The sequence below is a fragment of the Dreissena polymorpha genome, chromosome 1, assembly GCF_020536995.1.
Source record: "Dreissena polymorpha isolate Duluth1 chromosome 1, UMN_Dpol_1.0, whole genome shotgun sequence".
NCBI lineage: Eukaryota > Metazoa > Mollusca > Bivalvia > Myida > Dreissenidae > Dreissena > Dreissena polymorpha.
The window spans coordinates 677668-799563 of NC_068355.1; the positions used below are offsets into that span (position 1 = coordinate 677668).

General features: G+C 35.9%; 2 protein-coding genes across 5 annotated transcripts; one reads left to right on the forward strand and one right to left on the reverse strand.

Moving 5' to 3' along the window:
• Positions 1–3241: 3241 nt before the first annotated feature.
• On the reverse strand, positions 3242–118174 carry LOC127868275 (stabilin-2-like). Its single transcript, XM_052409908.1, has 39 exons — positions 118049–118174; positions 114992–115077; positions 112499–112568; positions 104835–104981; positions 104221–104435; positions 103524–103660; positions 102305–102365; positions 100859–101020; positions 99383–99529; positions 98226–98372; positions 96506–96568; positions 95528–95647; positions 94682–94732; positions 94187–94267; positions 93249–93401; positions 91802–91858; positions 89767–89862; positions 88988–89074; positions 84530–84641; positions 31406–31598; positions 29789–29882; positions 28884–29039; positions 25374–25481; positions 20206–20361; positions 18927–19090; positions 18074–18191; positions 17419–17514; positions 16862–16963; positions 14350–14442; positions 13418–13546; positions 11839–11970; positions 10849–11028; positions 10338–10380; positions 8584–8736; positions 7894–8075; positions 7488–7607; positions 4770–5030; positions 4066–4326; positions 3242–3612 (listed from the first exon to the last, which is right to left on the reverse strand). Exons 4-39 carry the CDS (start codon positions 104899–104901, stop codon positions 3484–3486), a joined length of 4626 nt encoding a protein of 1541 aa, XP_052265868.1. The 5' UTR covers positions 104902–104981; positions 112499–112568; positions 114992–115077; positions 118049–118174; the 3' UTR covers positions 3242–3483.
• On the forward strand, positions 65952–82389 carry LOC127868545 (uncharacterized). 4 transcript variants are annotated; one of them, XR_008044176.1, is made up of 7 exons: positions 65952–66540; positions 70679–71666; positions 72606–72760; positions 74197–74258; positions 74494–74939; positions 82002–82063; positions 82299–82389. XR_008044176.1 is itself a non-coding variant. In XM_052410413.1 (5 exons), exons 2-4 carry the CDS (start codon positions 71069–71071, stop codon positions 74242–74244), a joined length of 801 nt encoding a protein of 266 aa, XP_052266373.1. In that variant the 5' UTR covers positions 65952–66540; positions 70679–71068; the 3' UTR covers positions 74245–74258; positions 82299–82389. The 4 variants fall into 4 exon arrangements, 2 of the variants coding, with proteins under 2 accessions (XP_052266373.1, XP_052266364.1); XM_052410413.1 differs by lacking the exons at positions 74494–74939; positions 82002–82063; XM_052410404.1 differs by lacking the exons at positions 74197–74258; positions 74494–74939.
• Positions 118175–121896: the final 3722 nt, after the last annotated feature.

The following is a 121896-nucleotide window of genomic DNA, read 5'->3' on the forward strand; positions in this document are numbered from 1 at the left end:
CTTTTCAGTATTATACAATTTTATTTTTCAAATACCTTCATATGCCCAAACTGTGCTTAGATTGCATGCCTTCGATGAATTTTGACATATTTCACAATTAAAACGGGTCTCCCCTTCAATCTTTTCAACGATTGGCCACGGGAATTGTCCCTTCCACTCGTTCAATATTTTTGTTTTGTTTAAGTTTGGACCCGTCGTGTCGCGTTTTTGTAGCTCGACTACTATATATAAAATATATATAGTGGAGCTATCCTACTCACCCTGGCGTCGGCGTTAGCGTGCAAATATTAAAGTTTTCGTACTACCCCAAATATTTTCTTTGTCCCTTGACATATTGCTTTCATAGTTTGCATACTTGTTTACCAACACGACCCCAACCTATAAACAAGAGCAGACAACTCTATCAAGCATTTTGTCATAATTACGGCCCCTTTTTCACTTAGAATATGCAGCAAATGTTAAAGTTTGCGTACTACCCCATTTATTTTCATTGTCCCTTGACATATTGCTTTCATATTTTGCATACTTGTTAACCATCATGACCCGAACCTAAAAACAAGAGCAGACAACTCTATCAAGCATTTTGTCATAATTATAGCCCCTTTTATACTTAGAATATGCATATTATTGATAAATCTATGTTAAAGTTTGCGTACTACCCCAAATATTTCCTATATCCTTTGACATATTGCTTTTATATTTTGCATACTTGTTTACCAGCATGACCCCAACCTATAAACAAGAGCAGACCACTGTAACAAGCATTTTTACATAATTACGGCCCCTTTTACACTTAGATAATTGAACATTTTGCTTAAATTGCCATAACTTCTTTATTTATGATCACATTTTATTATTACTTTCACAAAACAACCTCACCCCCCCCCCCAAATTTTTTTTTAACATCATCTAATAAATTACCCCACCCCACATTTTACCCCCCTCTCATCCCCCTACCCCTCCCCCCTCTCTTTACACATAATTTTTTTTAAATATTTTTTCAAACATCATCTAATAAATTGCCACACCCCACATTACTCCCCCCTCTCACCCCCTACTCCCCCACCATTTTTTTATCTCCTTTTTTATTTTTTGAAAGATCGTCTAATAAATGACCACACCCCACATTATACCCCCTCTCAACACCCCCCCCCCCAAAAAAAAATTTTTTTTTTTTCCTTTTTTTTTTGATAGATCGTCTAATCAATTATTGAATATGAACAATTTCCCCATGATGGCTTACGTTATAATGTCAAGCACTCGAATAGTCGAGCGCGCTGTCCTCTGACAGCTCTTGTTAGCTTTTCCGACTGTTTTGGCACCTGAACATACAACATCGTATAAGATCTTTTCTATAATGTCTTTCTCAACATTCAACTTCGGCTCACTTTGCGTACACTATGTTAAAAGCGTGCTTTTGCACGCTTTGCAGTTTTTTAGGACACTCTGGGTGCTGCCATTGTTTTTTGACATTTTTTACAAGCACCGAAAAGATCTTTAATACGAAAAAGAACTCAATAGAAATCGATACGAACCGATGTAAAAATAATATTCGTAACTTGATTTTGTAATTTTTAATGGTACGACAAGATTTTAAAATATATACGTAATGGATTTGAAAATAATTCGTAATTACGAAAATACGACCCTTAACTGGAGCTCTGATTATGCAAAATGATCTCTATCAATGTACACAGTTTCATCTGTGTACCTTAAATACTATAGCTGTAAGGCCCTGCAAAGATATTTGACTAATGGGTTATGCATCTGTAAATCCTACAAAAATAATTATGGTTCTTGTAGTCTGCACTTCACCTTCGCGCCCACTACAATTAAATAAAGTTTAATGTGAATCACTTCAGTACTTAATGAGTTATGCTCTGCCCAAGAACAAACTAGAGCTTTGTCACAGACGTGACAAATACCCCCACATGCCGCATTGACACAAAATATTTTGCATGTTGTTTTCACAAAAAAACAGCGGGCACCATGCTCAATGTTTAAAACGCACTAAGTGACCCCGTGGCCTAGTTTTTGACCTGGAATGGCCCATGTTCAAACTTGACCTACACATCATCTAGATACAACTTTTGACCAAGTTTGGTGAAGCTCTTATTAAAACTACTTGAATAAGAGAGTGAACACCAAGTGACCTCGTGACCTAGTTTTTGACCCGGCATGACCCATATTCGAACTTAACCTAAACATCATCTAGATACAACATCTGCCTGAGTTCGGTGACGATCGGATGAAAACAACTTGAATTAGAGAGCGGACACTTAAAACGGACTGACCTACCGACAAGCTTACTCCTATATAACCCCTAACTTCGTTTGTGGGGGTATACAAATGACATCAAAAAGTAAGCAACTTATAAGGAAGCTATAATTATTGTACTCGTTATGCTGTGAATAGGAGCAGGAAAGAATCATGTATAGGAGGACTGACGATGGACCTTTGGGGCACGAAAATAAATACTGCACATTGAAATATCCATACTCTTTATATGTGGCATTGTAATGCAATTAAAATTGTATTAGACTCCTTAAACGAATTTTGCCAACAGGCTTTCCAATAAACGCTCTTGTTGTAAATTACAGTATTATGATATATTTAGTATATATTAAGTTATATTAATTAAATATTTTAGGGTGAATAATGTAAAATTAATATCCAACAACTTTTATATGGGGTTTGTTTTACAAACTTTGGTGAATGTGTGATTAATTTTATAGCATAAATTCTATGTGAAAACATACCCTGTTAACTTATGTGTTAACAAGTGTATTATAAGTATTTTTATTAAAATCTAAAACACACGAAGAGAGAACTTACACTTAAAATATTGTTGTATTGTAAACAATACTGCTGCAAAGACTCACTGAAGATTTGCATGCTTCGCATTTGAAGTAAAAATGGGCCTTGCTCTGAGAAAATGGGTCTTAATGCATGTGCCTAGTGTCGTCCCACAAATCAGGGACTAAATGGTTGCAGATGCCAAGTGGTGGAAACACGAAGAATATCCACGCTTCATTTCAATGTCCACTGCATTTCTTTAGGGATCATTCTACCATCTAGGCATGCATGTCTATCGTGCCCAATCTTAACAATGGTTTTCAAGTGGTTGATCATGATGTGTTGTTCTAAAGTTTACTTTCATCACTGTATCTCTAATAATCATCATGACTGTTATAAAGAAAAAAATATTGCCCAAATCATAAAAGACAACAATAACCTCATACTCATACAAAATTGATTTATTTCCAGAAAAAAAATCCTATGAAGAATTATATTTCAAATAAAAAGCAATCAAACACACTGACATTCAAACATATGTCTAAGTCTTCCACTCGATAATTCCGTTTACAAATACATGTATATTTTAAGACTACCCGGTTATAAATCTACTTAAAATGAATACAACTATTAAAGTCTGCTGGTTTCATAACAAAAATACACATGCTATGAAGGATGAAGGTGTGTTTAGTCCTCTGGAATCTCTTCAAACAGAGGGTTTCCAAAGTCAGTATTTCCTGTGAAAGGGCAACCGATCTGATTGCCTTCATCAACATCACCCACGTGTAATGGAGAGTTATCCTGGCTGTCAGAGTCCTGCAGAAGCATTAAACAAGCCTTGATATATGAAAAGTTATGCTATCATCTAGGTTAATATCAATCTTATTCACTTTAGTTAGGAGACTAGCAGAGGAAAACTGCTGGAAATAACTTAATCTGCAAACAAAGGCCAATGTTCTAAATAAATTGTGTCCATAACTGAAGTTTGTGTGGCACTTGAACTTGTTCTAGATAATAGAAGCAAAGACGTGGTAACAACCTTTGCTTAAGACTGTGAGAAAACTATTGGCTTTAGACAGAGGGCATAAGAAAAGGCTATATAAGAATATTTCAGTGATATTATTCACCAATTCATGAGTTGATCCAGCCGCTTTGTTAACTTTTAAATAAATTCTCACAAACATGAAATTTGGGTAAAAACTTTTTGATTCAGTTTTAAAAACAATAAAAACTAATATGCTGACACAATAAATATAAATGGTTTATTACCTTACGCCTTTCTAACCATTCCTGAAGCACTTTCCAGTAGCCCTCTCTAGACCTGTTGTACGCAATGACCACAACAACTGCAAGTGTAGATATGACAAAGACAGAAACAACAATGCCAATCACTGCCCCGCTTGAAATGCCATGAGCTGATTGAGGTCTAGGTTCTATTGAGGTCAATGTCAAAGGGTCAGAGATGAGGTGGACGACCCCATCTACGAATGGAATGTTTCCCTCGAGGACTTTGCTATTGTTGACATAGAACTGGAACATAATAGCTATATATATATATATATATATATATATATATATAAGTATACCAGAACATTGAACATTTGCCAATCTCAATGCAAAAGTGAAAACTGATTTTGCGAACACAATGTGCGTCAAAATTTAAACTGTTTCAACTTATTAAAATAATTCCTCTAACAAAAGACCGTTCTATGATTTTCCGCAAAAAGACCAAACCCATCCTGTGCTATTTTTATGATTAAATTTGCGTTTTTTTTAATATCACATATATACAGAATTTGCATTGTTCTCTTTTAAACCAGTTTGGACATTTGCTGCATGATATAATAATACATTTGATCAGATCATTGTGACCACTTATTTATATTTGCAAGATTTTGCGGAACGCTTATTGACTGTTTTCTTAACTTGCACAAAATGCTTCACATATCAGACATAGTCTTGTTAATACTTACAGTGTGTGTTAATGGACTGTACGAAATCACAACAGAGCTATTTGCCAGAGTAGTGACCGTTTTGTTTCCAAAGTCCACACTGTTTAACAAAACCTTTTTTGGAGCCAGGACAATATGTTCCATGAGAGATTTTTCATTAAGCTGTTGACCTTTCAACCCAGCATCGTTGGGGATAAAAAGGGTCCAGTTACGCTCTACAGTTAAGTTTCTTGGTGTAAGGAGGGCTGTTGTGAGGCTTCCATCAGAAAGACTCTGCAGGCTCTGAAACACCCATATATCTTGTGTTGACAGCATGGCTTTGATTTATAAAATATTATAATAACTAAATGCTTTGTTTGATTTTTATTACAAATTTTTTTTTATGGAGATTGAACTTAACATGACATATATCTACTCAATTAAAGACTTATCCATGCTGTTAAATACACAAGAATATTGATTTAAGAAGATGTTCATGTTATATGGATACTGCTTCTTGTTACAACTTCATTTGCCTGTTTAAAATATCATATTACCTTAGTGATTCAAAGTGAATGAAGCAGTTCATGAAGCCAAACAAAAAAAAAACAGTATCCGTCCCTTTAGAAAATAATGCATACCAATAATTTATGATGACTTGCTTAAATGATAGAGCACCACAAATCTATCTGATTTAATATTATTTAGGCGTAGAAACATTCAATTATACTATCATCGCCACCCAAGCATGTTTAAAACTATTGATTTAATGACATCCAAAAATGTTAAAGTAATAAAAAATCTGGCTGTTTTTGTTTATAGAGCTTTTGAAATGAGAAGAAAGTTTAATGAACAAGCAAATTCGTTGAATTGATATCCACTGCCAAATAAATGTTGTTACAGAATCCCTTGATGCATAGTAAAGGAATGAATAAATAATGAATAATTCATCAAATTTGTGACCTTTGACCTCAATGTATGACCTTGACCTTACCCCCTACAATTATGAGTGTTGAATGTGAAGCAACCCCAGATGATTGAGAACAACTATGGCAAGTTTCATGACTATGGCTCATGTGTTAATGGAGATAAAGCTATAAGCTTATATTAAAAAGCATTTTTCAAGATACAAAGGGCCATAACTCCATTATCAACAGATGGTGTACAATGTCATTTGGCGTGCATCATCCTCTTATCAATATATATATATATATATATATATACTCATACCAAGTTTCAATAAAATCCGCCAAAGCACTTCCAAGATATGGCTCCAGACACAAAAGTGATATATTAAAAAGCATTTTTTCAAGATACAAAGGGCAATAACTCCGTTATTAACAGATGGTGTACAATGCCCTTTGGCGTGCATCATCCTCTTATCCATATATATATATATACTCATACCAAGTTTTAATGAAATCCGCCAAAGCACTTCCAAGATATGGCTCCAGACACAAAAGTGCTATATTAAAAAGCATTTTTTTAAGATACAAAGGGCCATAACTCCGTTATTAACAGATGGTGTACAATGCCATTTGGCGTGCATCATCCTCTTATCCATATATATACTTATACCAAGTTTCAGTGAAATCTGCCAAAGCACTTTCAAGATATGGCTCTGGACGGAAGGACAGATGGACAATGCCAAAACAATATCCCTCCGCCTATGGCGGGGGATAATAACATGATCAAAGGCAGTTGTTTAAGGTGAATATAATGCACATTATACTATTATCGCCAAGTATTAAAAACTATTGATTTTATATGCATTGTGTATGTTACGTTTTGACGACATTGACTTTGTTTATATGCGTGTGATAAATTATTATGTTAGCTTGTGTTTTTAAAGATTACATAAGACCAGAGCATCTTGTAGTCAGTTCGACCAACTTAGATATTATCAAGTTCGAAAGTAGTCACTAACCCATATGCATAAAATTATTTAAATTTAGTTTTATTGTTTTACATAGTAATTAAGAACATCGTTCTATTAAATAATATTCATTGTGTATGTTACGTTTTGACGACATTGACTATGTTGATACGATTATAATAATGCTTATGGGTCTTTTTGACCTAACGCATTGTAGATATGTGTTATATCTAATTTGAATAAAAAGTTCTTTTTCTTTTTATTATTTCATAGCAGGCTCATACAAATGCACTATACAGAGTCACTTAACCGGTAGATCATGAATTTCAAAACAATATACAGACTAACTTCAATGATTTTACACTGGTGCTGATACAAAAAACAGAATCACCTACCAAATGGATCTTGATACAAAACCAAAAATACAGATTCAATTTAAACTGGTGCCAAAACAAGATACTTATTTAACAGAAAAAAAATGAGTTTTGATACAAACACAAACTTTCCTTCTTGATAAAACACTGATGCCAATATAAAGTACAGATTCTCTAACATAATAGAAGACAAGGGCAAACACACAAAACAGTCTCACATACTTGAAAGAACACTGGTTCAAATACACACTGACCTGATAGAACACTGGTTCAAATACACACTGACCTGATAGAACACTGGTTCAAATACACACTGACCTGATAGAACACTGGTTCAAATACACACTGACCTGATAGAACACTGGTTCAAATACACACTGACCTGATAGAACACTGGTTCAAATACACACTGACCTGATAGAACACTGGTTCAAATACACACTGACCTGATAGAACACTGGTTCAAATACACACTGACCTGATAGAACACTGGTTCAAATACACACTGACCTGATAGAACACTGTTGCCCCCTTCAGGTTTCTCAAGGTGGGCAGCAGGTCTCCATTGCAGTACTTTTTACCATCCCCTACCATACCATTCAAGCAGGAGCAGGAGATACCAGAGGACACCTGAAATAGATCATAACAATAACAGAGTACAAACATTTGCAAACAGACAACTTGTCATTAGTTCATGAATACTTAAGTGCAAGAAACTCACAAAATGCATGTGAACACAATCAAGACATAACAATATTTTAGTACCTATTTTCAAGTAATAAATGTGTGTCTTTCCTTATAATAAAAGACATGGTCAAATGATTTCTCTAATACATAAAATACATTGAATAATGAAAATAAGAATAAACTCTCATGTACCATAAAAACAAACTTGATCATAATAGCTTTAACATACATAGTAACTACAGGAAGCATTGTTATGGCAGCCCCCATTGCCCCTCTCACAGGGCCCACTACAGATGTAGCCGTCCCCTTCAAATCCCGCATCACACACGCAGGAAATGACCCCGTCCTGACCCCTTGAGCAGACAGCATTCATGTCACAGCCCCCGTTCTTATACTCACAGCTTGATTTGTCTGAATGAAGAAAATAACAATTTACTTCAACTTAAAATGCTTATTTACATCAGCTAATATTAAGCCCATTTTGGGTATTAAAACAAAACACTGTATTTTTACAAATGAAAACATTGCTCAACAGACAGGATAGTTTAAATATTAACTATGGTTATGCTGAGGTTGATTTTATAAAAATCAAAGCTATTAGTTAATTTGTTGTTTTTTTTGGAAAAGTGTGTCTCCTTACAAATAGAAGAGTTCTAAGTAATACCTATGTGACTGAAGATCATACATGAAATACTTTCTAGTTGAATGAGCCATGAACCTTTTTATTAAGGCAGCACAATTGACTGATGATGATTAATTATATCCATACATGTTCTGTGAAAACTGGGCTTAATGCAAGTGTGTAAAGTGCATTCCCAGATGAGCCTTTGCAGACTGCACAGGCTAATCGGAGACAACACTTAACATATGTGCATTAATCATAGATTTACCAAACTATTCAACCAATCGACATTCATACCTATGTCACAGTTCTTGCCAGCCCATCCCTCTATGCAGGAACTGCAATCTGTTCCAATGAACTTGGCCTCACACTGACAGGTTCCGTTACCGCGGCTACCATCACTACATACCCCGTGACCTTGACAAGGTGTCTCAGGACCTCCAGGACAGTCTGGGTAGGAAACATTTGAGCTTCTATGTGAAAACTGGGCTTCATACTTGTGCGTAAAGAATCATCCCAATCTCAGAAGACACTTTACACCTTAAGTAAACTTTTGTCTAGAAAAGATTTCCTTTAAAGGATAAATTCCACACAAACAGAAAATGTCGGCCCTGATTAGTCTGTGCGGACTGCACAGGCTAATCTGGGACAACACTTAAAGCCACACACCTTGAAATGAAGTACATGTTAATCAATACTTATAGATGCAATTGAAAGTGTGCAAAATTTTCATTAAATCTATAACCTTGTTAGCAAGTAATTTATTATTGTTTTAAATTTTAAAACCGAAAGTAGGATTTGTATACTTATACGTCCTTTTCGACAAACGCGATTATTTTTAAGTTTTAAGCGCAAAAAAGACGGATTTCAACCTTGTAACCACCAGATATATTCTAAGTGAGATAGATAAAATTAAATCTATAGCTTAGGTAGCATGTTATTTATTATTTTTCAAACGGTACCGCATTTAAAACCGAAAGTTGGATTTCTAGACGTATACGTCCATTTCGACAAACGCGATTATTTTATAAGTTTTAAAGCGCAAAAGAAACGGATTTCTACCGTGTAACCACCAGATATATCCTACTTGGCATAGATAAAATATGTTTCTTATTTATACCTAAATTTGCTATGCCATGTATTTCATTTCAAGGTGTGTGGCTTTAACGCACATGCATTTAGCTCAGCTTTCACAGAACTGGTCTCATTGTACAAAGCATACAAGATCTACCTAAAGTTTATTTAAGGTTGCAGTTGTGATAGAGTTAGACTTTCAATGCAATGGAGCTAAAATAAATAATTTAAACTAATTGGCAGTATATAGTGCTTGCCTAATAGTTTGCCTGCCCCAAACCTCAAACATACTTAATCTTCAAGTTGCCTAATCTTTAAGATTATGTCAATGGGAACTGAAAATCAAATAGAAAACGTGTATTTGTTGGTAAATATCTCAGTTGACAAATTTTGAGAGCAAGAAATTCTGTATTTATGGAAACAGGCTTTTGAACAAAAGTTTGACACATACAAGGATTTTTTTTCTAAATTGAGTTTACAATCCATTTATACACATTTTATATATCGCAACATTTTTAGTGTAAACATAGAAAACAATAGATTATAATTCTCCATCAAACTTTTAACTTGAAAATGTTTCAGTCAATAACACTGTCACAAATGTAGTTTTAAAAAGTAGTTTTTAAAGCAAGCACTTTTTACTTTGCAGTAAAACAATTATAATTTGGTCTAACATTAATAAAATACTTGCTGCCTAGGATATATTTCAGGATAAAAATGGTTCTATGGTAATATAGAAATGACACTTAAAATGCAAGGCATTTTGGTAATGGCAATTTATTTCTTATCACTATTTTTTATATAAGAATCAATTTGTAAATGATTCAAATTCATTTATCAATATAGATATAAAATTTAAAGGTTGGTTGTCGAAAACACATGCAGATGGTTTTAATGAAATAAGAAATGGAAAAAAGTTCTGCACTATACAGGAAGAAATATAGGGTTTTATTTGGGAAATTATAGCAAAATATTACCCAAACACTGATTGCCATAGTAACCCTGGCAACACCCCTTCTCCTGAAGATGTTATAACAATTATTATGTACAATAACTAACAAGAGAAACAAGGCTAAGACTCTTATAAGTCCTTAAATTCGTCCATGCCTAAATATGAAATCAGCTTATTTCAGTATATACATATAAGGGTCTTCAGAACGTAAAATCTTGAAATCAGGACCAGGTCTGCACTGTAAAAACAGTTCACCTTATGTTTTCATAGAAAAGGCCCAGGTAACTTAGAGGGTTTTACTTTTAGAGTAGTCATAGGTTAAGCAGCATCCATTAAAATAGCAAATCTAATCAAATTAATAATTAAGTCAGGTATTCATTTACAAAATATACAATGGGCATTCAATTTGTTTCCAATCACAAGTGTATTTTCATGATTCCCAATCTGAACGTTACTAGACATACATTACCCACATCGGTTAAGCCCCGTTTTCACAGAGCTAGACTCATATTACAGATTTGACAGCAGACGCTCACCACATATTCTTTGACACAGACCCCCTGACATCCCTGCAACTCCTCTAAGTTTGGCCTGGAGCCCCCATCTCTGAGCTCCTTGTAGAGGCAGGGGAGGGTCTGTAGGGGTCCCTGGTTCACAGGGGGTCGGTACCCACTCTGACACTGGTACACAGGGCCCATACATGCCGTACACAGGCCCTGAAAGGTGAGAAGTGTATGGTTTATAAAGATTACACTAATTCCAATGCCCATATGGTCTCATTATAAAACTGCTAAATTTCAGGGCATGTTTCTTGCCTTTCCTATACATCAAACTTTGCAGGCCTGGTATACTTTTAAAGATGGATCTGTTCTCTTCTAATAATTGCAATAAAACAGAAACCTTTTCACAACTTCTGAGAAAGTAAAATGTGTACAAATTCCAGCTACCTTGGGAAACATTGCTTTGGCATTGAGATTTCAACAAAAGCCCACCACATCAATAAACACACCCAATTGTTCATTCTGTTAACATAGTAGCCAATAAAATGCACCAAATGCTGCAAAAACATATATGATACAGGAAAAAACAATTTCAAAGCAGCTTTTAAACTAGACGAGAAAATAAACTCTTTAGAAATAAGAACTACTTTTCCACACAGGAATACAAAATGATTTAGTGGAATGTTAACTACAGAGGACCATTCGACATTTACCATGATTGGAATTGCATGAATAAGTTAGGACAACAACTTTGCTCATAAAAGTAACTGCAATTTTTATGCAAAAAAAATGTAATTACTTTCATAATAGTAATATTTATCAGCCATATACACATTTTTTAAAAATAATAACTTATTTCATACACAAGATTACAACAATAAATGTTAAGAACTAATAACCATGATTAAAAAAAGAAATGTTATGAACTATACAAAAGTATAAATATCAAGTGCACACTGATAAAGAAAAGCTAAAATTGAACTCTTTTTATCATAGGTTAATATAAAATGGGCAATTTGCACCTACCAACTGCGTGTCCACAATCTTATTGTCGCAATTGTTGAAGATTGGGTGAAAAAGTCCATCTATCTCATTAACCAGTCCTGCATACGTGAACATGTCCATGCGTGTGATGCGGAGTCCATTAACATACAGGTCCTTCAGTGTCAAGATACAAGACATCAAATATGATATATCAAACTATACACATTAGCAACAAATTGCTTCATTATTCACAAAGTTTAATATAGTACCATGTTACTTAATCTAATCAATTCACTTTAATTCATTGACATACACCCTTAGGAAAGGAGAAAAGCACAGCACAAACTATATTTGGGACCATTACTTTCAATTAAACATACATGTACATATGAGCTATTTCTGGGAAAACTTGGCTTAATGCATGTGCAAAAAGTGTTCTCCAAGATTAGCATGTGCAGACCACACAAGTTAATCAAGAATGACACTTTCAGCTTTTATGGAATTTTGTGCTTTGTGGGAGTCTCTTCTCAACAAGATGTGTTTGTGAAACACAATGTCCCCTATATGATGTTTGACCTTGTAGGATTACCTTGACATTGTGAAGGATGACCTTGACCTTTCACCACTCAAAATGTGCAGCTCCATGAGATACACATGCATGCCAAATATCAAGTTGCTATCTTCAATATTGCAAAAGTATTCATAAAATAAGCGATTTGGGCCACATATATTTGACCTCTGACCTTGGAGGATGACCTTGACCTTGACCTTTCACCACTCAAAATGTGCAGCTCCATGAGATGCACATGCATACCAAATATCAAGTTGCTATCTTCAATATTGCAAAAGTATTTATAAAATAAGCGATTTGGGCCACATATATTTGACCTCTGACCTTGAAGGATGACCTTGACCTTGACCTTTCACCACTCAAAATGTGCAGCTCCATGCGATACACATGCATGCCAAATATCAAGTTGCTATCTTCAATATTGCAAAAGTCTTCATAAAATGAGCGATTTTGGCCACATATATTTGACCTCTGACCTTGAAGGATGACCTTGACCTTTCACCACTCAAAATGTGCAGCTTCATGAGATACACATGCATGCCAAATATGAAGTTGCTATCTTCAATATAGCAAAAGTTATTGCAAAATGTTAAAGTTGGCGCAAACAGACAGACCAACAGACAGACCAACAGACAATGCAAAAACAATATGTCCCCCACTACTATAGTGGGGGACATAAAAATTCCAGTCTACGCAGAAACTCCGGAAAGTGTCTTCCGTGAGTAGCCTGGGGGACTGCACAGGCTAACCTGGGATGACATTTTTCACACCTGCATAAAGCCATTTTCCCAGTGCGCAAGTCATACATTTTTCTACTATAGATGACAAACTTTTGTTTGATAAAATAACTCAAATGTTAACATATGCCGATCCTTTTAAAGTATATGTCCCTGAACAATACAATGCATCTAATTAACATCTAAACAAATAACTGTTGGGTGTTACACATGTTTTCGTAAATTGGCATGATGTTATTATTAATACAGCATAAACTGATCTTCCTCCAATACTGTATACAATTAAATGAATAACAGAAAATCCATTAATTACCAATCTTTTTTCAGAAAATTCCAGTCTGTGTGTTTTGCCATCAAAGCTTGTAATGAGCACATCTCCCTCTCCATAATCTAGCATCAGCTTTATTTCCGTGTGAATGAACGCAGTGAGGAAATCTCGGGTCTACAAAAATAACTTCATTTTTAAATTACTTCATTATAATCTAGGCATAGCTAAGAGTATAATAATAGTCAAATTAATATTACATAATAGTGAATTTGAATGGTTTTACAAATAAAAACAAGCTTTTTATGCCACCCTTAAGGTGCCAAATGTCTTTAAAATATAAAGGTTTGTAAAAAAAAATCCAGTTTTGGATCATTCCATTGCAATCACATCTTAATTTCTGGGGCTTTGATTTATTAATTGAACTTGGTCAAGGTACTTTATTCACAAACATATTCAGTATTTATTGTGTCGAACTAGAGAAAAGAAACTGATTAAAATATTTAAAACCTTTAACCCAACAATATCTGGGACATATGCAAATGGATCCCACTTGCAACATTATGCCTATATGATTAAATTTAAAGGAGAAGTTATTGACAAACAGATATAAACTAGTGACCTGAAAATCAATAGGGGTCATTTGCGAGTCATGATCAATGTACCTATGAAGTTTCATGATCCTAGGCGTAAGCGTTCTTGAGTTATCATCCGGAAACCGTTTTACTTTTTCGAGTCACTGTGACCTTGACCTTTGACCTAGTGACCTCAAAATCAATAGGGGTCATCTCCCAGTCATGAGCAATGTACCTATGAAGTTTCATGATCCTAGGCCTAAGCGTTCTTGAATTATCATCCGGAAACCATCTGGTGGACGGACGGACCGACCTACCGATATGTGCAAAACAATATACCCTCTCTTCTTCGAAGGGGGGCATAAAAAGTAACCTGACGTCAAACAGCAAAGCAGCAGTACATACCACAGTTCTGTTCAGATTGCCTGCAGCCTCATTTGTTGGTATAAACAGTGTGTATGAATCCAAATTCTCTATGGTGGCAATGAGATTGTACTCCTGAAATAGAATCAACCCATGAGAGTGTACTCCTAAAAAGCATCAACTAATGAGATTGTACTCCTAGAAAAGCATCAACCAGGTAAATTGTTCTCCTGAAAAAGCATCAACCAATGACAATGTCCTCCTAAATTAGCATCAACCAATGAGATTGTACTCATGAAATAGCATCAACCAACGAAATTGCACTCCTAAAAAAGCATCAACCAATCAGATTGTACTTCTTAAATAGCATCAACAAATAAGAGTGTCCTAAAAAGCATCAACCAATGAGATTGAGATCCTTAAATAGCATCAACCAATGAGATTATACTCCTGAAATAGCATCCACCAATGAGATTGTTCTCCTCAAAAAGCATCAACCAATAAGGTTGAACAACTGAAATAGCATCAACCAATGAGATTGATCTGAAAGAGCATCAACCAATGAGATTGTTCTCCTGAAATAGCATCAACTTATGACATTGTACTCTTGAAATAGCATCAACCAATTTGATTAAACTCTTGAAATAGCATAAAACAACAGCATAAACATCACTCAGAGAAAGACAAGTAACAGAGAGATTTAATCCTTTACTGCCCAATTTCGCAATTTCATCCACTTGAAGTCAATTAGAAAGACAGTTTAGTTTTAAGACCATTCTATGCTGGTTTCTTACAACAAGTTTCACTTTGCTTCTTAGTGGGAAAGGGTTGATGCATAGACTTGGTCTGTGTTTAAATTCTGACAGGCAAGTAGCTTTGGACCAATACATTTCTAACAAATGACAAGGATTTTTCAATTCAGACTTCATTATATCATGGGGATATTATACAGAGCACGTCCTAACCAGTTAGTATACTGAATATTTAAATATCAACATTTCATTTCCTCCAACACTTTTAAGCAAAACTGTTAGAATGGCTACACATGGGCAAAGTTAAAATGAATGTTTAAACAAGAAATGTGTTTGTCAGAAACACTATGTCCCCTTCTGCGCCGCTTTGATTTAGTTTTTTTGACCTTTGACCTTGAAGGATGACCTTGACCTTTTACCACTCAAAATGTGCAGCTCCATGAGATACACATGCATGCCAAATATGAAGTTGCTATCTTCAATATAGCAAAAGTTATTGCAAAATGTTAAAGTTAGCGCAAACCAACAGACCAACCAACAGACAGGGCAAAAACTATAGTGGTGGGGGACATAAAAACACAAGAGCTGTTACAAGACAGCAAGTTTACCTATTCTTCAACTTTAATAGTATATTATATACATTTTTTGTCAGTCGAATGTTTTGAAAAAACAATCAAAAGTCAGTCCAAGAGACAGCTATAACCCCAGCCATGATTCCATTGACCTTCAGATGGTGACCTGCTGTTTGAGTCCGCATGATTGACTCATCAACTGGACCTCTTCTAAATAACATTTTCAAAGAAAATTGTTTGCCCAAAAACATGCAACTCTTTATATAACAAGGAAGAAGAACCATTAGGACTTGTCTTTCGTTCTTATCCTTTTTGAACATGAAAATATGTGCATTGTTGTATCATATTTTAGGTAAAAAAAATGTGCAGCTCCATGAGATACACATGCATGCCAAATATCAAGTTGCTATCTTCAATATTGCAAAAGTATTCATAAAATGAGCGATTTTGGCCACATATATTTGACCTCTGACCTTGAAGGATGACCTTGACCTTTCACCACTCAAAATGTGCAGCTTCATAAAATACATATGCATGCCAAATATGAAGTTGCTATCTTCAATATAGCAAAAGTCATTGCAAAATGTTAAAGTTGGCTCAAACAGACCAACAGACCAACGGACCAACAGACCAACAGACAGACAGGGCAAAAACAATATGTCCCCCACTACTATAGTGGGGGACATAAAAATGTCAAATTGTTTGAAATAAATATGTTTAAAATAAAGAAAATTCTTCAAAGTATAAAAGAGATATGGAACGGACACAAAAATGGAGGCCCAAACTAATGACCTGCAAATAATACCTTGGACTTGAGCTTACAAGACTGACTTGATACTTCTGTAGTTTGTATCAATGTTCTTTATATATACACCATAACCCATTTTTCATCAGACCCATTCAAAGCATATAGGACAAATGGACGGGGCACCAATATAGATCCATAAAACTTCTGCCTTTTAACTTTGTCAATGAAACTAACATTTGAGGCAAATTTCATAAAAATCTGTCCAAGGGTACTTGACATGACAGTGTTTTGGACAGACACTCTAAGGATAGACAGACAAAGGGATTATTTAGCCCACTGCTGTGAAACCTGTTTTAAGTTTAATATGTCAAGATAAGGGCCAGTCTGTGTGTGTCAAAGAGTTGGCCTGTTTTGCAATATAAGGGCTGGTTTAGAATGGGCTGGTTCTGACTGCAACTAGCTCAGCAGAGGTCTATGGTTACCTTGAGCCAGTCAGCAAACATGCTGTACTGTGGATTTTTCTCCAGGAACACACTGAGAGACGGGTAGTCAACAGGGTCCATCGGCACATACGGCTCCAACACCTGGCAAACAGTGACACATATGAGCCTTGTTCTGGGAATACTGGGCTAAATGCATGAGCGTAGTGTCATCCAAACCTGAGGACTGCACAGGCTAATTAGGAAAGACACTCCCCTTTTTTTTCTTTAAAGGCATTTGTTCTATAAAAAATATAGTATAGGAAAGTGTTGTTTCTGATTAGCCTGTGTAGACTGCACAGGCTCATCTGTGATGAAACTTTACACACATGAATTAACCCCAATTTTCCAGATGGAGTCTCATAAAGGCTTGACTCTAGGAAGCATTGCAATATAAAAAAGGCATTGTGTAACTTTATGCCAACATCTGTTTAAGGGTTTGAAGAGATGGAATGTCTGATTTGGGCAAACATATATTTTGGTCCATTGCAAAATTGTTATCTAATAGGAGAAACAGTCTTAAGGAACCATGGTTGTTGATTGTATTTTTGTAATGATACCTTGTCAATGATGTTGATGTAGCCATTTGTTGCTATGATGTTGGAGCGTGTAACTGAGGCAACTGTTCCAGTTTTCTTAGGCATCACCTTGACAACCTGAATGAGAAAGCCTTATAACAGCCCTATGTGGGAAGTATTAACATATACCACATATAAATTCTGAATCATTTGATTGGTTTCATTTATTGTAATGCTTATGGTATTGCCCAAATAACAAGATGGTATCATGAATTTCTCTCCTGATTATGTTTCTTATGTTTTATTAATCCTATATTCATATGACAATTTGAATACGTCAAAACATGTTGTCAAGGATTCCAAAACTTGTAGAACTGTATTTTGAAGGGACTTAAATAATTATACAGACAGACAACAAACTTAGCAAGAATAATATTTGTTATTGAATAATCAAGATCATAAAACAAATTAAATTATGATAGGTTTGCACCTAATAATGGGTAACGTGTTAGCCTTATTATCCCAAGGTGTGGATTCAAACAACAGTGGGTCATTTTTGCTTCTTTTCTTATGTTTAAATATTAATTTTTACAGAAATTGAACTTTGTATTATAGTTGTTGGAATCTTTCAGAGTAAAACAATGGGCAAATATGCATCTATGTTAAAAAAGTTCCATTATATCTGTTGAAATATTACCCCATCTTCCCCGTGTGTGAGGTACAGCGAGTAACCGTCTGCCATCGTATCAATCTTGGCAATCTTTGACCTTAGAATCAACTCTTCCAAACGATGAGTGCCTTGTATGGTATGGTAGCTAAGGAAAAGACAGGGAATTTTACTTATGAACCTGGCTCTGGAAAAATGGGGGTTAAGTCTTGTGCCTGATGTGTCGTCACAGATTAGCCTATTCAGTCCACACAGCATATCAAGAACGCTTAACAGTAGGCTTTTCTTAAAGAAAATCCAGTCTTGGCAGAAAGTATTGTCTCTAATTAGCCTGTGCTAATTACACAGGCTAATCTGGGAAGGTACTTTATGAACAGGCATTTAAGGTTCTACAATTAAGTAAAGGTATAAACCGATATAAAATGTTATTCTCAATGTACATGGCATGCGACTTGAATTATGCAACTGAAATTTTAGGTAATTTACCCCGTTTATACAAAAAATGAACAATTGACCTAAATATTTTGTGTACTAATGTTTTGAACAACTGTCTTTATGCATGACACTACAAGCTCTTTAAAGTACAACATTTAAAAAACTAAGCCAAATGCCTCAATTTGGGAATACTAGGCTTTATGTATATAAGTAAGATTGCACAGGCTAATCAGGAACGACACTTATATTAATCACTTAAACTTGATTTAAGCCAAGAAGGGACTTCCTTTTCAACCAAAAATACAATAAAAGCATAGTGTCTTCCCTGTTTAGCCTGTGTGAACTGCACAGGCTTATCTGGGATGACACTTTACGCACATGAATTTTAAACCCTATATTCCTAGAGCTAGGCTCAAATACACTGGTTTATTACTCTAGGTCCACTTACTTGATCAGTGTCAGCATATTGGCCTTACTTCTCCACCAGGTAGGCTGCTTGTCATATGCATCAAGCTTTAAGCCATTCAGGAAACTCTGGAAGCCTGTGTCATTGATCACAAATAATGTGTAGTTGTCCTGTAGAAGCGCTTTCTGGTCAACAACAGGGGATTCCTGGAAAGTGGTTTTACAATTTATATTGGTTTATCATTAGTTAAAGCTAATTTATTTTAGCTAGCTTGCATCAAAAGCCTAAGGCTTATTAAACTGCTCTTGAGACCATTTCCTGGGTTGAACCAGTACTAGGTCTCTTTTGTGGGAGAACTAACAAATGTGGGGATTGAACCTATGACCTCAAAATAACTTGGCGGACACTACGCCATGGCAACCATTCTTTATCAACTATTGATTTATCATTGATAATCAAACTTTAAACAATAAATTGGTTTTCTTTAGCATTGTTTTAATAGCCAACCATAAGAACAACAAACGATTTGAATAAAGGATGATGAACAATAATAATGTGAGTCTTTATTCTAAAATTCAATGATTTGTTACATGAAATCTGAACAAATGATGTCACATATGCAGTATTTTTGTGTTGTTCTTTAGCAGGTTTTTTTACTTTTTAGTTTATAAAGATGACTAAAATTATTTTTTTTACGAAAAATATTACAAGATAATTGTACATTAATTTGTACTTTTTTAGCAAAAGTGCATGTCCTCACAGCATACATTTGTGCTGGAACTTAAAAACTGGTATATAAAATACACTTAATGGGGAATGGCTTTAAGTGGGGTTTTAATGTGTTTTCCGACTTTAAGTGGGGTTTTAATGTGTTTTCCGACTTGAAGTGTTTGTGAATATTGATCCATCCTGCAGACCAAATGCAGATCAAATGCATTGGTGGTCACAAAAAATTACCTCATTTATGACTGAATGATGTTCATGTACATGTATATGTTATGATAAAGTATCAGTAGTATACAATATATTTATTTAAAAACAAAAATGGAAACATACTCGACAGTTCATGCCACTTAACCCTTTTTCACTCAGATAACACTTGGACCATTTGAAGTCCCTTAGAAAATACAATTAAATGTGAGACTTTTCTTACTAGATCCAAGTTCTCAAGGCTTCCCTTTCAACTATAAGATACTGATGAGCAGCAAGCAGCATACAACATAAACACACTGAGAGTTACTCGCAGGCTGTTCTGGTTTTATGCTGTTTGCATTTGCGGTATTAACTGTTCTTCTGAGTGGGAAAGGTTTTATGCATTTACCATTAAAAACTTGTACAACAGTTTGGTGTCATTCATATTGCCCAACTCCACAAGCAGGTTTCCATAGCAACTGAAGCCACTTCCACTCAGACCCTTTTCAATGGGGCAGGTACAGTTGACAACAGGCCTTGAGCGGTCTACATGCTTACACAATGCCTGAAATATTAAATCCATTTCAGCTTTCTATGAGTTATTATGCTATATTCATGCTGTATTTTCACACTTAGTACACACTTTGATCATTTAACAAATATTTTATCGTTTACATAACACAGATAGATGAGCACCTGAATTGAGAAATACATTTTTCAATGATGTGATGGCTCAGTATCTCAGACTGTCCCAGTGATCGGGGGGCAAATGTCAAAGTCGATTGAAGAAGAGTTTAGTTTTGTAATCTATAAACACATGCATTTGCATTTGTAAATATTTAATAGATTGATACATGCTCCCATAAGTAGAATTAGGATTAATAGTTTATGAAGTAACTGCATGCGCATCAATGTCTTTAAACTGTAATATATCATTATCAAGATGTCTTGAAATGTTCATACAATTAGGCTAATTAGGCAATCTACATACAGAAACATGTTATATAATAATAAAACATTATCATAAGATAACACAAACATACAGAAAATCAATTACATAACCATAACTCCATATAATAACTAGAGTTTTGTCACAGACGTGACATATACCCCCACATGCTGCATTGACACAGAATATTTTGCATGCTGTCTTCAAAAAACAAGAGAAGCTAATTTGCAATTTTTATCCCCTTGCTTTTTGAAGCGTGGGGATTATGTGGTTTATAATCTCCGCCGTCTGTCCGTCCTGGCCACTATCTCCTCCTACACTATTAGCAATAGAATCTTCAAACATACACACATAGTAGCCATGAGCATATGTGCAACAGTGCACTATTTGGTATATTGATCTGACCCCAGGGTCAAACATGCGGCGTGGGGATACGCGTCGGCCGCGAATTATTATGCCATTATCATTTTATGGCCATTTTGACCTTTGAACTCTTGAATTCTTTCGCAATGACTGTGAACAAAATTAATGTACAGAGTCATTTTAAAATCTCTCAATAAATGACATAGTTATGGCCAGGACAAGCTAATTTATGGCCATTTTGGACTTTTGAACTCCAAGTGTGACCTTGACCTTGAAGATATTGACGTAATTCTTTTGCATGACACACCGTCCAATGATTGTGAACATATGTACCAAGTAATTTTCAAATCTCACAATGAATGACATAGTTATGTCTCCGACAAGATCATTTATGGTCATTTTTGACCTTTGAACTAAAAGTGTGACCTTGACCTTGGAGATATCAACGTAATTCTTTCGCATGACACACCGTCCAATGATTGCGAACAAATGTACAGAGTAATTTTAAAATCTCACAATGAATGACATAGTTATGGCCCGGACAAGATCATTTATGGCCATTTTTGACCTTTGAACTCAAAGTGTGACCTTGACGTTGCATATATCGACGTAATTCTTTTGCATAACACCCCGTCCAATGATGGTAAACAAATGTGCCACATGATTTTAAAATCTCACAAATCACAATAAACGACATAGTTATGGCCCAGACAAGATCATTTATGGCCATTTTTTACCTTTGAACTCAAAGTGTGACCTTGACCTTGGAGATATCGACGTAATTCTTTCGCATGACACACCGTCCAATGATGGTGAACAAATGAACCAAAAGATTTTAAAGTCTCATGATAAATGACAAAGTTATGGCCCAGACAAGCTCATTTATGGGCATTTTGACCTTTGAACTCCGAGTGTGACCTTGACCTTGGAGATATCGACATACTTCTTTGCATGACACACCGTCCCATGACGGTGAACAAATGTACCAAGTCATTTTTAAATCTAATGATACATGACATATTATGGTCTGGACAAACTTTCTGTATAAAACACACTAAGTGACCTCGTGACCTAGTTTTTGACCCTCCTTGAGTCATTTTTCAAACTTGACCTAGATATCATCTAGATACAAAGTCTGACCAAGTTTAGTGAAGATCGAATGAATTTTTCAGGAGGGACTGACAGACCAACCGACAAAGTGACTCCTATATAGCCCCCATAACCAATGGAAATGGGGGTATAAAAATTAACAAGAGGGCCAAGGTGGCCCTAGTTCGCTCACCTGAGAGGAGTTGGTTCATTCAATCTTACCTAACGTCAAACTTGACCTAGATATTGTCCAGACAAACATCCTGGTCAAGTTTCATCATTATTGAACCAAAACTCTGGCGTATGGAGTGTTTTTGTTTTTCTTAGATTTGACCTGGTGACCTATGTTTTGAGTTGACCCCCCTTACCAAACATCAAACTTTGCTTACAAAAATAAATATTTTGACCAAGATTCATAAAATGTGAAACAAAATTGTGACCTCTAGAGTGTTTACAATGATTTTGTATAATATTATGAAAATTTGGACAATATAGGGCAATAATTATGGCATTAATTATGTGATTTTGCTCATTATCAAACTTGACTGAGATCTTTCAGCAACTTTCATAAAGAATGCTTGAGAAGTGTAATGCTAGAGTGTTTACAAACCAAATGTGGACAAACGGACGGCGGACAAAGACCAATCCTTAAACCTCACCTGAGCAATCAGGTGAGCTAAAAAGTGTGTTTCACCGATCTGAGCCATTTTCCAACTTGTCCGAGAAATCAATAAAACCAATGTATTGACTAAGTTTCACGATGATTAGGCAAAAAATGTGACTTCTATAGTGTTCGATCACAAGGTTTCTCTCTAGTCAAATAAGGAAACCTGCCGCACCCCCCTGGCAGCCATGTTTTTTGACCGATCGGGACAATTTGCAAACTCATCTGAGATATATATAAAACCAACCTTTTCACCAAGTTTCATGATGATTGGGCAAAAAATGTGACTTTTAGAGTGTTCACAAGCTTTTTTACTATATAAATATAAGAAACCCCCCCCCCACCCCCCAGCAGCCATGTTATTCATCTGACCGGAACCATTTTTGAACTCAACTCTCGTATCAAGGAAACAAATGTTCTGACCAAATTTCATGAAAATTGGGCCAAAAATGTGACTTCTAGAGTGTTCATATGTTTTCACAATAAACATATAGAGAAAAAAGCCCCACCCACTGGCGGCCATGTTTTTACACCGATCTGACCCATTTTCAAACTCGTCTGAGATATCAATAAAACCAATGTTTTGACCAACTTTCATGATGATTGGGCAAAAATTGTGACTTCTAGTGTGTTTATAAGGTTTCTCTAAAGCCAAATAAGGAAAACTGCTCCTCCCACTGGCGGCCCTGTTTTTCAACAGACCAGAACCACTTTTGAACTCAACCAACATATCATTAAGACAAAATTTTTGACAAAGTTTCATGACGATTGGGCAAAAAATGTGACTTTTACAGTGATTACAAGGTTTTCTTTTTTGACCTAGTTTTTGACCCGGCATGACCCAGTTTTGAACTCGACTGAGATATCATTGGGAAAAAGCTTCTGACCAAGTTTCATGAAGATCGAAAAAGAAATGTGCCCTCTAGAGTGTTTACGAACAAATGTTAACGGACTGACGTCGGACAAAGACCGGTCACAAAAGCTCACCTGAGCAATCAGGTGAGCTAAAAAAACATCGAACCTCAAATAACAATTAACACATTAATGATACACACAACTACACTGTATTATTATGAAAACATTAGTATTCAAAGGGGAGTAACTACTGTTAAACTTAAATGCAATATTTAGAAGAGTTGTCTCCCATGTTACATGACCTTAATTCATGATTGTTTACAAGCCTTTTTTACTATATAAATATAAGGAAAACTGCCCCGTCCCCCTGGCAACCATGTTTTTCAACGGACCGGAACCATTTTCGAACTTAACTCACGTATCTAGGAAACAAAAGTTATGACCAAATTTCATGAAGATTGGATCAAAAATGTGACTTCTAGAGTGTTCACATGTTTTCACTATATACTTATAGAGAAAACTGCCCCGCCCCCTGGTGGCCATGTTTTTTCACCGATCTGGACCATTTTCGAACTTGTCCGAGATATCAATAAAACCAATGTTTTGGTTAAGTTTTATGATGATTGGGCAATAATTATGACTTCAAGGTTTCTCTATAGCCAATTATAAGGAAAACTGCCCCGCCCACTGGCGGCCATGTTTTTCAACGGACCGGAACCACTTTTAAACTCAACCAAATATCATTAAGACTAACATTTTGACAAAGTTACATGCAGATTGGGCATGAAATGTGACTTCTACAGTGTTTACAAGTTTTTTTCTGTTTTTTTGACCTAGTTTTTGATCCGGCACGACCCAGTTTCGAACTTGACCGAGATTTCATTGGGACAAAACTTCTGACCAAGTTTCATGAAGATTGGACAATAAATGTGGCCTCTACAGTGTTTACAAACACATGTGGATGGACGGACGGACGACGGACAAAGACCGGTCACAAAAGCTCACCTGAGCAGGTGAGCTAAAAAGCAAACAACTTATAACAGCAAAATCATAACCTAAACTCATTGGAAGATAAAACTGAACCTTGTTCTGGGAAACAGGAGTTAATACGTGTGTATAAAGAGACTTCCTTTAAAGATACATAAATACTGCCCAATAATATTATGCTATATACAAACTTGTTTGCTTGAGCTCCCCTAATAAATAACATGATAATTATTCATGAAAACTATATGATGCTTCCAACGCTGCCCAAAGCAAATCTTGTGTTAGCTCGTAAATGTTTTGATATCATTGCCAGAAATTCAAATGGAATATATTGCCTCACAAAGAAATAAAAACAAGCTTTTTGTATTTTGTTTAATCTATGTTACAAGACCACATCAAGCGTTGAAATTTTGGCTCTTGCTACAATAATCACTGATTTTTTTATGGGTTTACTTTATTTTATGAAGTATTCCTTGATTTAGAGTGTTTATGGATCTTTAAACAAAAAATTCCATTAGAACAGAAATTAGCTTCCCTAATTAGCCTTTGTGGACTCCGTCGGCATTAATCCCCATTTCTCAAGAGCACGGCTCAATTTCATCAATGCATGTTGACAACTTCATGTATATAAATGGTTATGTGAAGGTACAATTCTTTTTCAAATACTTACCCTTGGGTCACATCCACCATTTTTGATATCACACTGGTCTTTGTACTCACAGTATGTTCCGTTACCATAGAAACCTGGCTTGCAGCGGCAAATGTACTGATTTTGACTCTGAATAGGAACAAAATATAAATATGTATGAGGTCAGAATGTTTATTTCAGCAATATACTGGCAGATGGTAAATTTGGGTAAAAACAAGATGCGTTTGTGAAACACAATGTCCCCCTATATGATGTTTGACCTTGAAGGATGACCTTGACCTTGTGAAGGATGACCTTGACCTTTCACCACTCAAAATGTGCAGCTCCATGAGATACACATGCATGCCAAATATCAAGTTGCATTCTTCAATATTGCAAAAGAATTCATAAAATAAGCGATTTGGGCCACATATATTTGACCTCTGACCTTGAAGGATGACCTTGACCTTTCACCACTCAAAATGTGCAGCTGCATGAGATACACATGCATGCCAAATATCAAGTTGCTATCTTCAATATTGCAAAAGTATTCATAAAATGAGTGATTTTGGCCACATATAATGACCTCTGACCTTGAAGGATGACCTTGACCTTTCACCACTCAAAATGTGCAGCTTCATGAGATACATATGCATGCCAAATATAAAGTTGCTATCTTCAATATAGCAAAAGTTATTGCAAAATGTTAAAGTTGGCGCAAACAGACCAACAGACCAACAGACAGACAGGGCAAAAACAATATGTCCCCCACTACTATAGTGGGGGACATAAAAACTTGGTCATCAGATCGAATCTGAAAAAATGTTGCTTCAATTACAGAGTCCACATTTGTGAATGAAACTAGATGGTCAGAATGTTTATATTGACAAAATCTTAAGTTAAAATCATATGGGTCCAAAAATACGTCACCTGAGATTGATTATAAGAGAAACCATCTTACCACTCAAGAGGCCACATGTATTAGTCAATTTTTATGAAACTTGGTCAGAATCTTAATGTATCTTATCTAGCCTGTGTTTGAATCTGGGCCAAGTGGGTTAAAAACTAGATTACATGTAAAAAAACAAAATTTAGTGTCATTAAACTGGGTTTTATGGTCATCTTGTTTCTTGTAAAGGTCATACATTTTGATTAAATGACAGAACAATCGTATTCGGAAAATGTTTTTATTATTCAAAACTTTCCTAGACATTTAAAACAGAGGGGGTAATCACGTGATCGTGAAGATAGCAACATCCATACCGAGACAGTTATTTTTCGCCGTTTTATACCCTTGATTACTTCTGTTACTTTTTTAATGTTTTTTAATGACGCTCACTTTCCAGCCATGTCAGTAAAAAGGTGATTGGCGTTTATTTTGTATTTAAATTCGCTTTAAATCTCGACTTTACTCCCCCCAAATGTTCTTAGTGGAGCCCTAATTAGGTCTATCTGCTAAGAAGTTTCGCACCCAGTAAAGTCGAGATAGAGAGCGAATATTACTATGAAATAGAAGCCAGTAACTTTCTTCCTAATATAGCTGGAAAGTGAGCGGTATAAAAATAAAATAATGCAAGTAATAAAGGGTTTTAAACGACGAAAAATACCTGCCTCGGCATGGACGTCGCCATCTTGTTTGTCACATGATTACCCCCTCTGTAAAAGATAACATACAAAAGGTTAAGTGATTTTATGCACCAATAACCATCTCAATAAACTCTTTAAAGTGATATAACCTATGATATGCAAATCATGGTGAATGTAGATTTTCTTGAAAAAATGGCATCTCAAGTAGAAACTGATAACTGTTTTGAACAAGCAAATTCGTTGAATTGATATCCCCCGCCAAATAAATTATATTTACGGATGGGCTCGAATCCCATGATAAATGGTATACCGTAATTACTCTTAGTTTTCGGACACTAAGTTTTCGGACATCCTCTTTTTTAGCAAAAATAATTATTTTTCATGATTCTTAATTTTAAGACATACGGGTTTTTTCGTTCATAATTAATGTCTCTTAATTTTCGGACAGTACATTTTACTGCGCTATTCTGACTTCGGCCCTGTTTTCGCTTATCTCGTGACACTTCGATCATAGATAACTAATTTTTTACAACCGAATTAAGGTAATAAAAACCTGGCAGGTGCATGCCTGAGGGCAATCGACCATTACATTCGCATAATTGTGTAAATAAACAATGCCTTGCAACCAAACTCTTCCTTTATATCTTTGTCCATTTAACCTGTTATGTTGCTATAATGAGATGTGGCAAATTTAATTAAGGAATACCACGAAGATATGAACAAAATTCTGATTATAACTATTAGTTCCCAATTATGCAGACCCTAGAGATTTCTGGCATCTGAGTAACATAGGAGTTTGCATGATGTGCAAGATTGAATATACGATGTAGGATCTGTGGTATTGCTTGCTTCATTATCTTATTTTCTGAGCAGTTTTTATAAAAACTCTTAGATCATAATTTACTCGATGACAGAAACACTCAAAGGTGACATTATATTACAGCACAAAAAAAAAATACTAGAAGCTAGAAGTATTTCACAGCCAACAAGCAGGCACATTAAAATATTTATATTTAATAATTCTTTGAATAGCATTCAAATATTGATACATGTATAATTTAAATGTAAGAAATTTTTACTTTTTAATGTCAATCCAAGTTTCTTTTCTAAAATATTTCAGGAGACTCAATTTATTTAAAACATTTTAAAAATGGTCTCTTCTGCTTTCAAAGCATGGGTGCTCAAAAAAATTTAACTGCCACTTAAGCTTACAGGCATTAATGATTGGATTAAGTTGTTTAGGTGACTTAATTGTTAACCAGAGTTTAAAATATGTGTTTATTTAAAAAAAATATTTTGCTCAAGTAATTTGATTTTTTTAAATTAAAATATTGCTTTTATAATTTATTTTGTGATCTGAAGTTAATAGACTGTTTCCTTAACTGGCCTGTAAAGTTTTGAGCAACCAGGCCATGTGATTTAAGCTTATCCCATCCTGTGCATAGGACAAATGCTCAGTCATGCAATTTTAACAAGATTCTTTCCTTTTTGTTTTGCTGAATAACTGTCTAATCCAGGTTTTGACACTGGGTTTTCTTTGCCTTTTTATTTTCCAGCCAGAATGCCCAAATCAATGAATGGCATTATTGTAATTGTGAAAAATACCAAATTTACAAGAAATAGAAAACTTGCAATCTACCAAATTTTGTCACATTGACATTAACAAGTAATTTAATTGACTATTTTAGGTAATATAGCTTGCACAAAATTAAATTCTACATGGGCTAATTTGAAAATTTGAAGTTTTGCTGTGATTAAAACATGTTTAACTTTTTTTCTCCAGAATAAAAAGGGTCAGTGTTATGCCCTGTAAATTTAATATAAGATATTTCTGAAATATCTTAATCAAATTTACAGGGCATAAGAGTTCTGGAGAATAAATGTTCAGTTTTTTTCTTAGTTTTGAGTTTCGAAATATGTTGGAAAGTATGTGCCAAGGTCTGAAAGTTGAAAACCTTTCCTTACCTGATTAGAAGCAGGGTTGAGGTCACAGGATGCAAACTTGTGACAATGCAGGTGGTTGGAACATGTGGTCTCTTTCTGGCAATCCTTGCCATCCCCGCTCCAGCCCTTGTTGCACGTGCAGTTGGCGGTGCCTGGTCCAGTCATTGTGCATGTGGCCTGAAACATGTAAACATCAAAGCATTTTTCTGAAAATCTGTGGGTAAAGTGCCCACACTGGATAACCAAGGACAACACTTTCATCCTAGACTGCATTCTTGTTTAAAGGAGACTTCTTTTGACTAGAACTGTCCTATAACATTTAATTTTACATAATCTTTATAATAACATGCACAATGTGAAATACTACACACATTTAAGTACAAGAGGACTATGGTAAACCTTTTTGAGCACCTGATGAATATCATTTTCAATGACCAACTAGTCAACATCTGTATAGTAGTTGTATAATTATATTTTAATTACATTAACTTGGTGTGAGTTTGTTACTCAGGTACTTTTGCGCTGAAGGTTTCATTGTATGAGGACCGGCGGGCAGAGTGTTTCCAAGATTAACTTTTTCCTAACAAACATTCACCAGGCTAACAAATATTGGGAATATAATTAAAGTTTGAATACAGCTATAATTTTCAGCTATTTTGTTGTTAGAGAAAGATTTTCAAAATGTAAGATATTGTGTTGTACGGGAATGCAGGAGTGAAACCTGGCTGAATCCCCACCTGTACTGTTTGCTGACCGACAACTAAACTCACATGCTTCCATGAGGGAGATTGAACCAAGGTCGCATAGTGGAGAAGCACATAAACCAACCACTAGGCTATCAGTATAGCATTGAAAAACTTTGCATGAATTTGAAATGCTTTTTACTAGATATGACATGAATGTTCCATTTATAGAATGTTTCATACCTGTAGATGACATCCTGCCATGGTTCCCAGCTCACAGATGTTGATAGCATCACACTGGGAACCAGAACCACTGTAGCCTGGCTTGCATATACACCTGCAACACATAAAATTATCAATCAATAAATATAGCATGGAGTAACTATTTTTTATGGTGAAACTGACTGATTTCATTTCATTGGACAGTGGAGAAAGTTCAATGAAAAAATTAATCAGGGAAACAAAAATAAACAAGGTCTATCATAAATAAATGCTTACAGACAATATCTTTTCTAGTCACTGCTTGTATCTAAAATTGTGAAAGTTTGGTAAAGATCTGGAAGAAAGTGAAGTCTTCATGTTGCAAAATTTAGGGCATAATTGTTGCAACCACTCAATAACCCAATAACAATTCTCACCAAGATTTTATGTGCATACACAAACTGTGCAAGTTTGGTTATGATAAGATCTAAAAGTGAAGTCTGTAGCTCAAGAATAAACTACCGGTAATTAGCTGAGCACTGACAGATGATCATGAAGAGATTTTACTTGTATCTCATGTTAGCTTTTAAGTCCTATACTTTATCTTTGATATCTCATTCAATTTGATTTGATTTCGATACCAAATGGTCCGATTCGATTATTTTCGATTCGATTCAAATTAAACTATTTTATGCTTATTTTGCAAACTATTTCATGTTTGGTTTATCCAGTGCATGAATTAATGTGTTTGGTATTTGTTATTAACGTATTATGGTGTACATTTAAAGTGTTTAATTTTTTAAATAAAATGTAAAAACGCAACATTGTTTTATAAGTAACAAGTTTATTGAACAAAACATCCTGTTGAGTTATTCTTAAATAACATAAAATGCACACATGTATTTAAAAAAAAACACACACAAAAACATGTAAGTATATAAACAACTTCCAGTTGACTTCTTAACAGAATGCACACAGGATAGTAAACAAACCATATGTATTGAGGAAAAAAATGAGATCAAAACATCAGATGGGTAAAATTTAGTAACAGTAACTTTCTATTATCCAAATGTAGGTGATACAAATCACATCATTGTTTACTAGGCAAAATGTTCCCATACTTTTGATTTTAATTTTGACGGTGCGTCTTTCAGCGTGGTTGAAGAAGCCATTTAACCGGCTGATGTAATGACAAGCATGTTATTCATTCATTTGTTGGATGCCATATTGGCTATTGACCAATAACAAGACGTATTACAAATGACAAGACAGATTTGTAAAGTAAGGTTTAAAAAGCGGATCAATCGGGATGTGAATCGAATCAAAATTGGCCGTATTGGTATCGAAATCAAATCGACAGCGTTGAACCGGTTTTTCGATGCATTGAACTGAATCGTTACAGCTCTAGTTATTATTTCTACTGATGTTCATTTAATTCAAAACTATTTTTTATTAATGCATTTTATACAATAAAGTAGACGTCTGGTATGAACAGGATTTATACTGATGTACATATACATTTCAGCCTCAGGTCTCATCAGCAATCCCTTTAAGTAACAATAAACAATTATTCATAATGAACCAATTGCACAGGATCATTCGAAACTTTATAAGTGTAATATAAGTCAATAATTGTGAACAGTTGCCTAACGTCCACACCTGAAATCAAGATGTTCTTCAATCCAGATGCATAAAGCGTGAGCGTGGCAATTATTGCTGTAACTGTTGCCACAAACAAAGCTCTGGATCTCACAGTCGCTTCCCTGGTAACCATCCATGCAGGACACACAACGACCATTCCCAGATGGGCCCGAGTTGCATTGATTATCGCGACCGTGTATGCAGGTGCACTCTGAAATATGTAAAATAAATTGTTAATAAATGAGTATGTAATATAATGTCTAACATTTTCAATATTTACAATAACTACATTTCAGGCCAACTTCACGATGGAAGCACTTCAATGACCACAATGAACAAGAATATGATCCTTGTTCTGGGAAAACTGGGCATAATGTATTTGCTTAAAGTATCATCCCAGATTAGCCTGTGCAGTTTTCACAGGCTAATCAGGGATGACACTTTCTGCCTGGACTGTATTTCAGTTTAGAAGATACTTCCTTTCCACACAAAAATTATCTATGGTAGAAAGTGTTGTCCCTGATTAGGCTGTGCAAACTGTGATGACCTTATCTTAAATGCAGAATAATTATTTTCCTGACAAGAATCACAAAAAAAGTACACAAACTTAAACCTATACAATATATTTAATCTTGTCCTATTTTTTTCCCAGTAATTTTATATTGTCTGTCAGAAAAAAACGAAGCAAATAATAATAACATTTTGTCAAGGCAATATATATATAAACAGGGGCATAACAGCTTCCCCTCACTGTGGTGGGGGTATATATAAACTTTCGGGTTGCAGACCAAATGTCATGTGTGTAAGCAGACCTTTTATTTTTTGGGAGGGGGGTTAAGTTACAATATAACTTTTAGTTGCTGTTTATTGTCAATACTTATTGAATAATATCAAAGCTATTTAACTCTTAAATATATTATTTGTTATATATTGTGTTGTTTTATTTTTCTGTTCATTGTATAAAAGTAGTAACACATGACAACACATGACAACAGATGCCCTATGGCCACCAACCACAATAGCCTACAATGGGCTCTTGGTGCTAAGCCAAGGTGAGCTAAAGATCTTGTGTCTGAATTTTAAGTCATTTAAGTAGACACACAAAAATCACCAAGCTAGTTAATACAATCATCCAGGTCTTTTGTAAAATATTAGAGGAAACAAGAGCTGTCTCCATATGATGACATATGCCCCTGAAAAACACTTTGATAGAAGTTATGAGCATTTTTTTAAACCTAAACGCAGATTTCAAAACCTAAACGCGGACCCTCAGTTCAAGGTCAAGCTCAGAGGCGTCAAAATTTGTGTGCGTATGGAAAGGCCTTGTCCATATACACATGCATACCAAATATGAAGGTTACATCTGAAGCGACATAGAAGATATGAGCATTTTTCGAAACCTAAACGCAAAGTGTGACGGAAAGACAGATGGACAGACAGACGGACAGTGTGATCACTGTATGCCCTCCTTCAGTGGCATAAAAATAACAGTTCAGTGTTCATTTAACACTTATTTGTTAAAAAACATTTTTTGTCCCACTTCAGTAGACCTGAACATGTCATATTTTTATTTGAATACACCAATATTAGCTGTGATTAATATCCGTATCGATTTACTGAGATTTTACACTGCAGTGTGTTTGCATAATTATGTTACACTCAGTTATCATGTACCGGTATAGACAGGTATATTTAAACATAACAGAAGTTTATCAGTTAAAAATGTTCAGAGCTCCTTTAAGTTTTACTAATTAGAGGCTTAAAATTAGTACCACAAATGTGTATTTAATGGAATAATTTTACACAACATATCTACAAGTTAATAACAGTGATCAACAAGCAAATTCGTTAAATTGATATCCCCCACCAATATGCTTCTGGACATAAAAGTGTTATATTTGACACTCAAAAAAGCATTTTTTCAAGATACAAAGGACCATAACTCCGTTATTAACAGATGGTGTACAATGCCATTTGGCGTGCATCATCCTAGTAACCATATATATACTCATACCAAGTTTCAATGAAATCCGTCAAAGCAAGAAAGATGACGGACAACGTCAAAACAATATCCCTCCGCCAATGGCGGGGGATAACGATTTTATGTGAATATTAGGTACATAAACCCATTCACAAACCAGGAAGTAATTTGAAAAACCTTTTATTATGCACAACATATAAAATATTATTTATTAATAATTTGATGTGAGAAAACAACAGTTTTCAATTACACTGGGAAATGATTTAATTTGTAAATTTTACATTGTTTCGTAATTTAATATTGTTTCAAATAATTTTACATTGTTTGGTAACTTTACATTGTTACATAATTGTTATTCCCAAACTAGGCAATAAGGATAATTTGCAAATAAAGGTCATTGTTTAACAATTGAGTTGTAGTGGCTAAAACTGAAACCTAAGGCCAGTTGAAAAGATGACATCTTTAATTGTTCATTTTAATTACTATAATATATTTTCCACAATAGTTCATAAAGTCTATCTTTCATTATCTTCTGCCAAAATCCCCTGTGGCTAACATTTATGTTCAATTTCATGTTTTCAAAAAGATACATTTGAAATCTCCTGTCAATTATTGTCATTTTGACAGCTGGGATGAAAGTTACTATTTAAGGACACGTAAAGTCACATAACAGCAAAAGACAATGTAGCTGTTCAAATAAATTGTGTCATTTTCTGTTGTCCTCTTTTCCTCACAGGTAAGACATTTTATTGTATTTGTGTTTATTTGGGATAAAATAACATGTTTACTATTCTTTTAAGAACACTGTATTATGTGAATTGGGAATAAGACATCAAACTGGGAATGGACATCATTTTGGTGATTTTCTCAAACAAGACTATTCATTTCATGATCTACATATATTTTTGTAATATATTATCTATAATTTTAGCTTAATAAGAAATTTTCCATGACTTTTTTATTAACAGTGATTGAATTTTTATCATTTAAAGTGTATTTTTAAACCGTGTCCATGCGCGGCATGGACACAGTTTTATTTAATGAGGATTTTTTTTTTTAATTAATAAAAAATCCAGTTTTGAAGTAAAATCAATTTAAACAAGGGCTGTTTGTAAAACATGCATGCCCCCCATATGGGCTGTCCGTTGTACTGGCAGCCATTGTGTGAATACGACTTTTGTCACTGTGACCTTTGACCTAGTGACCTGAAAATCAATAGGGGTCATCTGCAAGTCACGATCAATGTACCTATGAAGTGTCATGATCCTAGGCAAAAGCGTTCTTGAGTTATCATCCGAAAATCATTTTACTATTTCGGGTCACCGTGACCTTGACCTTGTGACCTAAAAATCAATAGGGGTCCTCTGCGAGTCATGATCAATCTACCTATGAAGTTTCATGATCCTAGGCATATGCGTTCTTGAGTTATCATCCGAAAATCATTTTACTATTTCGGGTCACCGTGACCTTGACCTTTGACCTAGTGACCTGAAAATCAATAGGGGTCATCTGCGAGTCATGATCAATCTACTTATAAAGTTTCATGATCCTAGGCATATGCGTTTTTGAATTATCATCCGAAAATCATTTTACTATTTCGGGTCACCGTGACCTTGACCTTTGACCTAATGACCTCAAAATCTATAGGGGTCATCTGCGAGTCATGATCAATCTACCCATAAAGTTTCATGATCCTAGGCGTATGCGTTCTTGAGTTATCATCCGGAAACCATTTTACTATTTTGGGTCACCATGACCTTGACCTTTGACCTAGTGACCTCAAAATCAATAGGGGTCATCTGCGAGTTATGATCAATCTACCCATGAAGTTTCATGATCCTAGGCGTATGCGTTCTTGAGTTATCATCCGGAAACCATTTTACTATTTCGGGTCACCGTGACCTTGACCTTTGACCTAGTGACCTCAAAATCAATAGGGGTCATCTGCAAGTCATGATCAATGTACCTATGAAGTTTCATGATCCTAGGCCCAAGCGTTCTTGAGTTATCGTCTGACAACCACCTGGTGGACGGACCGACTGACCGACATGAGCAAAGCAATATACCCCCTCTTCTTCGAAGGGGAGCATAATGATGCTATTATATATGCAAGTATATGTTTTAATTATAATTTGTAAAATTAGATAAATACAACAGATAAAACTGCATATTATGCACTTTTGATAAAACACAATTTATTCCCAAATTGATGTCTTATTCCCAATTCACATAATACAGTGTTTAAGGGTTAATGGTTACTTTTGGATTTGGCAATTTTAGATTTTTGCAAAGTAATGTCTGGACATAATCTTATATATTGTGACATAGCGTGGCAAAATTGTATAGGAATAAATAATTGTATAACCAAAATGTAATGTAGATACAAGAAATATACAAAAAATTTAAATAACAATTTTATAACCAAATAAATACGATTGATAATTAAGATGAGAACAGACAAAACAAAAATAACCCGCATTTCATAACACGCAATTAGGACTCTCTCATATAATACGTAACGAACGGAAAAAATATAAAAAAACGTGATTCGCTAATGCATAAAAACAATTTGTAAGAACATTAGTCGGGGAGAATCGACATTCCGATATGACTTATAGGAGTAGATACAAATTGGATATGTCAGCTCAAACAGAAACCCGCGCGTACAGTGATATAAAGTCTGCCTGGATAATATGTCATCTGTCCAAGAACAGCAAAAGTCACATACTTTAAGGACTATAAAGAGGTGACAGGCGAAGATCAAGGGGTAACGAGCACTTAACATAAACAGTATATATAGCATGTCAAAAATGAGTATTGTACGTCACACTTCCCTTATGATTAATCTTTGCTTTTCTTTTAGTTGGTTTTGTTTTGAAATTATTATATTACTGTGAATAAAGAACTTTAACTTTAATACTCTGACTTGTGGTTGATACTACAGGACACAGTTTGAATTGGCGCATGTTACCATAGGATCTTGAACCTGGAAACCTGACCAATACAACGAAGGATACCTGGTAAGTGAATAATTTAGTTTCTTACGTTTTGTTATCAAAAATGGCAGACCAAGCAGTTCCACAATTTTTCCAAAATTTAAGTGAGCAAATAAGGGGTGTCACGACTGCTATAGGGACACAAAGCGTATCGCAAATAGTTCAATCTTTTTTTATGGGAACCCAAAAGAATTAGAAAAATTGGATCAAAAACATCGCAAAACATGGGATTCTTTCACATTTGGCAGGGGAACAATCGGAATTAGTTGCTTACCAATCTAGTAAAGAACTTGTTAGCGATTACATTCATAGGTATTTAACTGATTATCCAGATGAGACTTGGGGAACCTTAAAAGCAAAACTTAAATCTAGATTCGCTGAAATTCAGGACCCTCATTACGCTGGCGCTCTTTTAAAAACTATCAAACAACAAGAAACCGTCGGAAACGGGTGATGCTTCCCAAAGGTTTTTTTTGTCACAATATTGCACTATATATTCAGATAAAAGGAAACGTCTTGAAGGGCATAACTTTGGACAGAATAATACGATGGATGGTTTAGCAACTTAAAAATTTAAAAGGACCATAACTCTCTAAATAAATCATCTAACCAGAACCCACAAATAACATGCGCATCTCCTCAAGGTAGTTAAGCTTCCCAAAAAGCTTCATTGAATTCCAGTCAGTAGTTGGGGAGAAATAGCCCGGACAAGAATTGCACTATATGTACAGTTTATAGAAAATTTCAAAGGGCCATAACTCTGTGAAAAATCATCCGACCATAACCGGCTGATAATATGCACATCTCCTGTTGGTAGTGAAGCTTCCCATAAAGTTTCATTGAATTCCCGTACTAAGTTGCTGAGAAATAGCTCGGACAAGAATTGCACTATATGTACAATGGAAAATTTCAAAGGGCCAAAACTCTGTGAAAAATCATCCAACAAGAACCGGCTGATAATATGCACATCTCTTGGTAGTGAAGCTTCCCATAAAGTTTCATTGAATTCCAGTCATTACTTGCTGAGAAATAGCCCGGACAAGAATTGCACTATATGTACAGTTAATGGAAAATTTTAAAGGGCCATAACTCTGTGAAAAATCATCCGACCAGAACTGGCTGATCATATGCACATCTCCTTTTGGTAGTGAAGCTTCCCATAAAGTTTCATTGAATTCCGGTCATTAGTTGCTGAGAAATAGCCCGGAAAAGAATTGCACTATATGTACAGTTAATGCACAATTTCAAAGGGTCATAACTCTGTGACAAATCATCCGACCATAACCGGCTGATAATATGCACATCTGTTGGTAGCAAAGCTTCCCATAAAGTTTTATTGAATTCCCGTAATAAGTTGCTGAGAAATAGCTCGGACAAGAATTGCACTATATGTACAATGGAAAATTTCAAAGGGCCGTAATGTGTTGAATACAGTCTGTGCTGCACGAAACCACTGACTCATCAGCTGGGAGCCGCCCATCAACAAGTGTTTCATCCTTTAATCCCAGGACAGTCTCCGGGCGGTGGAACCGCAGTGCTGATCAGGCACTACGGGCCAGTGGTTAGCTGCCAGCTCTTCTCCTCCCTCTTAATAAATAGCCAACTGGATGCTCTCTCTGCTGCTTGACCTAGTCTCCCAACAGCCCTCTTTCTCTCTCCTCCCCTGATTCCTAGGGCACTTAGCATCCTCCACAGTGATTGTGCGGGAAAGCCTCTGGCGCCAATTTCGATCGGGAACAGCCATGTTTTCCAACCGCGGGAACTGCACTGGTCTAAGAGATCAGTGTATTTGGCTTTCTTCCGCTCATATGCCATGTCGCACCTTGATTCCCATGGGACGGTGAGTTCAATGGTCACCAGCTTCTTGTGTTTGGTGGACCATATCACTATGTCAGGCCTCAGTGTAGTTTGGACAATCTCGGGAAAGACCAACTTCTTCCCTAAGTCGACTTTCATCTCCCATTGGTCTGATTCATCTAAGATCGACGTGTTTCTAGGAGCTTGCTTTGTGGTTGTTTCCCCTGCCTTGACAAAGTTGATCTTTGTAGATGCTGTTTTCTTTGCTGTTCTTTTCTTCCTTCTCTCGCGCTCAAGTACATCTGCTAGCTCCCTAAGGACAGCATCATGTCTCCATCTGTAGCGGCCCTGTGTCAGCGAAGTCTGACATGATGACAGGATGTGTTCCATGGTGCCTGGCTTGTTACAAAGACTGCAACTTGGGTCTTCCACTAGACCCCATCTGTGGAGGTTGGTTGGGGATGGCAGCAGGTCGTAAACTGACCTTAACAGGAATTTGAGTCTTAGCGGCTCATACTGCCATATGTCTGCCCAAGTAAACTTCCTCTCTGTTGTTGTCCATTTGTTCCAGGCACATTGTCCACCCATTTCAACTGAACGGGCTCTTCTGCTCTCCTCTTCGCTCGCCCTGATTTCCTTCTGCACCATCTGACTCCTCTCCCTTTTATCTGCCGTACTCCATCGCTGTGGTTTTATCATACCAAGCCCTTGTCTGCCCTCCGTAGTAGTTCCGACGATGTCTTTGTGTCTCAGTATACTTTCAGCTTGGGACACCGCCTGGCTTGCCGACCACTTCCTTCCGGTTCTAGTCTCTATGCCTGCCATCCTGATCAGGTCATCAGAAGATTCTTTCAGTGTCACCACCATCCTGGCCTTGGCAACTTTGTACTCCTCAACAACTGATGATATTGGGAGTTGGAGCTGGTTGGTCCTTCCATATAGTCCGATGCTGGTGAAACTTGGTGGGACCCCTAGCCTGGTCTACAGAGGTATCTGTTGATGGTTCTTTCAAAGCCTTCCACAGTAGAAACTGCTATCTCATACAGCATTAGAGGCCACATGAGTCTTGGTAACAATCCATGTTGGTATAACCATGCCTTGAATTTCCCAGGAAGTGATGTCTGGTCTATCTGCTTCAGACCTTCTTGGAGTTGGTTCTTGGTGCGGTTTGTGCTGCTTGTGTCATTAAGGCTGGCATCGTACCATTTTCCTAGGCATTTGATAGGATTGTCTACTATGGATGGTATGTCTTCGCTCTGTACCTGGAGGGTGAACCTTTGAGTAACCTTTCCCTTCTTGATTACCAAGCTCCTCGATTTCTTTGGTTTGAACTTCATTCTTGCCCAAGTCACTGTCTCATTCAATGCTCTAAGAACCCAACGAGCTTGCACGTGTGTCGTTGTAGTTACCGTGAGGTCATCCATAAAACCTCTATTGGATGGGAGGTATATCCCGGAGGTTGTCTTTGGTCCTCTGGTTTCCCTCTTTGCAGCATTGATAATTAAGTTCATTCCCATCACGAATAACACGACTGAAATAGTGCAGCCTGTTACTATTCCTTTCTCGAGCCTTATCCACGGTGTTGACTGTTCTCCTACAGCAAACCGTAGTTGTATGTTACTGAAGTACCCATTGATAATCTGTTGTACATGGTCTGGGATGTGGTAGTGCTTCAGTGCGGTCTCAATTAGCTTGTGTGGTATGGAGCCATACGCATTGGCAAGGTCAAGCCAGACAACAGTGAGGTCTTTTTGGTTAACCTTTGCTTCCCTGATGATCTGACTGAGGGCGCTTGTATGTTCCACACATCCAGAGAACCCTGGGACGCCTCCCTTTTGCACTGAGGTATCAATGTATTGGTTTGATGTCAGATACTGCGTCATTCTCTTGGCCAGCACAGCAAAGAAGATTTTCCCCTCAACGTTCAGTAAGGAAATGGTTCTGAATTGGGTGACGGTCTTCGAATCCTTTTCCTTTGGTGTAAATATTCCTTCTGCCTGTTGCCAACAATCTGGAACTTTACCTTTCCTCCAAACCACTTTCAGAAGATTCCATAAGCGTCGAAGAAGTTTAGGGCACATCTTATACACCTTGTAAGGGATACCATTTGGTCCTGGGGCCGACCCTGCTCTTGCCTTTTGAACTACTTCTGAAACCTCTTTCAGTGTAGGTTCCTTGGTGTCTAGAGGTGTTGTGGGTTCTGGTACTGGTTCTATTCTCTGGCAGTTGCCTAACGGTACGTCTCGGATATCATCAGAGTGCGTTTCATAAGTACGTGAAAAATCATCCCACCAGATCCGGCTGATAATATGCACATCTCCTCTTGGTAGTGAAGCTTCCCATAAAGTTTCATTGAATTCCAGTCATTAGTTGCTGAGAAATCGCCTGGACAAGAATTGCACTATATGTACAGTTAATGGAAAATTTTAAAGGGCCATAAGTCTGTGAAAAATCATCGGACCATAACCGGCTGATAATATGCACATCTCCTTTTGGTAGTGAAGCTTCCCATAGTTTCATTGAATTCCGGTCATTAGTTGCTGAGAAATAGCCCGGACAAGAATTGCACTATATGTACAGTTAATGGAAAATTTCAAAAATTTCAAAGGGCCATAACTCTGTGAAAAATCATCCCACCAGAACCCGCTGATAATATGCACATCTCCTCTTGGTAGTGAAGTTTCATTTTTTATAGAAAATTTCAAAGGGTCATAACTCTGTGAAAAATCATCTGACTAGAGCCAGCTGATAATATGCACATGTCCTCTTAGTTAAGTGAAGCTTCCCATAAAGTTTCATTGAATTCCAGTCATTAGTTGCTGAGAAATAGCCCGGACAAGAATTGCACTATATGTACAGTTAATGGAAAATTTCAAAGGACCATAACTCTCTAAATAAATCATCTAACCAGAACCCACAAATAACATGCGCATCTCCTCAAGGTAGTTAAGCTTCCCAAAAAGCTTCATTGAATTCCAGTCAGTAGTTGGGGAGAAATAGCCCGGACAAGAATTGCACTATATGTACAGTTTATAGAAAATTTCAAAGGGCCATAACTCTGTGAAAAATCATCCGACCATAACCGGCTGATAATATGCACATCTTCTGTTGGTAGTGAAGCTTCCCATAAAGTTTCATTGAATTCCCGTACTAAGTTGCTGAGAAATAGCTCGGACAAGAATTGCACTATATGTACAATGGAAAATTTCAAAGGGCCATAACTCTGTGAAAAATCATCCGACCATAACCGCCTGATAATATGCACATCTCTTGGTAGTGAAGCTTCCCATAAAGTTTCATTGAATTCCAGTCATTACTTGCTGAGAAATAGCCCGGACAAGAATTGAACTATATGTACAGTTAATGGAAAATTTTAAAGGGCCATAACTCTGTGAAAAATCATCCGACCAGAACTGCCTGATAATATGCACATCTCCTCTTGGTAGTGAAGCTTCCCATAACGTTTCATTGAATTCCGGTCATTAGTTGCTGAGAAATAGCCCGGACAAAAATTGCACTATATGTACAGTTAATGGACAATTTCAAAGGGTCATAACTCTGTGACAAATCATCCGACCATAACCGGCTGATAATATGCACATCTCCTGTTGGTAGCAAAGCTTCCCATAAAGTTTTATTGAATTCCCGTAATAAGTTGCTGAGAAATAGCTCGGACAAGAATTGCACTATATGTACAATGGAAAATTTCAAAGGGCCATAAGTACGTGAAAAATCATCCCACCATAACCGGCTCATAATATGCACATCTCCTCTTGGTAGTGAAGCTTCCCATAAAGTTTCATTGAATTCCAGTCATTAGTTGCTGAGTAATCGCCCGGACAAGAATTGCACTATATGTACAGTTAATGGAAAATTTAAAAGGGCCATAAGTCTGTGAAAAATCATCGGACCATAACCGGCTGATAATATGCACATCTCTTTTTGGTAGTGAAGCTTCCCATAAAGTTTCATTGAATTCCGGTCATTAGTTGCTGAGAAATAGCCCGGACAAGAATTGCACTATATGTACAGTTAATGGAAAATTTCAAAAATTTCAAAGGGCCATAACTCTGTGAAAAATCATCCGACCAGAACCCGCTGATAATATGCACATCTCCTCTTGGTAGTGAAGTTTCATTTTTTATAGAAAATTTCAAAGGGTCATAACTCTGTGAAAAATCATCTGACTAGAACCAGCTGATAATATGCACATGTCCTCTTAGTAGTGAAGCTTCCCATAAAGTTTCATTGAATTCCGGTCATTAGTTGCTGAGAAATAGCCCGGACAAGAATTGCACTATATGTACAGTTAATGGAAAATTTCAAAGGGCCATAACTCTATGAAAAATCATCCGACCAGAACTGGCTGATAATATGCATATCTCCTCTTGGTAGTGAAGCTTCCCATAAAGTTTCATTGAATTCCGGTCATTAATTGCCGAGAAATAGCCCGGACAAAAATTGTGCACGGACGGACGAACACACCCACGGACAGACAAAGCAGCGACTATATGCTCCCCCCAAAAATTTTGGGGGAGCAAAAAAATCTGACGAAAATGTCCAATTATACGCAGAAAGACTACTATCTCTATTAAATGAAGCTTATGAAAACGTTGAAGAGAATATCGATATCATAGAAAATCAGTTAGTTGGAACTTTCATTGATGGCCTTAAACATGATTATTTACGTCTCAAATTAATGCGAAAAAACCCAACTACTTTTAAATTAGGGTTGGGGGTAAAAAGTGCTATGGAGAAGCAGAACGTGAGGGCAAGATTTGAATTAAGATCGCACATAAATCCCAATTACACTCCACCAACATATAACGGACCTGTTTGCATGGAAATTGATCATTTAAGACCGTCTAACGCTTGCTCATATTGTAAGAAACCGGGTCATGTTATACAAGAAACGCAAAATCAATGCATATACATTGGGTCAAAATGGTAGAACACGCAAAACAACATATGACGGAAATTGGAAAGATAAAATAGATTGTTGGAGCTGTGGCAAATTCTGACATTTCAGTAGAGAATGTACGCACAATAGGCAAAACTCGAATAGAAAAAACTAATTTCCTCTCGTCACCATGAAGCCGGAGACAAGTGTAAAGTGTTGACCTATAATATTGCTTTGTGTGGTAGTCCAAATTCTTGTGTTATTTCAATAAGTGGGTTTAAATTCAGGAGCCTCGTTGATAGTGGAGCAGAACTATGCATCATTAGCAAACGTACTTATGATATGTTAAAACAAAAACCGGCACTGGTAATTAAAATGGTAAATCTAAAATCAATCAATGGAAATTCGTTACATGTTTGTGGTAGTGTAAAATTGAGATTTAAAATAGGGAGCATTTAGCGGAAATAGCGTCAACACAATTAAGAGGCTTCGTAATTCACAGTGTATGTAAATAATGTATTATATGCAGCATTTTAAAAAATATCGTTTTGTGATATTATTTCAGATGATGTTTTGAGCATCTATTGTAGTGTGCTCAGCATTTTCAAATATTGTTTTGTGTTATTATTTCAATTGATGTTTCCAGCATTTATTGTAGTGCGCTCGTTTAGTTGGATCGTTGGGCTTGAAATTAATGACAATGTAGTGTTCCAAAAACTAAACGAAATGTCTGTTACCAAGAGCTCATTGGCAATTAGCCCTATTTATTGATATCACTGTTTTTTCCAATTACCTCCACCAATTAGAAACGCGATTTGATAATATCACGACTGTTACTGCCAGCATGACCAATCAATTTCGTCGAAACGATCTATTATTACACACCGACGCATTTCTCCCCTCTTTAGAGCAACTTTATACAGAAATAACCAACATCCGTTCGGACCATAATGACATAATAGAAAGCTATTTAGATTATCGAACATTATAATATACATAGGGCAAGAATAATAGCTAGCAGGGGGACAGTCAGAAAACATCAACATCACACCATTCACATTTCCGACATTGTGATATATTGCTGTAGGCGCCACCGTCATTATGAGTTCTGGTGCAGCACTTCTCATTTATTGTAAATATACACGTAAGACAAGTGCATATGTCCGAAAATCCCGTGTCAACAATAACCTTGTAGCGCATTACCGACATAACAACGAGGACAGCAGAACGACGCAACGACAATACTAACTTGTTTTCCCAATCTTATTTGCAGATCCAAGTTATGAACCATGATCAGCTGCATGGATATTTCACAAAGATCGTCGAAAGAAATTTATCGATACTACAGCTAATATCTCATGTAAGTTATTATCTAACAAAATTTCCCTTACTAATCTGATTTTGTGCATTGATTATTTTCATATCCCCATACTTGTCTATCAAATGCTTGTCAATTTCATCCAAATTACGGACATTATAAATTATAAACTTTGTAAATCCATCATAGGAGTCTTCGGCAATGGATCAAACTCCTAAAATGCCAGAATCCCAACAAATGAAAACAAACATGAAACATAATTATACACTGGCAGTGTTATCATGCAGTTATAACAAAATAAACAAGGGCTGTTTGTAAAACATGCATGCCCCCCATATGGGCTCTCAGTTGTAGTGACAGCCATTTTGTAAATATGTTTTTTGTCACTGTGACCTTGACCTTTGACCTAGTGACCTGAAAATCAATAGGGGTCATCTGCGAGTCATGATCAATCTACCTATGAAGTTTCATGATCCTAGCCATAAGCTTTCTTAAGTTATCATCAGGAAACCATTTTACTATTTCGGGTCACTGTGACCTTGACCTTTGACCTAGTGACCTGAAAATCAATAGGGGTCATCTGCCAGTCATGATCAATGTACCTATCAAGTTTCATGATCCTAGGCATAAGTGTTCTTGAGTTATCATCCGGAAACCATTTTACTATTTCGGGTCACCGTGACCTTGACCTTTGATCTAGTGACCTCAAAATCAATAAGGGTCATCTGCGAGTCATGATCAATGTACCTATCAAGTTTCATGATCCTAGGCATAAGCGTTCTTGAGTTATCATCCGGAAACCATTTTACTATTTCAGGTCACCGTGACCTTGACCTTTGACCTAGTGACCTGAAAATCAATAGGGGTCATCTGCTAGTCATTATCAATCTACCTATCAAGTTTCATGATCCTAGGCATAAGCGTTTTTGAATTATCATCCGGAAACCATTTTACTATATCGGGTCACCGTGACCTTGACCTTTGACCTGAAAATCAATAGAGGTCATCTGCTAGTCATGATCAATCTACCTATCAAGTTTCATGATCCTAGGCATAAGCGTTCTTGAGTTATCATCCAAAAACCATTTTACTATTTCGGGTCACCGTGACCTTGACCTTTGACCTAGTGACCTCAAAATCAATAGGGGCAGTGTCCGACAAATTTCTTATTTTTCAGGTAGCCCACTGGGCTACCAATAAAAATATTTGGTAGCCCATAAAATTTTCCTACAAAATGATAAGAGGCAGGTTTTCATCTTTATTTTATTTCTTCATTTACATATACATAATATGTATACATACATATACATAAAACAGCAAGTAGTCTGATGTACACAATCAATATCGTAAATTAATGTTACAGTACAGGCACCGTGTACTTAAATGTAAATGTACCAAAGAAAATCATATACTACATGTAGATATAACATGTATGTGCACATGTATGTGTACTTAAATTCGGACAGCACGTTAAGTCGTAAACGTAAATAAAGCGTTTAGATGATCCATACAATTGACTCGTATGGTGTTAATCAATGCAATTGCCCTTTTTAACAACAAATACCGAGTTTCAAGAAATTAAGAGTATTAAATCATTTATTTACTTGTGTCCGACTTTAAGTACTGTCCGAATTTACGTATTGCATCCGTATGTTACGACACTTGTGTGCAGTCAGTATATAATACAATAATTGTTTCAATAATGAAGGAACTGATACAGCGTAACGGTAACGATACAGCGTGTTTACATTATATTTTATTAAGAGAAAATGTCAATGCCAAATAATTTGTGAGATACCCCGGTACTTTAGTTGAAATTCACAACGAAACTTTTAATGGAAATTAAATGATTTCAATGTTGTACCCGCTATGAAATTTTTATTTACAAATAAATACACCCACCCCAATTTTCGCGCGCTTTTTATCAGGACAAAGAAGTTCATTTCTTAAATGTAAAATTGTGTAACCTAAAATAGCTGTACACAACGCGTGCAAACTGTGGCAGGTTATTTACGCATGTTGCAATACAACGGTTCTGATTGGGAGCTTATTTCATCAAATCTTTAAATAGAACCATATGCCGAAATTCATTTGACACTTTAGAAAATTTCAAACGTTTGTGTTTATGACTCTTATCGTCTATATTACCCACCCATAATTTGGTTTTAAAAATATAAATCTGGCATATATGGGATTATTGATTAACAGTCGATTAATCCAATTAATAATTGACAATGCAAACTAATTAGCAGGTGCTAACCGCGTTCACAAAGTTGTCATTAATATTCATTTTCGGTTTCGTTACCGTTTTGAAGAATCCGCTATTGTTTTGATTAATTTAATGTTTGGCGTCCTTGGATATTTAACAACATCAAAAACGTTGTCGCTATTACTTATTGTTGCGGTTAACAAAGAATTCCGAACTGCGAAATGATGTTGCATCATGTGCGCCAACTATCCAACCGGCTCTCATTATATTATTAGCAGACGACAAATGTTGATTCTGATTGGATGATTAAAATACACTGTTACTGTTTAAGACATTACCGCAAGTGATCGGTGACTGATTAGATAATTGATTGCACTTTGTTATCGGATTATAAGCAATACACAGTGTACAAACACATGGTCAGCATACTTATTCTACGTATGTCTGTCAATAAACCGGGCTACAGCTCTTATAGATTTATAGTAGCCCGGCGGGCGTCAGCTGGAAAATTTCAGTAGCCCGATGAAAAATTTCGGTAGCCCCCGGGCTCCGGGCAATGGATTTGTCGAACACTGAATAGGGGTCATCTGCGAGTCATGATCAATGTACCTATGAAGTTTCATGATCCTAGGCCCAAGCCTTCTTGAGTTATCGTCTGACAACCACCTGGTGGACGGACCGACAGACAGACAGACAGACCGACAGACCGACATGAGCAAAGCAATATACCCCCTCTTCTTCGAAGGGGGGCATAATAATAATAAAAAAACATTAAAAAAAAAAAAAAAAAACAACATTAAAGAGTAATTAAAGTAACCTGAAACAATTATGTTGGTTCATGCCTAAAGTGTCTTTGCATGAAGTAACATCAGGAAGTAACAATCAAAGAAGCTTTTTATCACTCTATATAGTATTCCCACAGAACACATAATTAAAATGGCTACCTTTATAAAATAATACCTCCTTAGCAGACCAATTAAAGTCTCTATAACACTCAAAATCAACAAAAATTTCATCCAGTATTTCGTAAAATAAAGTTAACACCTAAACAATCAGTGTTCCTTTTAGCAGTAGCCACAATTTCAACGCTAGATCTGGTATGATTACATAGATTTTGTAGATACAAAATGCTTGTTTTTATTTATTTGTGACACAATTAATTCCATTTTAATTTCCCGCGAATATATCTATTCATACGACACACGAACACCATGTTTGTATTCATGCGTATGAATAGATATCGTTGCGGAAAATTAAAATGGAACAACAACGACCATTTTGTATCTACAAACATCTATTTTACCAGCTCATATCTGGCGTTGAAATTTCGGCTATTGCCATTAGGAACACTGATTTTTAATTGGTTAAGTTCATTTTACGAAATATTGTACGCAATTTTCTTTGATTTTGAGTAGTAATGTTACTTTAAATCTTTCCTTTCATCTTGGCATCAGTCTGGACATTGTCATACAGTACAGCCAAAGCGGAACAAACGTATTTCGCGATCCGCGGCGGCAAGGCGAAACGAGTCGATGCCGCGTCAGTCGTTGAAGCCGCGTCAGTATGCGGCGGCAAGTCGCATTTCGTCGCGAAACTTCGCATCTGTCCGCCGAGGCATGCCGCGGTCCGCGCAATGATGCCGAGTCGATGCGATCATGAATTTTTTTTTTTTTTTAAATTATTAGTTACATGTAGTTAACAAATTTTGAAAGAACAATTATAATAATAATTAAAATCATAATAAATTTATTGTGCGCGGATTGTATTAGCATATACATGTAAGCATAGTTAATGTGTCTGGCCAATTATTAAGTTTGTTTCCCGCGTATGTATTTCACACATAAACAAGGTCACGTAATTATGTTTTCGCACATACAAGCGGTCAAGGCTCCAGCATATGGTGGATTTATAAATTAATTGCATGTTGATTCCGCTATTATATTTTAGCTGAGAAAATTAGCAGTTTGAAGCCACATCAATAATCAAGACGGTGACGACGTATTTGTAGTTTTGTTAATTATCAGCTTATTACAACTATTGTTTGAATATGCGTATATAAACACGTTTTTTTTTTGTTCATATTATACAGTTAACATCGCTACTAATTACCCGTAATCCCGTATATTCCAGTTTTAAAGCAAATGCTGGTAAATATTTACGATACACAAACATTCTCGATATTTCCTTAAGTATCAAATACATTTGGGCATTTGTTACTATTTATAGAGATGATGAAATAACGTCTAATCGGGGCGTTTTTTTTCTCCACTGAACACGCGATTTATGCCTGACGTGATGTTCATGTATTTATACAACACAAAATACACCCAAACTTTCCAAACGACGTTCTACATGTCTGCATAATTTTCGCGCGCTTTTTATGAAACAAAGGATATTTTAGCACTGTTTATTTGACGCTAGAATTTGCCAAAGGACGCGTTAGCATTAAAATTCTTAAGTGTGTTTCGGATTACAAATATAATAATGATAATCAAACGAAACATAAACAGTTGTGCGTAATTAATTCTACGCTACACATACATGTATGTACATGTAGGTGGATATCTTTTCACTCGATCCGCCGCGTACGTATGCGGCGGATTTACTCCGCGAAAGTACGCGAGGTTAATACAGACTCGGCGTCGTTGCGCGGATCGATGCCGAGTGCCACGGCGATACGCTGCGTGAACACACGATTCGGCCGCCGCGGACTAATAATCTGGCCGTGGCGTAGCCGCAGATTATGTTTGTGCCGCTTTGGCTGTACTGTAGTTTACTTTTTGTGATAATGGAAGTATAATTATTACTTGACAATATCAATTTAAGACTTGTGCTTTATAAAAAATAGTTTGTTTATATTTTTAGGGTGTCTTTAAAAACCTGTTTCAAAATTATATAATGCATGTAATGTGTTTATGAAACTGTTCAAAATTTATATATTTTTGTACATTATAATACTTTCAACTTGCCTATAAACTGAATGCAAGCCGCGTCTCTCTTGTAGTTAATGTAATATCAAATTCAAATTAGCGTGTATTAATGTTTTATTTGCAAAGCTAGTTTGAAATACAGGGCAATCATTTTAACAATCTTTGTAGAGAACCATAATCTGGTGTAACAGACCAAATATAAATTCACTTTACAATAGTTTGCCCACAGACAGTGCAAATATTGACCCCAAGTGCATGATTTCAAAAACAGTAAATGGAAGCACACTATACAATGTTAGAGCTCAATGATTACACCTTATTTGGCCTTTTAGTTTTTCAGAGACAATATTAAATGAATACATGATTAAAAAAAATAATTCATGTCTACATAAATAATGTGAACATGGGAGCTAGTTTCAAATCCAGAAATATGAATTGAACAATCATTTTAGAGGACCACTAGACAATGTTATACACTAGCTATGAAACTCCTGACCCTTGCAGTTTAAGATAAGGTATTTTATTAAGTTATTACTTTATAGGTCTTCATAAATCAGGTCACATCTGAAGCATGGCCAGTTTTGACCCCAGGGGAATGGTCTCAGACTCAACAAACTACCAAATATTTTATCCCTGGTCCTTTCCATTTCAGAGATTTGTTTGTATTTACTTTTAAAAGCTATGATAATAAACTAAGGGTATCACGTTTAAATGGTCGCGTTTCGTGTTTAGCTCAAAAACGTTTACCAAAACTGTAAACGTTTAAATGACAGTCAATATCAATATAATAAATATTGGGGTGCAAATAACGTAGCCGACTAGCCGTACAAAGTATATCGATGACGAGCTGCGAAATCCGGTTACTTGCGGTAAATCTGGGCAACCGGACTCGGCAGTAATTTATTTCAGATTGGTTAGCGGATGGCACAGACATGAACGGAAACTAACGGAAAATCTTAGCTACTTTCCGAAAATATTACAACTTGGCAACGAAACAGTGCATATGCCGCCATCTTCAAATATTTTAAGTGATGGATTAAGTAAAACACTGCGGTAGCATGTTGAAAAGCAATATTTAAACCAAATTATATATTGATTACGTTTTTGCTTTGCTAGTTAACTGTTGTTTTTTTTTCATTTTCTGCCGTCAAACGATATGAACATTGTATTTCATGTGCAAAATACATGCATTTTTTCGGAGTGTTGTTTTCTGAAACAGTATTTTGCATCGATTTAACATTATTTTTGACGTTCTTTAAATTGTTTTTATAGAAGGACAAATACACATGTGTGATACGGATGGTCTGTTTTTATAATATTTTATGGTTTTAATATGACGTCATTGCTCGAATGGGATATGCACTGAATATTACTTCCGGAAATAATTACTATTTTCAGTTTGGAAAATGCGATGGTACTGATGCTTTTTGTACAGACATAGGGATACCGTTTGAACGGTAAGGTTTCGTTTATTTCATTTCGTTTAAACGTTTAGAAAAAACTGTAAATGTGGTACCCTTATAATAAACCAGAGCTTTGTCACAGACATGACGAATAGCCCCACATGCTGCATTGCCACAGAATATCATGCATGTTGTCTTCACAAAAAACAGCAGACACCATGCTCAATGTTTAAAACGCACTAAGTGACCCTGTGACCCTGTGACCTAGTTTTTCACCCAGCATGGCCCATGTTCAAACTTGACCTACACATCATCTAGATACAACTTCTGACCAAGTGTGGTGAAGATCGCATGAAAACTACTTGAATAAGAGAGCAGACACCATGCTGAATGTGTAAAATGTACTAAGTGAACCAATGACCTAGTTATTCCCACGCTTTTTGAAAAGGGTGGGGATATTGTGGTTATCTCCGCTGTCTGTCCGTCCGTCTGTCCATCCTGGCCACTATCTCCCCTACACTATAAGCACTAGAACCTTGAAACGTACACATAGGTAACTATGAGCATATGTGCGACCCTGCACTATTTGGAATTTTGATCTGTTCCCTGGGTCAAAAGTTATGGGGGTTGGGTGGGGCCAGATCAGAGATTTTCACTCATTTTTTTATGTTATGTACTTTAACATTGGCCATAACTTTTGCAATATTGAAGATAGCAATTTGATTTTTGGCATGCATGTGTATCTCATGGAGCTGCACATTTTGAGTGGTGAAAGGTCAAGGTCATCCTTCAAGGTCAAAGGTCAAAAAAACAAATCCAAGGGAAGTAATAAGCTTTAAAGGGTGGTTTAAAGGTTTGGCATTAACCTGCCAAATGATTTTTTTTTAAATAAATCAAAGCGGCACAGTAGGAGGCATTGTGTTTCTGACAAACCAAATTTCTTGTTTTATGTTATTTTACATTAACTTCTTCATTTCTACACCAATTTACTTCCAATTGATACGATCAATCTCAACTATGCATGGCCCCATTACCAACCCTGCGGCGCCCCCTGGGTCAAACATGCGGCGTGGGGATACGCGTCGGCCTCTACCACGCCATATCTAGTTTTTGATTCGGCATGGCCCATGTTTGAACTTGGCCTTAAGATCATCTAGATAAAACTTCTGACCAAATTTGGTGAAGATGGGATGAAAACTACTTGAATTAGAAAGCAGACACTATGCTCAATTCTTAAAACGCACTAAGTGACCCCGTGACCTAGTTTTTGACCCGGAATGACCCATATTTATCCTTGACCTAGACATAATCTAGATACAACATCTGACCAAGTTTGGTGAAGATCGGATGAAAACAACTTGAATTAGAGAGCGGACACTTAATACGGACCGACCGACCAACAGACAGACAAGCTCACTCCTATATACCCCCCTAAACTTTGTTTGTGGGGGTATAATAAGGTTAACCATGGGGTTTGCCCAGTTGTAATGCCTTAGTCATGATTTGAACAAAATTTGATTTTACCTCTATAGAATTTTACACACCAAGTATTTTACAACTGACCTTTGCAGTTTCAAAGAAGATTTTTACATTTATCTTCTCTGTAAGCCCATACAGTCGAAACTGACCTATCAGCCATCTGAGAATAACGGTCACCTGCAGACAACCGTCAGTCTGGATTCCCCCCCGACGAAAATCACTCTGTATTACACTTGAGAATAACGGTCACCTGTCCATAACGGCCAACGGCCAATATATTCCACTCTGAAATGAACTGAAAACAACGGTAACACGTCAGTCGCCTCGAGTCGCGAAAATTAAAAACACAGCACATCATTTGTCCGTCTTTTTTGCAGGTAAAGCTTCTGATAGAGGTTATTGCCTTTGATATTGATATGCTGCGAGTAAACAAATAATAGGATGTTGAGAAACGGTCGAAACAAAGGATCAAGATCGGCGTTTGTGCATCCATGACTGTTAAGAAAAATTGTCTCACCATTATTATTGAATTTGCATTTTGATTGCATGAAACAGGTGAAATGAACAATAACAATTTGTATTAATAGCAATTATCTTCTGCAGGCATAACACATGAGCGCGTGACAAAGTCAATTGATCTTTATCGCTGATTAAGTGTTAAAAACAACATTAAGCTGGTGAGTGTTTTTATAAGAAGGCGATAAGAGGATTAGTGATCGGCTTTAAAGGCAAAACATACACTGATTTGCAACATTTATTTGTGTAACGTAATGTACATTATAATTGTACATTATAATATATAAAGGGACATATAAATGAACGTAATAATATATATATAATAACGGAATTTATCTCATTGTACATTATTGTGTTGTTGTTGTTGTGTTATTGTTGTATAAGCAAACTAATTTAGGAAATAGAATCTTCGGTAGGACGTAATGAAATTTGAAAAATTGATTATGTAGGTATAGTTTCATTTCTCCAATGTAATTCAATTATCGGGAACATAGGTTGATTTGTCTATAGCCCTTCATTAACAATTCGGCTAGTACATAACAAACCCCAATTCAGATATGGTATATAATGAAATTTAAATAATGGAAATATCCAATTTCCCAATGTACATAACAAATGCAAGTTCGGATTGAATGTATATCTTAAGGGTATCGGGGTTTACGTAATTGATTATAGGAGCGTTAGGTTTCACACTACTAATGTGGTTTGTCCATAAGAGAACACCTGGTTATATGATCAAGTATGTTAATGAAATAAGGTCTCCTATTCACAATGGTTATTATCCACACATGTTCATCACGAACGTATTGGTCAAACGTGATAATTGTATATTGCACTTTTCTACTGTAACATGTGGTACAGGCATGAGCGGTCCATCCAATCAACAAGGGTTATTTGAAGGGGTGGGTTTAGAAAATCGTCCGAAGAGAAGGGTCAACCAACCAAAAATGGAATAAGAGATATCTTATTTTTATGATTATTTTGATGAGACTAAAATGCTGTGTGTTTGTTGTAAGAATTATTCTGCACCTCAGATCTATAGAACACTTTGTTAGTCAAATAGTTACGAATCACTTGGTATTGTGTTCTACTTAAGAAAAATAATAAATAGCACTTAGAAATTATTTAGAGACTTGTCTTCTTTAATAGAATAGTGTAATAACAGTGACTACAGGACACATAATAAACTGGTGCGCGGTGACAGGATCAACCGGAAGTACCACTTCTTTCACGGGCCAGAGGGAAGAAGACGTGCCGGACCTCCACAACCAACGAGCAAATATTCGGTGAGTGACTGACTTATTTTCCTATGGTTAATTATCTAAGATGGCAGATCAAGCGGTTCCACAATTCTTTCAAAATTTAAGCGAACAAATTAGAGGAGTATCAAATGCTATTGGAACTCAAAGCGTCTCACAGGTAGTTCAAACTTATGACGGAAACCCTAAAGAATACAAAAATTGGATCAAAAACATAGAGAAATATGGGGTACTTTCACGTTTGGCGGGGGATCAATTGAAGTTAGTAGCTTACCAATCTAGTAGGGGACTTGTTAGCGATTACATTCAGAGGTATTTGACTGATTTTCCTGATGAGTCATGGGCAACCTTAAAAAATGAACTTAAGATAAGATTCGCAGAAATCCAGGACCCTCATTATGCTCTCGCTCTCTTAAAAACGATCAAACAACAACCCGACGAAAATGTCCAATTATTCGCGGAAAGACTCCTGTCTTTATCTAGTGAAGCGTATGAAAATGTTGAGGATAACCTCGAAATGATCGAAAGTCAGTTAATTGGAACTTTCATTGATGGCCTGAGACATGATTATTTACGCCTTAAATTAATGCGAGAAAATCCAACTACTTTAGCGTCGGCAGTCAATTCCGCATTAGCCGAGCAAAATGTAAGAGCAAGATTCGAATTAAGGTCACATTTGAGTCATAATCACGTTCAAACACCACTTAATAGACCTGTTTCCATGGAAATCGATCATTTGAGACCATCAAACACTTGTAGGTATTGTAAGAGACAAGGTCATGTTATACAAGACTGTAGACGTAGGAAAAACAAAATAAATGCATACACGGTAGGTCAGAACGGTAACACAATGGGACAAAACGGTTACGCACGTAAGAACGAATATGACAAAAATTGGAAAGACAAAATAGACTGTTGGAATTGTGGAAAATTGGGACACTTCAGTAGAGAATGTACTCAAAGAAAACCGTACCTTAATAAAAAAAACTAGGAACGTCTTACCAAAAAGGGGTCTATGGTAATGACAGAAGCGTAAAGACGTATAATATTGCTTTGTGTGAAAATCCAAATTCTTGCCTCATTTCAATAGGAAATTGTAAATTTAGGAGCTTGATAGATTCCGGAGCGGAACTTTCCGTACTCAGTAAAAGAGCTTATGATCTATTAAAAAACAAACCACCACTTAAAATGACAAAAGTTAATTTAAAGGCGGTCGATGGTAACTCGCTATACGTTCGCGGGAATGTAAAATTAAAATTTAAAATAGGTAGTATATATATTGGAAATCCATTTTTTGTTGTTGAAAACATTAATAGGAACGTAATACTAGGGAGAGATTTCTTACAAGATAACGGTGTCCGTTTATACTTTGATCTAGGATGTTTAAGGATAAAAGATTGTTATGTACCTCTGGAAGAAGATGTACACCTTTCAATAATAGCGAGGCTAACTAGACATACCGTTCTTAAACCACAAACTGCATATAGACTCCTCGCTAAGACTAAAAGAAACGGCATACACTCAAATCAAAATTATGACTTCACTGGAATAAGTAATTCTTTCTTTGATAATGAACCCAGTTTAACAATTGTTAACTCAGTAGTCAAGGCAACGCGTGATTGTAAATTCCCTATTCTAATTATAAACAATACCCATAAAACGATTAGACTAAAACGTAATTGTCCCATAGGCCAACTTCAATCTATCCAAGATAATGAAATATGTTCCATAGAAAGCGTTATCAAAAATAACACACCCAAATCAGGCTTGTCTAAAGATGAAATCCTATCAGATTTACATGTCGCTGGAGATCAAAAGGAAAATATTCTCCCGGTACTCTTAAAACACAGAACTCTCTTCGCAAGAAATAATTTAGAATTAACACAAACTACAGCGATAAATTTAACATCGATACAGGGGACCATCCTCCCATTAAATTAAGGCCGTATCGAACACCATTAAACAATAAGGTATTCATAGATAGAGCTATCGATGAAATGCTAGCGGCAAACATAATAAGCCCATCAAGAAGTCCGTGGAGTTTCCCTATTGTTTTAGTAGATTAAAAAGAAAAATAACCTTGATTCATATAAAGATAATAAGGAGGAGAAAAGGTTTTGCGTCGATTTCAGACAGCTTAACAAAATTACAAAACCAATTGCCTATCCATTACCATTAATCGATGATATATTGGCGTTATTAGGGAAAAGTAAATATTTCACCAGTTTAGATTTAATATCCGGTTATTGGCAAATACCTATAAAAGAAGAAGACAGAGAAAAAACGGCTTTTGCTTCAGGGTTCAGGGGTCTATTTCACTTTAACGTCATGCCATTCGGTGCGTCTGGGGCGGGATCAATATTTCAAGAATTAGCTAATAAAGTACTTAAGGGTTGTGAAGGATTCGCCGTAGCATATTTGGAAGATATTCTAATATTTTCACCTGACTTACAATCTCATTTATCACACGTAGATACAGTACTGCAAAGTCTCAGTAAGCATAACCTAAAGCTTAAACTATCGAAATGTCAATTCTTACAAAGAGAGACTAGATACCTAGGCTTCATTAAAGATCAAAACGGTATAAGGCCAGATCCGTTAAAAGTAGAAGCGATCCGACAATTCCCTAGGCCAAAGTGCGTACGCGATGTACGATCTATCTTAGGTGCAGCGGGATTTTATAGGAGATTCTGTCCTTCATATTCAGAAGTAGTCGGGCCCCTCATTAATCTCACGAGAAAGAATGTCCCATTTACATGGTCAAAACAATGTGAAGATAGTTTCATACAATTAAAAGACTCATTTACGCAAATTCCTTACCTTTCTTATCCGGACCCAAATAAAGGTTATATTCTGTATACTGATGCTTTTGATAAATGCATAGGATCCTGCTTAACTCAAAAATGCTGGGACAACAAAACCGGAGATTATGTGGGTGAAAAACCGATATTCTTTCCATCACACCGATTAAACCCAACACAATGTAAATATAGTACTATTGAGAAAGAATGTTACAGCATATTTTACAGTCTAAATAAATTACACCATTATTTACACAACACCGAATTTGTTATCAAGACGGATCATCGACCTTTAAAATTTCTTCTTGAATCTCCGATGCAAAACAAGAAAATACAATTATGGGCCTTAAGTATAGCAGGTTACAATTGCAAAATTGAGTATATATCGGGAAAAAAGAATATTATTGCCGACTTTCTAAGCCGACCCCCAAACACCAAAATAACCAATGACTGAGGCGAACAAACGGAAATAGAATTAGATATTAACGATAAACATTATACGATTAATTCGAAAATAAATGGACAAAACCAGACGCGCGAAATTAATGTAATTGACTCTACACATATTGATCACAGACAAATAATTGATAATAGCACGATCCCACAAACAGTTATAAATAACAAGACAATCGAACCCGATAAAATAAACGATTGTAACATGGACATTGAACAAGGAAAAGACCCACACATATCTGAGATTAAAACGAGATTGAAATTAGGGAAACAAAACAAACACGAAGATGATAAATTTAATATGGTTGATGGGATATTATATTATATATCGAACGTCGATGAAGAACCTACCTTTAGGCTTTTTGTACCTAAACACCTTACAGGTTTAATTATTAATCAATATCATGACGAAAATGGACATGGCGGTTCTCAAAGACTTTTTCATACCATAAAAGAGAAATATTATTGGCCTAAAATGTTCAAAGAATTGAATGATTACGTGTCAAAATGCGTTGTCTGTCAAAGTAGAAACTTGAAAGCAATTAAAGCTCCCGTATCATCAGAAACCGCAATACCGCCATTCCCTTTCTCGGTCGTTTCCATAGATATATGCGGGCCATACCCAACAATGCTTTCCGGAAATAGGTATATAATATGTTTTGTAGATCAATATTCAGGATATATCGAAGGATTTCCATCGCCGGATAAATCTTCTGATAGCGTAATACACCTGTTAGTGAACGAGATTTATTGTCGTCATTCATGTCCCATAAGGATAATTACCGATAATGGTAAAGTGTTCACTAGCATGGCATTTACAGAAACATTAAAATCCATGAATATCCAACATGTCAAAACGTCCACATATCACCCCGAAGCTAACGGCAAGAATGAGCGCTCTCACTCGACTATGAACAATATACTATCAAAACGCGTTCAAGAAAACGTACAGCAATGGGATTTACATTTAAACATGTCTTTGGCAGCTATGCGATTTTCCAATTCAGAGACATCGAAACATTCGCCTTTCTTTTTAGTATTTAACAGAGACCCCATTCTTTCCATAGACAATTTGTTAAAACCTAGGCGTAGATATCACGGTGAAGATTATCATAAAATAATATTAGAAGAACAACACAAATCATTTAAGAAGGTGTGTGCACAAATTCAAAAATCTAAATATAAACAAGCCGAATACGCGAATAAAAATACAAAAGACATCAAATTTGAAATTAACGACCCCGTTTACTATAAGAACTTTCAACGTACAAATAAACTAGACAGTAAATGGAGGCCATATTATCGTATTATCGAACAAAAATCACCGTTAACATACGTAATAAAGAATCAATTAGACAACTCAACTATTAAAGTTCATGCTGACCAAATAAGACATGCTAATATAAATGAGTGGCCTATATCAAATACTAATATAGGACGCCCCATAAGGAAAGCCAATTTAGCTTTTGCCGAAAGTAGTGAGTCTGATAGTAATTCAAGTAAATCAATACAAGGATTACCTATCATTACTAGGCAAACCCGCCAAATTCGGGACGATTCTGACAAGGAAGAAGATATCCCTTTAGCGGAATTGCAAAAACATTTACGAAACAAACAATTCAAATACAATGCGTCAAACTCTAGCGAATCTGACACGCGTCAATACGATAGGGTTGAACAACAAGATCCGCCCCCATGTCAATCGGACACCGATTCGACCGATAATCACATGCAAATCGACGAAATAGCTATTAAGCATAAAAAAAGAAAATCCATACGACAACGTCAAAGATCTAATAAATCTATTAAGAAAGTGATTTTCACGTGCCTAGAGGCAATAGCTGACCATATGTAAATAATTACAGTTACGACCACACGAGCAATATTACTGTCTATACGCTTTAACGACTCCAAATTGTGTAAATAGCTTGTACTGTAGTAAATAGATCATAGCACTATATTTCTTCTTTGTAATATTTCAGATGATGTTACCATCATTTGTTTTGATATTATCGTTGCGCATGATCGGTGGGCTTGAGATTAATGAAAATGTTATATTTCAAAAAGTTAACGAAGTGTCTGTGACCAGAGCTCATTGGCAAATAGCCCTACTTCTCGATACCACCGTCTTCTCTACGTTTCTTACCCAGCTTGAAACAAGACTAAATGATATCACAAATACCACGAACGTCATGACGTTCCAATTCAAACGTAATTACCAACTATTGCAAACGGACGTTTTTGAACAATCATTAGCACAACTCCATACGGAAATCGAATACATCCGTTCTGACCATGAAAACGTACTTGACAGTTATCTAGATTATAAAACGCTCAGTCTTACCCAGAAACGCTCATTGTTACCCCTAGGCGGATTCTTTAAATTTCTTTTCGGCACAGCTGACGATTCTGACATCCGTAATATTCAAACGCACGTTAATCAACTTCAAGAAAGCCAGAAAACTATTATCCATGTGTTACAAAATAGTTTATCCATTCTCAATGTTACCCAACAACACATAACTGAAAATCGCCACTCCATTAACACTCTGATATCTACTCTTAGACAACTTGACGAGAAAATCATGCACACATATGAGCGTTTGCAGGCAATGACCCATGCTCTTCAAGATTATACGGTTAATTACAACTCCCTGAAGATCATGATTGATGAATTACGTCAGGCTGTTTTCCACTCATCACTATATCTAGAAACTTTTAAGGGACAACTTAATATGCTCAGCACTGGCAAACTTTTTCCATCCCTTATTTCACCTATTCACCTGAAAGACGTACTATTAGACATTGCGACAAAATTGCGTAATAATTTACAACTACCAGCTAATCCCAAGACCGACCTATGGCATTATTACCAATCTACCTCGACGACCGTCATAATGTCACCTACCGCTATTATCATTACAATGGACATCCCTCTCCTTGAGATAGGAGCTTCTTTCGAGGTATATGAAGTATTCAATTTCGATATGCCCTATTATCCTGCTAACGAAACTATCAATGACAATAAGATCCACTATAACATGTCCGCTAGATACGAACTGGAAACTAAGGGCTTCTTGATTGATCAAGCGCGAAATCACTACTGCCTATTGACAGATCATGAATTGAGCACTTGTCAAGCGCGACATACATGTGACGTACAATCACCATTCTACCAAGTGGACATGTCTAAATTATGCGTTATAGCCATTATGATTAACAACACTCAGCACATAAAGGATTATTGCAAGGTGATCATACATCCTAACACCATCTTACCTGATGCCAAATATTTAGGATCTGGTAACTGGGCGATCTTCTCTAGACAAGACCTACGCCTTGTAACGATATGTCAAGACCATTCCCAAAATAAACTATCCGCTCGCGCCATCGCTCCCATAGACATTGTTAATGTACCCATGAACTGCCGCGCGTACAACGAACACTTTACATTAAATGCTTGGTACATTAACTCCAGTCAAACACGCCTTCAAACCGACAAACTTGAATTACCTACCTTTAAGGGTTCTTCCATTTGGGAACCATTCCATGCCTCTCTCATTAACTTCACTAAAACTGAAATGCCTCATGAATTGTCAAACATCAGAGAAATACCTATGGAAGCTTTAATAACAAAACTGCAGGATATCAGACAATTAAATGACATTGACGCGACATCCGATGACTTCCCATTATGGGGATACATTGTCATAGGCGTGGCGACCGCTCTGAGTTCTGGTGCAGCACTCCTCATTTACTGTAAATGTAAACGTATGACCCGATCTAAACGTCCCATAATTGCCCAATTTCGATCTGCCAACGATGATATGCGCCTGGAAGAAATCAGTCCCCCCGGTTATGTGGGCGTGGCCTCCTGTGACATGGCGCACGAACCTCTCGTGCCTGAGGTCGGCAAGCCCTCAGCACCCCTACAACAACCGAGAACACTGTCATCCCTAAACCCATCTCTACGAGGGTGACAAACCCTTTCAGACGACGACATCAGGATAATCCTTGACAATAACAACTTGTCAACAACATCATTTTCTAACATTTGATCCAAGTTGTGAACCATAAACAGCACCATGGGCTGTTTACTGGATATTATCTACTATCGTCAATAATGAACAGAACAATATACTTGAAAGGACTAAAATCTACGAACATTGTTTAGTGCACTACTACATCGATCGATATATCACCCGTATTCGTCTATTGTGACTGTATATATGTGTTGAACACTCGTATAATCTTCAAAGAACGTTTGGAATATGTGTTATTAAGATGTTGTCTATAGTTAACCAAGATGCGTTGAACACTCGTATAATCTGCAACGAACGTTTGGAATATGTGTTATTACCATATTGTATATAATTTACCAAGACTAATGTCCACACCATGAACTGTATCTAACAATGATTTTTGATTCCACGAGTTATTCTACCGCAGAATCAAACCAACCACTACAAGAACTCTACCGGCCGCTGCCGCCCAATCTACCAGAAATCCATCATCCGCTGATGCCGAATCTACAAGAACTACATTGTTCGCTGACACCAAACTCCACAAACTTTATCGTCCGCTGACACACAGTCTACAGGAGCTCCATCGTCCAATATCACCCAGTCTACAAGACCTCCATCATCCGCTGACGCCAACTCTACAAGAACAACATTGTTTGCTGACGCCCAGCTACACTAACTTTATTGTCCGCTAACACAACCTACAAGAACTGTGCTGTCCACTGACGCTCAAAACAAAACGGATATAAACATTTCCTTATTTTGTAACTATATATTTCATTTATTAACCATGTACCTCGTTGACCTCTTTGTACACATTACTTTTTGGATTACTAATTAGATTTTCTTTCAATCATTTTTTAGATTCTACAAAGAATTTAATTTTCAATCGCCAATTTCCATTACTTTACCTATTAAAGAAACTCAATTAGAAGAAATACATTATTTTATAACTACATTTGAAAGAATGGCCACCCTTGAACAAGAACATAATGTTTCAATGTTTACTTATATGATGAGATCTGGCGAAATTCAAGTGGACACATTGATTTTCTTGATCACGTATTTCAACATACCTCTTCTTCACCAACAGATGCTCAACCATTTAACAAATGAAGAACACATTCTCAATTATCAAATTTGCAAAGCAATATTCACGTACTACGGCATTGACTCTAAAGAATCACTACAAACATTCCGCCGATTATAAAATATTCAACATCCATCCCAAACAAAATTCGCAACATGTCAATCACCACATTCGCTCAATCAGATAACACTCAATTGCATAACCGCATTCAACAATATTTCACTCAGGGCCACCAACGTCAAAGACGTTATCAATTTTCATCAAAACTTTTATGTAAGTTCTGTTCACAACATAGCATAGCAGCAGTACAAACACCTTGCTGTAAACTTAAATATCATCCAACATGTGGCACACCATACAGAACTTTCAACAACGCACATGTATGTACATTTTGTTTTACACAGTTGACATTACCAGATGTAGCCCTCATTCATGCATCACATCAGTTACCACACATACAGAGATTCAGACAAATACTACTAGAAAACAAACGACGTAAACTTGGTAATAGACATTAAAAAAAAAAAAAAAAAAAAAAAAAAAAATCTATTTACTCATGATTATATTGTATTCACTCAGTTACAGTACTGTCACAACTCATATTTCGTATGTTTATATAGTGCAATACATGTCATGTTACTTCTCGAACCTCTTAATATGTTCAATCATTACATCATAACAGGAAATATTATTGGAATCTTGTTGGTTCAGAGTAATACAATGTCTTATCTTCGTACAGATCTCATGATTAAATTTTTGACATGATCATAATTTTTTCATATCATGAAATAAGAAAAAATTCATTTGAAAGAGAGAGTTGTGTAACGTAATGTACATTATAATTGTACATTATAATATATAAAGGGACATATAAATGAACGTAATAATATATATATAATAACGGAATTTATCTCATTGTACATTATTGTGTTGTTGTTGTTGTGTTATTGTTGTATAAGCAAACTAAATTAGGAAATATAATCTTCGGTAGGACGTAATGAAATTTGAAAAATTGATTATGTAGGTATAGTTTCATTTCTCCAATGTAATTCAATTATCGGGAACATAGGTTGATTTGTCTATAGCCCTTCATTAACAATTCGGCTAGTACATAACAAACCCCAATTCAGATATGGTATATAATGAAATTTAAATAATGGAAATATCCAATTTCCCAATGTACATAACAAATGCAAGTTCGGATTGAATGTATATCTTAAGGGTATCGGGGTTTACGTAATTGATTATAGGAGCGTTAGGTTTCACACTACTAATGTGGTTTGTCCATAAGAGAACACCTGGTTATATGATCAAGTATGTTAATGAAATAAGGTCTCCTATTCACAATGGTTATTATCCACACATGTTCATCACGAACGTATTGGTCAAACGTGATAATTGTATATTGCACTTTTCTACTGTAACATGTGGTACAGGCATGAGCGGTCCATCCAATCAACAAGGGTTATTTGAAGGGGTGGGTTTAGAAAATCGTCCGAAGAGAAGGGTCAACCAACCAAAAATGGAATAAGAGATATCTTAATTTTATGATTATTTTGATGAGAATAAAATGCTGTGTGTTTGTTGTAAGAATTATTCTGCACCTCAGATCTATAGAACACTTTGTTAGTCGAATAGTTACGAATCACTTGGTATTGTGTTCTACTTAAGAAAAAGAATAAATAGCACTTAGAAATTATTTAGAGACTTGTCTTCTTTAATAGAATAGTGTAATAACAGTGACTACGGGACATTACAAACTTTAGGCATTTATGAGAGTGGATCTTTTTAGTGTGGAGTGAATTGTTTTGATTGTTGGGAGTGAAAATAGTTGTGTGTGTTTTGAAGTTTTTTGCGTGATAAGTTATCTTGTTTTTTGTGCATGATGTTTTTTTGATAAAGAATAAATGAATGTTTGTATTTTGTATGAGGTTGTTGAATGAAAATGCTGTTTGTGTGATGTTTGTGTACAAATAAATTTTAACAAAATTTTTGCGTCTTTTTTTTTAATGAGAACAGTACAGTTACACCGTTCTATCGGTTTATGACAGCGAATCCGCTTTTCAGGCTTGTTGGACTTCACGTCAATGTCACATGACAAGCTTTATATACTGAATGAACAAGATGCATGAGTAAACAATTATACTAGCGTTGATAAAGTCATTGATTTAGTTCAACAATATGAAATTGAATCAATCTACATGTATTAGATATTATTCTGTATTATTCAATATAAGTTATTTCAGTTATTATGCTTAGTTATCAACAATGAGCCTTTGTTTTGCACTGTATGCAAACGACTGGGTGGGGTAACAATGTAGCAATATTACCAACTGACCAACCATCTTAAAATTGTGACCCCAAAACAACAGTCACCTGTGGACAACGGTCACTTTGGTCATTTCCATTGACTGACCGCTGTTCTCAGGTTTGACTGTATAAGAAGGTGACCTCTTGGGTTTGGCAAAATTTGACCCCAGGAGCATGATATTAACCATTTTTGTAGAGGACCATTATACAATGTTTCACAACAAATATTTAACCTGTAACCCAAGTTGCAGTTTCAGAGAATTTGTTTGAAGTTATTTACTTATAATACAAGTCTATATAAATTATGTGACCCAGGGGCATTATTTTAAAATCTTTGTCGAGGGCCAGTAGATTATATTGTACAAACCAAATATAAAACCTCTCAGCCTTGCAGTTTCAGAGATCAAGAGATGTGTTTGTCAGAAACACAATGCCCCCCTATTGCCTGCTTTGAAGCCATATATTTGACCTTTTACCTTCAAGAATGACCTTGACCTTTCATCACTCAAAAAGTGCAGCCTCATGAGATACACATACATGCCAAATATCAAGTTACTATCTTCGATATTGCAAAAGTTATGACCAAGGTGAAAGTTTTGACGCCGCTTTGAAGCCATATATTTGACCTTTGATTTTGAAGAATGACCTTGACCTTTCACCACTCAAAATGAGCAGCTCCATGAGATACACATGCATGCCAAAAATCAAGTTGCTATCTTCAATATTGCAAAAGTTATTAATTATTGCAAAAGTTTACCAAGGTTAAAGTTTGGAGACAGAATGACAGACAGGCCAAAAACAATATACCCCTGATCATTCGATCCGGGGGCAGAAAAAGATCTTTGAAGTTTGCACTTTAAAAATGAATCCTTTAAAATATTTTTTTTTGTGAACTAAAGATCTTTTGTCTGAAATTAGTCAAATAAGAAAATCTTTAGGGCTATACAATCAAATCTGCCTCAAGCCTTTTTCTATAAAATTAGAGGAACAAATCATGTCAGTGGTTATTTTAACAGTAACTGTACTTTTATTGGGTGTTTCAATATTAGCTGTGTTAAATATCAGTAAAGAGAAACCTAGATTTTACACTGGGGTGTTAGCTTATGTTACACTCAACTATCATGCATGTACAAGGTTTATCGTTACATGATAAAAAGAGTTTACAAGTTTAAGTGATCAAAGTTTATGGTAGACGAACTGAATCCTTATAACTAGTACTGCAAATGTGTAATTAATGGAAACAATTTAAGCAACATATCAACAATTTTATAACAGTGATCAATAACTATTTCATGTGAATAAAAGGTACATTAAAACCCATTCAGATAACAGGAAGTTTTGAACACTTTTCAACAAAATGGCGACTCCTTTAGGTTCAGTTCATAAAAGCTCTGATTTGGTGAAGGACTTCTGTTGTGGAGCCTGTAAAAGTAGAAGTATCGAAGAAATTGCAGAGATCTACTGTGAAACATGCCTGAAGTGTTTTTGTGGAAAATGCATCTATCTTCATGGCCAATTATATGCTGATCATATCACTTATGGTACAGAAGACATGAACAAGTGGCCTGTCACTAAGAAAATGGAGGATTTTCTATTTAAGTGTGAGAACCACAAAGACAAAAAACTTAAAATGTTTTGTAAGGACCATAGTCAGCCATGTTGCACTAATTGTGCTTTCCTAAATCACAGGTAAGTGAAAAAATGATTGAAATACTGTTGATGTATTAGAAAGACCTGCTTCAAATATATTGCTTAACAAGCAAAAATCAATGTTATGTTTATTCATAACTAAATAAACCAGCATATGGATTTACTGTGCAAAACATTTTTGACAAACAGGTCTCAACAGCACAATTCAATACAAGCAATAAAGACAATACAAAAAGTAACATTAGGCTAAGATTCCTAACAAGACTCAAAATCTTAATGTTGATTAATAGAACATGTTAAAATTTACATCAGGGGCATGATGTGAACTAGACCAATCACTTTTATGCCTGATAAGAACTTAAACAGATTTGGTAGTTCAGCTTTAAGAACTCACCCATCCAAGCTTATTATACTTCATATATGTGTTTAATGTTCATACCTCATATTATATGCCATGGACAAATTTTCAGCAAGAACAGCCGCATGGAAAACACATGCAAAATTATGAAAGCAGAAGTAATGGTTCCTATGCACTGCAATTCTCCTTATTAATTCATACTTTCATATTAAGTTTGAAATTGATACTGATTATTTTCAAGACATGATCCAAACAAAACTTAAATATAACTGAGGAGCTGCGCCATGAGCGCATGATACGCCCGTCGTTCGCCAATGAAGTAGTAAGGTAATAAATAACCCTTTGAATCATTTTTTTACTTCAGTTTATTTGTATTTGAATACATGGTTTATTTTATAAGTACATGAGCATGGAGCGCCGTCTCCTTGACATTCATACCATATCTTTTTTTGAGTATATGTATGCATTTCTTTAGAGGATATGGAGCTCACCTTGTTCAATTTTTCAGGGATACTATTTCAATGGAGCATAATGTATCATCTTGCAACATCAATTTAGATTGAGGTTTGTCCATAGAGCAATTAGAAGAATACACAAGTAATATCTGCAAAAATGTTTGTCAATAATGTTTGTCATAAATGAGATGGTATACTGAAGATTTATTGACTGAGAGAAATCCAGATAGCTTTATGATCTGAGAAGTATGTCTCTAGTGTGCCACGGTAGGACATTCAATGAAATCACGAAATTTTGACGAACAAAGTCCCATAACTCTGGAACGACAATTAAGAATTTCGTCAAAAATGAAAGGGGATCAGGGTTTATCAATATTAAGATTGTGTTGAAATTTGAAAAAAATCCATCGAAGGATATTTGAGCTACAGTAGGACATTCAATGAAATCACGAAATTTTGACGAACAAAGTCCCATAACTCTGGAACGACAATTCAGAATTCCGTCAAAAACGAAAGGGGATCAGGGTTTATCAATATTAAGATTGTGTTAAAATTTGAAGAAAATCTGTCAAAGGATATTTGACGTAGCGTACGACATTAACAGACGGACGGACGGACAGACGGACGGACGGACGGACAGACGCGGGGTATACCATAATACGTCCCGTCATAGACGGGCGTATAAAAACTACTGAAGGGCAATAACTCTAAATATATAAAAAGCAACAATCACAGTTCTTGTGAACTTTACATTCCCTCAACGAGATCTACCTACCTATGACATTTCAAGTTGAAGGTCAAAATGGGTAATAACTCTTAAAACAGGTGATCAGGTGTAATTGATCCTTATGCTCTGACTACCTTGTCAATGAGATCTATCTACATATGAAACTTCAAGATGATACCTCTTTTACTGTTCAAGATGTGCTCTGGGCAAAAATACCCAACTGTGACATCAACTATGATGCCAGACAGACAACCTTACACATTTGTTGTTCAGGATGTACAAAAATGATATAAGCTAAGGCCATTTCTTTGAAACAATCAATGTTAACCTTGAAAGCATGCCCAAAGATGCTTAGCCCTAGTGCTCCAATGGGGGTAACAATTTCTTCAGGTTGTGTGGGCTGGTAAAATTTTTGGGGTTTGGTCGGGTCCACATTTTTAGTAGGTTAATAAACAAGAAATGTGTTTGTCAGAAACACTATGTCCCCTTCTGCGCCGCTTTGACTTTTTTTTGGTTGTTGTTGACCTTCGACCTTGAAGAATGACCTTGACCTTCCACCACTCAAAATGTGCAGCTCCATGAGATACACATGCATGCCAAATATGAAGTTGCTTTCTTCAATATTGCAAAAGTTATGGCAAATGTTAAAATTTTACCAAACCAACAGACGTACAGACCAACAAACAGGGCAAAAACAATATGTCCTCAAATAGTGGTGGCACATAAAAATAAAGCTCAATGGCTTAAATTCATTCCATATTCTAACATTAGTCAAAGCAGAGTTTTATAAAATCACATTCTTAAAATTTATCAGCAAATTTAAAGAATTGAATGTCCTTCCCTTTAAAAGCATTTACTGGCTAAACTTTGAGGCACAACAAAAAGAACAATCTTTCAAGAAGATATCCACCATTTATCATTCATGCAAGGCTCGTAAATTCAGTTTTAACCTAAAAGTATACAGTTTAACTTTAAGACTTGATTAGAAAAGTGAAGTTGCAAAAATAACGGTATTTTTTCTATAATAAAGTAGCAAAAAATCAAGTTATTTGGCTGGTATCAAAACTTAATGTTGACATTGAAATAAAAATGTTAAGTATTCAGATACACATTATAATGTGCTGTTTACAAGGGAGTATATTCACATAGCTAATGCAACACTGCTGCAGTTAGTTCGCTTATATTTTTAAAAACATCATTCAAGATTTCCGTTTATTTTAGTCACTTTTGTTTTACATGGTGAAAAGTTGACACTCATTCTGAAGTTCTTGTCACTTTTGTTTGTTAATAAATGAATGTGTTAGTTAAGAACAATAATTTGCTTTTGTATTAATAATGCTCAAACAGCAATTGCAACATTAATGATTTCCGGTATTAACATATATTATAGAGTGCAGTATACAGTAGAGTATACTCATTACAATAGCAGTAATTCTGTTTCAATGATTTGTTTTAGTTAAATTGAAAGTTCGAGAGACCACATAAAGATACATGCTTGAGCCATGCTTCTATTTATCATGTGTTTTAATATTATTGAAGAGCTACATTATATATTTAATTGCATTTTAAGGTCAGGCAGGACTTTTTTGTATGGACAATTTAAATTATCTGGCAATAGTCTAATAAGACAACAGGTTTAAAAAAATAATGTTGAGGCCAGCTGTTATAGGATATAATTACACTTGTGCATGTTTAATAAGGATATTTAATACATGTCCTAAAACACCAACCTGTCTGACTTACAAATGTTCATCAAATCCTATGGACAAAGATAAGTAGCCAATAGTTTGTGGGATTTCTCTCAACTTAAATAATGTTAGGATTATTCATTAGGGTCTGGGGAAATTTCTTCAACATTCTATTGGCTTTTCACAAAAGTCAGACCTGGTGAAGACAGCTTCACTCCCCACTCCTTCCCCCCAAAAGAACCAACAACAAAAAAACACTGTCAAACAAGTATAAAGCTTCTCTTCCTTTAAGGTTTCTTCATGCTATTTTAAGTTCTCTTCAAGAAATTCACCATGTTTTAGTCCACAAATCTCATCACTTGCCTACAAAGACAGCTATTGTTTTCCCTTCTTTATAAAGTACCTGTATTTTCCCTTCTTTATAAAGTACCTGTAAAAGACACTTTCTCAATCGAAGAAAAACTACAACATTCCCTATTGCAGTCTTAAAAAAATCCCAAAAGGAAGGAAAAGTTTGTCAATGCTGAACGTGATTTAGAATGCAATGAAATAATACAAATTAGCTGCACTTGTTAAATCAAGCTTCAGTTTAACCATGGGTTTAAGCATTTCTAAACTAGCCACTCGATCCTGTATCCCTGGCAAAACAATTTCAACAATATTTTCTGCATTTTTTTTCTTCCCATGTTTTTTTCAAGAACATGTTTAAGCTATACTTTGTTCAGGATTTAAACAGTTTTTTTATTTAGTTGATACAAATCAAAAATATGTTCTAAAACTTTCAATCTGCGAGAAACTAAATAATAATGTAAACAATGATTTTTTAAATAAACAGCAATGTCTTAAAAATATACAATGAGCATGTATTTTTTCGTCTTTAACTGTTTATTTAATGAGATCTATATCATCACTTTTTATCAAATAATGTATGAATGTTTAATTGTTTCAGACTATGCAAGGAAGTATCCCTTATTTCTGAGTCAGTAAAAACAAATCCGTCAGACTTGCATGAATTGTCTAACAAGATTGAGACCATTCTGAAAGAACTGAAGAATCTTCAAAATACAAGACAGAGCAGCTTTCAGTCTGTTGAGGGCTCATACAGTAAGAGACTACAAGAAGTCAGAGATGTGCGACAGAAACTAAATTCTGCTCTGGACGAACTTGAAAAGGCTACACTGAAAGAACTGGATGATCTGAGGACATCACTACAAGCTGCTCTCAAGACTGATGTAGACAACTGCAATAAACTGATGGATGACCTAGAGCTCCTTAGTGAAGCTGTGAAGGAACTTGCAGATAAGAGCATTGGAGAAATGGCCTTCATAGCCAGCAGGAAATGTCTGGACAAGATACAGGAGTCACAAGTATATCTAAAAAAACTTCTTTGAAGTTTGACAGTTCAATAGCATTCCAAGTAAACACAGACATTGAACAGTATTTGACCAAACAGTTTGGTATTGGCAAGATTTTACATAGAGCAGTGCAGGGAGACGCCAATAATCCATTTACAGTAACAAAGAAGTGCCAGTATGATCTGAAAATACCAACTGATGGTACAACCAGTTATTACACAGGCATCTGTGTTACCACAAGTGATTATATCCTTGTTGCTGACCACCGCAATAATCGAGTGAAGCTTCTGAACCAGCAGTACAAAGTGATCAGCCACTGTGATGTGCCTGTTAGTGAAGGGGAAATGTGTCAGATAAGTGCAAGTGAGGTGGCTGTCACTGTGAGTGATGGGGTCCAATTCATCTCTGTGGCTAATATACAGCTTGTAAAAGGCACGAAACTTCAGTTTCAACATCATTGTACTGGCATTGCCCATCATGAAGGCAACCTGTATGTCACCTCCGGTACTGCTCTGTACCAGTACACTAAGACTGGAGCACTAGTACAAAAGATATATGAGGATACAACTGCTAGTAGCACAGGTAAACATTTCTTTATGATCTAATTATTAAAACTAAAGGTCAAATACAAAAATGCAATAATCATGCTATAATTCAGTTTTAAAATCTTTTGAAGAAAACATATTTTACTGTACAAATACAACAAAACTGCAATCAATATTAACATATGTATTTATATAAGATTTTTTTTAAAATAAATCCTGTCTATGTAAACATTTATTAAGTATTAAAAGAAACACATAAAATGTGTTTATTTCCTTTTTTTCATCATTTTCAACTGTATTTCAATAATAAGAAAAGCAGTTACTTTTCCTGGTGAAGCTGGTTAACAAGTATTAAATCATAAATGCACATATTTATGTCAGTTACTTTCAAATGGGCTATTTGCATGGGGAGAAAGAACAACCATAGAAATAATTTCATGACCAAGATCTACATAAGTTATGTGGTTTTTCAATGAATCGGACCTGCGGTCCACCACTTTGTAACCAAGTTCTTTACTTGACAATATATACATACTGTTACAAAACTGTAATACTTGGAAAAAATGAGCAAACACAGGGCCATTTAGACTTGTGATGTTCATCACATATTTAAATGAAATGTTACTAATACACACATACTTTCAAAATAACGGATGAAAAGCATTATATTATTACAGACTTTATAGTTGTATATACTTCTATTATAAATATTCATCCACAAAATATTATTTAATATTTCTTAGTCATAAGTGGTTTTTGTTGTTGTTAAAATATGCTTTTTACATTTTTTATAATCTTTCAACAAAAATTAATGGTCATTTTGCAGCATTGAAGTGCGCAGTTAGTCCTACAGGTGACAGAATCTATGTAATTAACCACAGCCAGCACAAGCTCATCACACTTGCCATAGATGGCAAAATTCTAGCCACATTCACTGACCCCGAACTACAACATCCATGGGGTGTCCATGTTTCAGTTGTAGGTCATGTCCTGGTTTGTGGATACTCATCCCGCACCATCATACAGGTGGATAGGGAGGGAAAAACAAAGCTAGCTACACTATGGGCGAAGAAGGATGTTGTGATTTATCCTGTATCAGTTTGCTACAACAGCGACACCCACACAGTCATTGTAGGACAATATCAGGACAACAAGTTATTTGTGCTGGAAGTGCAATAACTTTGATTATGTGAACAGACAATAGTTTCAATGCAAATATTAATACTTAATGCCAGATATATCCGTAATATACCAGTGGTAGTATTGGCATCTTCACATAAGCTTTCCATTTAACTTCCAATGCCATATTATAGTTATAATAATGTCTGGTGTTAACTTTCAAGTATTGTAGAATGGCAAACATAATAGTTGTCAGTCATTCCCAATCTCTACATGACAGCTATTTAAAGTGGTTGATACATTTCTTAATTCACTCAAATTAACCCCTGAAGCAATAAAAAGCTGTTTTAAAGTGATTATTTATTTAATTAGGAAACAAAAGATTTTTGTTGTCATACTCATATTTCTGATTACACCCCCCACCCAAAAGACGAAGGGATATAGTTATGTAGTTTTGGTGTTGTCTGTCAGTCTGTCTGTCCGTCAGTCACAAACATTTAGGGCTGTATCTCAGAAACTACATGAGATTTCAACATGAACCAGATAATAGATTTCAATGAGTAGAAGTGCCACGCACAAGAACTATAACCCTTCACTGTATTTAATTTTAAAACAAGAGTTATTGCCCTTTGTTGTTTTGTATGAAATAACTTTTCAAGGCAATATCTCAGATACTATAAAAGATTTCATCATAACACTTTGTTGGTGTACAAATATCAATTAGAGTCTGTAAGTATTGTGCAGTATAAGCACATGTATTAATTGTAAAACAATTACATAAGCTGTATTAAAATATTTAAAAAATATCCTGAGTTATGTATAAAATAAGTGTGTCATTGATGATATATTTATGACACCAGAATAATTATTGGCAATGCCTTTTCATTCTCACAAAGGGACACATTTAACTGCAAAATATTGAGCATGACACATGTAGTTTTTTTACACGAAAGATAATTATGTTGCACATTAAACCCAAATAGTATCTTCAAACTTGGATACAAGAAATACAAAAATAATACAGGATATCTTTTTATGTCTTCTTATAAAGTTAATATTTTCATCTTTGGTACATACAAAAACAAAAATATGTAAAAACAAGGGACAAAATGTAACTAGGCGTAAAACTTAGTATAGTGTAACCTGTACATTGAGGTTGCGGTTAATAATGTTTTGGTTTGTCCCAAGCGGAAGTCATTCGCTTGTCACTTTTTCATAGAACAGATTTGGAGAAAGAAATAGAAATCCAGTTAGTTTTATATATTTCATTAGGAATCAGTAAATGATAAGTAAGTCATAACATTAAGAGGTATTACTGCTTTTGTATTTGTTTATCATCCCCGATTCTTTCTTCTATTCTTTTATTTCTTTACTCAAACTATCGGGCTATCGGTAAAAATATGTTGTTATGAATGATCACTTTCACTTTGCAATAATTAATATTTCAGCTAGCAGAACTAACCCCACCAGCCATATATAGGAACAACAGGTCCTGAATAGCACATATTCAGTGAGTAAATTGTGTTTAGTTAGTCATTTGTATGTATTTGTTCATGTTGTATGTTTGTATCATTGTATGATGCAGTTTGTGTAGGAATTTATATCTGTGCAAGATGATTTATTGTTTTAACTTGTTTTAATATTAATTATAGTGCTTTGATTCTTGTGTGTATGCGTATTGTCATATACTCTTGAGAGGAACCACACATGTTTTAATAAATGTATGTTGTGTTGTATATTTTCAGGACGTCATCTTCTACTACTGACTTCCTATAAACAAGGCTTAAGCTATATGAATATTGATTGTATTCAGTGAATAAAGTATAGTGTAACTTGCTTGTTACGAGTACAAGTAATTAGAAATACCCCGCGTGACAGGAGGTTACAAATTGGCGCCCAACGTGGGGCCCCTCGAATGAGGGCTCTGACATACCGGATAGGGTGAGAACCCCGGAGAGTAGCAGCGATGAAGATAGGTTACGTAACACCAGGATGGACAGGAAGACCGACTCGAGTTGTGTTTAATTTGGTACCATTTTTTTTCTTGTGATCACACACTTTGTCGTTATAACAGTGCCGGCACCTGAGGCTGAAACAGGATCAAGGAAGGACACACGAAGGACATACAAGGACTCATGAACTCAATAGACTGACTTGTGCTGTGTGGTTCCTCTAAGTGTTGATATAGGTGGTGAGTGATAGTGTTAGATAAAAAATTAAGTGTACATTTTTATTTTTTGTTTTAATACCTTTTGATTATTTTTTCTGATAAGAATATAATTTCTGAATAACACTACTTTAACATGTGGTGACTGGGTAATTAACAAGCATGCATTATACATATAAAGAAAATTAATCTGCAACTTAACGTTCACGTTTCACTTGAGATCTGAAGTGTACCGGTATAAGCCCAGGAATTCTGTTAATTCTATCTGACTACCTTCCTTCTCACTTGATTAAGAGTACAGATAGTAGAGTTTTAGTGTTTATGGTACTAATTTATGAAGAATAATAGCATTAAGTAGATATTAACAGTCACAAGTCAAGACTTTACTTATAATACATGATTCTTTCCTTGAATAACAAGATTTATTTCAGTGCATTTTTCTATTAGGTACTGGGAATTACTGCTGAATAACAGTTCGGGAACCAGATTGCTGAATGGGATTCAGGTACATTGGTAGATGCTTATTGTGAAAACTTGTATATTTTGAGCTCTTCTGGTAAAAAGATTTACCAGACAAGCTTCGAGTTGTGATCAATAATTGTCCGTGTCCAGGTGTCTCTTACCCCAACCAAAAAAATAACGCAGGAAGATTTATTATGGTACACATTGATTAGGAAAAGGAGGAGAAATTGTTATAAAATTTATGGTGTTTTATTAATACTTTTAATATGATTTTATTATTGTGAAAACACTGAACTTGTTCTTACACAAGTTAGGTAATGTAAGCTACTTTAAAGGTAATTTAGTTAGATTAGTGGGCCCACCACTTATATTATTGTTAAAATAAGGTAGTGGTAAACTAGTGTACATAATAGTTTTATAGTTATTAGAATACAGAACTTGTTCAGTGTTAAAACTATCATTTGTAAATTGTAACATAAAATAAGTGTCTGTATACAAGGAAAATGGCTCAAAGCATTAGTGAAGAAGAGATTGCTCTCCTCAAAGTATTGAAGAAAATGAAACTCGATGACCCTGAACAGTTAGAAGATGTGCTAACTAAGAAAAGCATGAAACAAGAAGAAAAGTACCAGGAAAAGGATTCACTTAAATTTCCTCGAATTTCCTTATTTTATGGGGAACCAGGGAAAGGAGAAGTGTCGTATAGAGCCTGGAGGTATGAGGTGAATTGTCTGATCAAGGACAAAACATATTCACATGCAAGTATGCTACTGGGCATAAGGAGATCATTGCGAGGTGAGGCAGCAGACATGGTAATGAGGCTAGGAGAAGAAGCTAAAGTAGAAGAAATCCTAGAATTGTTTCAAAGCTCATTTGGTAATATTGAAAGTCCAGAGTCCACTTTGAAAAAGTTTCATGCTTGTGAGCAAGGAGAAAATGAGCCTGTCGTAAAATATTAAAGTAGAGTCGAAGAAATGTTCTCTAGAGCAGTAGAATTAGGAGCACTTGCAAGAACACAGCAAATCCTTTTGAAAAGTGTCTTCTATGAAGGCCTAAATGTCGAATTAAAAATTGCATCTGCATTTAAATATGAGACTACGTCGGATTATAATATGTTCAAGGCAGAGATTAGGAAACTAGAACAGGAATTTCAGAGTAGAAAATCTACAGGTAAATCAAAACAATGCCAAGCTACCACTTTGAAGCCCGAAAACTCAGAATTAGGAGAAATTAAGTCTGCTAGAAAAGATGAATGCTAGAATAGAAGTGTTAGAGAAGGAGAAAGGTCAGACTAATGTTATGCAACAGTACCCACAGAACAGAAGAGGGAATCCAGGTGAAACCGAAGCAAATCCACAGACAAGAGGTTCAGACAGAGGTTACCATGTAAGAGGACAAAGAGGACCTAGACACTTCATAGGTATTAGAGACCAGTTTCAAGGAAGACGTCCATTTCGAGGTCAAGGTCGAGGAACAGAAAGTTACAGACCGAAACGCCCTTTTGGAAGCAATATGTTCAAACCTCATATTCAGTGTTACAGCTGCAACGAGTATGGACACTTTGCTAGCGAGTGCCCTTTAAACGAGTGAGTGTTGCTATGTCGGGTCAGTATAGTGACACATCAAGTAAGTATGACCCCAAATTGATTGGTGAAGCAGCTGAAGTCAGGGTATTTATCAATAATATAATGACCAATGCACTTTGCGACACAGGTTCATGTGTATCCACTTGTTCTGAAAAGTTTTACTTAGAAAATTTAAGAGAAATAGAGTTAAAACCTCTTAACAACTTGTTGAAAATTGAGTGTGCAGACGGAAATGAGCTACCATACAAGGGATATGTAGAAACTTCTTTGAAAGCTTGTGGTATTCCTGGAGATATTGAACAGAAATGCTTGTTTCTTATAGTTCCAGACACTGAATATAATAAAGGTACACCTATTCTTTTGGGAACAAATATTTTGACAGAATTAATTAAGGACTGTAAGGAAATATTTGGCGAGAAATTTCTCCAAAACTCAAAATTACATGTACCATGGTACTTAGCATTCAGATGCATGATTCTAAGAGAAAAGGAAATAAAGAAGAATAACTACACATTAGCTATCGTGAGGTCTGCTCTAACTCACACTGTTTCATTAGGGCCAAACCAGTCTATAAACCTTAAATGTTCAACTGACAGAGAATTGAGCCATTATCCCACATGTGCATTAATACAGGAGACTAGACAATCTAATTTGCCCAATTTTACACAAATAACTCCGGCAATTATACACTACTCTGGTAAGAAACAAGAAGTTGTAGTGAATATAAATAATACTACACAATCTACAGTAAAAATTTCACCGAGAGCTGTCGTAGCTGAATTACAACTAGTTACCATTGATGAAGAAAAGAACAAAATGCCAACTGATAACGATACAACGGTGCTCAACCAAATTAATATTGATCAAGACTTGAATCCATCACAACATGAGGAGCTTATGAAAATTCTGGAAGTACACAAAGGCATATTCTCAACATCAGAGACAGACATAGGAAGTTGTGATATTATGAAACACAGAATAGAATTAATCGACAAAACCCCTTTCAAAGAAAGATATAGACGTATTCCACCATCAATGATAGAAGAAGTGAGGAAACATTTAGAAGATTTGTTAGCCAGTGGCGTCATTAGAAGATCAAAGTCCCCATGGGCATCTGCTGTGGTCATTTGCAGAAAACATTCTGGAGCTATGAGAATGTGTGTCGATTACCGTAAATTGAATGCGAGAACGATTAAAGACTCGTACGCCATTCCAAGAATTGATGATGTCCTGGATTGCTTACATGGATCAAAATATTTCTCCACTCTTGACATGAAATCGGGTTACCATCAAATAGAGATAGAAGAAAAACATAAAGAAAGAACTGCTTTTACAGTTGGACCCCTAGGATTTTGGGAATTTAACAAATTACCTTTCGGATGCACGAATTCGCCTGCAACTTACCAAAGAATCATGGAAGAAATAATAGGAGATCTTAACCTTAAAATCTGTATCATCTACTTGGATGATATCATCATTTTCAGTTCCAACTATTCTGAGCACCTTCAGCGATTAAATTTGATATTGTCTCGATTAAAAGCAGCTGGCATTAAATTATCCCCAAATAAATGTCATTTTTTAAAGAAAAAAGTTAAATTTTTAGGTCATTATGTCAGTGAAGAAGGAATAGAAACAGATCCAGAAAAATGTGACAAAGTAAAAAATTACCCCAAACCAAACAATGCTGATCAATTGAGATCTTTTCTTGCTTTGGCAGGGTACTATAGAAAGTTTATAAAAGGATTCAGTACAATCAGCAAGCCATTAACAGACCTTCTTCCTCCAACAACTACGAAAAAAGGAAAAATAGCAAATAAGAAAGAATGGCATTGGGATGAATTACATGAAAGAACTTTCACTAAAATAAAGGAACTTTTGACCTCTCCACCTATTCTAGGATTCCCTATATTCAACTCTCCTTTTGAATTGCATACTGATGCCTGTGGTTCAGGTTTAGGAGCAGTGTTATATCAGGAACAAGAAGGAAAAAAGAGAGTAATTGCGTATGCCAGTAGGAGCTTATCAAAAAGTGAAAAAAACTACTCTGCGTTTAAATTAGAATTTCTGGCCTTAAAATGGGCTATAACTGAGAAATTTTCTGATTATTTAATTGGACAGCATTTCAAAGTATATACTGACAATAATCCCCTGACGCACATTTTGACAACAGCCAAACTTGAAGCAACAGGACAACGATGGGTTTCAGCTTTAAGTGATTATGATTTCGATATCATTTATCGACCAGGAAGGAGCAATACTGACGCAGACATCATGTCAAGATACCCAGAGCAGAGCAACTCTACTGAAGTCATTAAACATGATACCATCAAAGCAATATGTAATACTATACATACCAGACCATTTATTGAAGTTTTGCCTTGCCATTCACTTAACATATTAGATATGATTGATGAGAGCGGACAAAAGATGGCTCAAGTGGAAATGAGAGAGTTAAGAAATCAACAACGGAATGACCCTATTATAGGAGTTTGGCTGAGAGCACTTACTGATAAGAAATTTCCAAATAAGACAATTATTCAGAGCAATAAACAGCATCTTACAATGTCCAGACATTTTAACAATTTGAAAATCATAAGAGGTGTCCTTTATAGAGAAATTACTGAAAATGAAAGACCAATTAAACAACTAATTTTGCCTAGCTTCTATAGAACAGAAGTACTACGTGGTTTACATGATCAGGTTGGCCACCCAGGAAAAGAGCGAACGATATCATTAGTGCGTGACCGGTTTTATTGGCCCAGTTATACCATAGATTGTACAAAATGGGTAGAGCAATGTCAAAGATGCCTCAGAAGAAAATCTTCCAATAATATAAAAGCACCTCTAGTGAACATTCAGTCGTCATATCCATTGGAACTAGTCTGTACTGACTTTTTGAAAGTAGATGAATGTAAAGGTGGAATAGGAAATGTTCTTGTGATAACTGATCACTTTACGAAATACGCAGTAGCTGTTCCAACAAAAAACCAAACGGCCAAAACCACGGCTGAAGCTCTTCTAAATAATTTTATATTTCATTATGGAGTTCCTACAAGATTACTGTCAGATCAAGGATCTAACTTTGAGTCTGAAGTTATACAAGAACTCTGCAACCTTATGGAAATATCTAAAGTCAGAACTACAATATATCATCCCCAATGTAATGGACAGTCTGAACGATTCAACAGGACATTGATAAGCATGTTAGCTACATTAGAACCAGGAAAATTGGAAAAAAATTGTCCCATCATTAGTATATGCATATAATGCTATCAGACACGAATCGACAGGATACTCTCCTTTTGAATTGATGTTTGGACGTTGTCCCAGACTACCTGTAGACTGGATGTTTCAAATAGAAAATGATGATTTGATGAATACTGAGTATGTTAAAGACCTCAAACAGAAACTAGAAGTTTCATGGGACATTGCATTGAAAACATTGAATAAGTCTCGTGAAAAACAGAAAAACAATTATGATAAAAAGGTAAAAGCCTCCACCATTAATGTCGGTGACAAGGTTCTAATAAAAATTCTTGCATATTCAAAACCGCATAAAATAGCAGATAAGTTTGAACAGGATGTGTACCAAGTCATTAAGCAACCAAATTTGAATATACCAGTTTATGTGGTTAGAAAAAAAGATGGTGTTGAAAAGACCCTACACAGAAATCACCTCCTATTGTTAGAAGAAAAAGATATAATAGGAAATAAAGAGGAAGAAACGAAGAGTATGAAGCCAGTACCGAGACCTAGAAAAAGCGTCAAAGACAGTGTTCCATTAAACACTGGGAAGAAAATAGATATGAAAGAAGGCAATAGTACACAAAGGGTAAGTACAGAAAACCAAAGAGAACAGAGATACGAGGAATCCAGTAACTCTGAATCAGACACAGAATTTGTAAGAAAAGTCAGTTCACCGGCCGGTGAGAAATGTGAGAATAGAGATACAAGTATGCAGCCTCAAGCATCTTCTGTATCAACAGAAATAGAGGAAGAGGCAGTGCAGGAAGAAGAAGAAGAAAATACAGAAGAACAGGAAGAAGAAGAAACAGAAACTTTGGAGGAAAATCGAGATGGTGTTGACCAAACACATTTGGTAACAGACCCAGGTACAACTGAAGCTCCTAGAAGATCAAATAGAACGAGGAAGAAACCTGCATGGTTTCAATCTTACCACATAGGACAACAACAGAATATCACTAAATTACTGGAAATGCAAATACAGAGTACAAACTCAAATGCAGAATTGTTAAGAGCAATGCTCATACATTAATAACTGTATTGTTTTTGTGTTATGTGTAAATAATGTATGAGAATTACAATAGTTTTATTATTAATTGTATATAGTATATTTTCAGGAGCAAATATTTAAGGTGGGCGGAGAAGTAATCCGTTTATTTATTTTCAGCTCTTGGAATGTTTGGTATTTTAATATGCAGATAAATATTCTGTTTATCTATTTGTTTTTACTAATTCATAGTTAATGTTTATTGCAGGTAAGAGGCAATCCGGAGCAAACTATCCAATATATTTGATATTTGCTAAATGTATTTTTATTTAGTACTGAAAGTCTTGACTTAAGTATTTAAGTAGTTATTAGTAACACTAACATAGTGTAGTTGTATTTGAAGTAAGAGGTTGTTGTATTTGGTACATTACAAGTCGGGACGACTTGATTTTCGGAGAGGGGGAGAATGTAACTAGGCGTAAAACTTAGTATAGTGTAACCTGTACATTGAGGTTGCGGTTAATAATGTTTTGGTTTGTCCCAAGCGGAAGTCATTCGCTTGTCACTTTTTCATAGAACAGATTTGGAGAAAGAAATAGAAATCCAGTTAGTTTTATATATTTCATTAGGAATCAGTAAATGATAAGTAAGTCATAACATTAAGAGGTATTACTGCTTTTGTATTTGTGTTTATCATCCCCGATTCTTTCTTCTATTCTTTTATTTCTTTACTCAAACTATCGGGCTATCGGTAAAAATATGTTGTTATGAATGATCACTTTCACTTTGCAATAATTAATATTTCAGCTAGCAGAACTAACCCCACCAGCCATATATAGGAACAACAGGTCCTGAATAGCACATATTCAGTGAGTAAATTGTGTTTAGTTAGTCATTTGTATGTATTTGTTCATGTTGTATGTTTGTATCATTGTATGATGCAGTATGTGTAGGAATTTATATCTGTGCAAGATGATTTATTGTTTTAACTTGTTTTAATATTAATTATAGTGCTTTGATTCTTGTGTGTATGCGTATTGTCATATACTCTTGAGAGGAACCACACATGTTTTAATAAATGTATGTTGTGTTGTATATTTTCAGGACGTCATCTTCTACTACTGACTTCCTATAAACAAGGCTTAAGCTATATGAATATTGATTGTATTCAGTGAATAAAGTATAGTGTAACTTGCTTGTTACGAGTACAAGTAATTAGAAATACCCCGCGTGACAGGAGGTTACAAAACCAGGTTTTCAAAAAAAAAAAAGTCTGATAAAGGGAGACAACTGCAACTCAAAATGTGCATTGCTACAGATTGCTAATCACAATTATCCTCCTTGTTTCAAAATCAATCTGTTTTTCGACCCCATGAACCAGTTTTTGACCAGGCATGACCCATATTCAAACTTGACCTAGATATTGTCTAGATACAACTTCTGACCAAGTTTCGTAAAGATCAGATGAAAACTATTTGAATTAGAGAGCGGACAACATGCTCAATGTTTAAAACACACTAAGTGACACCCTGACCTAGTTTTTAACCAGGCATGACCCATATTCAAACTTGACCTAGATATTGTATAGATACAACTTCTGACCAAGTTTCGTAAAGATTGGATGAAAACTATTTGAATTAGAGAGCGGACAACATGCTCAATGTTAAAAACGCACTAAGTGACCCTGTGACCTAGTTTTTAACCCGGCATGACCCATATTCGAACTTGATCTAGATATTGTCTAGATACAACTTCTGACCAAGTTTCGTAAAGATCGGATGAAAAATTTGAATTAGAGAGCGGACAAGCTTGTTCCGCCCGCCCGCCAGCCAGCCCGCCTGTATTCGCCAATCTAATAACCAGTTTTTTCCTTCGGAAAACCTGGTTAACAAGAAACCGTCAGAGACAGGTGATGCCCCCAAAGGCTTTTTTTGTCACAATATTGCACTATATATTCAGATAAAAGGAAACGTCTTGACGGGCATAACTTTGGACAAAATAATACGATGGATGGTTTAGCAACTTAAAAATTTCAAAGGGCCATAACTCTCTAAACAAGACTATTGCCAAGCAATATAGTCGCCTAGCGGCTTTGTCAGAAATTCCACCATTGTCAGATTATTTTTTTTGTATTTGTTGCCATAGCAACCAGAATTTTTCGACGTAGGAACAAAAAAAATGACATGCCTAATGTCAATATTGCCATCAATCCATGTTTCAAGTTACATGAAAAAATATAAAGAACTTTTAAAATTATTGCAGGATCCAGAAAACCACCATTTTCAGCAGCATTTCTAGTGTATTTGTTGCCATAGAAACCATTATTTTTTACGTAGGAACAAAATGAAATTACATGCATAATGTCCATATTGCCATCTATCCATTTTTTAAGTTTCATGAAAACATATTAAGAACTTTAAAAGTTATCGCAGGATCCAGAAAACCACCATTTTCAGCAGTATTTCTAGTCTATTTGTTGCCATAGCAACCATAATTTTTGACGTAGGAATAAAATGAAATGACGTGCATTATGTCCATATTGCCATCTATCAATGTTTCAAGTTTCATTAACAAATATTAAGAGCTTTTAAAGTTATTGCAGGATCCAGAAAAGTGTGACTGACTGACAGACTGACAAAATGACAGACAGACAGAGCGCAACCATAAGTCCCCTCCGGTGGAACCAGTAGGGGACAATAAATCATCTAACCAGAACCCACAAATAACATGCGCATCTCCTCAAGATAGTTAAGCTTCCCATAAAGCTTCATTGAGTTCCAGTCAGTAGTTGGGGGGACAAGAATTGCACTATATGTACAGTTAATGGAAAATTTCAAAGGGCCATAACTCTGTGAAAAATCATCCGACCAGAACCGGCTGATAATATGCACATCTCTTGGTAGTGAAGCTTCCCATAAAGTTTAATTGAATTCCGGTCATAAATTGCTGAGAAATAGCCCAGACAAAAATTTTGCACGGACGGACCAAGCGGCGACTATATGCTCCCCCAAAAAATTTGGGGGGAGCATAGAACCGGCTGATAATATGCACATCTCCTCTTGGTAGTGAAGCTTCCCATAAAGTTTAATTGAATTCCGGTCGTTTATTGCTGAGAAATAGCCTGGACAAAAATTGTGCACGGACGGAAGAACACACGGACAGACCAAGCGGCGACTTTATGTTCCCCCAAAAATTTTGGGGAGCATAAAAAGGTGTGCACCATTTGTTATCATAAATTGGATATTTATTTTCATTAATCAACTTTAATCATGATAAAATATCAAAATACTAAACAACCATGCTGGTAGAAAGGACAATCATGCATAAAAGCAAACCTTGTGTGCAGTTGGGCCCGAAATGGCGGTCATCAAAACACTTGTCACATGCTGGCCCTCCAAAGTTCTTATCACAGGTACAACTTCCATCAGACCAGTAGCCATCTGAACACTGAAATCCAGGTTATAGGCAGAGATTTTACCACACATATATTGCATATCAGCATCCATCTGGGAAAACAGGGCTTAATGCATGTGCATAAATTGTTGTTCCAGATTAGCCTGTGCAGTCCGCTCAGGCTAATCAGGGATGTAACTTTCCCTTTAAGGGTATTTATTGTTTGGTGGAAAGGTTTTGCCCCTACAGGGTAAAGGTTTTTATCACAGCGATTTTTTTAGCCCAATTGGAAAAAGTACCAGTAAAACACAAATTGGGAAAAATAAGCAAATTTGCATCAGGAAATCTTCAGATTGGGAATTATATGTCTCTTTTAACCGAAGGAAAAAAATGGTTATTAGATTGTTGAATGTTGGCGGGCGGGTAGGCGGGCTGGTGGGCGGAACAAGCTTGTCCGGGCCATTACTTTGTCGTTCATTGTGAGATTTTAAAATCATTTGGCACATTTGTTCACCATCATTAGACGGTGTGTCGCGCGAAAGAATAACGTCGATATCTCCAAGCTCAAGGTCACACTTTGAGTTCAAAGGTTAAAAATGGCCATAAATGAGCTTGTCCGGGCCGTAACTATGGCATTCATTGTGAGATTTTAAAATCATTTGGCACATTTGTTCACCATGATCATTGGACGGTGTGTCGCACAAAAGAATTATGTCATTATCTCCAAGGTCAAATTCTCCATGACTAGAAATTGATTTATTTTGAAACAAAGGGGGTTAATTACACATGTATAAACAATCAGTTCAGTTTGAGTTGTCTCCTTTTATCAGACTTTTTCCAATTGAAAACCTGGTTTTGTGACAATTTTGTCCCTTGTAATTGCTTTGTATTTATTTGCACAACCCATCTAAATGTTCTTTTACATACCTGTTTGCTGAAATGTTCAGTTTCAATACTCATTTTATTTGTTCATTTGCCGATTATGTGCTTTTAAAACTAAAGTGACGCAACTTTCCTTCCTTTTGAGAATTTTTTTGGACGGCAATTTGGAATTTTATTTTTCATCGTTTTGGGAATGTGCCTTTTACAGGTAGTTTTTTTAGGGGCAAAAATCACTGTTTCATGTACTCACTTAAATTGATAAAATGAGTCACATTTTCTGGCATAAATAAACACACAAATATAACAAGAGGGCCTGAAAGGCCCAAAGTCGCTCACCTGAGATAACAAGATATTATTGGGACAAATCTTCTGATCAAGTTTTATGAAGATTGTAAAATAAATGTGGCTTCTAGAGTGTTAACAAGATTTTACTATAGCCATATATAGCCATATATAGTCACATACGGAAAAATGCCCCGCCCCTGGTGGCCATGTTTTTAAAGCAACCAAAACCATTTTCGAACTCATCCAAGATATCATTGGGACAAATCTTCTGACCATCTTTCATGATGATCGGAAAATAAATGTGACCTCTAGAGTGTTAACAAGGTTTTACTATAGCCATATAAGGAAAAATGCCCCGCCCCGTGGTGGCCATGTTTTTCAACCAACCATCATCATTTTTTAACTTGTCCAAGATATTATTCAGATGAATCTTCTGACCAAGTTTCATGAAGATCAGACTATAAATGTGGTCTCTAGAGTGTTAACAAGATTTTACTATAGCCATAATATAGCCATATAAGGAAAATTTAATGCCCCGCCCCTTAGAAGCCATGTTTTTCAAGCAAACGTAACCATTTTCCAACTCATCCAAGATATCAATAAGACAAATCTTCTGACAATGTTTTATGAAGATTGGACAATAAATGTGGCCTCTAGAGTGTTAACAAGGTTTTACAAAAGCCATATTATAGCCATATCAGGAGAAATGCCCCGCCCCCTGGTGGCCATGTTTGTAAAGAACCAAAACCATTTTCGAACTCATCCAAGATATCATTGGGCAAATTTTTTGCCAAGTTTCATTTAGATCAGAAAATGAATGTGGCCTCTAGAGTGTTAACAAGGTTTTACTACAGCCATATAAGGAAAAATGCCCCGCCCCCTGGCGGCCATGTTTTTCAACCAAAGGGCATCATTTTTTAACTCGTCCAAGATATTATTGGGATGAATCTTCTGACCAAGTTTCATGAAGATTGGACAATAAATGTGACCCTAGAATGTTAACAAGATTTAACTGTAGCCATATTAGGAAAAATGTCCCCCCCTTGGCACCCATGTTTTTCAAGCAAAGGTTACCTTTTTCAAACTCATCCAAGATATCATTGGGACAAATCTTCTGACCAAGTTTCATGACGATCATAAAATAAAAGTGGCCTCTAGAGAGTTAACAAGGTTTTACTATAGCCATATAAGGGAAAATGACCCACCCCCTGGCGGCCATGTTTTTCATGAAGATACCAAGTTTCATGAAGATTGGACAATAAATGTGGTCTCTAGAGTGTTAACAAGATTTTACTATAGCTTTATATAGACATATAAGGAAAAATGCCCCCCCCCCCTTTGGCAGCCATGTTTTTCATGCAAACGTAACCATTTTCAAACTCATCCAAGATATCATTAAGACCAATCTTCTGACCAAATTTCATGAAGATTGGACAATAAATGTGGACTCTAGTGAGTAAACAAGGCAAATGTTGATGCCGCACAACGCACGACGGACAAAAGGCGATCACAAAAGCTCATGAGAACAACGTGCTCAGGTGAGCTAAAAATATATCCCTTTTGCGTGAAATAAAACAACTTGCAGGATAATTAAATGAATTCAAGTTTCAAAGACATCAACTCTACCAGAAAATATCTCTATTCATCCAATGGCAAACGCCAAGATATTCTGAATTTGTTAATTTATTAAACCCAAATATTTCACAGAATGGAAAAACTGCAATAATTAATTGCATTGAGTATGAAAACACCATGTACCAATAAAACTACGAACGAAGCAACGAAATCACTATCATAAGAATGTGTCCTAATTAAAACAAGAGATGTGTTTGTCAGAAACACAATGCCCCCTATTGCGCCACTTTGAAGCCATAAATTTGACCTTTGACCTTGAAGGATGACCTTGACCTTTCACCACTTAAAACATGCAGCTCCATGAGATACACATGCATGCCAAATATCAAGTTGCTATCTTCAATTTAAAAAAAGTTATGACCAAACTTAAACGAAGGTTAAAGTTTTAGGAAAGAAAAATACAATATTATTTGACCTTTGACCTTGAAGGATGACCTTGACCTTGACTTTTCACCACTCAAATTGTGCAGCTCCGTAAGATACACATGCATGCCAAATATGAAGTTGCTATCTTCAATATTAAAAAAGTTATGACCAAACTTAAATGAAGGTTTAAGTTTTAGGAAAGAAAAATACAATATTATTTGACCTTTGACCTTGAAGGATGACCTTGACCTTTCATCACTCAAATGTGCAGCTCCGTGAGATACACATGCATGCCACATATGAAGTTGCTATCTTCAATAATGCAAAAGATATCAAACTTTAACCCAGGTTAAAGTTTTGGGACACACACAATGAATGAAAGACAGACAGGCCAAAAACAATATACCCCCGATCTTTCGATCCGGGGGCATAAAAAACAACACTGCTATACTCTACAAACTTTCTGCTGCCAGCATAAGAGCAGACCACCAGACACTCGCGTGAAAAAAAATAGCGCAGCATCCCTTTTTGCATTGCCGTTGCTATAATCGTCAATACAAACCTTCCTGCTTTCGGTTTGTAAATGGTTTTATCAAGTTTTTGTTTTGATTATTTCTCTGCAAAAGACACACAGTTTGATGTTGATTTCAATAGGTATTGTGTGTGTTGCGATGTAATAGGTTGATTGAACTTGATTAATGACTTCTTTGGGACAATTTTTTAACATGGTTTTTGCCTTTACCAGAAAGAACTTAAAGCTCTGCATATGTACTCATAATGCTCAAAGCATTCAAGAAGAATTAGATACAAAAGTATTAGGAACAAATGCCTTATAGCTTCATATAAAATGTATGTAATCAGTGCAAATCATTTCAAAATACATGTACATTAAACGTTGAATCTCTGATCATGTTTACAAGGAACAATGTGATCAAGGAGCTCACTAAACTTTTTGTTAGGAGTAAATAGTACACAATTAAACCATTTACCCCTCAGATACACACTTTGACGCATTTGTAGTCCCTTAGAAAATCAATTCAAATTACAGACATTTCTTAGTAGATTCAAGTTTTAAAGGCTACATTTTAAACACTGATATACTGATGATCAGCACACAGCATTAAACCTGAACAGACGGCAAGTTACTCGCAGGCTGTTCTGGTTTTATGCTGGTTGCATATAGCCATTTACACTTTGCATCTGAGCTAAAAAAATGTTACATGATATTTTACCTTTCCCCGACCATTACATGGGTTCTTGTGTCCCCCAGGACAGGGGAGGCAATCTAGACCATAGAAACCATCACAACAGTGCTTTGTCTGGAAACAAAAGTAGAAAGTATCAAAGCTGAAATGATCCCCATCATGGGAAAATATGTCTGATGCCAAATGTGGCCAGCATAGCACCAGACCGGCCTGCACATGTGCGCAGTCTAGTGAGAAGCTTCCCTGTCAGTTAATGAGACCACAAAACCCAGCGTGTATTTATAGCAGAAAGAGAAACTCCTAACCAGGATGCGCAGGCTGGTCTGGAGCTAAGCTGGCCGCAAATGGCAAAAGACCTATTTGCACATGATGCAGCTTAAATGTCATAATAAAAGAGGTTAAAATGAGCAATATTTCTAATTACAATTTCATAAATTGCTTTACACCCAAATCCTGTTTTCTAAACATAGTAAAGTAAAAGAGAATTATATTAAGATGCTGAAACAATACTTTGCTGGCAAAATGTTCTGACAAATATTGTCTTATTTGATATAAAATCACCAGAAGGTTATTGTCAAGCTGCATTTTTGAAAGACACCATACAGATTGAGAATAAAGGCTATTTCGGAAATTACATTTTACTGGACCAACATGATGTTGATTCCAAGACGGAATTGAGATTTCTGAATCAATTAAATCATGTGAGCTCTTTTTAATTTCAAAACCTCTTTAAAACCACTGTTACTTTCAGATTTAAATAAAGTTAAAGCATCCACAAATTTCAAAATAGTTCAAACATTCCTTACAGCGTAAGTTCTGTTGCACATGACAGCACATCCTGGGTAGTATTCATACTTTCCATCAGCATTCCTGGCCAGGTACTGACACTGTTCTAACTGGTCCTGTACAAATTCAGCACATTATATCATAAAATAATTGTTAAATTCCTAGCCAGGTACTGGCACTGTTCTTACTGGTCCTGTAAAAGTATAGCACATAACATGCGCTGAATACTGGGAAAACTGAGCTTCATGCATGTACATAAAGTGTCATCCCAGATAAGCCTGTGCAGACAATGGACAATATTTTCTGCTTTTATGGAATTTTTCATTTAAAGTAGGGTTTTTTTCTAAACAAAAACCTAGTGTAGGTAAAAAGTGATGTCCTTAATTAGTATGTGCAGACTGCTTAGGCTAATCTGGGACATTAATACTGTATGCACGTGCTTGAGGGCCAGTTTTCTTAGAACACCTCATATTAAATAGCTACATGTATCACATGCATCACATATACACATTATTATTATTTAAACAAATATGTTTCATGTTGTAATACTCATTTACTCAGTAAGTGTTGTTACTTGTATGTACAACAACAAAAACATGTTTTGAGATTACAGATGTTGTAAATCACTCCCTTATAAGTACAGTCCAACCTGTCAATAAAGACCACTGAAGGGATTTGGTCGTTGTGGTCTTTGTTCACAGGTGGTCTTTATTCGCAGGGTCGATCAAAACTTTGCAAAATATGCTTGTAGTTTTTTTAACAGATACCTTATCTATGTATGTGCTCTATTGTTTAAATGTTTAAATACGTATGCATGTATAATGAAATCAAGGATTAAAAACACAGTTTTGTTTTACATTTGTATATTTATTACATGTTGTATTTCTATTCCCTTATGTTTTTATTATTTATTTAATTTATCATATACTGTATAAATAACTATTGACATACATGTATACGTACATGTACATGTAATTCTACAAAGAACAAAGTACAAAATACACATAACATAGCAAACATTTATACATGAAATACATGAATCACTACTACACAACAAGTAAAGTTGACAATAATGGAAATAAATGACCTGATATTTATATAAGACTGAAAACATCCAAGAATAAGATTCCAGACAGATACTCATCGTACATAATCTCATGTTTACGCTTTAAAATGCTCTGAATTTGAGTTTTTCCTACACCAAGATCACTAGCCACTCGTCTACAACTGTGTCCTTTACCTAACAAACTAATGACCTTAACGCGTTCTTCCAACGTCAAGAACTTACGCTTGGAAGCCATGATGGCTAACTTGAACTGACAATTTACTTTTCTATAATCTATAAACGTCTTTTTACGGAGAAATTTAAACAGAGAATGACTATCAAAATCTTTGTCTTTAATAGGCATCGTAAATAATATGAAACCGTTAATTTCCTTAATGAGTTTATGAAAGCCCCAAATTTGTCTTTGATATTTTCGGCAAATAGTACACTAATCTCGAGTCACTTAAATACAATGGCAAATTTTTACACTTTTGACAAACTGTCAAATGCATAAAAGAAGCAGGCGACAACCAATTAGCAATGCGTGTTAAATAAACAAACAACTGCTATCGAGTGCAATAAACTGTCACTTGCCAATATCTCCATAGCGACCGACGAGTCCACTGGTAAGATGTGTATCACGTGACTACGCAGCGTCCTGGCGGCCATTTTGTTTTTTGAAAATTGCGAAATCGTTGATTTTTATGATTGCAGTGGTCGTTGTAAGCTATCAAAATGGAGATTTGGGAATGTAAAAGGGTGGTCGTTGGTCTTTGTTCACAGGTGGGCTTTATTCGCAGGTTCAATATATAGTGAAATCGTTCGGGAGGAAATCGATGTGGTCGTTATTGACTGTTGGTCGCTATTAACAGGCGGTCGCTCGGGCAGGTCGGACTGTATATTCGAGAATAAATACAACCTGAGTTATGCCTTTATTAACAAACCATTAAAGATACACATACAACTATGATTTTACAATTAGTAATAGAACCTTGTGAAATCAAACTCACAGTGAGTACGTCTTCTCCATAGCACTTCATATCTTCCCTGCAGTCTCTACATGTTCCCTGAAACAGAACATCTAACAATGTTTAAAGACAGAATATTTCACTGAGCCTCCCTCTGCTGAGATATAATGTTGGTTTAGTGCATGTGCGTGAAGTGTTCTCCAAGATAAGCCTGTGCAGTCTGCACACCCTAATCAGGGACAACCCTTTCCACCTAAACTGGCTTTCTCTAAGAATAGACTTTCTTCAAACAATAAAATACAATATCAGCGGAAAGTGTCATCCTTGACTAGCATGTGTGAACTGAACATGCTAATCTGGGACAACACACTACACATATGCAGAGAAATCCCAGTTGATTGTTCACAGAAATTGATTTTCACAATTGATGATGTTCAGATAATAGTTAAGTTTGTACATGTTTCATTCAATCTTCACAATTTGAATTTAATTGTTCATTGGTTGTTATCATTATATAAGAACAGTGCTTGATGTGCACACATTATGTACAGGATTTATGCATTTTCAATTGCAATACCCCTGTATCGATTTTAAGTCAAATCCTATCATATCCTATCATATCCCACAATTCATTTTATGACGTCGCATTCATGTGGTGTCTGCTTGATGACTTCAGAAATATGCTGATTGTGTTTATTGAATCTTAAAAACAGCTTGTGTCAGTATTTGCAAGATTGCTCTTTTGTAATGTAAATAATTTGTGTTTATTGTGCATTTCAAAGTCAAACTCGGTTTTTGGGATAGAAATGCCACCAGTGTCGTAGTAGATGTATTAAAATGTTTTGATTTTGAACAGAATGTACTCCTGTAAAAGACTACAAGGTATTTATCCATTTTTTTACAACTGCAAATAACATGCAGGCAAAAACAAAAGTTTTAAATCTCTAATAAAAAATTTGACCAATGAATATTTGTTTAAAAACATTCACAACCCTAAACCGTGTGTGTTAACACATTAATATTTTAAGGTCTTACAACTTTGAACACAACAGCCAATTTGCCTAGAACTTAAAATGCCACAATCTGGGAAAACTGGAATTGATTCATGTACGTAACTTAAGTGTCATCCTAGATTAGCCTGTGCAGCCCACACAGGGTAATCAGGGACAACACTTTCCACTTAAACAGGATTTTTATTTAAAAGAGATTACCTTCACAAGAAAACTTTCATAAAAGCGGAAAGTGTCTTCCCTGACAAGCATGTGCTGACTGATTAGGCTTATCTAGAATGACACTTCACCCACATGCACATGGACGATCTTTTCTGCCTAGACTGGATTAGAAGAGACTTTCTTAAAACAAAATATTCCATAAAAACAGCAAGTGTCGTCCCTGTTAACCTTTGCGGATTAAACAGGCTAATTTGTGTAACTGTACATCCATGTATTAAGCCGTTTTTTTTTTATAATGTGTCTCTAAACTGTCTCACCCTGACAAGCCCGTATGACTTGACATCACAGTAGTTGGGCAAGGTGGAGGCTCCATTGGGGATCTTCACCTCCGAGATGTCGTGAATGAGGCCGTTGCTAGCGACGATGTCCGCCTGCAGCAGTGTCGCGTGATTGTTCACCTTTAACTCACCCTGAAGAACAAAAAATGTTTAAAGTAACTTGTATAAGGATGTTACACAGGTGTCAAAAAAAAGAACAATGTAATATGGTGTGAAAAAAGGGGCAAAACAATCAGATGAGGTTTTAAATTGTTTGAAACTGTTACATGCAGGTAAAGGCATATTGAAGTATTTATGGTCTTAATGATGATGCAGGCATTACAAATATCAGACAATAAATACATAAATAAGCCTCATTATTGGTGTAAAAAACACTTGTTTTGATACTTGAATATTCAGAATAATTTTTGGTTTAAATTTTACATTAAAAGTAACTTAAAAGCATACTACATGAGGCCATCTAATGTTGACTTTATTTACATGGCTTTGTATAGAAAATGTTTTAGAGCTTTTGAAACACCATCTAAGTACTGATAACACTAAACTGTTCTTGAATTTTAAGTATTCTTATATCAATTGTTTTTATTGTTAAATTGTTCATGAAACCAGCAATTCTATTGCCACAAGAAGCATAAATGCGCCTTGCTCCGAGAAAACACTTGTTTAATGCCTGTGTGTAAAGTGTTGTCCCAGATTAGCCTCTGCAGTTGGCATAGGCTAATCTGGGATGAACCTTTCTGCATTATTGTATTATTTGTTAAGACTGGTCATAGCAAAAAATCCAGTTTAGGCAGAAAGTGTCTTCCCTGATAAGCATCTGCAGTCTGCACAGACTGGGGTATGGGTTGACACTCTACCAGCATGCATTTAACCTCGTTTTCCAAAATTAAGGCTCAAATACAGACACAAATCCTTACCGTTGGAGACACATAGACGTAGGACACAGACCCAGCTTTTGACATCAGCAGCCTCATGTTGACAATGTCGGTTACTTCCAACTGTGAAGTAAATGTATATGCAATATTACAAATTGGATACACAATAACATAAATGGGGAATTTAGGTCAGTAATTTAAAAAAATTGAGCCTGTCATTTTATTTTAAGATTACAAAAACTTTCAAAAATATCACAAGATTTGATGTTTTCCCAAAATGCATAGGCTTTTTGAGGGCAGCCAAACATTTATTCCTGAAAAATAAACTGAGCCAAAATCCTTGCCACCATGGTGCATGGGAATTCTTCATGACACCTTATTTAGTAACAGGACAAAATAATCCTCCATAATATCAAAGTCATCATTATCAGTTTTCCTTTGGCTAAAATGTGACACTAACAGAATCTGAAACTACTAATATAATTCTTATCATCATTATCAAGCTTTATTTTATCAATTTTATGGAATTCTACTTACAACTCCATCATAAATGTGGTCTTTCAAAATTGCAAGTAAATTGCTTTTACCCTGAAAAACAAAAGAATAACATCAATGAACTTTCTCAGATAGACACACAAATTCGACATTTCCACACTCATTTAATTAAGCACCAACCAAAGAAATGCATCTCATTTTTAAATATATACCAACAGTGAGGTTTAATACTTGCAATTCAGAACTTATGGATAGGTTATGTCAAACTAAAAATCAATTTCCAAGTAATTTTGAATTATTAGTTATATCAAGACTACCCAGTTTAGCTGCAATCAGAACTGTTAATCTGCTAAAAAAAAAGGTCAAGCAAGTTCTCATTATAAAAGGAAGCTACCTTCGTTATAGGATAAAAAAGTGGGCATAAAACTTAGTGAAGTTGTAAATATATGATAAATATACAACAAAAATCAGACATGCAAAATTTTAAGCGAACCACACTACACTTTTACAGCAAGGCAGAAGTCATATCCATTTCAAAGCTGTGTTCTCTAAGAAACTTCAACTTAAGTTCCATAAGAAATTTTTTTTGAATCCAGATCCATTTTTGAAAAAACGGTGAATTGCATGTGCTTAAAGTGTCTTCCCAGATGAGCGTGTGCAGTCTGCACAGGCTTATCAGGGACAACATTTTCCGCCTAAACTCGATTTTGTTTTTAAGAGATTTTATTAAAACAAACGATTTTATAGAATTGGAAAGTGTATTCCCAGATTAGCTTGTGTGGACCGTACAGGCTAATCTGGGATGACACTTTATGCACATGTATTCAGCCCAGTTTTCCCAGAATAAAGCTCAATTGCAGCCTGCCGTTATCAGTAGGTAGCGCCCACCTCTGCTGAGGTGAGGTACTCCCGTGAGCCCACAGGCAGGGCGTCCCAGGCACTGTTGATGGGTGCAAACAGGGTGACATTGTCTGAGCCCAGGAGGCTGACTATCTCATCACCTGCAGTCTGAATAGAACAAATACAGGTGAATCAATCTATTTTTAACACCTTTTTTGTTCCCATTTATCCCTTTTTTTGAAAGATTTCTCTTTTTTTCCCTTCTTTATTTAATTTCAATAAACTATATTAATTTAAATTAACTTATTCCAATTCATATCCATTTCCAACTAAAATTTTGTTTTTTTTTGCACATAATGATTAGAGTTTATATCAAGGTCAAAGTTTTTCAAATATTGATTACTTGGCTTTCATTGTCTAGTAATGTTTTTGCGCCTTACATTGTTTTCTGGCTTAGCAAGCCAGTGTTGGTTGACGCATGTGTTAGTAATCAGCATTCTTTTTTATGATATGTATATAAGAACATATAATTTGATTGGAAACAATAACAACGGCATCAAAGGCAGTTTCTTCCCCTTATTGATTTACAGCAATGGACTTGAATCATTGTCGACACTTGAATTAAATAAAGGTGGAATAAAAGCACATAGTCTTTTTTTGTGATTTTGGAAAGCTTTACATTAAAACTGGGTAAAATGGTAAAAAATTGTATTGGGAACAGTACTGTTTTCTGATACCAACTTTATATAAAGGAAAAATTCTGTATTGTTGTCTATGTATGGTGTACTACAATCACATAGGCATTTTCACTATAAAATATATGAGTATAACTTTAAATAATCTGAACTTTGAACTTTCCTATTTTAAATTATTTTAATGTTCCCACAAACTCGGAATAAGCAAAAATGTATTTCATAGATTTATAAAATGGTTTCTTTAAATCTCTTTTAAGAAAATTATTACATACAGCATAAAATTACCTCTGTTTATAACACATGCTATTATGAAAGATGCAGAAACACTCACCATTATTAGAGACTCCAGTCTATTATATTTTCCAATCTGTTTAACATTATCAGCAATGGTTAACTGAAAAAAACATATAATGGTTATGCACTGCCAGCTTAGATGTTGTAATTCTACTTAACTTTCATAAACTAAGGCATTTAGATTTCAGAGGGGGTGATTGTCAAGATGATGACGTCCATGCCGAGGCAGGTGTTTTTAGCTGTTTTATAACCTGTATTACTTGTATTTATGTTTTTAATTCCGCTCACTTTCCAGCCATATCAGCAAGAAAGTTACTGGCGTTTATTTCATAGTAATAATTGCTCTTTATCTCGACTTTACTCGCTGCAATATTTCTTAGCAGGATGACCTAATTAGGGCTCCACTAAGAAAATTTGTGTGGAGCTAAGTCGAGATATAAAGAGAATTTTATACAAAAAAAAAGGCTTATAACCTTTTTACTGATATGGCTGGAAAGTGAACTTCATTTAAACAATAATCAAAAGTAATAAAGGGTATAAAAGAGCGAACAATAACTGTCACGGCATGGACGTCGCCATATTGATTATTTAATGATTATCCCCTCTGGATTTGTTCAACTCCTGAAATATAAGATTTCATTGATAAACCTTGACACAAATTGTGACTTTGTTGCAGATCATGCACACTATTTGTTCGAATATCACAGCCCATCAAAGCTGCTTCATTACAGATGGAATGGCAAATCTTGTCAACTTTGATAATATGATAACAATTTTTAAGCACTTCTATTAAATAGTATCTTCTTTATATGATTTGGGAACAATATTTATCATCTTTGTCATTTTTAGGGCTGTCACGATACGCCGTGAGCGTACCGCGGTATATCGTGGTACGGCAACACTGTATCGCGGTACGTACCGCGATATTTTACAGAATATGTATCTGTGAAGAAAACAGCAGAATAACAAGTTTTACAAACTTTATTAAACTCAATAATCAGAAAACACTGGTATCATAGTATGACTAGAAACTGTAAAAGAAACTGTAATAAACTTGATAGAAGTAGTCATTGTTATTGTTCGCGTCTTTTTCTAAAATGTCCGCCATATTGTTAACAATAGCTGTGACTACGATCTGTGTAAATCGAACGCTTCAAGGGCATGTTCAAAATGCGGAGTCAGCGGGCCCAGTATTGAAAATCCGTAGCGTTCTGACTCTTCCTCGACTTATTCAGAATCTTAAGATAACATGATTCGGAAGTGCCATGCTTTGAACGATCGTATACTAAAGAAAGAAAATAAGAAATAGAAAAAACATCTTTTTGATAATTATGAACTTATTTGCAAATGAAATCTGTCCCTAATTCCAAAAAAGGTACGGACCCATACATCGCCGTATTTTAAACGTGAAAGTTAAACATCTACAAGTGGAAGCGCTTGCTTGACCTGGATATTAACGGATTATTTATTTAGCCCTTTTGAATCGCTTCTACATTTTTCAAAACGATATCTATATCAAAATAATTATGTAATGTATTTATATCTGTGCTAATATAATAATATTTAAAAAACCGGTGCGGCAACGCCGTACCGCGGTGCGATTTTTTTCACGACATGCACCGCGATATACCGGTATACCGGTGAATCGTGACAGCCCTAGTCATTTTCCCAATCTGTGACCTAGCAGCTTAAATACAACCCCAGATGAAAATCAAAATACAACCCGAGACAAACAATTTCTTAAAGCTGATATGTACCCCCTTGAAGCCATACTCCGACTCATCAGACGGTGTGACCAGCAGGCGGTTGATGACATGAATAATCCCATTGGATGCCTGGATATCCCCCCTTTCCACCTTACCCTTCTTGTTGCTGCCCTGGAGACGATACCGGATTGTGTCTCTCTGAAATACAAGACAAGATTACTGAAATATGCCTTTTATAGATGGCCTTTTTGGGGCACCACCCCATCGGCAGCTGGGCTCTTCAGAACCAGCATATGATCCGAGCAGACTGGAAAAATATCCTGTTCACTGACAAGAGTCGCTTTAACCTGTATAGACGTAATGGTGGAAGCCTAAACAATAAATGTGTATTTCAGTGTGATCCTTACCATAGCAGCTCTGTTATGGTGTGGCTGGAGTGTTGTTACACACCAAGACAGATTTTGTAATTATCCATGGAATCCTTAACACTGTTAGATATCAGCCTGAAATTTTGCTCCCCATGGCTATTTACACGTACAGGCATCTGGACGCGGCATTGTTTGTTGCAGGACGGAGCACCTGCTCATACAACGCTCGCTACGCAGGCATTACTCCAACAACAGAAAGTTTGTCTCCTTCCTGTCCCTCCAAAGCCACCCGATCACAATGTTATAGAACACCATTGGGATGAACTTGACAGAAAGGACCAGTGTCCCCACTCACTCTGTGTGAATTAGTACAGACCCTTGTGGAACAGTTGCGAAACATCCATCAACGTTATATTATCAACTAAGTGGATTCAGTGAGAAAGAGATGCACACACATTGTTAGAGCCATGGGAGAACACACGAGGTATTAGCCACTCGAATGTGTGATATCTGTGACTTTAACATTGTTATTATTTTACGTAGTACGATTTTGAGAATTTGACTTTTTAAGTGATGTTGTTAATTTGTAAAGTTATATATTTTTTGTTGATCAATTTCAATTAAGTTTACAGGAATTATTAGATATGTGTTGAATTATTTGTGGTCCAAATTTCAATTAAATCTGTTAAAAAATATGGGAGCTATATTGATTTGAATGCGTAAGAAAAGTCTCTAAGTATATAAACACTTAAAATTGACTATATGCAATTCAATCAAATCGGGGATGTATGACAGTGCATAAAAACTTCATATTGTTCATGATGGTAGAACTGTACATACATTGCTCACAAGCAGTTCTGCGGTGGAGCCTTGCAGGGTGTGGAACTGCGTCATGTTGTTCAGTTTATCCATGGTAAGCTCCCCTGCTATCATGTGCTCGCGGAGGATTCTTCGCACTACCACTTCATCACTCAGCCACTTCTGATACTGTTCAACAAGAACAACCTCCTTATTATCATGTTTAGTACAGTTATATGTTCTGATTAATTATAATATTAATATAAATATTTAAAATATTAATTTAAAATATATATTTTGCAACAACAGAGGTGATAGTCAAGATGGGGATGTCCAAGCCAAGGTAGGTATTTTTCGACGTATCATACCCTTTGTTACTTGTTTTTTTTTAATTCCGCTCACTTTCCAGTCATAACAGTTACTAGATATTTGCTCGATATCTTAACTTAACTCGCTGCCAAATTTCTTAGCGGGATGACCTAATTACAGCTCCACTAAGAAAATTTGCGGGAAGTAAAGTTGAGATATAAAGCAAATTTTAATACGAAATACATGCTTATCAACATTTTACTGATATGGCTTGAAAGCGAGCGTCATTTAAACATTAAGCAAAAGTAATAAAGGGTATAAAACTGCGAAAAATAATTGACTCGGCATTAACGTCACCATCTTGACTATCACGTGATTATCTCCTCTGAACGGGCTCTGTTAAAGAGATTTTATTTTTATCAGAGATATGAAGTTGTTGAACACAAAACCTGAAACTGAGCAAACCAGTTTCTGAAGAATTGTTAAGTTTATAGGTCAAACTATAAAGAGAATGGTAAAGCTTATATTCAATATATTGCTTTCATAAAATAAAAAATACAGTATAAATGCCATAGAACAAAAAGTCATGAGGTTATGGAAATGTTCGTAAAATCGCATTTTTCGTAGTATTAGATTTTTTAGTGCAGTTGTATCATAATAAAGATTTAAGAGTTGTGTACCTCATGCCCCATTATTACTGCTCAGGTGTGCCTAATAATCTTTTGCATGTTTTTGTTCAATAAATAACTCAGAATAAATAAAATTCACTTATAAGTAATTAATTTTACCTTTCATTTCTTATTTAGATCATTGTTAAACTATATAAATATGAATGAACAAATATACAGACAATACCGGGGATAATTACAGATCTACTCTTTGACTGATTGTTAACGGCTTATTCAAGGACTACAGATACTTAAAGTGTCAATAAATAGAAATCAGCTATTGCTATTTTACAAATGCCTACCTTTTTGTAATATCACAACATATTTTAATTGGTAATTTTAAAAAGAGACCAAACATCTCCTTTTTCGTTGCATCGTATTTTCTTAAAATGTCATCTTTTTTATGTTGAATATATTGAGGGAAATCAGAAGAGGCTGGCAACCATCTTCGTAGTATCCCCTCAATGTGTTGTATCCTGATTCTTTGTATCATGTTTCAACTTCACATCATCAACATTTACTTTAGAAAATGTGTTCATACATCACCAGTGTTGATGGCCCTAAACCCCTCATTGTTTGCTATGAACATCGTGAAGGGTCCATGCTCTGTTAGCTCTTTCTTGTAGTACTTTTCCATCGCTCCATGAACAAGGGACAGCTGACCTTTGAAGTCCGGGTCTGAGTTGTCTAGGTCAATTATTGTCTAATAATTGTAGAAAGCACATATTAAAAATATATGTTGTAACAGTAAGTATTGTTAAAGTTACTCAAATATCCATTTAAAGATAAAATAGACATCAGACCTGTAAATTATTAACAATTATAATAGGTATTAGTCTGAAATGCAACCAGGCTTAAATACATTTAAATCATACAAAAATTGTTAAAGTGATATTATCGGCATTTTTCACTGTTAAATTGAGCTGAAAAGAATTCACAGGTCAAACGAGTTAGTTAAAATGTGGTAACTGACCAATTATCTGCAACTCAATTTGCTACCAGTTGTTTATAAAAATATATATTATATTCGATATTTTAAATGACTATACAGTCCTCTTAGCTGAGCGGAACTGTCTTTTCATTAAGATCAGAGTTAGTGTTCATGTGTCGTATGAACGAATCTGCACTAAAACTAAATTTAGATTCACATCGTACATCGAATCATTTCTGTCGTCAGTTGTCAAAACGAAAGTATGGTTGATATTCAAATGCATTATTTTTCTTTTTCCGGGATATTGTTTTAGTATGTTGATGATGCATTAACAAATAAAAGTGTATATGAATTGAAAACACCAAAAATAAAAAACGGTTGCGATAAGACACCTATAAGCATAGCATATACTGTTAGATGCGCATAATATCACTTTAAGTAATTTAAGACAAAACTGTGACATTAATGATAGATAGTCCATTGCGGCATTTCTCTCTATGGACTATCCACCCTCATGCCTAAAATAAAAAGTTGTTGATTTCCACAATTGGACAGACCCTTATTTTTGTTGCAGACTCTAAACCATTTGGTATTCCAGATTGATATGTTCCTGAGATTTTGAAAATGTTGTCATTAAATATTTTACAAAAGTGGGAAACAACTTGTTCTAGTAAACAAATAAAAAACGTTTGCCCTACCAACCTACCTTATTTGTTTTGTTTTCAGTAAAACGTTACTAAAAAAAGTTTGGCTACTAACCTATCCTATTTCTATCCAGAATTCTATAAGTAATAGCAATATTTTGCAAAAATTACTCAAATATAAACATAATTCTATAATAACCCAAGCACAAGCTAGACCCTAACAGCGATGCATTGCACTCTGCTGCCCCAAGGTCCCCCCCTTGGACCCCCATCATGTGCTTTTTGTATCTGATCACATTCTTATATGGGAAATTGTATTTTAATTTCCAATGAATTAATTAAATTTACACAGTGAAACTTGTAGAATTAATTTATTTATCATGAAAACAATGCCTTAAATTGAAATGCATACCTGTAACAGATTGCCGAAGCAAACACGTCCATCCCCAACATAGTTTACAGGACAGGAGCACCTGAAATGGTAAAGAATAGAAAGAGCTTAAAGTTAAATAACCATCCTTCTGGGAAAACTGGGCATAATGCATGTGGGTAAAGTACCATCTCAGATCAGATTCTGAAGTCTGAACCTGCTATTCAGGGATGACATTTTCTGCTTATATGGTTTTTTTCGTTCAAAGGAAGTCTCTTCTTAACACAATTCCAGTTTAGACGGAAAGTGTCTCCCTGATAAGCCTGTGTGGACTGCAACTTTTGCTAAGCTGGGACAACGCTATATGTACATGCATTAAGACCAGTTTTCAGGAACTAGCCTCAAAATATGTAGTCCACACATCAGATACATTGTTTTGTCACTAATTATGCCATTAAAGTGAAAATTCTACTTAGTCTAGCTAACCTGAGCATTTCAGATTTTTTTCTAGCCTAAATTATATTATTTTAATCCCTCCCTTCCAGAGTAGCACTTGGCTGGAATAGAACAAAAGCTTAAACAATTAAATGGATTTAATTAAGTGTCTTAAATAAGGTATACACAAACAAGAGACGTGTTTGTCAGAAACACAATGCCCCCTATAGCGCCGCTTTGAAATAAATATTTCATTTGTCAGGTTTAAAAATTAGCTCCATTTAAAAGCTTATTACTTCCCTTGGATTGCATTTTTTAACTTTTGACCTTGAAGGATGACCTTGACCTTAAAATGTGTTTTTGATTGTATCCTTTTAATTAATATTACTTCCCTTGTGAAAATGATCTATACCTGCGTATTTATATAAAATAGAAATTATCTCCATTTAAAGCTTGTTACTTCCCTTGGATTGTGTTTTTTGACCTTTCACCTTAAAGGATGACCTTTACCTTGACCTTTCACCACTCAAAATGTGCAGCTTCATGAGATACACATGCCTGCCAAACATCAAGTTGCTATCTTCAATATTGCAAAAGTTACGGCCAATGTTAAAGTTTTCGGACGGACACACAGACAGACAGACAGACGGACTGACAGTTCAACTGCTATATGCCACCCTATCGGGGGCATACAAACATACATGTTTGTTAATACAAAAGACATCAACAATTCTTTTAACTGACATGCGAATTAATACTATAAAGTTATTAAATTTCGGAAACTGAAAACACACATAAATATCATTCATTCATTCAAGTTGCTTACTTCAGCTGATGTGGTCCAGGGGTTGTGCACGTAGCTTTGGGGTGGCATGCAGTCTTGTTGAGAGCACACATGTCAATGAGGCTACATCCCACTGTCAACACATACTCATGGTAGCCAGACTTGCATACACACTTACTCTGAAAGCATAATATCACAACCAATACTCCAGACAAAGACAGCAACAGATGATTTCAAACATTGATCTAAATAACCTTTAAATAAATTTCCACTTTGACCAATTATCAAATTTGAATTTCAATATTAAGCTATTAAACTGTTTTATACATACCAGCATGTTACCATAGCTTTGGATTTTTTAACTTTTTGCGGCAATAAGTCTAAATTTATCTAACTAAAGTAAAAGTATTAATACGGTCTTAAAATTTGATCAGTAAGTTTTGTCCACTTGGTAATTCTACAAAAACACCATAGAGTTAAGAACAACTGAAAACGTTTGTGAGACCGTTTGGAAATTTATATTTAAAGAATGTATTAAAATTACTAAGCAAGGGAATTTGGACTTGAATAATGTGTAAAGAATGTTATTTTACCAGTTCTATTAAATAGTTTCTGTTGTCTCAAATCAATAATGTTCATATTTGTAATTTTTGCAATCCTTGACATAGAAACTTTAATTCATTATATATGTACTAATTTTACAGCATAAAAACCCAGAATCATTACAGACACCACATACCTGCCCAGGTGAAGTGTTCACACAGTCAGTTGTGTTCAAATCACAGCCCCTATTGTCCACCTGGCAGGGGTCATCTGGGTCGCAGGCAAACCCATCACCATGGTAACCAACAATGCAGCTGCACGTCTTCCAGAGGCTGTCAGGACCCGACACATTCATCATCTGACAGGCAGCATTCTTATGACAGAATGGAGGAACGGTGCAGGTATCCAGTTCTGACAATATAATGTTGACAATTAACAAATGTTAACAAAATTGGTTCCATTCTGAACCACATGAATAATTTGAAATGTAGAGCAAGAGGTCCAGTAATAAGAACTGCCGCTGTAAAGAATTTATACTAATCCCTTTACCACTTAGATATGTATTTTCATGTGTTTGTAATTCCTTACAAAAAAAATTAATTAGTTGAAAAACCTTTCTTAATAGACTAAAGTTTTAAGGGCTTCCTTTCCAACCCTAAGGTACTGATGAGCAGCAAACAGGATAAAACCTAAACAGACTGCGAGTAACTTGCAGGCTGTTCTGGTTTTATGCTGGTTGCAAATAGCCATTTTCACTTTTGTTCTGAGAGGAAAATGGTTAAGGAAGTAAGAGGTATGCAGTGTGCTTACTCTCACAAGAAGTGCCATTGTCATCGCCCGTACTGTTATCATTCTCCACATACGGCCAGTCACACATGCAATGAGCCAGTCTGTCCAATACCACACATTGAGAGTTGGCTGGGCATGTCACGTTGCTGCAGACGGTCTCATTGCTCACTAACATATACAGAGAATATTAGACTGGTTGTGGAAAAATGAGACTTAATGCATTTGTGTAAAATGTTGTCCCAGATTAGCCTGTGAAGTCAACACTTTTGGCATAAACTTAATTTTTGTAAAAAGATACTTCCTTTAAAAAGAACATTGATGCCAAAAGTGTTGTCCCCGATTGGCCTGTGGGGACTACACAGTCTTATCTGGGATGACACTTTAAGAACATGCATTATGTGCAGTTTTCCAAAAGTGAGACTCATTTAATCATGAAGAGTTTACACCAGAAGCATAAATGGTATAACACATAAACATAAAATAATGTCACATGTCACAACAAAACAACATCATCATAAGGCGTATAATGATTTTTGCTGTATTCAACATGGTGACCATTCAGTTTATCATACATGGTATGATTTCATATTTGTCACCGTCAAGATGGGATGAAACACTAACAAGTATAAAAGCAATGGGCTTTACATTGTGTACAAACCGGTCTTACTGACCAGTGTAATAACGCAAAAGGAATTGTGGGTAGCACTTCTTTTACGAGTGAAAAGTAAAAGCGAAAGTAGGTCAGGTAATCGTGCTTCTGATAATTGCTATCAGTCTTAATAGAGATTCAAAATCACATTTAAACATAATTAAATACAAGGGTTGTTTGTAAAACATGCATGCCCCCCATATGGGCTGTAAGTTGTAGTGGCAGCCATTGTGTGAATACGTTTTTTTTTTACTGTGACGGGTTGACCTTTGACCTAGTGACCTGAAAATCAAAAGGGGTCATCTGCCAGTCATGATCAATGTCCCTATGAAGTTTCATGATCCTAGGCCTAATTATTCTTGAGTTATCATCAGGAAACCATTTTACTGTTTCGTGTCACTGTGACCTTGACCTTTGACCTAGTGATCTGAAAATTAACAGGGGTCATCTGCCAGTCATGATCAATGTACCTATGAAGTTTCATGATCCTAGGCATGAGCATTCTTGAGTTATCATCCGGAAACCATTTTACTATTTTGAGTAACTGTGACCTTGACCTTTGACCTAGTGACCTGAAAATTATTAGGGGTCATCTGCCAGTCATGATCAATGTACCTATGAAGTTTCATGATCCTAGGCGTAAGCATTCTTGAGTTATCATCCGGAAACCATTTTACTGTTTCGAGTCACTGTGACCTTGACCTTTGACCTAGTGACCTGAAAATCAATAGGGGTCATCTGCCAGTCATGATCAATGTTCCTATTTTATTGAACCGATAGCTGAACAGACTTTCCATGAGAGAACGGAAGTTGTCGGTGAAGGTCATTACGGATTTAGTCTAGCGAACAGTAGTTCTTAGAAGAGTCTTTAAGCGTAAAAATCGATAAATTAGCAGAACGGAGATACATATCTGGGATAATTTTCATTAGAAAGTGTGAGGAAAGTGACTTTGCAATCAGTGGGACATTAAAAACGCGAGGAAAAGACGAAATTCCACGGAAATTATAACTTTGAACGAGTTCCTTTGTTCATCCTTTGTTGGGTAGAGAACGAAAGTTCTGGTACTCGCGCACTATTGCCGAAATGGCTGAATCTGAAATGGATTCAATACAACAAAGAGTGTTACAGAAAGCTAGGGAATTAAATCGGTTAAAAGCTGGGAAAGCCAGTGAAACCGCTTCATATGTGGACTTAGAGGGGGGAAATCCCTGACCACGCCAGATCCAGCTAAATTTAGATTCGGGGAACCACGATACGTCACCCATCGTATTTAGTATTGATGAGGATGAGGCTGGAAATGTGCGTACTACGTCACAGAATGGGAGTTCTACGCTGGGAAACCAGAATGCAGAACGAGGCGCGCAACTCGACGGAAATGCGTCACAGTTCTGGGAAAAACTTTCCAAGATGGAAGAAAGAATGACCAAGTCCGAGGAACAAAGTACGGATATTCTTTCGCGACTTGTATTTACTGTTGCTGAGTTACAGAAGTCTATCGAATCAAAAGGAACAACTTACACGTCGTCGGTGGAAGTTACTGCCGATAGCGATTGTGAGGAAGTTGACGATTTGGACGCACTAATGGCGTCAAAACAAATAGAGCAATCCGAAACCGGAAGCGTCGAGTTTCTGAGAGACTTAGAAGAGAGCTATGCTGAAAAATGTCAATTTGGACTGGCGGTGAGCGAGAAACTTGGCGATCTTGTGAATAATGCCATTGATCGGCCTCTTCGTAATGACGCTTTCAAATTGTTGGAAGACAAACACCAAATCCCCAGCAATTGCACCCGAATGACGGTTCCTAAAGTTAACAGGGAACTGTGGCAGGCTTTCAGGACAGCCAGACCTGCTGATCTAGCTATGCAAGCATCCCAGAAATACATGGCATTGGCCATGGTTCCAATCATTAAAATTCTGGACATTTTTGTGAACAATGGGGATAAAGAGGAAGTGAAACAGCAGACAAAAAATTCTTTTCGCATCTTAGCTCAGGGAATGAACGCAAACACAAACAAAAGAAAGGATTTGATAAGACCCTCTATCCCTGCAAAATACAGGAAAGTGTGTGGAAATGATGTTCCGCCATCAGAATTTCTTTTTGGCGCTAATTTGGAGGAGCGAGTAGACGCCGTGGAAAAGGAAGAAAAGAGATCCAATAAACTCTCTGGACAGAAAAACACCACCACCAATGACAGGCCTTTTTTAGGCCAGCGGAGGCCACAGGGGCCTCATGGATACAACAAATTTCAACGCCATCAGAAGCCGTACCACAGAAATGTGCCGGCAAAGCCACAGGGGAAACCCATGCCGAAAGGGCAAATAAGGAGAAACTAACTGTAAGTACAATTATTAATGTAAACAATACGCCAGAGAATTTAAATGGTGGCCATGTAGCAAAATACATTGACAATTGGCGTGATTTAACATCAGATGAGTGGATCTTACAGACAGTGCAAGGTTATCGAATAGAACTGAACAGTATCCCTAATCAAGCCTTTGTGCCAACACCGATATTATTCAATGACAGAGAAAGAGACATGATTAATTCTGAAATGCAAGCATTTTTAAGTAAACATATTATTGAAGAAGTTGAATACTCTCAGTATGAACAATTCTATTCAAACATTTTCATTAGACCAAAAAAGGATGAGTCTGTTCGTTTCATACTAAATTTAAAACAATTTAATGAAAACATAGACAAAATTCATTTTAAAATGGAAACACTTAAATCGGCAATAGCAATCATTCAACAAAATGACTATTTTGCTTCTATAGACTTGAAAGACGCATACTTTAGTGTGTTAGTGCATCAGGATGATAGAAAATATCTCAGATTTATGTGGGAAGGAAAACACTATCAATTTCGTACACTGCCACAAGGCTTATCATGTAGTCCTCGAGTGTGTACGAAATTACTGAAACCGACATTTGCATACTTGAAAAGTATGGGACATTCAAGTATTCCATATATCGATGACAGTTTATTGAGAGCAAAAACTAAAGAACAATGTCAAGTAAATGTTACAGAAACAATTCAATTACTAGACAAACAGGGCTTTACTGTCCACCCTATAAAATCAGTTTTTGATCCAGTTCAAATCATAGTATTCTTGGGGTTTATCCTCAATTCAATTACCATGCGAGTTATGGTTACAGAAGAACGCCTTGAAAACCTAATCAAGTTAGGGACAACAATAATTTCTAGGCAAAAGGTTACAATACGTGAATTTGCACAGTTGATAGGTAAAATGGTAGCTTGTGAACCTGGAATGCAGTATGCACCTTTGTATTATAAAGATTTAGAACATGAAAAAGATCACCATCTGAAGCAGTGTAAAGGCAATTATGATGCACATATAGTGATTTCTGACAATAGCAGGGAAATGATTTCAGCATTTCTCAAGTATGGTAAAAACGCATATAAGCCCATTACACGAGAGGCTCCCGCTTTAACACTATATAGTGATTCTAGCAAAACAGGGTGGGGCGGGGTCAATGTTACCTATAACACACACACAAATGGGTTATGGTCTGAACAAGAAAAACTTGAACATATTAACGTACTAGAGCTCAAAGCAGCTTTATTAACTATAAAATCATTAACAGGAGTGATGCAAGATGCACACATTCAAATTTTTATGGACAATACAGTCGCAATATCATATGTTAACAAGTTTGGAGGCAAAATGCCAGCATTACACTCCATAGCCAAAGAACTTTGGTGTTGGGCTAAAGACAAACATTTGTTGATTAGTGCATCCCATGTTCCGGGCGTCGACAACAGCGCAGCTGATGATTTAAGTCGCAAAATGAATGATGATACTGAGTGGATGTTAAACCCAGTGTATTTTCAGGCTTTAACAGCTATAGTTGGGGTAATGGATATAGACATGTTTGCTTCCAGAATAAACCATCAACTGCCACAATATGTTTGATATACACCAGACGCACAGGCTATTGCCGTTGATGCCTTGTCATTATTGTGGACAGATACTAACAAAGTTTATTATTTGTTTCCTCCTTTTAGTATCATCAGCAGATGCATTCAAAAAATTGTGACAGACAAGGTGGAAACAGCAATTCTGATTGCTCCATTGTGGCCAACCCAGATGTGGTTCAGCGTGTTGCTACAACAGACTTGTGCACAGTCTTACATCCTACCATCCAACAGAGTTGTACTAATGCCAACGGACCAGAACAGGATCCACCCAGTTCGGAAGCTGAAATTGGGAGCTTTTGTTTTATCCGGGAACACCTCCAGGGTGCAGGATTATCACAAAACACTATTAACATCATCTTGCAATCCTGGAGAAAATCCACCGTACTACAATATGGGACATATTTCAAAAAATGGGTGTTATTTTGTGACAGGCAGGAAATTAATCTGCTTACAGCATCTACCACATTAATTTTGGAATTCTTGACAGAGTTGTTTCACAATGGGTTGGGATATAGCACCATCAATACAGCTAAGTCATCATTATCTTCTTTTTACAATATTATTGATGGTAGAAATATTGGGATGGAACCATTAGTTCAAAGATTCATGACAGGTGTTTTTACAAGCAAGCCGTCATTGCCGAAATATCATAAAGTTTGGCCAATCAAGGCTGTCCTTGATTATATTTCGGCGTTGCCAAAAAATTCAGAATTTACCTTGTTACAATTATCAGAAAAACTAGCAACTCTGTTTATGATTCTATCTGGTCAAAGATGCCAAACTATTCATTTGTTCAAGTTAGATGATTTACAAATAGAATCAGACTATGTATACTGTGTGATATCACAATTGGTGAAACAGTCAAAGCCGGGACTTCATGTTAAACCTTTCAAGAGAGATAGGAACCCTGTAAATAAAAAACAATGTTTAGTAACAACTTTAGTGCATTACATTCACCGTACTGAAAAATTGAGAAACACTGATCAGTTGTTTATTGCTACAGTGCAGCCGTTTAATTCTGCAACTAAGAGTACAGTGGCTAGATGGGTCAAGTCATTGTTGAAAAAAGCAGGGATAGACATAACCCATTTTGGTGCACACAGCTGTCGGGCAGCATCTACGTCAGCTGCGTCAGCAAAAGGTGTTCAAATTGACACTATTATGCAGGCTGCAGGATGGAGCTCAGCAAAAACTTTTTATCAGTTTTATAACAAAACTATTGATATGACATATGCTGGAGCATTATTGTCATAGATGGATTATGTTGTAATATTAATTATAATGTGCATTGATACATGTAACAAATTGGGTGTATGTATATATATAAATATATAGTTAATAGTTGTTCATGAGTTGCATAATGATATTACTTGGAACAGTTATCAGTTAATAAGAACCTGATAATACAAAAATAATTCATGTATTATCAGTTTGGAATAATGAAGAATGCTGTCTAGCTCTAAAATCTCATGGAAAGTCTGTTCAATAAAATTGGAAATTAATCGAGACTTTATGAAGATTGATTGTAATTTTATTGAACCGAAGCTGACACAGACTTTACATGCCCTCCCATATACAAATGTATATAACATCCCACCCATGAGCACCATTCTTCATTATTTATAGACTCTCTAAAGAATGACCTTCACCGACAACTTCCGTTCTCTCATGTAAAGTCTGTGTCAGCTTCGGTTCAATAAAATTACAATTAATCTTCATCAAGTCTCGATTAATTTCCAATTAAGTTTCATGATCCTAGGCGTAAGCATTCTTGAGTTATCATCCGGAAACCATTTTACTATTTTGAGTCACTGTGACCTTGACCTTTGACCTAGTGACCTGAAAATCAATAGGGGTCATCTGCCAGTCATGATCAATGTACCTATGAAGTTTCATGATCCTAGGCCTAAGCGTTCTTGAGTTATCATCCGGAGACCTTTTTACTATTTCGAGTCACTGTGACCTTGACCTTTGACCTAGTGACCTGAAAATCAATAGGGGTCATCTGCCAGTCATGATCAATGTACCTATGAAGTTTCATGATCCTAGGCCTAAGCGTTCTTGAGTTATCATCCGGAAACCATCTGGTGGACGGACCGACCGACCGACTGACCGACCGACATGTGCAAAACAATATACCCCCTCTTCTTCGAAGGGGGGCATAACAATTTCTTTGAACAACATTCCGTTTTAAACACATAAAAAACTATTTTTCTTTCATTATTGACATTTTCATTCCTACGCAGAACTACTTTGGCGGAAGCATAATTCCCCAAACCAGGGGAATGTGATGCGTCTTAGTATAGAGGTGACAATAGTGTAGTGACGTCCCCATCTATGTATAGAATGTGGGCTTTATGATAACTTTGCTACTGAAGAGCTTTAGCTGTGACAACTAATTCTTTAATCATTTGAATATTATTTAAATGTAATTGTATCATAATAAAAAGTCTTAGAATTTAATGGAAATTCTATACAACAATTAAAGTTAACTTCAAAAGGCTCTAACTTTTTTGTCACAAATTTCTGGTTTGCTCAAAATCTTTTCGTATAAGATTTAATTGCTATATATGAATCACATATTCATATAAGTTGGTGTAGTTTGTCTCTAATTTGCAAGGGTCAAATTTTCCAGTAAAAAATATTAGTGTGTCAAGCTTCTGAACATGTGTACATATTCAATTATTTAACAATAAGTTCAATTGCTTTTTTTTGTAAACATTCAACAAATATTTGGTTTCCTTATTTTTCATATAAATAAGACACTAAGATACGACTTCAACTGAGATTTGAAATTGTTGCAGTAAAAACAAAGCAGAAATCATTTGGTTCAAAGTTTTGAAGTTTCTATGCTTCAAAGTATTTATCGCAGTAGACTTCGAGTAATCGAGCAGTCAACTTTGGTATACAGTCATATGCCTGCATGAAATATTTGTTCAGTCAGAGATAATAATTTATTATTTATGTAACTAACCACACATACATCAGTAACCATGAGTATGGTAATGTGTATGGCATATTAAACATAACAGAAAAAGGTGTACATATATTTACAGACATTCTGGTTATGAACATTGAAGACATGGTCAACATACCGGTGCCTGATGTACAGTTGTCATTATTTTCAGCATCGCACAATTCACAAGCATAGCCTTTCCATCCAACCTGTTAAAGCATAAATAAATTAAACACACTGGAATAACATCTACAGTTTCATGCCAGATAAGACTGTGCAGTACCCACTTTCCACTTATATGGTAATTTTCGTTAACAGTAAGTCGCTTTTAGCAAAAATCCAGATAAGATTGAAAGTGTTGTCTGTGATAAGCTTGTGCAAACAGCATAGGCCAAAGCGAATCTAGAACAACACTTTACACCCATACATTAAGACCCATTTTCCTAGAGAGTGGTTCATATGTAAATATCCAGACACCATGCATAGTTCCTACAGTCGTATTTCCAGAAACAATGCATAGTTCCTACAGTCGTATTTTCAACCAATCAAATTGTGGAACTGTATTCGCTGCCAGACAGTTTGTTGCTACCGATTCACGCCCCATTTGTTAAATCGATATTGAAAAGTGTTGCTAACAAAAGTATTAATAAAACAAGTGTTCCGCGGTTGGAGACATATGCCCCCTTAACACCTTGACCTTTGACCTAGTGAAAATCAATAGGGGTCATCTGCCAGTCATGATCAATGTACCTATGAAGTTTCATGATCCTAGGCCTAAGCGTTCTTGAGTAATCATCCGGAAACCTTTTGGTGGACGGACCGACATGTGCAAAACAATATACCCTCTCTTCTTCGAAGGGGGGCATAATAATTTCAAAATGGTACCAAGACGTGCGTGGGGAACATGCAAGGCCGATGCCCGAGTCCCTGAGAGAATGAACGGTGCCAAATTCATAACCTTGCCTAAGCCAAAAACTCAGTTAGAAAAATGTTTAAGATGGATTAAAGCGTGGAGCCGTCCACATGAGCAGCTCAATGTTCCGAAAATAGATGTAAACAACGTCGTTTGTTCCACAGTAAGAACTTAATTTACTTCATAATATTTTTCTTTAATGATTGCTATTTTATGTACTAGAGCTACTCTTTTTTTGTTCATTGTGATGATAATCATTAATGTAAAATTCACGTTTAACAGCACTGCTAACATATGCATACATGTATTCAGCGATTTTCCTCCTTCTTTATAAAGTACCGGTAAACGGTACTTTCCCAATCGAACGAAAATTCCCAAATTCCCAAAACGGTACTTTCCCAATCGAGCGAAAATTCCCAAATTCCCAATCGGCATCTGGAAAAATCCCAATCAGCGTCCGAATTTTTTCTCAAAACGATCGAAAGTTTCGTAAAAAAACCAACTTTCGGCGAGCGAACAAAGAAAATCGTATAGTTGTGTGTAACCACGCGCTCGATTAATTTCGGGTTTTATTATTCAGCGCATTCAATCAATAGAGTTGTTACTGTTTCCGGTTCTTTTGCCAGGCAGTCGGCGTACTGTTTTACGTCGGTTTGTAACCTTATCGTAGTTTGAAATGAGTCATAATAGCAAATATTATGCCAAAAAACCAATCGGAACCATCTATCACAGGACACATTGACAGCACTAATGATGCTGTGCAGGGAGGGATGCAAGCAACTGAGTGATGATCAAACATCAAAGATTGTTGAAATTTTCACAAAAATGAAAGAGAGAGACATTGCTTTAAAAGAGATTAAAACAACTAGTAATTGTTTTGGTGTGTTCTTTATAATATTATGTTATTTATATAAACTTTATAACTTAATGGTCATTAAGGCATGCCTGCAAATGATTATTTAAATGGGTATGTTCAATTAAGTATGAACTGTATGATGTATTCAATAAGACCCAAACTTCACGACGTGATTTTCCCAATTTCAGGATTTCACGACTCGATTTTTCCCAATTTTGAGGTTTTCACGACTCAATTTTTCCCAATCGGATCGGTACGGGTACTTTTCCCAATTGGACAAGGAAAATCGCTGGTATTGTACATGTACACATCTAAATTCAATGTATATGCACTGGTTAATAATGCACTGGTTAATAAAATGTACAAATGCAAGCATTGGCACACCCAAGAGGTTAAACTCTGCCTATGGAATTGTGCAAATGGTTAACAAAGTCTGTAAAGGTTCAATTTCAAGAAGAAGTCCAAGTACCTTATACTCATGCAGAATGCTGCATAAAACTTGACTGGCATTAACTTATAGCTCAATTATGTCAGAATAATAACCTTCAAAAGGTTGACAAAATAACTAAAAACACAAAGAAATTCAATGAGAGCCAGTTGTTTTAAATATAAGTAACCTTGATACTGCCCATTTTATGTGTTGAGGTCATATCATAATTCTCAACACTTAATTCCCCCAATACATTCCCAAGTGATTTACAAGCAAAAAGTTTCCTTAATTTAATTATATAGTAAGAGGGCAGTAGAGGAAACCTTAACTAAACACCAGCTCCAGACACGAATGCCCAAAATATCAACATGCAACTATCTTATAACCAAACTGTTTTTTAAATTTGGTCCATTAACAATTTTGCATGGTATACCTCGCAGCCACATTTTCCAGATCCAAAGATAGTGTCATTACATCTGCCGTGACCACTGCAAGGTGTCTCCACTCCACCAGGGCATGCTGCAAGCAAGAAACAAGGAAAATCACTACAGTGACTCTATATGGAGGCTGATTTATGCCAACTTTTTTTCTAACCCATTATTGACAAGCTAGAAAGCCAAATCTTAATTGAGTCACTCTTAAGTTGGCATTCTGATGTTTTACATGTTTGCTTGCTTCAATTTTATAACAATTCCACAATGAAAATATAACAAGAGGGCCAAGATGGCCCTAGTTCGCTCACCTTAGAGGAGTCGGTTCATTCAATCTTTACCAAATGTCAAACTTGACCTAAATATTGTCCAAACAAACATCCTGGTCAAGTTTCATCATTATTTCATCTGCGAGTCATGATCAATGTACCTATGAAGTTTCATGATCCTAGGCGTAAGCATTCTTGAGTTATCAGCCGGAAACCATTTTTCTAAGTTGAGTAACCGTTACGTTGACAGCCATTGTGAATACGTTTTTTGGCACTGTGACCTTGACCTTTGACCTAGTGACCTGATAATCAATAGGGGTCATCTGCGAGTCATGGTCAATATACCTTTGAAGTTTCATGAACCTAGGCATACGCGTTCTTGAGTTATCATCCGGAAACCATTTTACTATTTCAGTTCACCGTGACCTTTGATCTAGTGACCTGAAAATCAATAGGGGTCATCTGCGAGTCATGATCATTGTACCTATGAAGTATCATGATCCTTGGCATAAGCGTTCTTAAGTTATCATCCAGAAACCATTTTACTTTTTCAGTTTACTGTGACCTTGACCTTTGACCTAGTGACCTGAAAATCAATAGGAGTCATCTTCGAGTCATGATCAATGTACCTATTTAGTTTCATGATCCTAGGCATAAGCGTTCTTGAGTTATCATCTGGAAACCATTTTACTATTTTGGGTCACCGTGACCTTGACCTTTGACCTAGTGACCTGAAAATCAATAGGGGTCATCTATGAGTCATGATCATCAATGTACCTATGAAGTTTCATGATCCTAGGCCTAAGCGTTCTTGAGTTATCATCCTAAAACCATTTTACTATTTCGGGTCATCGTGACCTTGACCTTTGACCTAGTGACCTGAAAATCAATAGGGGTCATCTAGGAGTTATGATCAATGTACCTTAGAAGTTTCATGATCCTAGGCCTAAGCGTTCTTGAGTTATAATCCGGAAACCATTTTACTATTTCGGGTCATCGTGACCTTGACCTTTGACCTAGTGACCTGAAAATCAATAGGGGTTATCTGCCAGTCATGATCAATCTACCTATCAAGTTTCATGATCCTAGGCATAAGCGTTCTTGAGTTATCATCCGGAAACCATTTTACTGCTTTGGGTCACCGTGACCTTGACCTTTGACCTAGTGACCTGAAAATCAATAGGGGTCATCTGCGAGTCATGATTAATGTATCTATGAAGTTTCATGATCCTAGGCATAAGTGTTCTTGAGTTATCATCCGGAAACCATTTTACTATTTCGGGTCATCGTGATTTTGACCTTTGACCTAGTGACCTGAAAATCAATAGGAGTCATCTGCGAGTCATGATCAATGCACCTATGAAGTTTCATGATCATTGGCATAAGCGCTCTTGAGTTATCATCCGGAAACCATCTGGTGGACGGACGGACCGACATGAGCAAAGGGGGGGAGGGCATAATGAGAAAACTGCCCCCCTCCCAGCGGCCATGTTAGTCAACTGACCGGAACCATTTTTTAACTCAACTCTCGTATCAAGGAAACAAATGTTCTGAGCAAATTTCATGAAAATTGGGCCAAAAATGTGACTTCTACTGTGTTCACATGTTTTCACTATATACATATTGAGACAAATGTCCCGCCCACTGGCGGCCATGTTTTTTCACCGATCCCAACCATTTTCAAACTTGTCCTTGATATCAATAAAACCAATGTTTTGACCAACTTTCATGATGATTGGGCAAAAATTGTGACTTCTAGAGTGTTTACAAGGTTTCTCTATAGCCAAATAAGGAAAAAACTGCCCCGCCCACTGGCGGCCATGTTTTTCAACGGATCAGAACCACTTTTGAACTCAACCAAGATATCATTAAGAAAAATGTTTTGACAAAGTTACATGAAGATTGGGCATGAAATGTGACTTCTACAGTGTTAACAAGGTTTTTCTTTTTTTTTGACCTAGTGACCTAGTTTTTTACCCGGCACAACCCAGTTTTGAACTCGGCCGAGATTTCATTGGGACAAAGCTTCTGACCAAGTTTCATGAAGATGGGACAAGAAATGTGGCCTCTACAGTGTTTGCGAGCAAATGTTAACGGACGGACATACGACGGACAAAGACCGGTCACAAAAGCTCAGGTGAGCTAAAAAGTTCCAAATGTCCAAAGATAAGATGAGCCTGGTTCTGGAAAAACTGGGCTTAGACCACTCGGCCAACCATGCTCATACAATTAGTGGTGGACATGTATTTCATACTATATAAGCAATAAACTATAATGACAACAACAGCATTATGTAAAATTATTCAATCGTTTCGCGGTGCAACACTATAATTTTCAGGTTTTTAAATTGTCAAAAGATGCATATAATGGATATTTTAGAGCAAAATAGGTAAATGGTCAGTATTATTGTTTCTTCACAAATGTTATAACTACAAGTAGTACAACGAACATTTGTGAATCTGAAACAATATTTTTTAATTGTCAATTTACCAAAACGTGAAAAGGCGGCCACTTTCATGCATGTGTGTAAAGTTTCATCCCAGCAGGGACCGAATTTAACCTATTAAGGCACTTGCATTCTTTTGCAAGTTGATTTTTTTTTCACTTGCAAAATGAAAAACTTAATTGCAATTGGGGATTTGTATATTTTTTTATTTAAAACAATACATTTCTTGTACCATATTGCTTAAAATTGTGCATTATATGTTGGCTACTTAAAAAAGCATAATCATTGTCGCTGTCAAAAACATAATCTAGATTGATGTTAAATTCAGTCATCCATTTTTTAACTTTTGAAAGCTGCTGTCGGCGTGGCCTTCTCCGTAGTTTTTGGAGCTTTAAGTTTCTTTGCTGTCTGACAGTGTCCTCGGACACCAGCCTCTTCAGAAATGTGTCCATAGTTGATGAACGTTTTTGATCGTGCAGACAGAAAGATTTTTAGAAAGTCGTGATCACCAAGCGCCTAGCAAACCATAGCTCGTACCAAAGTAGCTTCCATTGAATCTTACAACAACAACAATGGCGACCGAATTTGTTTATGCAATTCTTGAACACTTTTCAATCGTTTAAGCAAGATTTTGATCTTGAAAATGGGAGTCGTGATTATTGAAAGTAATTATCTCTCAATACTTAAAGGTTTTATGGAAAAAAAGGTTTGATAAATCTGAAATTTCTACTCACAGAAAATTGAAAGCTTTATATTTGTCAACCCGCTATCCATAAATCTCGCTCGCATTTTGCGAGTAAGTTAGCTAAGTTTAGGTCCCTGACCAGATCAGCCTGCGCCGTCTTCGTTATAAATCGATACGTTCTTATCCAATAAAAACAATACTTCTTCCTTGTCGGGTGGTGCGGTAGTTGAGTGGTAACACTCTGGTCTACCATTCCAGAGGTCCCCAGTTCAATTCCTGGCCAGGGCACTGGAAATTTCAGAAATGCTTCAAGTGTTTCCCACCCAACTAGAGATGTACTGGTATGAAACCCTGGTAATTATCGCGTGTATCAGTGCTATACACTGAGCACGTAAAAGAACCAAGGGATCTATTGGCAAAGAGCTAAGGTATCGCACCCGGATTCCTTGTATCTCAATACTGTCTCTTTAGTCCATATAAACGGACTGCCAGAGCCTTTGATAATTTTTGCTATGGCGGCTCTGGCATCAGCTAACCATTGGGTTATAAAGCTGAGAGTTGAATGATTGCAACTAACCAGTCCTTCCCAAAATTAAAATTTATTGCCGGCCATGAGGTCCTATAATCATGCAGCCATTTCCGGCCCGGACTGATCATTTCAGTCCCAAAACGGAAAAAATAACGACGAAAGACAAAGATGACATTTTTAAAATTATTTTAATATTATCAGATTAATAAATAAATCATGCATTTATTCATTTAGAAATGCCAAGATTTCTTTAGCATTTGTCTCTTCATCCTGGATGTCTGAATACTCTTCTGCAGTCACATCCTCTGACATATCTTCTGCATCGCTTGGATAACCATCAGACATAGTCCAAATAATTAGACGTAAGCTACCCCGCTTACGTCTAAACGGCTACCGTCGTTTTCCTGTAGCAAATTGAGTTCAACTTAAACTTCAGTTTTTCTCGTTAAATCTTTGCTAATGCATAAAATTATAATTAATTAGACATAAATGTGAGCGATTACCTCTTAAATGTGTAAAAATTGTGCTTTTAAACCACTTATGTACATTTTTTAAAATAAACATACACAACACACGAAGTGTGTTTGTCGTTTATAGAATTACATTGAATTATCTTGAACGAAATTATTTTTTGAATAGGTTACACAAAACCAATTGTTGTTGTACAACAAACCACATCACTTTTTAGCTTTCTGTACTTTTTAATTAAATGAAACCTATATGTGTGTGTTTAATCTACCAGTTGTATCACGGAGTGTATATTGATAGGAGATGATTCGAGTATTTGACCCTTACTGTCGTAAATTCAATCTTATGCAAAAACTATTCATCCGATTTTATTGGTTTATACGTTATCTTGTTGCTTATTAATTCCTCTTTAAAAAAATATACGTTTTAGTATACTCCCGTTGTTATTAATGGATTTATAGCGAGATAAACACAAGAAATACACATTTTATGTTTTACCACCGCGCGTTTTACCGTGTTGTGGCTATCGATCTTGTACAATTAGCGTACAGCGAAGCGCCGAGGTTATACATTTTGATGTACCCACTCACGTCTTTTGTTGAATTATAGTTTCATTTCTCGGCCGATTTTGACAAATTATATATCATTAGAAAGCTTACGTTACGTAGTAAACAGACATACAAACATATATTAAGTTTTTCTTCTGATTTCGACAGCCAGGCGAGTTATGACTTTAACTTTTGCAAATATCATACCGTATTGGAGTTTTAGAATCTAGATTTACGGTTGACATGTTCGTACTTAATACCAATTTGTAGCGTTCTTCTGATTTCGACAGCCCGGCGAGTTATAACTTAAACTTTTGCAAATATTATACCGTTTTGGAGTTTTAGAATCTAGATTTACGGTTGACATGTTCGTACTTAATACCAATTTGTAGCGTTTATATTTGGAGTTCAGTTTTAAAAATTACATCTTGCTTAGGAGAATAGAATTCTGTATACGATAGAAAAAAATTGTTTAAAAACGAAAGTAATTAAGGAATGAAGGTGGAAGAAAGAAACGCGCGTTCCTAACGCACTGAACTGATGCTACGGTCTTGGCGATTATGCTTTTGTTTAGAAACCGGCCATTGAATTTCCTTTGCCATGATTATTATATTTTTTATGGAATATATTGTGGTATTTTGTTCACGAAACATATCAATAAAGCTTATTATAAATACATCTTAATAAATTAACGATTTCAGCTCTTGTTTATAACACAGAAAGGGTGATAAATTTATGATGAAACAGCGTATATAGCGGATCCTCTCGATTTTATTCGGCTTTGCATGCATACTTGAAATAAAATGGGTGTCAAAAACATTCATCGTTTGCTGTTAATTATCAACGAGGGAATTATGTATAATTATATGAAATGTTATTTACCTTAAATTATCAATTTATTAAAGATTCTTGAAAATCACGGTCGGTGTTACGCGGGTCATTTCGTATTTTGACATCAGGGCATCATGTCTAACTATTCAAAATCAGATTTTTTTCACTGGGACGATGACGGCTTAGATTTAGACAGGCAGACAGATAGTTTATTCAGACTTATGCAACAGTACATCGTCTTCAACTCAAATATATAAATTATTTTTAGACGAATTGTTAGGTGATTACACATATAGCAGTGATGATTCTGAGAATGTTGCCATGTTTCTTATCCGTGTAATCTAGAGTCCGTGGTTTGAGCATTTTTATCGCGGTGTTCAATAAAAGATATCTCAATAATCTTGTTTATTGATAGATCTGTGGTTTTATTGCCCTGTGTTCAGCACAAACCAATTATCTCTTTATGATCAGATACTGTGCCGACCAATACTAAATAACACTATGGTGTCATTCGCCACAGCAGGGACCTATACTTGTGATCATGGAGTCTTAGTGAAAGACTTAAAAAAGTATGTTGTTTCGCTTGCGGTTGTTAAAGCCAAAACGGGGCTTCCCAGCTGGCACAGCTGCTGATATTCGGATCTGAATACCTAAACTTATTCAGACCTTATTCTTAACCGTTGCGCGTTTTACGATATCGGATTTTAGGCGGGAATACAACTCAGTGAAACTATTCGATTTCTTATACAACATTAAGCATATTAACAGTTATTAAAATTAACAATATCAGCGACATCTTTTTAAAGACTAAACACCTTTTCAAGTATCGAATTTAACATGTCAATAAAATATATTAATACCAAAAAAGGTTTCATTTAATATTGTTCACATTAAACCTTTAAATGAAAGTGTCGCTTTAACTATTTTCCGTGTCTTATTAAGCCGCGAATCGTTTGCTCAAAACAGTTAACAAAAAGGGCTACACGTTCTAATTCTTAATGAAATACAAAAATAAGTATAACATAATTATTAACGTCCATAAACACACACGGCAAGATCAAAGTTTTAATGGAAAACTAATATGACATTCCACTTAAATTATTATTTTCGTCTAAATCAAATACTATATAT

What these genes read in the sequence shown, in the direction of transcription:
- LOC127868545 (XM_052410413.1), top strand. Translation starts at nt 71,069, where the DNA reads ATGTCTGGACAAGATACAGGAGTCACAAGTATATCTAAAAAAACTTCT. An exon ending in TACAACTGCTAGTAGCACAG is followed by an intron (nt 71,667 to 72,605) that starts GTAAACATTTCT and finishes TCCATGTTTCAG; the next exon opens with TTGTAGGTCATGTCCTGGTT. An exon ending in GCGACACCCACACAGTCATT is followed by an intron (nt 72,761 to 74,196) that starts GTAGGACAATAT and finishes TTAATATTTCAG; the next exon opens with CTAGCAGAACTAACCCCACC.
- LOC127868275 (XM_052409908.1), bottom strand. Translation starts at nt 104,901, where the DNA reads ATGTGTGACTGGCCGTATGTGGAGAATGATAACAGTACGGGCGATGAC. An exon ending in CAATGGCACTTCTTGTGAGA is followed by an intron (nt 104,436 to 104,834) that starts GTAAGCACACTG and finishes TTATATTGTCAG; the next exon opens with AACTGGATACCTGCACCGTT. An exon ending in GGGCCATCAACACTGGTGAT is followed by an intron (nt 99,530 to 100,858) that starts GTATGAACACAT and finishes CTTGTTGAACAG; the next exon opens with TATCAGAAGTGGCTGAGTGA.